The 144179-nt window shown below is 41.6% G+C and overlaps 1 protein-coding gene across 2 annotated transcripts; it reads right to left on the minus strand.

Annotated features, from left to right (window-relative positions):
• Positions 1–21644: 21644 nt before the first annotated feature.
• On the minus strand, positions 21645–108833 carry GPR156 (G protein-coupled receptor 156). Of its 2 annotated transcripts, none has more exons than XM_030941624.1 (9): positions 108543–108833; positions 108181–108317; positions 49772–49901; positions 49410–49520; positions 42792–42905; positions 41412–41507; positions 37268–37504; positions 29511–29669; positions 21645–24549 (listed from the first exon to the last, which is right to left on the minus strand). In XM_030941624.1, exons 1-9 carry the CDS (start codon positions 108636–108638, stop codon positions 23197–23199), a joined length of 2433 nt encoding a protein of 810 aa, XP_030797484.1. In that variant the 5' UTR covers positions 108639–108833; the 3' UTR covers positions 21645–23196. The 2 variants fall into 2 exon arrangements, with proteins under 2 accessions (XP_030797484.1, XP_030797479.1); XM_030941619.1 differs by having other exon boundaries at positions 42780–42905.
• Positions 108834–144179: the final 35346 nt, after the last annotated feature.

Genomic DNA, 144179 nt, shown 5'->3' on the forward strand with positions numbered 1-144179 from the left:
CTTCATGAGTCAATGACAGATTCTACATGAGGCCCCCTTCAGTTTCTGGTAGGAAAAGTCAATGTGTTTGGAGACAGAGGAAGAAAAGGTTCTATCAGGACCTGAACAGGGAGATGGGAGATGAGCAGTCACTACCTGTGCACCAAGGAAAGATAAAAGAGAAAACTGAATGATACAAGCTCTCTAGACATCAGAGTCAGCTTAGGGTAAAATCAGCTTGTAGACAGAATAGGTCTTTAGTCCAGTTCAATTCCATCCTCGTCTCCTTGGATCGCACTTTCTTCCATTTCTCCTTCAAATCCATATTAAAATCTAAGAAAGCACACCTCATTTTTTGCCTGACTTTGTGTTTCTTGGGGCTGTATTAGCACAAGAGCTCATCCTCTGACTCTTGAGTTCTTGAGCCCCAGTTCTGGCTTTAGTTTCAAGCACCAACTAGGGGATCCTGGACACCACATACTGCCCTTTTAGGCCTCAGAAGATTCCCTCACATTAAGCTGGCTCTGTGGTGGCCTAACTCCCAGCTGTCACCTGCTGTCTTGCCCTGTGGATGTTCATCTACCAGGGATGAACTTTGGTGCAGACCCAGGCAATCAGTACCGTTTCATGAATGACATGGGCTCCTTTCCCAGGTGGACTGTATTCCTATCATTCCTGAGAGCATGCTCTGCTCTGATCCATAACTTATCTGACCTCGGGAAGGCTTGAGAACATGTAAAGAAAGCAAATGAGCTGGGTATGGTGGCACATGCCTGTAATCCCAGCTACTTGGGAGGCTGAGATGGGGAGGATCACCTGAGGCCAGTATTTCAAGGCTGCAGTGAGCCGTGATTGTGCCACTGCACTCCAGCCTGGGTGAAAGACTGAGTCCTTGTCTCTAAAGAAAGTAGAGTGCGGCTGAGGTCAGGCCCAGGCCATTCTTTCTAGGCCTACTGCCCTGTCAAGGATTTCTGGAGTTTACCATGGTTTAACCTCAGGAGCCTCTTCAGACTTCATGAATAGCATTTAGGTAAGCCAAGGTTGTAGATGGCCCCCAGGTCACATGACTCCCCCACCCCCATCCCAAGTAGCTTACTGATTCTCAGATTTGTCTGATGCATTCATTAAAAAAATCCCGGCTGGGCACGGTGGCTCACGTCTGTAATCCCAGCACTTTGGGAGGCTGAGGTGGGTGGATCACGAGGTCAAGAGATCGAGACCATCCTGGCTAACACGATGAAACTCCATCTGTACTAAAAATACAAAAAATTAGCCGGGCATGGTGGCAGGCGCCTGTAGTCCCAGTTATTTGGGAGGCTGAGGCAGGAGAATGGCATGAACCCAGGAGGTGGAGCTTGCAGTGAGCCGAGATCGTGCCACTGCACTCCAACCTAGGTGACAGAGCGAGACTCCATCTCAAAAAAACAAAAACAAGAAAACCCCACGCAGAGTAAAGTGCTTCTGCAGAGCCTATGAGAAATCCTTACTTTTGTCTTTACTTGGTCTATACGCTATTCCAGGTGGCTCCAGGGATTCCTGGCTTGATTAATATAAAGGAAATTTCTGGTAGCCTGACAGACACCCTAGTCTAGGTTCCAGGTTTTCACCAATTGAGATTTAATGGTTAACTCCCAATATCTTGAAGAAGTATCAGGGCTGTTCAATGCCCCAACATTGCCAAATAATGAGCTTTCTGTTGAACCTAAAGCCTGCAGAGTTTCACTAATCCCATTGAGATCCTGACTTTTGGGACCAGACTGGACATCCCAGAGTTGCCAAAGACACCACAACCAGCATGAAATACTATGGCTTCAGGGCAGGCTCTAGATCAGTCTTCTCACACTTTAATGTGCTTGTGAGTCATCTGGGGATTTTGTAAAAAAAAATGTAGATTCTGATTCAGCGGATCTGGGTGGGGCCTGAGATTCTGCATTTCTAACAGGTTTCCAGGTGATGCTAATAACTGCTGGCCTGAGGATCACACTTCAAGTGGCAAGACTCTGACGGCAGCAGTGTGGATGGAAAACACTCCACAGTTCAGATTCCCTTCTATGAATGTAGTTTTCCTGCAGCTGGAAGGGAAGGTGCCTTTGAGACAAATGGAAATAGTCTTTATCCACTTGGCCTTTGACATCCCCTTGTAAGCAAGTAGAGATAAGGGAACTGATTAGTGTTCAAGAGGAACCCAGACACCTAGGTATTTCTGCTCAATTGCATATATAACGTCTCAAGTACTCACTTCATAACACCCCATCCCTCACCCACCCACCCACTCAGTGATGCTGACTGATTCAACATTTAGGCCCTAGGATAGGGTAGAAGAGAGGGTGTGAAATTGCTCAGTGACTGAACAAGGGTTAGTTCTGGAGAGCTGGGATTCTTAGAGAAGGTAACAGGGTTCTTTTCTCTTCAGTCTCTATTGGCTATCCAGGTAGTAGCTGGCAGCTCACTGCGCAGGGTATTATGATCGTCAGAAATAAATAAATAGGCCAGGCGAGGTGGCTCATGACTATACTTCCAGCACTTTGGGAGGCCGAGATGAGAGAATCACCTGGGGCCAGGAGTTTGAGACCAGCCTAGGCAACATAGTGAGACCCTCCCCGCCCACCATCTCTACAGATAATCAAAAAACTAACTGGGTATGGTGGTGAGAGCCTGTAGTCCCAGCTACTCAGGAGGCTGAGGTGAGAGGACAGCTTGAGCCCTGGAGGTGGAGGTTGCAGTGAGCCAAGACTGCACCATGCATTCCAGCCTGAGCGATAGAGTGAGACCCTGACTCAAAAAAAAGGGAAGAAAGAAAAAGTAAAAATAAAAATATAAAATAAACAGAAGCTTACTCCTGCTCTCCAGACTCTTTTTATCAAGTAAGGAAGACATATGTGGGCAAATAACGATGGAATGACGTGCTAACTCTCTAACAGGTTTGTGACAAATATCTGTATTGAACGTGCCTAGCAAGATGGTGGAGAATGAGGTTTGGGAAGGGTTCTAGAAACTCTTCTCAGAAGAGTGGGCTGGGAGTAGGACTTTTCCAGGTGGAGAAGGAGGCGTGGAAGGATTTTCTACTCAGCATTTTCCTCAGGGAAGGGCCAGGAAGAGACAGCAGCTCCAAAGAGGAGTCCCTGGAACAAGATTTCTCAGAACACATGACATACGGAAGATGACTGAAAAGAAGCAACAGCGCTTGCTGAATATTAGATACATGATTGGGCAGATGGAGCGTCTCCTGCAGCATGAAGGTTTTCTCTTTTTTCTTTTAATGTTTCCCTGAGTGATTTTTATAAGTATTTCTAATAAAGTTAAAAGTAGATAAAGAGGTGCCTGCTGTAATGAAAGGGGTGTTTATGAGCTTCTCAAAGATCTCTGCACCAGAGAGAGATCAAAGTCAGACCACAGTGCTGCAGGGGTGGGTCTGTTGCCTATGGCCAGCTGCAAAGGGGCATAATTGCCATCTAGTGGCACAAACCCACAAGTGTGAGCTCCATTCTGGGCGTCTGTAGTCTCTTCAGGTAAGAAATTGTTATGGCCTATACAAACGCCTCTGTCCTCTCCAGTTCCTAGCCCCTTAGTTTGGTTACTGGAGAAGACTGATCCAACTAGGAAACTGTCAAATGGACAGTATTTTGCAAGAGATTAATTCATACTAAAATGTAAAGAGTCACTCAAACGAATGTGAATGACTGACGTTGCCTTGATGTCTAATTTGAGAGAGGAGAGGTGTGGTGGAAGGACCAGGAGAACAGGAAGAGCAGGAATAGGGTGGGGATGGGCTGTCCCTAAGACAAGGAACAAATACAGGAAGAGGCCCTGCAGGAGCAGCTGCCTTTGATTTTACTTGTTTACCTTTTCCTGGGAAGAAGCAAATAGCAGTTGCTCGTGACATTATTTTCAGAGCTATTTTCAGATAGTGTGGCTAGAAAGGGCTGTGGGGCTATTTTGCTAGCAAGAGTGTTTAGCAAGGCTAATTTTATCACAGAGTGGCTTTGTTCCTAGATGCACCGGCATGTTGAATTAAACATTCTGAAGAAAGGAATCCCCTATCAGTGCTTCCTCGGTGATGTGTGGTAGCTCCTGTGGCACCATGAGAGCCAGAGAATGGTCTTCTGCTAGTGCCTGACAGGGGATCATTGGTTAGGGTCTGTTTCAGTTTTCATACTGGGCTCCTTCTCCAGGGCCTCTTATTATTTGCCAAATTCTTACATTACATAGAGAGAGCCCCAGGGCTCCTTACAGACTGTGAGAAGGTGTTTTCAGATAAGGAGGGTGACATGTACCAAAGCAGAGCCATTACAGAGCAGGTGAGAGCCAGAATCAGGAGGCCAAGATCAATAAAACACAGAGGCAAAATGGGATTTCTGCAATCAAGGATTTTACAGTCAGACCGACATAGTTCTGATTTTGGCTTCTTATGAGCTGTGTGACAATTTAATTTTAATTTTTAGTTTTACAGACAGGATCTGGCTTTGTCACTCAGGCTGGAGTGCATGGCTAAGAGAAGCCTCCAACTCCTGGGCTCAAGTGATCCTCCTGCCTCAGCTTCCCAAACACGGGGATTACAGGTGTGAGCCACAGTGCCTACCTCTGTGTGACAATTTAGGCAAGTTAGCTGATCTCTCTGGGGTCAGTTTCTTTGTCAGCAAAATGGAAATTAAAAGGTGCTGTGTTTTTTTTTTTTCCAATGCCTACCTCCAAATCTCCCTTCTGAGTACCCCACTTTCTTCACTGTGCCTCCCCGCTTCCCGTTGGCACAGTACCAGCCTCCAGTGTTGCTCAAAGATCCCCCTCTTCTAGAAGGAGGAGTTCTCATGGGGATGGAACAAAACCACAATGAAGATATATGAAAGCTGAAGCTTCTGAGCTGCCAAGAGATGTTCAGTGTTTGGGCTACTAGGTGGAGGACGCCTCCTTTCACAATCTTCTGGCTTCTCTTTGGAATCCCTTCCTCCCTTTCATGCTAGGGACTATATAGGGGCCCCTTACCAAAAGTCTAGGTATGGGTGGCTCAGGCTGACACTGCTCTGAGTCTAAATGAGGGATGGCTTTTCCCTAGGCACTAATTATTTGGTTCCCTTTTCCAAAGGGGCTATTTTCACCATCTGAGTGTTAAAACCTCAAAAGGTCCAGATTAAGCAGCTAGGCCCAAAGGAAAGAGTTTTAGAAAAACCGCCAGCTGCTCTTAGCCCTATTCTGGGATTTCTCATATTAGGACTATATACAATCCTCTCTTTAAAAAAACTGTGGTAAAATACACATGTCATAAAATTTAGCCTTTTAAGCTTTTTTTTTTTTTTTTTTTTTTTAGACAAGGTCTCACTCTGTCACCCAAGTTGGAGTGCAGTGATACAATCATAGCTCACTGCCGCCTCTACCTCCTGGGCTCAGGTGATCCTCCTCTCTCAGCCTCCTGAGTAGCTGGGACCACAATCAGCTAACTTTTTATTTTTGTAGAGACAGGGTTTCCCTATGTTGCCCAGGATGGTCTCAAATTCCTGGGCTCAAGGATCCTACCACCTCAGCTTCTCAAAGTGCTGGGCTTACAGGCACGAGCCACTGCACCTGACCCTTTTGAAGCATTTTTAAGTGTAAAGTTCAGTGGCAATAAGTAGATTTACATTGTTGTACAATCGTCACCACTATTCATTTCCAGAACTTTTTCCATCATCCCATATTGAGATTCCATACTCATTAAACACTAACTCTCCATTCCACTCTCCCCCCACTACCTGGTAACTGCTATTCTACTTTCTGTCTGTCTGAAATCTAGGTAACTTATATAAATGGAATCAAATTTGTCCTTGTGTGTCTTATACAGGCCTCTTTTAAAGGAAAAAAATTATATATTATAGACATGCTCTACTGAGTATTCTGATGTTACATACACATACGCATATGTGTAAAAGTAGATATAAGATGCTAAGCTTATGGCTCCATTTGCAACTTATGCAATTATAAAATAAAATTACCAAACTAAATCTAAAAATCCACAAAATCTTGTATTATTCAGTTTAGTGTGAGAGATAATGTTTTGCTAAAACAAAATTTCCAAAAGCATTTAATAATCGAAATAGTTTTGGGTCTGGTTTCTACATTTAATTTGTGTTTGCATTTTGGCTCCAATTATTTTAACGCAGAGAATAACTGCACACATATATTGTAGAAAATGTTACTAGTAACATCAAAGATTTGTTTGACACTGCAGGATAATCAGGCTACATACTTAGCCATAATATTGCCAGCAAGCAATTCTTGGAGGCCAATGTTAATGAGGCATTACTAGATAATAATGTAAAATTATCTTTTCTTGGAGATAAGAGTAACATTGTGGTATTGTTGAAATATGAATTAAAGGGGCATCTACTCTAATTCTTGTTAGAATTGGGAAGAGAGAAACCCCTTATTGTGATTACCTACTATACTTGCTGGGGCCTTTGTGATTGCCTCAACAGGTTGAAGGGGAAGAAATATAGATGTCATCTCTTGATGGGATAGTGACAAGATTCTAGAAGAGCTTATAGGACCAGGAATATTGCTGTGCTCATTTTTGGAAATGACAGTCTTTCACATTTACCACTTGCCATGTGATGATTCAATTCTCCCACCACTTTCTTACATTCAAAATCATTTCAAAATGATTTTGAACTGTTGCAAGTTGATATATACAAAGATAAGCTTTAAGCAATGGAATCTGAATACGAAATTGCCAGCAATGTTCAGGTTCTCTTGAGTTCAGTGTACTTATAAAACTATCTTGATTGCTATGAAACAAGCCACCCCAAAGCTGAATGGTTTAAAACAACATGTGTCTCGCAAGTCTGTGATTTGGGCAGAGCTTGCTGGGGATAGCTTGTCTCTACTCCACTAGACCTTACCTGGGGTGGCTCAAAGACTAGAAGCTGAAATCATCTCTTGCAGAGGTCAGTAAACATTTTCTGTAAAGGGCCATATAGTAAATGATTTTCAGCTTTGTGGGCCGTGTAGTCCCCGTTGTTAATACATTCTGCCATTGTAGTACAAGAGCAGCCATAGACAAGTAAATGGACATAGCTGTAGTCCAATAAAACTTTACTTATAAAAACAGGCAGCAGGCTAGATTTGGCCCTCAGTTCAAAATCTGCCAACCCCTGATCTAAAAGCTTGCTCACTCACATCCTTGGCAGTTGACACTGGCTGCTGTCTGGGACCTTACCTGGGTCTTCCAGTCAGAACACTTCTTTATCTGGTCTCTCCATGGGGCTCAATCTTCTGTACAACATAGAGCTGTATAAGGACAAGTGTTTAGAGAGAGCCAAGCAGAAGCCCTATCCTTTTTTTTGGGGGGGGAGAGTCTCGCTCTGTCACCAGGCTGGAGTGCAGTGGCGCATTCGTGGCTCACTGCAACCTCTGCCTCCCGGGTTCAAACAATTCTTCTGCCTCTGCCTCCCGAGTAACTGGGACTACAGGTGTGCACCACCATGCCCAGCTAATTTTTTTGTATTTTTAGTAGAGATGGGGTTTTACCATGTTGGCCAGATTGTCTCTATCTCTTGACCTTGTGATCCGCCCACCTCAGCCTCCCAAAGTGCAGGGATTACAGGCGTGAGCCACCGCGCCCAGCTGCCCTATCTTTTTAAAAACCAAGCCTGAAGAGTCATGAGGCATCACTTCTACCACATGATTTGTTGAGGCAATCACCAAGGCCCATCCAGGTTGAAGGGGAAGAAATATAGATGTCATCTCTTAATGGGATAGTGACAAGATTCTAGAAGAGCTTATAGGACCAGGAATATTGCTGTGCTCAATTTTGGAAATGACAGTCTTTCACATTTACCTCTTGCCATGTGATGATTCAATTCTCCCACCACTTTCTTACATTCAAAATCATTTCAAAATTGTCACTTACACAGCAGGCTTTGACGTCATTTGAGCTTCATTTGTTGGGAAAACATTCTCAAACACAACCTCAGACACCAAAATTTCATGGAGTGTTCTAAGGCAGTCATACAGATGATTCAGAACAAGCCAAGACATATTTTTATATTATCATTAAAATAAAATCCAAATTTCCCAAATTTCTCAGGAAAATCTTGTAGATCCCTGAAAATATTTTCCTCATTTGAGAAACATGAATCTAAGTCTTAGGACAAGGGGGCAAAAACCATCCTCCCAGTTCTCACATAGTCCAACCCAACTTCCTGGAGCAAAGGTCTCAAATCCTGTCATCATAAGCAGTGTGCATTTGCTGCAAGAGTCCTCTCCTGGCGCTCCCTCGGGAAGCTGTAGTTCAAGGATTTGGTCTTGGCCATCTCTCTGTTTTTCCCTTAGAGACACTATTAAAGGCCCTTAATTGCTCTTAACCATTTTCAGCTGCATTGTGGTTCTTCAGCAGCCTTTTTACAGCAGTGTGAGACAAAGGTCCTCTTCGTTTTTATTATTGTCTAGAATTCTGGTTGATGTGCCTCAATTTGTGTGTGATCTTTTAAAAATAATTGGTAGGGTTTTGGTTGGTGCCTAATCTGGAGGACTGGACAGGCTGCTTGGTGCTCAATCTGATGGACACCTGATGTTGGGTGCCAGCTGGCAGAAAAGAAAGCATGGGAACCTTTTCCTGCTTAACTATAAAACTTTTTTTTTTTTTTTTTTTTTTTTTTTTGAGACAGGGTCTTATTATGTTGTTCAGGATGGTCTCAAACTCCTGGCCTCAGGTGATCCTCATAACTCTGCCTTCCAAGTAGCTGGGATTGTAGACATGAGTCTGCATGCCTGGCTAACTTCTCATTGTTTGTTTGTTTGTTTTTGTTTTTGTTTTTTGAGAGTCACCCAGGTTGGAGTGCAGTGGTGCGATCTCTGCTCACTGCAACCTTCACCTCCTGGACTCAATTTATTCTCCCACCTCAGCCTCCTAAGTAGCTGGGACTACAGGCATGCACCACTATGCCCAGTTAATTTTTTGTAGATACAGGATTTTGCCATGTTGCCCAGGCTGGTCTGGAATTTCTGAGCTCAAGCAATCCGTCTGCCTCTCTCTTCCGAAGTGCTGGAATTATAGGTGTGAGCCACCATGTAGGCACTAGCCAAATTTCTCATTCCTAATTAACTAAATAGGTAGATCTCAAGAATACTGCCGACTCTGATAAAGCCTTTGCTGAGATCTTTGTTCAACATTTTTAGTGATGTAAGATGACATGGGAAGCATATCAGGTGTTTCTGAATACTTCCTTTAGAGAATTCAGGATAGGTAGGTTGAGACACTGTATCTGAAGTCTTTAGGAGGCAATAAGAGCACATCGTGGACCTCAGTGTTTCAAAGAATGTATGTCAGCATGGTGGTGACAGCCTATAGCTCTCACACCCAGGGTGGCTTCTCTCAAGGTGATTGGGCACTGAGCTGCTCACGGTTGGTTCAGGGACTGAGGGCGGGGGCACAACTAGTGTGGGACTGTGGGTACCTTTACTGAGCAGCTGGAAGGGAACTGGCAACATATTTTGAGGTGAGAAGACCTTCAGTCAAAAGATATTTTGTTGTTTCTGTTGCATTTGGTAACTGAGAGGTTGAGCTGTGAGGTCACCTTTTCTCCAGCACGTCTTAAGAGGCTTCCCTCTTTCGTGTTCCCTCCTGAGAGCCAAACCTTCTCTCTCTGACTCGTGTAGTTGCTGTAGAGATCATTCGGATGTCAGAAGCAATGGCCATTAATTTGAGAGGAGGAGGGCAATGACTATTCAGAAACAAGTCTCCTCTCATCATGCAAATACCCCTAATTAAGAAATCCAGAGTCAGATTCTGTGTCATGGAAACATAATTTCCTTTGACTCAGAGAGTTCCAGGAATTGCTGCAGGCTATGAACCTTTCTTAGCTTCTTGGGTTAAATGACTTCACCCACTGCCCTGAGTTTTCTTGGACAAAAGTGAATTCAATGTGACATTGATGAAGCATCTTTCACGTACCAGTCACTATTATTTAAAACATAGGAGTGAACAACAGCAGGGTTCCTGCCCTCAAGGAACTTACAACTGAGTAAAGGAATCTTTAAGTGTCAAACCCTGAATAATCTGTGGATCATGATAGAAAGGTGAAAACTTGGTTTGGATACTGTTATGGGTTGAATTATGCCCCTCCAAAAATTAGTATGTTGATGTCTTAATCCCCAGTACCTCAGAATGTGACTTCACTTGGAGACAGGTTCTTTACAGAGATAATCATGTTAAAGTGAGGGCATTAGTGTGGGTCTGTATTAGTCCATTCTCACACTGCTATAAGAAATACCCCAAACTGGGTAATTTATAAACAAAGGAGGTTTAATTGACTCACAGTTCTGCATGGCTGGGGAGCCCTCAGAAAACTTACAATCATGGCAGAAGGGGAAACAAGTATGTCTTACATGGCAGCAGAGAGACAGAGAGAGACAGAGAAAGAGACAGAGAGAGAAAATCTGAAGGAGAAACTGTCAAACACGTATAAAACCATCAGATCTCTTGAGAACTCACTCACTATCACAAGAATAGCATGGGGGAAACAGCCCCCATGATCCAATCACCTCCCACCAGGTCACTACCTCAACACATGGGTATTACGGGGATTGCAATTCAAGATGAGGTTTGGGTGGGGACACAGAGCCAAACCATATCATTCTGCCCCGGTCCCTTCCAAATCTCATATCCTTTTTATATTTCAAAACCAATCATGCCTTCCCAACAGTCCCCCAAAGTCTTAACTCATTCCAGCATTAACCCAAAAGTCCAAGTCCAAAGTCTCATCTGAGACAAGGCAAGTCCCTTCTGCCTATGAGCCTGTAAAATCAAAAGCAAATTAGTTACTGCCTAGATACAATGGGGGTACAGGCATTGAATAAATGCTCCCATTCCCAACAGGAGAAATGGGCTAAAACAAAGGGGCTACAGGCCCCATGCAAGTCCAAAACCCAGTGGGGCAGTCATTAAATCTTAAAGCTTCAAAATGATCCCCTTTAACTCCATGTCTCACATCTGGGATATGCTAATGCAAGGAGTGGGCTTCCATGGCCTTGGGCAGCTCCTTCATGGGCTAGCTTTGCAGAGTGCAGCCCCCCAGCCTGGCTGCTTTCATGGCTGGTATTGAGTGCCTGTAGCTTTTCCAGGCATATGGTGCAAGCTGTCAGTAGATCTACCATTCTGGGATCTGGAGGACAGTGTCCCTCTTCTCACAGCTCCACCAGACAGTGCCTCAGTGGGGACTCTGGGGGCTCCAACCCCACATTTCTCTTTTGCACTGCCCTAGCAGAGGTTCTCCATGGGGGCTCTGCCCCTGCAGCAAATTTTTGCCTGGACATCCAGGCATTTCCCTAAATCCTCTGAAATCTAAGCAGAGGTTCTCAAGCCTTAATTCTTGACTTCCATGCACCCACAGACCCAACACTATATGGAAGCCAAGGCTTGGGGCTTGCATCCTCTGAGGCCACAGCCTGAACTGTACCTTGGCCCTTTTTAGCCACAGCTGGAACTGGAGTGGCTGGGATGCAGGGCACCAAGTTCCAAGGCTCCACAAAGCAGCAGGGCCCTGGGCCAGGCCCATGAAAACATTTCGTCCTCCTAGGCCTCCAGGCCTGTGATGAGAGGGGCTGGTGCAGAGTTCTCTGACATGCCCTGGAGACATTTTCCCCATTGTCTTGGGAATTAATATTTCCTTCCTCATTATATATGCAACTTTCTGCAGCTGGCTTGAACTTCTCAGAAAATGGGTTTTCTTTTCTGTCACATTGTCAGGCTGCAAAATTTCCAAACTTTCATGCTCTGCTTCTCTTTTAAACATATGTTCCAATTTCAGATCATCTCTCTCAAGTTCAAAGTTCCACAGATCTCTAGCACAGGGGTGAATGCTGCCAGTCTCTTTGCTAAAGCATAGCAAGAGTGACCTTTGCTCCAGTTCCCAAGAAGTTTCTCATAACCATCTGAGACCACCTCAGTCTGGACTTCATTGTTCACATCATTATCAGCATTTTGGTCAAAGTCATTCAACAAATCTCTAGGAAGTTCCAAACTTTCCCACATTTTCCTGCCTTCTGAGTCCTCCAAACTGCTCCAACTTCTGCCTGTTACCCAGTTCCAAAGTTGCTTCTACATTTTCAGGTTATCTTTATAGCAGTGCCCCACTCCTGATACCAGTTTACTGTATTAGTCCAGTCTCACACTACTATAAAGAAATACCTGAGACTAGGCAATTTTAAACAAAGGAGGTTTAATTGACTCACAGTTCTACATGGTTGGGGAGGCCTCAGGAAACTTATAGTCATGGTGGAAGAGGAAGCAGGCATGTCTTACATGGCAGCAGGTGTGTGTGTGAGAAAAAGCAAATCTGAAGGAGGAACTGTCAAACAGTTATAAAACCATCAATCTCATGAGAACTCACTCACTATCATGAGAACAGCATGGGGGAAACTACCCCCATGATACAATCACCTCCCACCAGGTCCCTCCCTCAACACATGGCGATTATGGGGATTACAACCAGGGATGAAATTTGAGTGGGGACACAGAGCCAAGCCATATCAGAGCCCTAATCCAATATGACTGGTGTCCTTATAAAAAAAAGGGGAAATTTGAATACAGAGACACACATAGAAGGGAGACAATGTAATAAGACAGGGAAGAGATGGACGTCTACAAGCCAAGAAGAGAGATCTGGAACAAATACTTCCCTCAATCCTTAGAAGGAAGCAACACTGCTGACAGTTTGATATCAGAATTCTAGCCTCCTGAACTGTAAGACAGTAAATTTCTGTTGTTTAAGCCACCCAGTCTATGGTATTTTGTTATAACAGCTCTCACAAACTAATTTAAACATTTAGTGGCTCCCTCTAGCTCTATACATCTGGTGGGAAAAATCCTAGGTGGGCATAACTTAAATATTTGTGTTGTTTGCATTTACCAGAAATTTGATAAGTTCATACATTCATTCATCCATTGCCCATTTCCTTATGCTGATTTATTAATTTTTAAATACACATACCACTCTCTGGAAATTATTTTATCTTTTATTTATTTGTTCATTGTTTCACCACTAGCTTCATGAGAGATGTTGAATAAGAATGTATCCTTCCTTGTTTCCTTCCCTCTCTTCCTCCCATCAACATTTAAGTGCCTCTTATGTCTACTGTGTGCACAGCATTCCATGTTCGTCACTATTAAAGCATAAAGAGGTACAAAGAATGGTTCTTATCTCCGAGGAGTCTGTGATTTCTGGGAGGAGACAAAGTATGACCATGTGAGTGGCTGTATTCCACCACCAGGTAATGGGTGAGCGTGTGCTGGCCAGGTGCTGGATCATAACTGTTGCCAACAGTGAAGGTGCAGGGGACTGAGGGTGTGCAGGAAAAGGCTCCTGGAGAGGAGGGGCCTGCACTTCAGATAAAAGAGGGGAAGAGGAAGGAGTATAGAGGAGCAGAATGTTAGTAATCCATTGCCTTCCCTGATGCCTGGGGGCTATGTTCAGGGAGGAGTGGGGTTGCTTCGGGTCAGGGTTGATCAAGGCTCAGGGATGGGGTGATGGACAGAACTAAGAATCTTCATTCTGGCATTCCAGGAGGTCAGAAACAAAGCTCAGAGGCAAAAACTCTGGCCACACATTAAAATCATCTCGGGAACTTAAAAAAGGCTACTGTTAAAATCCTACCTTGACCCGGTACATCCTGGGATCTGCAGGCAGGACCTGAGAGAGAAGAAATCCTTTTAGGATGTGGATTGACAGCAGTGGCTCCTGACCACAAGACCCAGGCCTCCCTGGCCCAGTCATGGGATACCCGCAGTTCTGCAGTGATGAGGGTAACTGCTGGAAATAAGGCACCAGGCTGCATTCCATTGGGATGGCCTGCTTGTCCTGAGCATAAAAGTGCCTACTTGTGACATCAGAAGAATGTGTTGACAGATCTGTGTCCCGCTTTCAATTTTTACTATATCTTATGGTGGGAGCAGCAGCAACAGCAGCAGGATTAATTAAGCTGGTTTCCCTCTTTGTTTTTTTTTGTCCCCATCAGCTTTCTGCAGCTGTTCATGGATAGAAACCATCCAGAAAGGTGTTTTGTTGTTATTTTTGTTTTTTGAGGATATTGGAGACATTGGGTCCAGGGTTTTAGGGATTGTTATGGATTGAATGTGACCGCCCCAAAATTCAGGTGATAGTATTAAGAGATGGGGCCCTTTGGCCAGGTGCAGTGGCTCAGGCCTGTAATCCCAGCACTTTGGGAGGCCGAGGTGGGTGGATCACGAGGTCAGGAGATCGAGACTATCCTGGCTAACACAGTGAAACCCCATCTCTACCAAAAAAATACAAAAAAATTAGCTGGGTGTGGTGGCGGGCGTCTGTGGTCTCAGCTACTTGGGAGGCTGAGGCAGGAGAATGGTGTGAACCCAGGAGACGGAGCTTGCAGTGAGCCAAGATGGTGCCACTGCACTCCAGCCTGGGCGACAGAGCGACACTCCGCCTCAAAAAAAAAAAAAAAAGAGGTGGGGCCTTTAAGAGGTAATTAGGTCATGAGGGCTCCTCCCAGCTGAATGGGACTAAGACCCTTATAAAAGAGACTTCATATAGCATTTGTCTGATTGACCCTTCTGCCTTCCACCATGTGAGGACTGGATGTTCCTCCTCTCTGGAGGACGCAGCCCTCACCAGGCAACTGAACCAGCCAGCGCCTTGATCTTGGAGTTCCCAGCCTCTGGAACTGTAAGAAATACGTTTCTGTTCTTTATAAATTTCCCAGTCTGTGGTATTGTGTTACAGCAGCAGAAAATGGGCTGAGACAGGAACCTTCCTGGGTCTTATTGGCTCAATTTCTTCTAGCTGTGTATGTAAGAGCCTATCACAGTGCCTGGCACATAGTAGGCCCTCAGCAAATGTTTGTTTCCTTCATTTCCAATGAGAGAGCAGAGATTCTCAGAAATGTTAAATTTCAAATATGTTCTGACAGAAAATTGCCACCAAATTATTTTTCGTCTGTTCAGGACACTCTTGGTAAAAACAGAAAGATGGGAGCAAAGAGAGTTGGCCCATCTTCAAAATAAACCTAGAAATGTTGGTTGAGATCTACTAGGTGTCAGGCACTACAGAGGCTAGTGTGGAAATGCAGTGATAGATTATACAGGGCACTTGCCCTCTAGTATCTGATAATCTATTTGAACAGGCAAGATGTGAGCACGTGAAACCTTAACAATAAAGGATTTATAGAACAGCCCGAGACAACAGTAGAATTGCTGTCAGAGGGCATATCAGGAGTATACGATTTATTGCCTAATAAATCTGAGGACAGCTGGAACTGGTCAGAAAGAGGAAAAGCTACTTCAGGTTGGGGTAGTTAGAATGAAGGAGAAAGGGGCTGGTGTGAACAAAAGTGTTGAGCCTGATCTGGGCCTAGGTATGCCCCAGATACAGACAGCAAACCCAGCTGGCAGGAACAAGGAGAGTTTTAGCTAAGTTTAGTGGGAGGGTGAGCTGTGCCTCACGGGGGTCCCCCTTAAGACAGTTCTGGTGAGACTAGTCTTCCTCCCTTGATTAATTCTTCTTTTGCCAAGCATTTGCTGGGCATTGATCATGTGCCAGGCACAGTGATAGATGTGGGGGATTCCAAGATAATTATAACAAGTTCTAGGCTCAATGAGCTCACAGTCTAGAGGGGAAAATGAGATTTCAAACCCCAAACCAAGGTGAGATTTCATCCTGCAGGAAGTCGGGAGGAATGAAGATTTTCTAGCAAAGTGGATTTGAATTGAAAAGGGATTGTGGGCTGGGCTCAGTGGCTCACCTGTGTAATCCCAGTACTTTGGGAGGCCAAGGCGGGTGGATCACCTGAGTTAAGGAGTTCAAAACCAGTCTGGCCAACATGGCAAAACCCCATCTCTACTAAAAATAGAAAAATTAGCTGGGCGTGGTGGTGGGCACCTGTAATCCCAGCTACTCGGGAGGCTGAGGCAGGAGAATCACTTGAACCTGAGAGGTGGAGGTTGCAGTGAGCCAAGATTGCACCACTGCCCTCCAGCCTAGGTGGCAGAACAAGACTCCATCTCCAAAAAAAAAAAAAAAAAAAAAAAAAAGGAAAAGAGATTCTGTGGCTCATCCCTCAGCTCAGTAGAAGATCTGAGAGTGGCATTGTTTCCATTTGTCACAGGGTCTTCTGGGTCTCTTGCCCAGAATCATCTTTTTGTGCCACTTACAAAGCACAATCCTTGAGAAAAGTTTTTTAGTTTGCAGGACTGACTGTGGTCTTTTTAAACAGGGAGACTGCTTGCTGTCAGTATCACCTCTATTTGGCATTGGGCTTTCTGAAGCTGGGGAGGACCAGGTAGCTTTAGGGAGCTCCCTTCCAGCCTCCAGGACGCTGATGCAATGACTCAGCAATGGAGAGTTTTGCAATATGCTTACAGAACCAGACCAGCTTGCTTTTCCTAAGGAAACCTTGGTGTCCTAAGAAAACCTCAGGCTGGGTCCCTGCCCTGCCGGGTTGAAATTCCTTCTGTCTTCTGGTAGCATGCCTGTAGCACATGCTCTGTAACCAGCTTTAGGGAGTCCACAAAAGGCTTTGGAATGAAGTCAAACTTCAGTGCAAACTCAGTGTCTGCCTCTAACCAGTTGTTGTGTGATTTTTGGCAAGTGACCTAACCTCTCCCGGTTAAAGTTTCCTCATCTGTGAAACAGAGTCAATAACTACTTTCCTAGGTGGTTATAAATATTAAATGAGTATTAAGTAGTGCATAGCAGATATCTTACATATATTTTCTTCTATTACAAAGTGCATAATATATCTCTTTCTGTTTTTGTTTTTTTGAGACAGAGTGTTGCTCTGTCACCCAGGCTGGAGTGCAGTGGTGCGATCTCAGCTCTCTGCAAACTCCACCTCCTGGGTTCAAGTGATTCTCCCGCCTCAGCCTCCTGAGTAGCTAGGATTACAGGCACAAGCCACCGTGCCTGGATAATTTTTGTATTTTTAGTAGAGAAGGGGTTTCACCATATTGGCCAGACTGGTCTCAAACTCCTGACCTCAGGTGATCCACTCACCTCGGCCTCTCAAAGTGCTGGGATTACAGGCATGAGCCACTGCGCCCGGCCAAAGTGCATAATATTTCTACTAAAGAAATTAGTCTCTTGGCTCCATGTTAAAAAAAAAAATAGAATTTCCTGGCTTTCCAACTACACCTTTCCTTCTGGCCTCACCCTGATATTTGAGTTCTGCAGGTGGATGTGTTCCCTATAGTAAACGCACCTGGCTCAGATGGGTTCAGGCAGAAAATTCTATTGCCCCAAAGTGGGCTGAGCCAAAAGGCTATCCTTGCTTTTCCAGATCTCTTCCCTCAGAAACAAATTGAAGACCAAGATGAGGAATTTTGGTGTAATGCAAGAAAACATAAAGAGGATTTGTGCAAATAAATCTGTGTTTTCCTTTCTAAGACTTTTTATCTACTTATTTTTATTCAACAAACATATGAATCTTGCTACATGCCAGGCACAGTTCAAACCATTTTATAAATATTAATTCATTTAGCCCTCATAACAACCTCATGAAGTAGGTGTTGTTACCCCAAGTGGCAGTTGGGAGACTTTGAGCGGCAAAGAGGTTCTGAACTTGCTGAAAGCAACATGGTCGTGCAGGTGACTTAAAGCCCAGGTATTGCAGTGGGGATAGAAAATTATTGTGCAAAAAATAAATGAAGAGAGCCCATCTAAAATGCCTTCTTTCCACAAAGCGTTCAAGATGTTATCATGGGGGATTTAAATTTAGGTGAAGCAGCAACACTGCCATCCATCACATAAGCTGAAGATATATCTAAGCCTGGTTTCCACTTGAACTTTTGTGAGCTATGCCTCCCTGGGGTGCCCCTTAAGACAGTTCTGGTGCGGCCATTCTTCCTCCCTTGATTGACTTTTCTTCTGACAAACATTTGCTGGGCATTGACCATGTGCAAGGCACCGTGCTAGGTACTGGATTCCAAGATAATTATAACAAGTTCTTAAGCTCAAAGAGCTCACAGTCTAACGGGAAAAGTGGAGAAATGAACAAACAGTCACACATGCGCTAAAGAAAGGACTCTGCAAGGATACCTCTGCTATTCTTCGCAGAAGCAAGCCTCACCTCTCAACTTAGAACCGGAGTCAGTACATTTATTTACATGAGAGACAATTGCCACAAACTGTCCACATAGTATGCCTTTTGTTCTTTAAGTGGCTTCCTCCTCACCACCTCTCTTCTCTCTCTGTCTCTCGTTTGGACTTCTTTTTCTTTTCTTCTTCTCCTCTTTCCTCCTCCTCCTCCTCCTTCTTCTTCCTCCTCCTTCCTCCTTCTTTCTTCTTCTTCTTCTTTTTTTTGTTGTTGTTGAGTTGAAGTGTCACTGGGTCACCCAGGCTGGAGTGCAGTGAAGCAATCATAACTCAGTGCAGTCTCAACCTCCCAAGCTCAAGAGATCCTCCTGGCTCAGCCTCCCGAGTAGCTGGGACCACAGGCACGAGCCACCACACACAGCTAATTTTTATTTTTTGTAGAGACAGGTTCTCACTATGTTACCCAGGCTGGTCTTGGATTCCTGGAATCAAGCAATCCTCCCGCCTTGTCCTCCCAAGGCACTGGGATTACAGGCGTGAGCCATGGGACCCTGTCTGAACTTCTTGTCCATCTTCCCTTTTTTTTCTCCTAGCCTTTTGCTTTCTTCTTAGTCACCCACAGACCTTTCCAGGGCATCTCCCAGGCACTTATTCTCTGAGCCTTATGTGTCTTGGGAAACCTTGACACAGACCTTGTCAAGTTCACAACAGGTTTTGATTTGTGACATTGGCATTTCCTGTCTATTTGTGACTTAAGTGGTGAACAAAACATCTCAAGATGTTCTCTTATTCAAATGTGGTTTGACTGGGGAATGCTAAGATCAAGAATGTTTCAAGGAGCAAGACATCAGACGGGGTGCCAGGGATAGGGAGAGCAAACTCGGAGGGCAAAGTGATAAGCTCTCTCCTGCTTTCAGCCTCCTAAACACCACTGCCTGCATTAAACCCTCCCTCTTGGGAGGCCGAGGCAGGCAGATCAAGAGGTCAGGAGTTCAAGACCGGCGTGGCCAACATGGTGAAACCGCGTCTCTATTAAAAATACAAAAATTAGCCAGGCATGGTGGCAGGCACCTGTAATCCCAGCTACTCAGGAGGCTGAGGCAGGAGAATCGCTTGAACCTGGGAGGAGGAGGGTGCAGTGAGCCAAGACTGCACCACCGCACTCCAGCCAAGATAATAGAGTGAGACTCCATCTCAAAAAATAAAAATAAATAAATAAATAAATAAATAAATAAACAAACCCTTCCTTAACAGAGCCCAGATTGTGTTACTGGGAAAAGTGCAGCAGCCAGAGGGAATAGAGAAACTGTTTTGTTTGGAGTTCTGAGAAAGGGGACTCAGGAAGCTGTTGGTGACAGAGACAAACAGATCTTTCTCCCGCTAATACTGCTTGTTACCCATTAACAAGCCTGCAAAGAAAAGGTCTTTAAGATAAGAACTTTACCAAGAACTTTGCGCTTCTCTTCCATAAACTTCATTGCCCTGTTCCCCTACCACCCAACAAACTTAAAGTACTGTCATTTTCAGAATTCAGTTACTCCTGGGTCTGTATGTGATGTAGTTTCATGCTGTTAACTCACTGGAAGCCAGTGGAACCAGATGCCTGTTTCTCTTCCTGCTCCTCTGCTCTGGCCCCAAAACAGAAGCTTTGCCTTCCTTTGTTTCACCCATTTATCTACCCAGAAATCCACCCATCAAGCATTTGCTGAGTGTATACTTTGTGCAAAGATCTCTAATGGTTACTCTAGAGGAGAACAAAGATGGAGAAGACATGCTCAATGCTTTCAAGAGCTTGGAATCTGTGGAGGAGACACATGTAAAGACAATATGATAAACGTAGATACAGAAGAGATTTTATAGAACTTGCATTGACTTTTCTCTTTTTCTTTTTCAAAGTGATATTGTTCTTTAAAAACAGGCCTCCTGCCTCTGATGCTTTTTTTCTCCTCTATAAACTCTAGAAAGGCCAAGTTGATCCTTAAGGAGAGGGTCTGGGGCAGGCCAAGACAGGGAAAGACATTGGGATCAGGATGGAGACCTCCAATTCCAAGATTTTCAACAGCAGAGGACATATGCTGGGGTTAGAATCAGGTGTGGCTCCATGGTATGCCTTAGGACCAACAGAGACATGTATATCCCAGATGACAGTAGCAGAGGCAATGTTTACTTCTCCAGGATTCCTTTGCACAATTTACTGCCCTTTCTTCAAGAGCAGAACAACCAAGAGTATGCCAAAAGTCATGGCACAGTCAGCCCTTTAAGGACTTCATCACTGGATTAGCTGATCTTGGGTAAAAGATTTAGGAAAGGAGGTGGGGAAAGGCAGGGATGATGCAGAGTAAATGATACATTTGGTGGCAACATTTTGTTGAGCAAAGTTATAGTGTCTGCACATTGCTTTTGAACAAAATGATAAATTTCGATCAGGTCTTGCAAGGGTTACAAAGTCATTCTAGGTCAAATGGATAACAGAAGCCTCTATAGAGTTAAGTCCAAAATACAGACCCTGAGACAGCCTTCCTTCTTTCTCTCTCTCTTTCTTCTTTCTTTCTTCTCGAAACAGAATCTTGCTCCGTCATCCAGCCTTGAGTGCAGTGGCACGATCTCAGCTTACTACAATCTCTGTCTCCCGGTTCAAGCAATTCTCCTGCCTCAGACTCCTGAGTAGCTGGGATTACAGGTGCGTGCCACCATGCCCAGCTAATTTTTGTATTTTTAGTAGAGACAGGGTTTTACCATGTTGGCCAGGCTGGTCTTGAAATCCTGACCTTGTCATCCGGCCGCCTCGGCCTCCCAAAGTGCTGGGATTACAGACGTGAGCCACTGTGTCCAGCCCATCCTTCCTTATTTAACTAGGGGATCAATCAACTTCCTTTGGGGATGGCTGGGAAAGGCTGAAGAAAGAATATATGCTCCACCTGAGCCTTAAAGGATGAATAATTCACAAGGGCACAAAGTGGGGAAAAGAATTCTCAACAGAAGGATGGAGATGTAGAAGGGCTGGGATGGTGGAACTAAGGGTCTAGAAGCAGACAGAGTAAGAAGTCTAGAAGGATTGCCAGATTTAGAGTCCATATGAATGAATGGTGGGCTGTTAGTGGTGACATGCTGGGAAGAAGGGAACTGCAGGAGGGGGAGCCCAGCCACAGGACTCCCAGGGGCAGAAAGAGTCCAGGGTCTCCAGGGTTTCCTCTGTCCGTTGAGGGAGTGTTTCTGGGATAAGAGGCTTCTTAAGGAGAGTACAGAAGAATCTGTTCAAATGGAACTTTGGTAGAAGGTACCCTGGGACCCAGGGTAGCCCGGCAGCAGCTCTGATGGCTTCTCCGGTTCCCCTTCTTTGGGTGGTTCAGCATTCTCCAGGCCCCTCCTGGGCAGTCCCAGATTACAATTTCTGAAAAGACTCCTCTTGGGAGTCATTTCTCTTTTATTACGGTACCACTTGGACAGCACACACACAGCACAAGAAACTGCAAACCCACGCACAGAATAAATTAGTAAATTCCTATTTAAAAGTAGATGATAGAAGAAGCTGTGCTTCCAGGAGGGCCTCATGGTTCAGTGCCTGGAGAGTCCTGGGGTATCAGCAGCCACCAAGATTCTATGATAAATTGATGATATATTTAGAGCCAAATGTCCCCCTCTGAGCATATTTAATAAGGCCTGAACTCCTTCATGCAAACATGCACACACACAGATGTACACACAGGACTCGGGGCACGGGACAGCCTGGACATGACAGCCAGCTCAGCAACAAGCACAGTGGACCCAGCTGTGCTCTCCCTGTGGCTCTGGTGGTGGCTGAGTTCCTGACACTCATCCTTCACCAGCTCCCCAGCTCCCTTGAGAGGTGCCAGTGTGGCCTGTGGCAGTGGGGAAGTGGAGGCCCATTTTCCCGAGGTGAGGACCCAGGTCTATTATTCTGGACTGCAGGGGAGCACATCCCAGCTTTCTTACACGAGCCTTGCTTTGTTGTCTCATCTGCCAAGAGTCACCTGCCACTCCCAGAAGAACAAGTGAAGCCATGTGTCCCTGGGAAAACCCACCTACTTGAGTCCCAGGAGCTGTGTGTACATCTCTGTCCAGCAGTGTGATGTTGGGGGAAGTTACCTCATTTCTCTAAGCCTCATAATCCCTGTCTGTAAAAATGAGAGTGTCTACTTCACAGGGTTATCAAAAGGAATCACAAAAATATGATATTGCCAAGTACTATGCTGGACTCAAGTGAAATGTTCAAATCCTATTTTCTTTCCTGTCTTTGTGTCCCTCATGTCTTCCTTTTTATTTCTCCATTTGGTTTCTTGATTTATGCATCTGTTGGTAGTCATGTAACCCCAATGGAACCAAAAGCACCTCTTGACCAACAGGTTCTCCCATACCCCAACAGAAATTGCTGGTGTGTGCCTCCCCACAGTACAAAACTGTATCATTGGGTGAATCAAGAGGATGAGCCACAGGACAAGGGGACAGTGGGCACAGTCAGGACCTCAGGTACATCCGAGCCCAGGGGAGAGATCTGGGAAGCCTGTGGGTGCATGGAGATCTGTCTCAGAGAGGAGGGTAAGGTGCCATAATGGTGGAAAGACACAAACAAGAAATAGTGGTGTAGGGGTCGCTCTGAGCTGGGTCTGGCCAGAAGCTGGAATCTAGGGAGGTGCTGTTCACAACATTCAGCAGAAATAAAACCACTGCCTTCCAGAAGTGGGAGACCTAAGGATGTAGGAGGCTTCTTCCTGGTAGGTCTGTCCACCAAAAGGCCAGTTTGATGGATCACAGTCCACACCTCAGGTTCTGTAGAAATTTCCCATGCATCTCTCCATCTGCCTGTCCATTCAGCCATCCAACTGAATATATTAAGAGTTTTATAGAATATAGGCTGACCTGGACAGAAAATCCTGTGTGTTCATTCAGCACCTTTTATCCAAGGAGTCAGTATCTTTCATAGTCACTCAACTGGAGTCTTTTATAGTAAGGCTGCGAGGTAGTAATAGGACGGGCAATGCCCCTCTTTTTATAGATCAAGAAGTGCTCAAAGTAACGCAGTGAGCCCAGCTGAAACATGGTATGGGCTGGTCAAATGCAGGGCACTAATCTGTTCCCCAAAGACCAGAAATTGGCTCTCCTCCTGTGGGCCTTGGTACAGCTTCTCCTGGACTGACCTCTGTGTCTAGACCAGCTCTGTTGCTTTTCACACCAGTGTGGGTTTCAAGTCATCTTTGAAGTTCACAATAGGCTTGGAGCGGGCCCACAGCTTTTCCCAGGAAGCCAGCCCCCTCGTAGGCTCAGGGTCAGTGTCTGATGTGCCACTGTCACTAGAGTCAGAAGAGCTCTGGAAGCAGATTTCACAGTAGGGCCGGTGGCAGTGGCAGAAGAACTCATCTGAGCTGCTGGACTCAGTGTCAAAACAGCTGTGTCGAGAAGGCAGGGAGGGACAGCCTGAGGGCACTGGGGGCCACAGATGCCACTGTTCAGGCAAGTCAGGTGAGGCTTTGGAGAGGCATGGGGCAGCAGGACTTGAGGCCAGGCCAGAACCAGAAGGCTGGGGAAGAAAGGCTGCTTCGCTCCCTCTAGCCCCCTCGGGCTCTGTCTGGCTTTGTCTGCTGCCCTCCAGGGTACCTCGTCTGTCTTGAGGATCTGAAGGTAGTGAAGGCTTCCTGGAAGAAGGTCTTCCTGTTCTGCAATCAGCAGTTTGTGGGGCCAGGCTGGGGCTGTCCCCATTCTGCACATGTAGCCTGCTGTGTGCACCAGAAACAGTCCTGTTTGTCCGATGCCCCACAGATGAGGGTGCAGAGCCAGGAAAGTGTGAGCGAGCCTGCTGAGTTGCCCGCCTTCTCCTCACCATGTAAGGGCTAAAGCCCAGCTCCTTGGAGAGGGGCATCTTTTGGGGGCTGAAGGCAGCACTGGTCTTCCAGGTTTGCTGGTGACAAGATGGGGTGGTGGGGAGGGAAGCCTCAGGGCCCAGGCCCAGATCTTGTAAGATCTCCTGAAGTTTCTCCCTGATTACTGAACTGACCCGTGACCGCCGCTCTTGGGGCTCCTCTGAGTTCTCCAGATGCCTCTGTCTCTGGGGTTCTGAGCCTCCTCTACCTGGTAGGAGACTCTGGCTGGGGGCCATGGGGACTTGATCTCCTCTTTCTGGACCCAGGCTTTGCTCAGTCCATGGCTTCTGGCTACAACCTGAGTCTAAATGATCAGAAAAGTCTTTCGAGTCAGATATCTTCTTCTCCTTCCCTGGGGAGAAGCTGGTGTCCTTCCCAGGCCCCTCAAGGCTTTGTGCATGTGAGGAGGGCCCTGAAGTGCACTGGGAATCCTGGTTAGCCATGCTAGGGTCATTCCGAAAGTCAGAGAGGTGACCCGAAGGCCCCTGAGCAGCTACCAGGGTGTGGACCGAGGCTGCGGCCTGGACATCCTTGCTCAGGGAAGAGGCAGGTGGGGCAGCCTGCTCTGGGAGGTCATAGGTACACTCAGCTGACATCAGCCTCACAAGCTTCTCTTTGGCATTGTTTACTTGTTCCTGTAGGCTTTCAATCACAGCATTTTTCTGTAAAATAAAAGCAAAACCATCAACAAAAATGCCGCTGAGGGTTCCATAGTGCCCACCATGGTGGAGAAGGTGTGGCTTTCGAGGAACCTTGGCTGAAATCTCAGTTCTTCCAATGTATTGGCTGGTGACCTCAGGTTCTGAGGAGGTACCTCCCTCCAGTGAAATGAGTTGATGCATGTAAAGCGCTTAGCACAATAACTGACATAAACAGTGCTCAATAAAGGCCAACCATGATTTATTGTCATTATCTTGGTCTTCTCCTTACATCCCCACACTGTGTGGCATTGCTTATGAAGAGCAAGGAGGCATAGCCTGAGTGCCTGCTGGCCACTCCAGTGCCATTTCACCTTTCCCAGAACTGAGAGGGTCAGGCCACTTTGCAGGTATGAGCTGAATAATGTTTGGAATGGCCCCACGGAGTTTATCACACTTTTGCAAAAATTTAGATAAATGTGAAGCATATCTCCAGGGGATGAAGAAATAGGGGAACAAATATTTTGCCTCTTACTAAACAGCTTAGAAAATGGGAAGAATAAGGAGAAGGGTGGAGATTCCTGTGACAATCAAATAAGATTGGAGCTGAGAGGGGCCAAAGAGAATCTCAGGTTGGTGTTATCACCTCCCTAGGCTGGACCCCTGGGAGTGAGTGGCCAAAGCTGCCATGTGGCAATATCAGCTGTCGGTTTCTCCTAAAGTAGGAGCCCCAACTCCTGGGCCATGGACCGGTAGTGGTCCATGGGCTGTTAGGAACTAGGCCGCACAGCAGGAGGTGAGCGGTGGGCAAGGAAGCATTACCACCTGAGCTTCCGTCAGATCAGCTTGCGCCATTAGATTCTCACAGGAGCGCAAACCCTATTGTGAACTGCACATGCGAGGGGTCTAGGCTGCACACTCCCTGTGAGAAGCTAATGTCTGATGATCTGAGGTGGAACAGTTTCATCCCGAAACCATCCCCCTACCACTGTCTGTGGAAAACTGTCTTCCACGGAACTGGTCCCTGGTGCCAAAAATGTTGGGAACCACTGACCTAAAGGAGTGCAAGCATCAGAACTATTGAAGAATCACAAAGAAATGAAAGGACTGTTGGGCCTAAGCCCCTGCTAGCTTGATTCACCAGCCCTAGAATGGAGCCCAGGAGACGAACGAGGCTGGAGCAGTTCTGCTACTGACCTGCCTACTCGCTGCGTGGATGTTAGCTGGTAAACAAGTTCTGCCGGAGAGGAATGGCAGGTGAGAGCTGCAGAGGTGTGCCTGTCCTAACTGCGAGACTGTGGGGCATGAAGCCGGAGTAGGAGTATTGGCAGTGGGTTGCAGGGAGCGACTGCAGCCCAGACATCTTTCTGTGGTGCAGCAGCTGATTCTCTAGCTCAGACTATGTGTCCACCTCTAGAAACTTCTGATCCTCAAAGGCAGAGCAGGAAGGAGATAATCACAGGGAACGTCTGGACTTGGGGCAGATGACATGGGGTCGAGGGTTCTGGGAAGGCAATAATGTAAGCAAATGTTCTAGAAGGTGCTTGTCTGAACACCAAAATGCTGCCTGTTTGTTACTATCATCTTTAGGAGCTGGGCAGGAAGCATTTGGACCTTCATTTATTATGCGCTAGAAACAAAAGGATGTTCCCTGTGTTAGGATAACTAATACAAATTGCCTAGTTATACCTGTCCATAACTGCTAATTAGGACTACTAGTTATGGAGTGAACCTGTGGTTTCATCTCAGATTTACATGGGAGAGTTGTCTAGAAGTGATCCTTTAAGGGAGCAGTAGCTTAAGTAAAATAGTCCAGTGTTCTGACTAGCAACTCTCCAAGCAGATGTACTGCTCCCCTTGTAGAAGTGGGAAGGTGATTTTTCTGATAGTTGGTATTGCTAGTTTCACCCTGGTTGAGTCTACTTTTTACCATTGGAAGAGAGTCCAGGGCCAGTGAGGGACTGGTGAGTAAGGTGGAAGGGACTTTCAGCTGAGCACATGCGTGCCTGTCCTTCCTCCCTTCCCTCTATCAGCAGAGTGGTGAGGTCTGGGTGTTGCTGGGTGAGTGCAGATGACTCAAGGACTTGCCAGAGGCAGAATGGATGAGTAACAGGGGAACACTCAGGTGTTTGTGATCCTGGGCTGTGCCAGGTATCTCTCTGAGGATCTCATGGGGGGACCTCAACTCTCTTCCTCCTCCACCAGCCTCTCCTCCCGAAGCCCATCGTGCGCATTCTCATGTGGGCTTCTGGAGGCCTCTACAGCCTCACAGAGTTAGGAAGGACCCATTGGCTGATGGCAACTACTCCTGCGGGTGAAATCTGAGTGCCGCCTTTTTGTGCCTTATCCATAAACTCCTTTGAGTATCGAAAGATACTATAAATATGGAGTTGGGAAGAATACTCTTCTCCCAGCAAGCCAAACATCTGAAGCTGGCTGGTGACAGATTTAGAAACGTCAACCTAAACAGAAAATTTCCTTCTTCCAGAAAAAGAAGTGGGACTCTGTTTTTACCAAGGCTGCATACTAATTAGAGGTGTGGTGTGAGGCACTGCCATTATGAGACTGAAATCTGACCTACCATGGCAGCTGCACTTCAATGAGCTTATTAATTATTATTTTTGGCACATTGAGGGAAGCAAAACATCCACCTGCATATTTCACAGGGGGCAGGTCATAAGGAGACATGGAATCAGCCTTTTGTTTCTATGGTTTGGGGAAGAAAAGTAATCGGTTTGTTTACTTGGCTGCAGAGTGTATGAGGAAAGCACTTCAGCCTTGTGGAAGGTTCTATCTGCTGGCCTTCTCTTAGGGAAGTCAGTGATAGATGCGCCCAAAACAGCTTCTGGGGGGACCCCTGGCTATAGGGGCAAGAGGGGAAAGTGTGAGAAGATGGGTTGCCCAGATCACGGGAAAGTAAGAGAAAGGCCTGAGTGGGGGAGGAGGGCCTGCACAGAAGGGCACTGCACACTGTAAGCCAGAGTCAAGGTCTGTGCACATGTTGAGGCAGGAAAGATACTCATGTTTATCTAACGGGCACTGCTGGAGCTGGGGATGCAGATGCTGGAACCTCTTGACACCTGCCACCGGGCCCTAGGACTGGCTGCTGGTTCTCAGGCCCGTTCTGGGAAAGACATTCCAGGTGTAGCATGTGCTGGGGAGGCCATTTTCTTATCACTTGTGCACCTGTGCCCATTGAAGGGCTTCCTCTGCAGACTCAATGCATCTTTTTGGATATAGCAGATCAGATTGAGTCCCTGCATGGGAAACAGGGTAGCATGGCAGAAGTACAAACAGCACGTTGCAAATTACCATAAGGCTAAAGAGTCAGTCCACTTGGCTGTTCCAGCATCAGCTGACTGTGAATGAAAACTATCCTGGCTGTTCTAGCCAAGTTTCTGGCCTTCTGTGTAGCCAGGAAAAAAAAAAAAAATGCTTATTTGAATACTTCACAGAGTATCAAAGGCAATATTACTCCCTTGCCAGGTGGAAAGAAATCTGGCTTTGAAATACTAAATAGTAAAGAAATGGAGAGGTGTTACTCTGATGGACAAAAATGGTCCAGAACCATAGAGGGGCATGAACAGTGGGTGCCTGGGTGCACTGAGTCCCTTCATCTGTTGTGTTTTTTAGGTCCCCACCACACTGTCCTCTCATCAGTGACTATTAATACCTAGGTAGCAATCCTAAAAAAAAAAAGCCCAGTTTTCCAAATAACACCTACTGAGATAGGTTCTAAACTGAAAAAAATATGGAATGTAATTCAGTTAGTGTTAAAATACTGACTAATTTCCCTGGGCCCTGTGCCTTCTTCCTGAGTCAACGAAGCCCTCAAGCTTTTCCACGTGCTTTCTTCAAGCCCACACCACACTGCCTAAGTCTGGGAGAGGGGCCAACTCTGGCTCAAATATAGAAGAAAGAAGCCCGGGGGGCTGCCTGGTTCTCCCTTGCTGCTACAATCATATTCAGAAGCCCTTGTTTAGTCCCCTTCCCCATCTGTAGACATGCCTGGACTTTCTGGGATGATGGGCTGATTGAGATCCGCAGCCAGTACCTAGGAAAGACAGTAAGGACCCCATGAGATCTTGGACATGAAGACACTACTCTATGTAAAAAGAGAAAATGAGGCCGGGCACGGTGGCTCACGCCTGTAATCCCAACACTCTGGGAGGCCAGGGCAGGTGGATCACTTGAGGTCAGGAGTTTTGAGACTAAGCTGGGCAACATGGTGAAATCCCATCTCTACTAAAAATATAAAAATTAGCTGAGCATGGTGGTGCATGCCTATAGTCCCAGCTACTTGGGAGGCTGAGGCATGAGAGTTGCTTGAACTCAGGAGGTGGAGGTTTCAGTGAGCCAATATGGCACCAGTGCACTCCAGCCTGGGTGACAGAGTGAGACTTCATCTCAAAAAAAAAAAAAGAAAAAAAGAGAAGATGTATCACAGAGAAGCTAGTGTCCATCACATTTCAGCGTCTTTACAATGCTGTTCCCTCTGCTTGGAATACTTTTCCCTGTACTCTTTGCCTGGCTAATTTGTACTTAACCTTCAGCCTGACTCAGCTCAATGAGTCTTTTCTGACTGGTCTAAGGTATGTTTTCTTGCCCTTACCACACATTATTCTGTCTTACCTCTCTGATTTTTCTTTCATAATTCTTACGACAATTTATAATTACATGTTTGCTTCATGAATGAATCTCTATTTCCTCCACTAGACTGTGAGCTCTGGGAGGGTAGGAACCATGCTTTTGTTCATTGTTCATTGGCACAATGCCTGGCACAGAGGAGTGACTCATTAAACATCTGTCCATTGAATGAATGAAGTAGCTGCGTGTCACAGTGGAAATGGTGAGGTTTTGCTTTTGCTGTTAAGGGAAGTGGGAGAATGAAAGGAAAAGAAAACATTAGCAATAAGAGCCTCAGGGGCCATCGATACATGATTGGATCCTTTATAGGGAATCTTCCAGGCAGGGGCAGAGCTTACTTCTGTGAGGAGCCTCTCCATGGAGCTTTTCCCTCCCTTCAGGTGGCAGTTCTCTTCCTCACCATACTGGGTATGGAAGTTTTTGCTGGGAGTGCTGAAATATTTGGCCATGCGTCTGATTGTTTGGTTTTCCTCTTCAAATGCCTTCCATTGCTTCAGCTGTTAGGTAAAAGAACACATGTTATTTATTTAATTACACATCCAGAAACACATTCTCTCAGTCTTTCTCATAAACACCAAGGAATGACACTATCATAGGTACACACATGCACAGGCTACTCTCTCCTTAAAATGTACTGTGCTCTGGAGGGCTCATAGATAGTAATGATAAAAGGTATAGGGAATGTTAAGGTTATATAACTTTTAAAATGCCAAAGGGCCGGGTGCAATGGCTCACTCCTGTAATCCCAACTACTCGGGAGGCTGAAGTGGGAGGATCACTTGAGCTCAAGAGTTTGAGGCTACAGTGAGCTATTGTTGTGCTACTGTACTCCAGCCTGGGTCGCAGACTGAGACCCAATCTTAAAAACAAACAAGCAAGCAAACAAACAAACAAAAACCCAAAACACTCTCAAAACAAACACAAACAAAAACCTCCAAAGGAAGAATAGGACAGGTAGATAAAATAGAACAGCCTTAGCCCATCTGCCTATCCATTGCCAAACTGATCAAAGAAAACCAGAGCTGAAGTTTCTTCTACCGGCACATTCCAAAGCCAGAGTTAGGAGCTATCCTGGGGTTAAGCAATCTGAACACTACATGTTTCAAATGAAACTTTTTAAAAATAGCATGCAGCTATTTAATTATTTTTCATTTGTTCAGTAATGGTGTGCTTGCTGCTATTGAAAATTCAGTTCCTTTGAGTGAACTTCTAACCCCAGTCAATAATCAAGGCTCAGAGGGCCTTTGAGGGCGGCCCCCTCGTCACATCAGGATGCTCTAGCTCATCACCTAGTTTCTTTGACAAACTAGGAAAGGCTCAGGAGTGTGGCTGTCTAAGCTTACACAGCCACTTAGCAGCAGAACTACAGCTGTTAGCAGGACACCGTGCCATGCCCACGTCCTCACTCAGTTGATGAAGAGAGAGACTGTTAACGGTGGCAGTCCAGGGAAAGCTCTTCAGGTCTCAAGGAACACTGGTCTCGAGGAACACTCTGCAGAGGCATGGGCTGGTTTAGTTTAACAGGGAAGAAGCTGAACATAGAAGCAGCAGCCTCTGCCTGAGTCTGTGGGGCACTGCTGACCCACCGAATGCCAGTCATGTGAGTGACACAGGAAGCCACGGTGGGGAAGGCCTCTGTTCTCCCCTCAGGACTCCCCATAACTAAGTGTCTTAGTGATGGACACTAGGGACCCTGGGACCTTGGTTCTAGAAATGATGCTGCGGTGTCTATGGGAAGCCTCAAAGGGAACCTGGGATTTCTTTATTCATCCATCAAACATTTATTAAGCTCTGACCATGGAGTGTAAACCAAATTTTGTAAATCTCAGATAGGATTCTGAATTCTGCCATCAATTTCAATGCCATTGAAATTGATATTATCACCCAAGTCCTCTTGGGTCCTCTGCTGATTCATCATGAGTCCATCATGGCACCAGGAGTTTGTGTGACCTGTGTTGGGTCAGGCCTAGTACTTCCCCTCTCAGATGCCCTTCTTGAAGGCTCCCTCCCCACAAAAGGATGCTCTCAGCTCACCACCCTACTTGGGAGCTACTGGAGCCAATACCACAAGGTCATCTGTGGCCTTTGGTGGATGAATCAGACCTCCTAGGGTTATTCTCCTTGCACTGACCCTGGCAGTGCTGCGGTACAGCTTTTCCTTCATCTCCCCCAGCACTCCCAGCCTTAGGCCTCTCTGCAGGGCTGGCAGAGGAGCAGCTCAGCACTGGCCTAAGGGCCCTCCCAGGGCTTTTGGTCTTTCTTTCCCTAAACTGGCCAAGTGGAGCCAAGATACCCCTTGATTACTCTAGCCCTTCATTCCTCATTTGTGAAGATACTGGTCCTTGAGGCTCAACCCTTCAGGGTTTCTGGAATCCAGCTATGAATTTCACAATTCAGGGCCTCTCCTCTGCCTTCCTCCAGAAGTGGCGTCTCAAAGATGTTCACTCTCATCCTAATTCCTGGAGCCTGTGAATATGTGACCTTATGTGGCAAAAGGGACTTTGCAAATGTGATTAAGGATTTCAAGAGGCGTGATTATTCTGGATTATTCAGGTGGGCCCAATGTAATTGCAAGAATCCTTATAGGAAGGAGGGAGGAGAGCTAGAGTTGGAGAAGGAGATGTGACAATGGAAACAGGGGCGAGAGAGAGAGAGATCTGAATCTCTTCTGGCAGATTTGAACCCGGCTGGCTTATAAGGTGGAGGAGAGGACAATAAGCACAAGAATGCAGGCGGCCTCTAGAAGCTGAAAAAGACAAGGAAACAGATTCTCCCCTCATGTCTCTGGAAGGAATACAGACCTCCTGATACCTCAGGTTTAGCCAAATAAGACCTATTTCAGATTTCTGACCTCCAAAATTTTAAGATAATAAATTTGTATTATTTTAAGCCACTAAGCTTATGGTAATTTGCTATAGCAGCAATGGGAAACTAATATGGTGAGACTAAATGTCAACTCTTTAACAGGGTCCAGCAGGGCCTCAGAAGCTCCCCAGGTGTGCCTCTCCCTAGTCTTGTCATTCTTCCCTGGTTTCCATTTGTGCTTCAAAAATAACAAAGACTGTGGTGCTCCAAACATACCCTACTCTCTCTCTCACCTCCCTGCCTCTGGTCATGATGTTATTCCATCAGAAATGCCACCTACTTTCCCCCATCTCTTCAATGAACTCTTATATTTCTTTCAAGACTGAGCTCAAACACCTCATCTTCCTCTCTTCCTTCCTTCCTCCCTCCCACCTTCCCTTTTTTTTTTTTTTTTTGGAGACAGGGTCTCACTCTGTCTGGAGTGCAGTGGCACAATCACAGCTCACTGCAGCCTCAACCTCCTGGGCTCAGGCGATCCTCCCACTTCAGCCTCCTGGGTAGCTGGGATCAGAGGCAAACACCACCATGCCTGGCTAATTTTTGCCTTTTTTTTTTTTTTTTTTTTTTGAGAAAGAGTCTCACTCTGTCTCTGGTTGGAGTGCAATGGCACGATCTCAGCTCACTGCAACCTCTGTCTCCCAGTTCAAGCAATTCTCCTGCCTCAGCCTCCCAAGTAGCTGGGATTACAGGTGCCTGCCACCATGCCCAGCTAGTTTTTTGTATTTTTAGTAGAGACAGGGTTTTACCATGTTGGCCAGGCTGGTCTTGAACTCCTGACCTCAGGTGATCTGCCTGCCTTGGCCTCCCAAAGTGCTGGGAATACAGGCGTGAGCCACCATGTCCGGCCAATTTTTGCATTTTTTGTAGAGACCAGGTGTCACTGTGTTGACAAGGTTGGTCTCGAACTCGGGCTCAAGCGATCCACCCACTTCAGCTTTGAAAAGTGCTGGGATTATAGGCATGAGCTACCACGCTCAGCCTCATTTTCTGAGAAGGTGTCACCGAATTCCCAGATGGGCTGGGAAAGGCCTTTCTCAAGGCTCTTAACACATGTATGATAATTCCTTTCATGTTTGCTCCTCACTAGACCTAGAGGCGGGCCCTGTGTTTAAGTGCATGTTCCCAGCAGTTAATAAATGGATGGATGGATGAATGCATGAACAAATGAAGGAAGCTTTCTTTAAAATGCTCACTGGTCTAGCAGAGGTGCTGGGACATATACAGATAATTATAAGGCAGATTAGAAAGGCCTGCACATCTTCAGGGAGGAGCAGATGAAATGCTTTGGGGGTTAGAGGAGAGAGAAAACAATGTCCTACCTCAGGACCTGCCTGCCTCTCTGGGGAGCAGAGGGCTGGGGGATGGCTCATATTCAGGTCAGAACAGCAGCGGCTGGCTGACTTCTAGTGATGACCTCAGTGCTTGGCATAAACACTCAGGCATTTCCTGAGTGCCTGTGTAAAGAAGGCTTCTTGGGCCCCTTGTCTCCTAAGTAATGTCATCCATTTCACTTGCTCTCTGGCACTGCCTCGCTGCCCTGGGGGTATCTGTGCCTTTGCTTTCACAAACCCCTCCCATCACAGTCCCGTCTGAAAACTCACTGGCAAGAAGGAACCCAGTCTTGCTGCAACCCCCAACCCCTACCCAGATAGCTCCCCTCACACACTTCCCCAAATTTACTCAAATTACTCAAATTACTTTCCCAAATTCTCTTCTAGGAATACACAGTGCAAGTATCACAGGGAGAATCGTTCTACCAAAGACCTCTGAGCCAGAGGGGAACACACAGAAACCAAACAAACCTCAGTTACTTTTATATTTTGAAAAAGAACTACTTACCTTCTAAACCTAAAATACAACAGACTACAAAATACAGTTTTTAGTTTCACATCATGGTCAGTTAGTTCCAGAGGAGAAAAAAAAACACAAGGGAGAAAATGGAAGAGGAAAGAGAGAATAAGAGAAAGGAAGCTTAAGAAAGCTAGGAGGGAAAGACAGAGTAAGAGAGAAGGAAAGCAAGCCCAGCGCTGTCCATCCACCCCATTCCTGTACCTCATAATCATTCCATTTCCCTTCCCAATTCAACAAATCAAGTGCTTGTTGCTTAGTGAAAACCTGGGAGGCAGATTTCAAGCAGTACTTCATCCTGCATTTTTGTGTGTAGATTAGAGTACCCAGATGTCACAACTGTCCTAGCTGCTGAGGACTCAAACACCAGGCAAAGCAGAAGTGATGTGGCTGAGGCTTAGGATGTAAGCGGGGCAGTGGTGAGAGGTGAGGGTGGAGAGAGGAGCCGTAAGCAGGGCGTCATCATGGAGATTGCCAATTCATTCAGTTTTCTGACCAAGGCCTTTTTTGTTCAGAAATGCTTTCCTCTGATAGCTCCTTGATAATGACTTCTGCCCCAAATTATTTTGTTCTCTTTCAGAGACTCCTGTCAGCTCTCAATCGTATTCCTAGATGTTTTCCATGTTTTCTTTTTTCTTTTTCGTTTTTTTTTTTTTTTTTTTTTTTTAAGACAGATTTTCACTCTTGTTGCCCAGGCTGGAGTGCAACGGCATGATCTTGGTTCACTGCAACCTCTGCCTCCTGGGTTCAGGCGATTCTCCTGCCTCAGTCTCCCTAGTAGCTGGGATTACAGATGGATGCCATGACACCAGCTAATTTTTGTATTTTTAGTAGAGATGGGGTTTCACCATGTTGGTCAGGCTGGTTTCGAACTCCTGACCTTAGGTGATCCGCTTGCCTTGGCCTCCCAAAGTGCTGGGATCACAGGCATGAGCCACTGTGCCTGGACATTTTCCATATTTTCTTATCTAGTCTCTCATTTGTTTCCTTATTTTCTGTTTTCTTAAAGTAATTCACTAATTCAATATTTTGTAGTGTCTAATTGCCCAGTTAATGCTTCTATTGGGATTTTAAATTTAATACCATATTTTTAATTCTTATTCAATATTTTATTAAGATTAGGGTTTTTTCATGATAGTTTGCTTTAGTCAAAAAGAGACAATATCCTTTGAATTTTATTGACAAGTCCAGTATCTTCTAAACACTTCTACTTCAGAGGAAGGCAGCTTCTCTAAATCTTTAGACATTTGTAGTCCTCTTCTTGTGAACCGCAGATTCCCTTCATAGATCATTTCCTCCAGAATTTATGGTCTTACATGGAAAGAGCTGTATTTTCCTAGTATTATAACTATATTCTCTTCGTCTTTTTCTCATGGTCACAAGAGGGCTGCCATGGCTCTAGGAATCACATACATTCAAGGCAGGAAGAAGGTAAAAGGGGTGATATTAGCCATGCTTATCACCTTTTTCAGGAAAGCAAAAGCTTTCTTAGAAGCTTCTGAGAAAACCTCTAGTGTTCAAAATGGTGTCATATAGGCACTCCTATCTGTATGGGAAGGTGGCAAAGGAAGAGTTTAGCTGTTACAGTCTCTATAGTGCAGGCAAGCAAGGAAGAGAGGGGTTAGCAGCTCTGTCGCCCAGGCTGGAGTGCAGTGGCGCAATCTTGGCTCACTGCAACCTCTGCCTCCCAGCTTCAAGCGATTCTCCTGCCTCAGCCTCCCGAGTAGCTGGGATGATAGGCACGCACCACCATGCCCAGCTAATTTTTATATTTTTAGTAGAGATAGAGTTTCACCATGTTGGCCAGGCTGGTCTCCAACTCCTAACCTCAAGTGATCTGCCTACCTCAGCCTCATCAAGTTCAAGGATTACAGGTGTGAGCCATTGTGCCCGGTCAGAGTTTACCCTTAAAGGCGTACTTATTTCAACAGAAAAAATCCTCCTTTTCCTCTGCCAGTAATCAGTCAACCAGACCTCTCTGCCCTGATAGTCAACAGGTAGCCTGCTGTCAGGCAGGGCTTGCTTGTTTATGGAATCAGGACTGCCCTCTATCCCTCAGCACCAGTTCTCTGCATCGTTGATTGCTACCAGTCAACAATGTTGGCGGCAGGGCCTAAGGGGTGGGCTTTCCAAAAGGTCCCTGCCTACTCCCTTCCCCCGTCTCCCAGGGAGAAACAGTCCTTGCTTCTCAGAGCCCATTTCTGCCTCATCCCAGACAAACAAGCCTCAGCTCTAAATGGCTTCCTTCATTCCAGTTTTTACAGCATTAAGATTTGGCAAAAATTCCTCCAGTTTCTGGCACAGAGGCAATATCCATCCACCGTTTCTAGTGCTGCTGCAGCAGATTTTTCCCTATTTATGTATTCTGTTGAGTACTGTAATGAGGATCTGTGACAGAGAAGAATAGTAACAGGGCCATGCCTGTGTCACACCATCACGCCCCAAAGTGCACTCGTCCCTTTCACAAATACAATGTAACCTGCCATCAGCCAACACTTAAATGATCAGTTAGCTCCCTCATGAGGAATTAGTTTACAGTCAACTGGAAGCTGCAGTGGGAATCAGGACAGGGTCTTGAGGGAGGAGTGGGATGAGGGAGGACTCAGAAGGGAGGAAAGGAGAACTAGGAGGGAAACAAGAAGGTGCCTAGTGCCAAGTGCACTAACCTAGATGTATGTGGCTTGGTGGTCCCCAGGGTGCAGCACGAACAATTCCACACCCCTTTCCTTTCTGAGCCTAAGATTCCTTCTCTGTTCCCTCTGACTCCCTTTCTTCTTTGCTATCTGGCTATTTCTGCTTCTGTATTCCTCCCTCATTTGATTTTTTAAAATTCCCATAATATGAAACATATTTTTATTTAGTTTCTACCGCTCCTTATTGTAAAAAGCAGAGAAATCTTCTATATTTTCCTCCAATAAAAAGAAAGGAAAAGCATTTTAAATCATAAAGTTCTATCCAAATGGATTTTTTTCCTGTGAGTCTGCAATCCCCAAATGGAAAAATATAAAGGTTCCTTGCTCCCAGGCTAGTGAAAGAAATATTAATAACATGATGGGAATGAGAGGAGGATGGGGAATGAGCGCAGCAGGCCAGGCGGGAGGGTGGAAAAGCAGGACTGTGAGGCAACCCCCACAAGGGGCAGGCACCACAGGTGTGAAGAGTGCAAACAGGGGCTACCACCACTGCTTGGACCACTCTGGCCTGTCCCCCTTGCTGACCAGGACAGTGAGGAAGGACAAAGGCAACCAGCTCACTAGGATCCCCTGTCTGCTTTCTGACTCTCCAATAAGTGGCATGGAAAGGTATCAGTAGGAAAAAAAGAGCAATTTGTCAGTGAAAAACTCTGGACTGACTAAGAGGACCAGCCCTGCAAAATCCATACCTGGGGAATGAAGATGAAGCAGTTGATTGTAGTTGTACAAACAAAGATCCCTCCAGATGTGAGTCCAAAGACCAGGTTGGGCCAGGAGTGCAAGTATCTGGTGACTACAAAAAGCAGCCCAGCAGCCAGTACAAGGAGGTTGACCCCCACCATGATGGTTAAGGACTGATTCACAGGAGGAGAGCTGACATGGCCAGTCAGGCCAGCCAGGTAGGCACCACACAGCAGGAGCAGGCCCTGGGGGGTGAAGAGGTGACGGAGGCTCAGAGAAGTGAAACAAGAGGTCAATGAGCAGTAGGTTTGCAACCAATGTCCTCATCTGTAAAATTAGGATAATAATACCTACCTTAAGGACTGCTATTAGGATTTACTAAGATATCACATAGGAAAACCCTCAGGGCAGCCCCTTATATCTACTAGGTACTTAATCAATGTTATTGTTTCTCTGCTTCGCTGAGAATTAGTTTATCAGAAATCAGCAAGTCAGCCATTACATAGGACTCTTCTGAGACAAGGCACAGGACAGGATCATGTGGGTGGGTTAGTATCCCTACAGAAAGAGCTGTTGGGCACCAGGAGGACAGTGGGCCCACAGAACCTCTGGTAGTGAGTGCTTCCACAGCCATTGTCCAGTGTTGCACTGCTCAAAGCTGAGGGTGCACAGGGAAGCTGAAAGTGACCTGTGATCTGCTTGTCAAGTCACGTGCCACAGCCGGGGCAGTGCCCAGAGGAAGGGGCTCTTTTCTCTAATTTGCCCAAAGGCACCATCTGCTTGTCAAGCCTCGCACCTGCAAGACTGCATCTGATGAGAAGGGATGGGCCTTTTAAAAATTTACACAAAGGATCTCCACAGGCTAGCAGCGGGTCTGTGCCAGTGAGTGTTTATGGGAGATGAAGGGTAAAAAAAGGGGAGAACAAAGGCAGCCTGGGACCCAGGAAAGACTGTGGGGGCAGGCATAGGCAGCAAAAGCTCCATCTATAGTTCTCACCCTTTTTGTGACATTTCTTGCTCCCCTACAAGGAACCCAGGGCCCTATTCTTTTCTCTTTCCTATGAATATAAACCTGCTCTGAGTTGTCATTTGTATTAAGGAGAATATAACTCATAGCATCTTAAAGTGCTGCCCCCTCCATAGGAGCTGCATTCATACAGAAATCAAAGCAATAGTCAATAATACATAACATATAGATTCAATTAGGTTCACCTTTCTGACTATGTGCACAGTGCCATAGTAGGTGTAGGGCAGAAGACAGTGACACAAAGAAGTCATGGTCCTGGCTTTTAAGGCACTTGGTCTGCTAGATAGATTTAAGGTAAGCACAAAAATCTTCTGAAGTGTAATGGCATGATCTCTGCTCACTCCAACCTCTGTCTCCTGGGTTCAAGTGATTCTCTTGTCTCAGCCTCCCAGGAGCTGGGATTACAGGCATGTGCCACCACGCTGGGCTAATTCTGTATTTTTAGTAGAGATGGGGTTTCACCATGTTGGTCAGGCTGGTCTTGAACTCCTGACCTCAGGTGATCCACCCGCCTTAGCCTCCCAAAGTGCTGGGATTACAGGTGTGAGCCACTGTGCCCGGCCTAAAAATGTTCATGTGAACATCAGAATGTGAAGATGCCATGGGAGACAAGGTGGGGGTGGGACTGTGGGATTCAGAGGGAGAACTAATAATGAAAGTAAGGGCAGGTATCAGCAGGGCACCTGCTGGTGACCCTGAAATCATACGACATGGTCAACTCCACCTTCATGGGTGGCCCTAAAGAATATATTTTGGAGAACTGGCTATGCCAGGAGGGAAGGAGTCAGCATGGAAGAGATACCTTCCAGGTTCCCCTAATGCCCAGTGTCCCAAATGGGGCCTGAGGGCCAAATGTGGCCACCCTGAGATCTTCAATAACTAGAGGACACATAAGTCAGGAGACCAGGGAAGCCCGACTTTTGGGTAACTAACGCCATCAGGTGGTATTCAGCAGAGTTGGATCATTGCTAATTTAATCAAAGGGAAATGAAATTAATTCTGCGATTTTGAAATGTTCAGATATGATTCCACTAAAAGATTTTAATTCCATTAAAATTCTTGTTAAAGGGGAAATGGGTGTGAATCAAGTGTCTATACATTCTTGGCTGGTGTTTGAGTGAGTCATATCTGATCCTTGCATATCACTGGCCTTAACTGCTGAGGAGTGTAGGGTAAGGGGCAGTTGACAGACTCAGGTGGGGGGTCCTAGAACTTAATGTGGAGATTGAGGTCCTCCTGAGGAGCTTCTCACTGACCAAGGAGTCTATGGGGTCTGGCTCAGTAAGTTTCCTGATGCTCCTTCCTTTTCCTTCTTTTTCCTACGGAAAGATACTACAGTAAAATAAAATGGAAATGGGAGTATAAAAAAGGCAATGGAGAAAATAAATCAAGTTGAGTCACAAAGTAAGTAGCTATGGGGGAAGTGCTGGCTTTCTGGGCTGGGGAGGACACACTCTTCTACAGGGACTCAAGGAACCAACAGAGGCAATGTATTTTCCAGAAGTGTCTAGGGGGCAGTGGAAGAACAGTACTAACAATATCTAACATTTATTGAGCTCTTGCTATGGACCAGGAGTGGCTGAAAACTCTTAACATGCATTAACTCTTTAGAAACAGAACAGTTCTGAGGGGATATTATCATCATCCCCATTTTAAAATGAGGAAACTGAGGCTCAGAGAGGTTACATGAGGCTCAGGGTCAGCTAGGCAGGGGTGGAGTCAGAATTCAAACCCTGATCTGTCACAACTGAAGCTCAGTTTTTAACCATTAGCAAGATTCTGGAGATCAAGAGCTGTTCACTTCCTAGAGTCTTCTTTTAAAAAATATTTCTGTCAAAGTAATATTTGCACATAGTTAAAAAGGAATGTTTCCCTGCCCCACTTTGGCCCACCCCTAAACCTGTTCCTCTGAAGCAACAACTTCTAATACTTTCTTAGTGGTGGAGTGGGTAAAGTTTACTCTTTTTTTTTTTTATTGAGATGGAGTCTCGCTCTGTTGCCCAGGCTGGAGTGCAGTGATGCAATACCAGCTCACTGCAACCTCCGCCTCCCAGGTTCAAGCGATTCTCCTGCCTTAGCCTACTGGATTCTCCTCCTGAGTAGCTGGGATTATGGGTGCACACCACCACACCCAGCTAATTTCTGTATTTTCAGTAGAGACAGAGTTTCACCATGTTGGCCAGGCTGGTCTCAAACTCCTGACCTCAAGTGATCCACCCACCTCAGCCTCCCAAAGTGCAGGGATTACAGATGTGAGCCACTGTGCCCGGCCAGAGTTTACCCTTAAAGGACACTTATTTCTACAAAAACTCCTCCTTTTCCTCTGCCAGTAATCAGTCAACCAGACCTCTCTGCCCTGATAGTCAACAGGTAGTCTGCTGTCAGGCAGGGCTTGCTTGTTTGTGGAATCAGCACTGCCCTGTACCCCTCAGTACCAATTCTCTGTCTCTCTAAGCTGAAAACCAGCTGTTCTGTTTTAAGGATTGTCCTCAGTGCTCCATGCAGGTATCCTCTACCTTCTGGAAATAATATCCTACTTCTGCCCATCTAACAGAGACAAATGAGTCTAATGGTGAGAGATTTGGGGCAGTATGGGAGACACTGTGAGACGGCTGGAACTCCTCAAAGGGCCCCATGAATGCTGCCATCTGTCTCAGAGCCAGTCTTACTTCCAAGCACAGCGAGAAAGTCAGGTGGGTGAAAGGCAGCAGGACACCTTGGCCCAAATCTTGAAGAAACACACAAGAGGCATAATAAGGGCACTTAGGAGAACAAATAAAGCTGGGTAAAATGTCTCCTCATAATTCCCCTTGCAAGGAAGCTGAAGGGAAAACTGGTATTGTCAAATCAATTAAGAAACCAGACGAATAAATAGGAGAAACAGTGCGTGAATTCCAGATGATTTGGGGGAGGACTGAATGAGGGAGTCTAAAGAGTTGGGAGAGTCTCCCCCAAACAAATAAAAACAGAAAAGTAAAAACGGTCATGGCTTTGAGGTTTATGCATCAACAGAGGTCTCCTCTGAGTTCAAGATTCTTTGCAGACATCACTTTGTTAATTCCTGTAATTCTCTCTTCATACCCATTTTGTTGGTGACAGAGACCATATCAGATGTGGTTACCAACCTTGCATCCCCAAACAAGAGCAATCCAAACATCAGAATACTGGGAAGCACAGAAGTGGGTGCTGGTCAAAGTGCAGGACACGTCTCTCCCTGTCACCTAGAAGGGACACAGAGTCAGAACTGGAGGTGCCCACAATTACCAGGAACACACAGATCTTCGTGAACATCCTGGAGTGTTAATTTTTCTACAGCACATGATTTCCCCCTCAGTATGTAAAAACTAGCATTTAAGTGACTCCACTAGAACCTAAATGAGAGTGACTATATGTTAGGAGAACAGATGATAAAGTTGGGCTAACAGCTGTGTGCTTGGTGACAATAGGGCTTACCCCTCAGTTATGTGCTTTGCTACCCCTATCAAATTAGTGCCTCAACAAAATTATAAACTATTTCATTATGCACCTGCTTTTTGCAAATCATTGAATCCTTAAACATTAATCTTGCAATGTCACAATTCCATGATTCTACTGTATTCCTAAGCCCCTTGTGAGGCTGGAGATATACAATACTTTTTTTTTTTTTTTTTTTTTTTTTTTCTGTGGCAGAGTCTCACTCTGTCGCCCAAGCTGGAGTGTAGTGGCGCAATCTCAGCTCACTGCAACCTCTGCTTCCTGGGTTCAAGAGAGTCTCCTGCCTCAGCTTCCCAAGTAGCTGGGATTACAGGCATGTGCCACCATGCCTGGCTAATTTTTGTATTTTTGGTAGAGACATGGTTTCACCATGTTGGCCAGGCTGGTCTCAAACTCCTCACCTCCAGTGATCTGCCTGCCTCAGCCTCCCAAAGTGCTGGGATTACAGGCACCAGCCACCATGCCCGGCCATACTTCTTATTAATTGAATACTATGTACTGGACACGGTTAAGTCTTTTACCTACATTGTTTCATTTAATCTTTGCCACAACCCTATGCAATAGGTAGTAGTATTATCTCAATTTTACCTATTAGGAAACAGACTTAGAGAGGTTAAATAACTTTAGGTCACACAGCTAGTGAGCTTGGTAGGGCTGGGATTTGAACCAGGGTTGACTGACTCCAAAGGCCACCTTAAACTACGACCTCCACCTCTACAATTAGGGGAAGGTAACTGCCAATAGCTGAAAGTTTTAATTATTGATAATGTGGAAGTGGCGGTAACTGCCAGACAGATTCCAGCATGCTGATATCTCACTGTATGCCCACAAAGAGACACTAGGGCAGGAGGAGCATTGGGAGTGGCAGCAGACAAGAGCAAGGATTTCATGGAAGCCACAGCTCCTGACTCTCCCTCCTCTTGGAGTCCTTTATCTTCTTGTTGCAAGGATGACTCCTGTGTATCCACAGAGGTCAGTCCAGTTTGGGGATGAGATTCCCTAGGGATTTGGCCCCTCACCGTCATACTGACACTGAGAATCTGGAGGCACTGGATAGGATCAGTCAGCACCCATGTCACGAGCAGGATCACATCAGCTATCAACAGGGCTGCCACCAACCCCAGCAACTGCAGGTCTTTGATAATCTGTAAAAGAGTCAAGGTCAAAACTTCTCCTTGTTGACTGGCTATATGACACACGGGCTAGAGTATCCCAAGTGCTCTCAGCTATATGCTCCAAGGTCAGCCCTCCCAAGGAGCTTCAAATGTAGCTACCAAAAATGAAACAGACACCAAACATTTATAATGACTTCTATGCTGATATCATTATTAGCATTACACATTTCCATTTGTTTAACTTCTTCATATCCTACCTTTTCCCACAAAGGACTCAAGGTGTTCCATAAAATAAATAAACTATTATTTCTATATGTTTATATGAGCACAAAGACATGGATGTCACACTACACTGTTAATAACTATTAACTGAGAGGGTGAGATTCAGAGATGCAGAAGGAATCATTAGCATTTTCATTATATGCACATGAACTACAGATTGACTTACGATCTTGACTTACGATGGGGTTATGTCCTGATAAAACCATCAAAAATAAAACCATTTTCATCGTATGTTGAAAATATAATAAGTCAAAAATGCATTTAATATGCCTAGCCTACCAAACATTGCAGCTTAACCGAGCCTACCTTTAATGTGCTCAGAACACTTATATTAGCCTATACCTGGGCAAAATCGTCCAAAACAAAGCTTAATTTATAATGAAGTGTTGAATATCTCATGAAATGTATTGACTACTGTGCTGAAAGTGAAAAACAGAGTGGTTGTATGAGTATTTTAAGTATGGTTTCTACTGAATGTGGATTGCTTTCACACCATTGTAAAACAGAAAAACTGTAAGTTGAACTGTTGTATGTCAGGGACCATTCGTATTAGACTTAGGATGAAGAGAATGTGTTAGTTTGTGACTACAAAAATAAAATGGAGAAAAATATATACTGTGATAGGATTAAAACATTAAACATCAGGGAAGATAGAAAATAAAGGGAATTATGATGAAGGCTCAGATGAAGAGTGTACATATAATAGCATTTACTAATTGGAGCAGAAGAAATGTGGATCTGAGCTTTTGACAACCAATGAAAAGAAAGAAGCACAACCAGTTATATGATTGAAAGTGTTTGTAAAATTAAAAACAAACCAATTGCCTAATCAAACTGTTCAAAACCAGTGATAAAGCGAAACTACTCAAAACAAGCAGTGAAGAAAGACACATTTTGTGTAGACATAAAATAAACATGAGACTTCTCATCAGATTCAAGGCCAAGTGAGAAGACAGTGCAGGAATATCTTGAAAGTACTGGAAGAAGAAAAGAAAATTTCAGTCTAGAATTCTATACTCAGTAATATATCTTTCAGAAACAAAGGCAAAATGAAGACTTCTTCAGATAATCAAAAGCTGAAAGAATTCAGTAGTAGCACACCCACACAGGAATGTTAGATGTCCTTCAGGCAAAGGAAAATAATATGAGACCAAAATGTGGATCTATACAGGAAATTAAGAACACTGGAAAAGGTAACTAAACAGAAAAATACAAGATCAGTTTTCATTACTTAAATATCACTAAAGAAAATAACAAAATTCAGCATGTTGTCCTGGGTCTTAAAAATAAAAAAATAAAATATTTTAAAAGATAATTGATTTATTAAACAAAAGAATCATATGGGGCTTAAAACGTAACACCAAAGATAGGAATAGGGATAAAGTACCTTACTATTGTAACGTACTTATACATGAGTGCTAATTATGCAATTTTATAGAAATTCTTCTTGAAATTGAAAAGAAGGGAATAGTTCCCAACTCATTTTATAAAGCCAACATTACCCTGATACCAAAACTAGAAAAATATATTACAAGACAACTACAGAGCAATATGTATTAAAAACATGAATGTACAAATTCTAAACAAAGTTTTTATAAAAATGAGTCCAACAATTAGGAAGAGGATAATGTATCATGACCAAGTGGAGTTTATCCCAGGGATGGAGGTTGGTTTGACACCCTAAATCATTTAACATATGGGCAGATAAAGAGATAAAGAGCAGAAGCGTAGAGATTTTTAGAGCAGTAAAACTACTCTGTAGGATACTGTAACGGTAGATATATGTCATTGTACATTTGTCCAGACCCATAAAATGTACAACACCAAAAGTGAAACTTAATGTAAAGTACAGACTCTGGGTGATAATGATGTATTAATGTAGGTTCATCAATTGTAATAAATATACACTCTGATGGGGAATATTGATAATGGAAGAGGCTATGCATGTGTGGGGAAAGAGTGTATATGTAAAACCTCTGTACCTTCTGCTCAATTCTTATGTTAACTTAAAACCACTCTAAAAAATAAAGTCTATTGTATAAGGGTTCAAAAAAAAACCATTTAACATAATCCACCACGTGAATGAACTAAAAAAAGAAAAACCACATGATCATCTCAATAGACCCAGAAAAAGTTTTTGACAAAACCCAACATCAATTCTTGATTAAAACTCTCAGCAAAATAAGAATGGATAAATATCCCCAGCTGGATAAATGGCATCTACAATAAAACTACTGCTACATCATTCTTAGTTTTGAAAGACTGTTTTCCCCATAGGATCAAGAATAACAAAGGTATCTGCTCTCACCACTTCCATTCAGATTGTACTATTGTTTCTAGCCAGTGCAATCAAACAAGAGATTGGAAATCAATTATCTTTATTAACTGATGATATGATCATCTATGTAGAAAATCTGACAGACTATAAAAATCTGCTAGAGGCTGGGCGCGGTGGCTCACGCCTGTAATCTCAGCACTTTGGGAGGCCGAGGTGGGTGGATCACAAGGTCAGAGATCGAGACCATCCTATGAATGGTGAAACCCCGTCTCTACTAAAAATACAAAAAATTAGCCAGGCGCGGTGGCGGGTGCCTGTAGTTCCAGCTACTCGGGAGACAGAGGCAGGAGAATGGTGTGAACCCTGGAGGCGGAGCTTGCAGTGAGCTGAGATTGCACCACTGCACTCCAGCCTGGGCGACAGAGTGAGACTCTGTCTAAAAAAAAAGCTGCTAGAACTAACACGTACTTTAGAAAGGTTGCAGTATACAAGCTAAGCATATAAACATTAATTATATTTATGTGGCCAGGCACGGTGGCTAATGCCTGTAATCCCAGCACTTCAGGTGGCCGAGGAAGGTGGATCATCTGAGGTCGGGAGTTTGAGACCAACCTGGCCAACATGGTGAAATCTCGTCTCTACTAAAAATACAAAAATTAGCCGGGTGTGGTAGCAGGCACCTGTAATCCCAGCTACTTGGGAGGCCAAGGCAGGAAAATCGCTTGAACCCGGGAGGCAGAGGTTGCAGTAAGCCAAGATCGCACCACTGCACTCCAGCCTAGATGACACAGGGAGACTCCATCTCAAACAAACAAAAAAAAAAGTAATTATATTTCTATATATTAGCAACAAACAACTGGAAAGTGAAATTTAAAAAATAATAACATATAAAACGGTATAAAATATAAAATACCTAGAAATAAGTTTGATGAAAGATGTGAAAGAACAATATTGAAAAGTACAAAAAAAGATGGGAAAAATTAAAGAGCTAAATAAATGGGTTCATGGGAAAAAAGATACACATTAGTAAGAAGCCAATTCTCCACAATTTCATCTATTAGATTCAACATAATCTCAAAAGAATTTTTGTAGAAATCAGTAAACTGATTCAAAAATTCACATGGGCATTCAAAGGACCCAGATTAGCCAAAACAACACTGAAAGAGAAGAAGAAAGCCAAAGAACTAATACTCCCTGATTTCAAGATTTAGTATAAAGCTACAGTAATCAAGGTAATACGGTATTGCTGTTGAGACAGGCACATCAGTGAGACAGAATGGAGGGTCCAGAAATAGATCTACACACCTATGGACAACTGATTTTCAACAAAGGCACAAAGGTAATTCAGTGAAGAAAGGACAATCTTTTCAACAAATGGTGTTGGAACAATCAAATGTCTGTATGTAAAAAAATAAAATTCAATCAATACATTATACCATATACCACAATTAACTCAGAATGGATCATAGGCTTAAATGTAAAAGCTAAAACTCTAAAATTTCTAGAAGTAAACACATGAGAAAACCTTTTGGGGCCTTAAGTCAGGCAAAAATTTCTTAAATATAATACCAAAAACATGATCCATAAAAGAACACAATGGGGCCAGGTGTGGTGGGTCATGCCTGTAATCCTGGAACTTTGGGAGGCTGAGGCTGGTGAATCACTTGAGGCCAGGAGTTTGAGACCAGCCTGGCCAACATGGTAAAGTCTGTACTAAAAATACAAAAACAAACAAACAAACAAACAAAAACCTGAAAACAAAGAACACATTGGTAAATTCGACTTCATCAGAATTAGAAATATCTTTGAAAGACACTCTGAAGTAAATGAAAGTAAAAGAAACAAAAGAATAAACTGGAAGAAAATCTTTGCAAATCATACATCCGATAAAGGGTTTGTATCCAGAATATAAAAAGAACTCACAAAACTCAATAATAAGACAACAAAAAATCCAATTTAAAAATGGGTGACGCTGGGTGCGGTGGCTCATGCCTGTAATCCCAGCACTTTGGGAGGCCAAGGCAGGCAGATCACGAGGTCAGGAGTTTGAGATGAGCCTGGCCAACATGATGAAACCCTGTCTCTACTAAAAATACAAAAATCAGTCAGGCACGGTGGCAGGTGCCTGTAATCCCAGCTATTTCGGAGGCTGAGGCAGGAGAATCACTTGCAACTGGAAGGCGGAGGTTGCAGTGAGCCAAGATCACACCACTGCACTCCAGCCTGGGTGAAAGAGTGAAACTCTGTCTCAAAAAAAAAAAAAAAAAAAAAAAAAAAAAAAAAAAAAAAAAAAGGGTGAAAGATTTGAACAGTCTGCCAAAGAAGGTGTATGGATGGCAAATAAGCATGTAAAGAAATACTCAATATTGCATTAGAGAAATGCAAATTTGAAACCATAATGAGATACTCCCACACATACCTATTAGAATGCCTAAAATGAAAAAGACTGATCAAATCAAATGTTGCCAAGAATGTGGAGGAAATGGACTCTCATACATTGCTCGTGGAAATGCAGAATGGTACAACCACTTTGAAAAACAATCTGACAGTTTCTTAAAAAGTTAAATATACACTTACCATATGATCCAATCGTCCTACTCTTAAAGTATTTTTTTCTAAACAAAAATTAGGTTTTCACCCGAGAGAAATAAAAGCCTATGTCTAAACAAAGAGTTTGTACATGAATGTTCATAGTAGCTTTATTTTTAATCGCCATAACTGGCAATAACCCAAACATCCATCTACAGATAAGCAAATGTGTGTCTATGCATTGTAATATTACTCAGCAATAACAAAGAAAGAACTATTGATGCACACAACATAAATAACTATAATATTCATAAAAACAATTATGTGAGTAAAATAAGCCAGAGAAAAAAGGGTCCATACTGTATGATTCCATTTATAGAAAACTCTAGAAAATGCAAATTTATCTACAGTGACAGAAAGCACATCAATGATTTCCTGAGGATAGGAACAAGGGATATAAGGATTGGACAGGAGAGGGAGATAACAAAGGGTTGCAAGGAAGTTTTTGAAGATGAGGGATATGTTCATTATGCACCATGTTTCTTGGTTGTATATCCATGTCACAATTTATCAAATCATATGCTTTAAATATGTGCAGTTCACTGCATGTCAATTATACTTCAATAAAGCTATGTTTAAAAAAGAAATCAGTGTTCTTGAGGGATGAATGCAGTTTTTGTCCTTTCAGGCAATCTTCTTCACAGGTATGGTTGCTCACAGCTAAGCTTTTGGTAAGTATGCGCCATTCAATAACATTTGCTAAGAAAAAATTCCCATCATTCCAGAGAAGTAAACACCAACTGAATGATATATTGGGTCTGGGCAGGGCCTATACCCAATGAGGATACTGGTCAGGAATTGAGGTTTGAGCAGTCTCATCAGACAACCTGAGAATATGGGGAAATGTGGTTAAGTTGATGACTGATCTCAGGGACATGTCGGTGATCTGGCTGCTACATAACTTAGGGTTGATTCTTCCTGCTCTTCCTTGCTCACTTCTCTGGGCACATCCTTCTCTGCCTTCTATATAGAAAAGAACTGGGCTCCAGGGAAGGAAATAACTACTTACTTGCTATAGTTTCTCTGTAATCACTCTTCCTCCCTTCACTTCCAGCTCACACCTGTGCCAAACAACAGTCTCTGGGCATCTTGTTTGGCCTCACACTGGCGCCAGGTATTGGCCAGCTCACATGTCCCCACAGGGCCTGGGGTACATAGGAACCAGAGCCCATGTTTGAAGCCCTATCTTCAACAGCAGTGATCCACAGCCTTCCAGGCCTGAGGCCTTATGAGGCCGCAGGATTCCAGGGTTTGGAATGAGAAACAAGAACTTCGGATGTCCTGAAAAGGGCTAGGCTCAGTCATCTGCATGAGTTTCTCCAGCTGTTAACTAATGCTGAAGCTGCCATCTACAATCAAGCATTGTGTACTTGCTGTCTACTTACCACTCTCTTGTCCGGCACCCTTTGGGTAAACACCTTGTAGAGTCGCCAGCTCTTTCCCAGAATGGGGCCAAACACAAGGGAGGTCCCAATGCACAGCATGGACAGTCTTATCTACAGGTGGAAGGGGACAGAAGAGTCACAAGAGGAACCTATGTCAGTTCTCCACACACTCTGATTTGCAGGGTCTGGGTCCCACAGAGGGCATGGGGTACAGAATGAACCTCACCAAGTGTTCTGGGATTGCCTCGAAAAGTGCCCACACCAAGGATAAAGGTAACCACCACCCATGGGAGCAGCTGATTTAAAAAAATCATCACAACTTTAACATTTTAGTCAAAACCAAATTTTAAAACTTCACCTACCTGAATGAGAGTTTCCATTGAGCTCCCCACTAAAACACCTTGAATCCCAAAGAGGTAAGCACTACTGTAAGTCAGACAACTGCCCAGTAAGGTCACAATGTTCAGATTGGGACTGGACATCTTCACAATCCTAGAGGGGATCAGGAAGAAAGACGCTTACAGCCATGACCTTTTGCCTTGAGGCCAAAGACCTATGAGATCAAAGCTTCCTCACCAGCGTAATCTCCAGTGCAGCCTCGGAGTGAAGGACCACTGGGAAGAAAACACTTTACAGCCTTGTGAAAACTTATGATTTCTTTAAATTTATTTTCAAAAAGAACTAAACTCTGGCACTTATTGCTTGTATAACTCCAAGTCTTTTAAAAGAAGGCTGAATACCTACAAACAGGTGGTACTGGAGAAGAGTTGAGATTTTATCCATGAAGTTTATGGTTGCTAGGGGACTGCCATGTGCAGCTTAGTGAATTAATAACCAGCAGGTAGATACCCACAGAGTTTGGAGCCCTTAGAAATGAGCTGTAAGGTAAACTACTATTTGGAAACAGTTTTTTTTTTTTCCATATACTATTTGCTTTATTTGATATGTAAACCGTTTTCCTCTACTTGACCAAGAAAGAAAGAGGATAAAGGGATTAGAAGCAGGAAATTGGGGAAGGGCCTTTTCTCAAGTATTAACAGTTTTAGATGAGATTAGAGACAAATTTGAAAGTGAGAGGGAGATGTGAATAATCAGGGGTACAGACAAATACCCCGGGCACCAACAGAGGTTCAGGATGTGAACTGGTTAACCTAAGGGCAATGCCAGGCTCACACTGGACAGTGACTGATACTAATTAATTACAAGTAACAAGAAAGAAAGCCATTGTATTTAAGAATTGGAATCTAAATAGTGTATATAAATGCAATATTTCTACTAAAAGTCATTTGATAATTATACTTTGCTATACTTTTATTTTTAAATCATAACTAAGGAGGAAAGCATTCTTACCTATGTCTCTTGGTGACCTGGCAGGCTGCCTTAAAGGCTAGGGCCAAGGCAAAACTAGCCACTTAGTGAAGCTTGTTCTAACCACAGGCAAAGCACCTAGGAGGCACTAAACAGTTTGGCAGTGCTGGATTTGCAAACATCATAACTGCTATGAGCACAGCTTAGTTACTTTGTGTCTGGCATTGTGATACATCCATACACACAAGAACACCAAACCAATGTCCCAGGCCCCAGGTACTGTCACCATAGGCCAGTGAGTCCAACTGAGCTCAACCTTGTTTTGGAGCGAAGATTTTCTTATTTTTCTAAAAGTGAGAGCAACTTTCGTGCATACCCTTTCTAAAATGAGAATAATAATTATATGATCTACCTTCAAAGAGTTGTGAGGATTTCATGAGGCAATATGGCAAACTGCTTGGCACACTGGCCTGGCACATAATAGGCATGTTGCCAACATCAGCTGTTTATATTATAATCTCACTGTCCTCCTCTTCCAGGTTTTAGAAACCTAGGAATACCTTTCCTTCTGTTTCTTTATCAGAAATACCCAATCAATTGCCAGGTTTCATTCACTTCTTCTTTTTTAAAAAATTTTTTTGAGACAGAGTCTCACTCTGTTGCCCAGGCTGGAGTGCAGTGGCACGATCTTGGCTCACTGCAACCTCCCCCTCCCTGGTTCAAGTTATTCTCCTGCCTCAGCCTCCCAAGTAAATGGGATTACAGGCGCCTGTCCACCACGCCCAGCTAATTTTTGTATTTTTAGTAGAGACGGGTTTCACCATGTTGGTCAGGCTGGTCTTGTACTCCTGACCTCAAGTGATCTGCCCGCCTTGGTCTATCAAGGTGCTGGGATTACAGGTGTAAGCCACTGTGCCAGGCCTCTTTCACTTCTTATTTCAAAGTCTCTGAGCTTTCTCTCGCTCTCCATCCTTTTTTTTTTTTTTTTTTTTTTTTTTTTGAGACAGAGTCTTGCTCTGTTGCCCAGGTTGGAGCGTAATGGTGTGATCTTGGCTCACTGCAACCTCTGCCTCCTAGGTTCAAGCAATTCTTCTGCTTCAGCCCCCTGAGCAGCTGGGATTACAGGTGCCCACCACCACACCAGGCTAATTTTTGTATTTTTAGTAGAGAGAGGGTTTTGCCATGATGGACAGGCTGGTCTCAAACACCTGACCTCAAGTGATCTGCCTGCCTCAGCCTCCCAAAGTTCATTTTTCTTTTCTTTCTTTTTTTTTTTTTTGAGACAGAGTCTTGTTCTGTTGCACAGGATGGAGTGCAGTGGGGTAATCTTGGCTCACTGCAACCTCCATCTCCTAGGTTCAAGCGATTCTCATGCATCGGTCTCCCCAGTAGCTGGGTTTACAGGCATGCGCCACCACACCCATCTAATTTTTGCATTTTTAGTAGAGATGGGGTTTCACCATGTTGGCCAGGCTGGTCTTGAACTCCTGACCTCAGGTGATCCACCCACCTCAGCCTCCCAAAGTGTTGGGATTACAGGTGTGAGCCACCGTGCCCAGCCTCTCCATTCTTGATACCATGTTTATCCAGGATACAATCATGTTAGGAGCAATGGAACTGGAGTCGAGGGTAACAGGTGGGTATACCAGCTCTGCCACTCACAGCTGACTAAGCCTGTCTGACCAGGAAACAGGCTCCTATTTCCTTATCTGTAAAATGAAAATAATATCATCTTTTGTATCTACCCCACAGGTTATTGCAAAGATGAGATGATGTATGTGCCAAAACTCTTTGCAAACTTTAAGATGATGAAAAAATACTACTTTTTAGATATTTGATGTAACCTTCAGCTCTCAGTAAACACCAATTTTTCTCTGTTCTAGTACATTCTGTACATTACATTCAGACTCATTAATCTTAACATACCACCTTTATCATTTAGCAAAAGAGCTACAGGTATAAAGAACAATCTTCTATGGTTTACCTTAAGTCTCCTGTATCCAAATTTAAGATCTAGCCCTATTGTATGATCCAGTTATTCATTCAGGTCTGCCTCCTCAGCCTCCATGTCTTCAGATTGTGGACTTATGGAGAGTGATTTTCCTTAATTTCTTTATCTCTCCACAAAAGAAGGGGAATATGTGGTGAATATTAACTACAGAACTAAGAACAGTGCTAACCAGCAGCTTCACAAAGCATTTTTTAAAGAAAAGTACTCCATTAGAGAGACCAGTGCTGACACTGATTCAGAGCAGAGAGTACTGCTGACCTGGCATCAGCCACTTGGTGCAGTCAGAAGTTTGAGCAATGGCACAAGCAGTGGGTGGACTCCTGCAAGACCTATAACCCGGCTATTCCTCCCCATGGCCATTCTCATGTTCCTGCACATAAGCCATGACTATCTGACGGTGACCTCATCACCAAGCAACTGCCTGGATTTCACAGCCACATGTCTGTTTGGTCTAGATCACTGATCGGTAAGTTTCTCTCATAATTTTTCTTTGGACCCATTTTATTTGAGTACCACTATACAACCAGTTTTCCTTTGAGTGATACAGTACTCATGAAATCCTGATTGAGGATTCCTTCTCTTTCTGATTTAGCTAAGAGGAACTCAATTTAGTCATTTTCCACAAAATATACATTGAATAGTTTTCACCTCTCAGACAGTGATGCTAATTCATTATTCAAATAGACATACTATGGACTTACATATGCATATTGTGACATTTTTCCTGAGCAATCTTACTGAAAACTTGCCTCAGGGAACAAAAGATGAATACAAGATGATTTCCCTTTTTTGTTTGGCCAAGTTAACACCTGTGAAGTCACTGAAAGGTGAATCATCTCCAATTCAGCAGGTGAATTATGTATGTCTGGGGAATGTCTTTGCCACCACGTTGGTAGGAATTCAGCCACCAATGTCATTTATATTTTTCTATTGAGCTAAAAGATGAAACCTACATAGTTGAATATTTTAGTCAGTCACAAACACATAATTTCCACAAAGCAAATAGATTTCAATATTGTATACTTAATTACAGATAGCCAGTACTATCTAGAATACTTGTCTTCCATTTATGAAGAGTAAAATGCCTGAATTGGGTTACTGTCAGTCAGAAACAAGGTGAAGTTTTTGTTTTTTTTTTAAAGGATTATATAGCTATCTCATTATCTCTTCCTCTTCATTTATTGAGTGGAAATGTAAGACAGGAACTTTCTTGACTTTTCTATCCTCAAGTGAGGTTTCAATACATATAGGTAAATATCAAACTACATCTGCAAAACCTGTATAATTCTGCATTATCATTTCAATAGTCTCTAATGAATTCAGATGCTTAAGTGACATCCACCAGCTCAACGGTATGATGTTGCAAAACTTTATCAAATGTTACTTTCTGAACTTGGCAGTTCATTTTATTTGGAGTTACTGAGTTGGAAAACATGGCCAAAGAATGGAGCACAAGGTACTTGTTGGCATGCTGTGACTAACAGAAAACTTTCCTAAGATGTCACAAGACCATGCTCTCTAAAATGCTACAAAAATTGATGTAAATCATATCACTGAGCTTTAACCTATCCAAAACCAAATATGAATGTCTTTCCAAAATGCTTTCTAATAAAACAATTAAGATTTAAATTGTGAAAATGTATCCGATTTCTTTATCAACTTACTATTTTGGATCCATGCTACAATGGGATTATAAATCTATCTCAAATAAAACTCCAAACAGCTTTATCATAATGTTATCTGATGTGTTTCAGCAAATTTGATCTTTTAATATCTTGCTTATTTCTAATGTATACTCTAATCTGCACCCAATTAAAATTCTGCACACCTCAAGCTACTATTAGTGGGACCTCTACCCGTTTGTATTTAAAGTGTCTATCATAAGGCCTGACCCCATTCCTTATTCTCGTGCCTGGGCCACCATCCCAGTAGAACATCCTAGGAGATTTCATTAGCCTTTCAGCCTCCAGAGTTCTAAATTATTCAATCATAATGATTTCACTTTATTCCTCTTCAGACACCCATCCCCAGGTTACACTCTGGGTCTTAGGGTCATTCAGAATGGTTCTCCTTCAGGAATTTTAAATACCAATATCCCAACACCAATTTGAGTACAATCTGTTCAAAATTTAACTCCAAGCCTCCCTCTCAATCGCTCACATTCTTCCCCATTTCAGATAATGGCAACTCCACCTTTCAATTTGCCTGAACCAAAAACCTTGGAGTCATCCTGACTCTTGCTCACCACCCACATCCAATCTGTCATAAATCTTGTTGGCTCTATCCTCGAAATACATCCAGAATCTAACTCCTTCTCACCACCTCTGCTGCCACCACCTGATCAAAGTCTTACTTTGCATTTCTTATTTGGATTATTGCAACAGCCTCCTAACTGGTCTCCCTGCTTCTACCCTGGCACTTCCCTCAAGTCTATTTTCAACATAGCTGCTAGAGTAATCCATTAAAGAGAAATAAGATCATGTCACTTCTCTGCTCAAAACCCCACAATGACTCTCTATTTCCCAGCGGGAAAGCCAGTCTTTACCAGAGTTTACAAAGCCTACACATTTGATCCCTGTTGTTTCTCGACCTCATTTCTTACATCTTCTCCAGACCCACCCCACTCCAGCCACACGCCTCCTTGCTGTTCCTTGAAAACACCAGGCACTCACACACTGCGAGGCTTTGAAGTGGCTGTTCTCTCTGCCTGGAATATTTCAATACATGGATCTGCATAGCTCATCCTCTTTCTCTCCTGATTGTGTGTTCATATGTTACCTTCTCAACCAGGGCTATGATGACAACCCTATTTAAAATTATACCCTGTCTGTGGAATTCTGAATCCTCATCCTGCTCTATTCTCTTCCCCTGCCCCCATCCAACCATAGTACTTATTACCTTTTAACATATTACATAATTTACTTATTATTATGATTTTGTTTATTGCTTTCTCCTCCCAATAGAATTGTGCATGATGTACTCCCAGAACTAGAACACTACCTGGACACTGAAGGCACTCAATAAACATTTGAGGAATAAATGAATGAGGGTCCTACCCTCCAGCCCTGTCATGTGCTTACACCTACCACATTTGTACATTGACAGCCTACAGACCTCCAGTCACTTGGTTCTTTTGCTTCCTCATAGTCTATCAGTCTCTCTTCCTATCTCAACCCAATTTCAGATCCTTGGTTGGTCATCTGAACTGTTCTCTCAATAACACCCAATTCCCTTTTCAAACAAGCCCTTCTGTAGCATCTGCCCAGTAAAACTCAGATCAGAGCCACAATCCACTGTCTGCTTTTGCATCCAGGCAGCTGAGAGGTGCAGGAGAAAATTAGACAACCTTGCAGATTGTTGCCACCAAAACTGATGTTCTCCAACATCGATCTGCCAAGCTTACTATGCCATCCATCTTTTTATTTATTCTGAGTTATTTCTGTACATTTTCTTTGTGAGTGACTCACCTCACAGGACTCAAAGAAATAAGAGTATGTATCTGTACAGATGATGCCCTCAGTCTAGGTTTGGTGCCATCTTCTATGTCCCTACAACACTCCAGGGTCTATGTGCATCAGTACAATTGTCATGTTATATTACTGCCTTTTAATGTTAGTTCTACTGGACAGTTTCTACTCCTCAAAACCCAGGCTGTTTCTTGTTCTATAATTCACACCATAGCACGGTCTTTGGAAAATGCTAAGTGTTCCATAACCATCTGTTGAATGAATTCATTAATGGATATGGAAACCCCTTCTCTTCTTCCTTTCTTTGTCCTCTTCCCTAATCTTATTTTTCACTGGCAAAGCACTCCCCTGTTAGGCAGAAGGCTGAGGGCTAGGCATGTGTGCCATAAGGCTTTTAAAGTACCAGAGATCTGTGAGAGTTGGGGGGGAGTTAGGAACTTGTTCAATGCCTATGTGTTAGGAGGGGCACATTCTGGGTAATTGTAGTGGTTTCAGGGTGATCCCCATGGTCCCCTGGAATTGCTGATAATTCCTTGGAATTAGTGAACACAAGGGCCAGATATATTTGGGGGCTCTGAGTGCTGTGGATGCTGTGAACTTCCATAGACACTGGGTTTTCACCACGTTAGCAAATCTGCACACCCCAAACCCTCACTAAAAAGCTTCACATTCTGGGTAAGCCCTTCCTTTGCTTTCGCTCTCAGCATAGAGCTGAAAAGAGTCTAAAAATAAATGAGAGAAAGCATCCTAACAGGATGCCTGTAAAGCTTTTTCCTCTCTCATTCTCTTTGTTTCTAGGAAAGTGTAGCACCTTGGAGGAGTGTGTATATTCACATATGCCCATGTGTATATATGTTTACTTGTCTCCAATGAGATAGGGCCACTTGAAAGATTCTTTGCCAATGGCTGAATTCTTGCTGGAGCATTCTCTCAGGAAATGCCTTTGTCCAATATGTTTCTCACATTGTGTGTTGAGGGCCACGTAGGCCCAGAGATATGATGATAGCCCTTGTCAAGCAATTGATGGATGAGATCTCATCTTCACGACCACACAGATTACAGACTCTCAGTAGACATCTGCATCAGAGGTTAACAACATGCATCCCACCCCCAGGCTTCAGAAAATCTGCTGATCTTGGACTGAGTTGCTGCTTGCAGCTGGGCTAGGAAGCATACACTTTTACACCCTTGAAGCCAGTAAATTATATCTTTTCACATCCTTGAAGCCAGTAAATTTGTAAATTATGTTTTGTCATGAGCCAAACATTCAGCACCGCCTCTTGTCCTGGGTGGGCCTGGCCTTTCCAAATCAGCCTGCTTTCCTGTAGTCCTGCTTCATTTCACAATGGAGAGAGGGAGCTCCTTACCCCGCACTGTCAGTTCAGGCCCATAGCTGCTGAAATTGCATCTGGAAGAACAAAGACATTCTGCCCACAGAATAGCTGAATGGTTAGCAGTGCTTGGACATGATGAAATCAAAGGTCTCTTCTAGCTTCTCCCTTCTCAAGTTATGCCAGAGACAGTTTTTTTTTTCCTTTTTTTTTTTTTTAGACAAAGTCTCATTCTGTTGCCCAGGCTGGAGTGTAGTGAGGCACTCTCAGCTCACTTCAACCTCCGCCTCCTGGGTTCAAGTGATTCTTGTGTCTCAGCCACCCCAAGTAGCTCAGATTACAGGCATGTGCCACCATCCCTGCCTAATTTTTGTAATTTTAGTAGAGATGGGGTTTTGCCATGTTGGCCAGGCTGGTCTCAAACTCCTGGCCTCAAATGATCTGCCCGCCTCGGCCTCCCAAAGTGCTGCGATTACAGGCGTGGGCCACTGCTCCCAGCCCAGAGACAAATTTCTTTTCTCTATCCTTAGCTTTATCAATAAGCTGGTTACACTTTGCATTTCTGTCTCTCTTTCTTAACCAGGAAGAGCAGGCTGACTTGGTTTACCAGAGGTGCAATAGAATTTACATCCAAATCAATCAAATAGTCAAACAAACAAAATATTTAGCTATAAGTGTAAAAGAAGACTTGCTAAGTATCGTGCCCCCAAATTCCCCTTTAGCAAATGACCTTGTTTTTCCCATGCTTTATGAGTTCTTACTTTAATGATCTTCATGTGCCAAACCTTAATTCAACAATTCCTAAATACCAACTTGCCAACGTATTAAGAACCAGAGATAGGAAGGCAAAGGAGATATAATCTCTGCTATCAGCGTATTAGGACACCACCTCCTTGGTTTCTGACCTTTTCATTGCAAAGACGATTTTCTTATTTGTTCTTTTTCTTTAAAATAGAATAAAATTTTAACTGAATATTAGAAGTTGTTTTATCAGTATCCACTAGGCCATTTGACAAAAATCTATATTCCTGAATCTGTGTATTATAGATATTAATATGTGAATATACATATAAATTGACAGTGTACAAATTTCAGCATTCATAGCTCCCTTGGACTATAAACAGGCCTAAGGATCAACTTTTTTTTTCTTTTTTTATTTTACTTTAAGTTCTGGGATACGTGTCCAGAACGTGCAGGTATGTTACACAGGTATACATGTGCCCTGGTGGTTTGCTGCACCTATCAACCAGTCATCAAAGTTTTAAGCCCCACATGCATTAGGTATTTGTCCTAATGCCCTCCCTCCCCTTGCCCCCCACCTCCCAAGAGGCCCCAGTGTGAGATGTACCCCTCCCTGTGTCCATGTGTTCTCATTGTTCGACTCCCACTTATGAGTGAGAGCATGCAGTGTTGGGTTTTCTGTTCCAGTGTTAGTTTGCTGGGATCAACTTTCTAATTTAATTTAATTTTGAGACAGAGTTTTACTCTCTCATCCAGGTTGGAGTGCAGTGGCATGATCTTGGCTCACTGCAGCATCGATCTACTGGGTTTAAGTGATCCTCCCACCTCAGCTTCCCAAGTAGCTGGGACTACAGGTGCATGCCATCACACCCAGTTTTTATTTTTTTGTAGAGACAAGGTCTCTCTTTGTTACCCAGGCTGGTCTCGAACTCCTGGACTCAAGCAGTCCTCCCACCTTGGCCTCCCGAAGGGTTGGGATTACAGGCGTGAGCCACCTCTCCTGGCCAGGATCAACTTTAAAAGCATCCTTGCAACAATTTTAAAAGCTGAAATATGGAAATTTGGATATAAGACTAAATGCTTTGAAGTTTAGGAACAGTAGTGAAAAAGCATAGTGATAAATTCAAGATAAGTTGGTGATGAGGAGGTGGAAAAAGCCCCAAAGGATACCTTTACTGGAAAGGAAGTTTGTGTGGCTTTACTTAGGAATATTATGGGCACATTCTGCTTTGTTTGTTTGTCTTCAAAAAATTAGTTTCTGAATGTATTTTTGTCATATCTCACGCAATTATATTTTAGATGTGCTTTTAAATGCCACAGGGAAAACACTAGACACACACAAAAAATCCTCTTTTCGCCTAGAACCTCAGACTCTAGGGTTACGACCCTGGCATGTGTTGTAATTTATGAGGCAGTGATTTCAACTTCCTTTCTCTGTTTAGCTGCAGGAAAAGGCCTTGAGCAATTCCTGGCAGGTGACTTGTAGCTCTTCCCAAAGGGCAGAGCAGATGTCCTGATTTTAAGTAGGGCATGAAGAACAAGCACAATTGGCCCTAGGAAACATCCAATCACAAGGAGTCACTGCTAAAGCAGAATATTATGGGCTACCAGGTGACATGCAAATTGATCTCTTTGAGGCAGGAAAGATTGCCTGCCATACTGGCCATACTGGGGAAGAGTCCTCTTTCCTCTTTTTTTTTTGAGACGGCGTTTAACTCTTGTTGCCCAGGCTGGAATGCAGTGGTGTAATCTCGGCTCGCAGCAACCTCCACCTCCCAGGTTCAAGCAATTCTCCTGCCTCAGTCTCCCCAGTAGCTGGGATTACAGGTGTGCGCCACCACGCCCAACTTATTTTGTATTTTTAGTAGAGACGGGGTTTCTCCATGTTGGTCAAGTTGGTTTCAAACTCCTGACCCCAGGGTGATCCGCCTGCCTCGGCCTCCGGAAGTGCTGGGATTACAGGCGTGAGCCACTGCACTCGGCCTCTTTCCCTTCTTTCTTATCTTCGATTCTGTGGCAGAACTCCGGGCCTGGGTGTATCTTGGAATCTGAGAGGAATCCTGAACTATGACAGCTGCTGGAATGGTTCCCCACTAAGCCGGAATCTAGGAATTCAGGATGTTGGGACTGGGTTTTACTCAGCTTTGTCCCCATCAGCACCTTCTACAAGGCCCCGAGCCTAGTAGAAACTTACTAAATGCTTGTTACACTGCATAAATCATTAGAATTAGAAGGTTCAGTACTTGGAAGAGATGAAAGGACGCGTGCTGTACAGGAAGGACTTGCTTGCCCATCTATCTCTCCACGGCAGGACTGGAGTCCCTGGGCTCTGAGGAACACAGTTTGAAAATCAGTGATCTGACCTGATTCCTTCATTTTCAGATGAAGAAATCTGCATGCTGTTTAATCGCCAGATAGGGACCATGTTGGGACAGCAAATCCAGATGATGTCCTGACTCCTGGTTTCCTTCAGTGTTCTTTCACTTCCCACTAGTGGACCCAACTGCCTGGGTTTTCATCACACTGACTAAGGAAGACACAGGGTCTTCCTGCCCTGGTTTCTAACATCCTGTGGTAGTGCTGGTAGGTCAAGAATTTTTACCTGCCTTCTTGACTGGGGATCCACAAAGCCCCCATTTATAGCCGGCAGTGTCAACAAGAGGAGACAGAGAGGAAGTCATATATCACCTGGGGGGCACAGAGCCTGCAGAGCCTCCTGCTGGGTTTTGCCTGCCCCTTTAGATTCTGACTGCTGGCTTGGATCTTGGACCTTGGACCTTGGCACAATTTCCATGATGCCTCTTGGATTTATCTACTGACTGAACTCCAGACTGAATTCTTGCTACAATTACCTTTGGGTTCTTGGTTTCTGTCGTCTAGTGTCTCCACTGGCTCCGGCAATGGCCTGGAAGTGTCTGTGCCAGGCTGTGGCAGGAGTTGTAGAGTCTGCCCATGTAATGTGATGTAAAAAGAACAACTAACAGACAACGTGTATGTGTTTAAGCGTCTTTTATGGATTACTACTGAGGTAACAGTGTAGTGGAAAGAGCTTGGGCTTTGCCATCAGACTGCCTAGATTTACTGTGTTGTTTATGGATGTTGGAGACTTGCCTAACCACTCTGAAGCAGTTTCCTCATCTGAAAATGGGGAAAATAGTAATTATCCTGCCTGCTATAAAGGTTAGAGATAGTGTATTTAAAGTGCAAAGCGCATAGAAGACATGTAATAGAAAGTAACAACTATTAATTTTAATTTAAATTGTATTTACATATATAGGGACTGACTGAGGGCTGATATAATTTATGAGTTGGAAGCATTGAAGGATCCTGAAGAAACTTTCATCAAAAATTACATTATGGTCAGAATCATCTGAGTGTATTATTGTTATTTCTTAGAAAATTGGTAATGGCGTAGAATAGTATTAAAAAGAGTAGCCAACACTGATTATCTATGTGCTAGGTGGTTGCTAAGCGCTTTATATAGACAATCTAATATATTCAGCTGTCAGAGATAAGTAGTATCATTACTCCTGTTTTTAAATAGAGAAACAGGGTATATAGCAAAGTTCAATAGAACAATCAAGCCACTGGATTTGAGGCTGGGTTTGATTCCAGAGCCTGAGTTCTTATGCCATCTAACCTTTCACTGTTTGCACACATAACCTTTTGTGACCACTGTTAAGGAGGAACCCTTTTCCCCTTCTCTCCATTTTCCCTATTGAGAAAATGGAGGCCTATTGAGGAGAGATTCCAGCCCCCTTCCCCATGTGGGAAGCTGATGAGAAGGAAGCTTTCATTTCCCTTTCCACCTTAGTATTAGTTACTCCCCAAGCCAGGAGTGACCAGTTTGAGAGGCCTGGTCTGTGCTCTACCAAATGTTCTTCAAGGCAGGAATCTCCACTTCCCTTTACCCCTTTCCCACCTCCACCAGGCAATGAGCTCTCCACTTCCAGGGTCCTGTTTTAGCATGATGTCAAGCAGTGCTTTCTAATTTAGCTTTCATCAGAAATCCCTGTGCTTTATTTTTCTCAAAAACTTTTCATTTTGAAATTATTTAAGACTCACAAGAGGTTGTAAAAACAGCACAGAGAGTTCCTGTGTATTCTTAGCCCAGCTTTCCCCAATAACATCGTACATAACCAGAGTTCATTATCAAAATCAGGAAATTGACATTAGTGCAATACTATTATAAAAACTACAGACTCTATTGAAATTTCAACTGTTTTTATGTGCATTCTGTGTGTATGTGTATGTGTGTGTGTGTAGTCCTATGAAATTTATCACCTATATAGATTTTTATGAAATTCACATGAAACCACCGTCATAATCAGGATAGTGAACTGTTCTATCACACATACACACTTAAAAACACAACTCTCTCATGCTATCCTTTATAGTGACACACTTCCCCAACCTAACTCCTAGCAACCACTAATCCATTCTCCATCACTATAAATTTGTCTTTTGAGAACATTGTATAGAACTGGACTCTTACAGTGTGTAAGCCTGTGAGACTCACATTTGTCATGCAGCATATGCCCTTGAGCTCCATCCAAGTTGTTGTATGTATCAATACTTTGTCCCATGTTTATTGCTAGCTAGTATTTCATTGTATGATGTCCCACTGTTTATCCATTCACCTGTTGAAGAATATTTGGATTTCCAGTTTTTTTCTCCCAGCTTTATTAAGGTATAATTCACAAATATCGCATATTTATGGTATACAACATGGTATTTTGATATTTGTATACATTGTGAAATAATTGAAATTATTAAATTAATTTAATCAACATCCATCACTGCACATACTTATCTTTTTTTATGGTGAGAACATTTAAGACATACTCTCTTGGAATTCTTCAAGTATACAACACGTTATTACTAACTATAGACACTATGCTGTATAGCTCTCCACAACTTATTCATCCTACCTGGAACTTTGTGCCCTTTGATCTGACCAATATCTGTCTATTTCTGTCAACCACCTCCACCCCAATCTGTGGCAACCACCATTCTACTCTCTACTTCTATGAGTTCAACTTTTTTAGATTCCATATATAAGTGAGATCATGTAGTATTTGTTTTTCTATGTCTTGCTTATTTCACTTAGCATAATGTCTTCCAGGTTCATCCATGTTTTTACAAATGCCAGGATTTCCTTCTTTGAGACTGAATAGTACTCAACTGTGTGTGTATGTGTACATACATATATCTCACATTTTCTTTATCCATTCATTAGTAAATGAACACTTTGGTTGGTTCCATATCTTGGCTATTGGGACTAATGTTGCAGTGAATATGGGAGTGCAGGTATCTCTTTCATACACTGATTTCATTTCCGTTAGATATACACCCAGAAGTAGAATTGCTTGATTACATGATAGTTCTATTTTTAATTTTTTAAGGAACTTCCATACTGTTTTCCATAATAGTTGTACTAATTTACATTCTCATAAATAGTGTACAGGGTTTCCTTTTCTCCATATCCTCCCCAACACTTGTTATCTCTCATCTTTTTCATAATAGCCATTCTAACAGGTATGAGCTAATAACTCATGGTTTTAATTTGCATTTCTTGATGATCAGTGATGTGAGCATTTTTTCATATACCTGCTGGACACCTGTATGTTTTCTTTTGAGAAGTGTCTATTCAGGTCCTTTGTCCACTTTTTATTGGATTATTTGTTTTCTTGCTATCAATTTGAGTTCTTTATATTCTTTGAATATTTACCCCTTATCAGATGTATGGTTTGCAAATATTTTCTCCCATTCTGTAGGTTGTCTCTTCACTCTGTTTATTGTTCCCATTGCTGTGCAAAAACTTTTTAGTTTAATCCCATTTGTCTATTTTTTATTTTGTTGCATGCGCTTTTGGGGCCATAACCAAAAAATCATTGCCCAGACCAATGGCAGGAGTTTTTCTCCTATGTTTTCTTCTGATAGTTTTTACAGTATCAGGTCATACATTTAAGCTTTTAATCCATTTTTGAGTTGATTTTTTGTGTATGGTATACCCTTATACCATATACAATTGGTCCAATGTCCAATTTCTTTTTTTTTTTTTTTTTTTGAGACAGGGTCTCTCTCTGTTGCCCAGGCTGGAGTGCAGTGGCGTGATCTCAGCTCACTGCAACCTCTGCCTCCCAGGTTCAAGTGATTCTCCTGCTTCAGCCTCCTAAGTAGCTGGGATTACAGGCACATGTCACCACACCTGGCTAATTTTTGTATTTTTAATACAGACAGGGTTTCACCATGTTGGCCAGGCTGGTCTTGAACTCTTGACCTCAAATGATCAGCCCAACTTGGCCTTCCAAAGTGCTGGGGTTACAGGAGTAATTTCATTCTTTTGCATGTTGATATACAGTTGTCCCAACACCATTTATTGAAGAGGCTGTCCTTTCTCTTTTGTGTTGTCTTGGTACTTTTGTCAAAAATCAATTGACTGTAAGTGCATGGATTTATTTTTGGGCTCTCTATTCTATTCCATTGATTTGTCTGTTTTTATGCCAGCATCATGCTGTTTTGATTACTATAGCTTTGTAGTAGATTTTGAAATTAGATAGGCTAGGGTGATACCTCCAGCTTTGTTCTTATTGGTGAAGATTGTTTTGGCTATTGGGGTCTTTTGTGGTTCCATAAGAATTTTAGTTTTTTTCATATTTCTGTGAAAAACACCATTGGAATTTTGGTAGGATTGCATTGCATTTGTAGATTGCTTTGGTAGTATGGCTATTTTAACAATATACATTTTTTCAATCCATGAATATGGATATATTTCCATTGATTTGTGCCTTCCTCATTTATTTCATCAGTGTTTTACAGTTTTCAGAGTACAGGTCTTTCATCTTTTAGGTAACATTTTTTCCCAAGTTTTCATTTTTTGATACTATTATAAATGGAATTGTTTTCTTGATTTCTTTTTTGATTGTTAATGCTTCCAGTTTTTGACTATTACAAACAAAGCTGCTAAAAACATTTGCATACAGCTTTTTGTGTGAACATACATAGTTACTTCTCTAGGGTAAATACATAGGAGTGCAACTGCTGAATCACACAGTGAAGGAATAATTTTATAAGAAACTTCTAAAGTGTTTTCCAGAGTAGGTATATCAGCAAGTGTATGAGACATTCAGCTTCTCTGCATCCTTGCTGACATTTGCTTTATTTGTTTTTTGTTGTTTTTAAAAAAACTTTTATTTTAAGTTCAGGGGTACAAGTGTAGATTTGTTACATAGGTAAATTAGTATCATTGGAGTTTGCTGTACAGATTATTTTATCACCCAGGTATTAAGCCTAGTACCCATTGGTTATTATCTTGCTGACATTTGTTATTGTCAGTGTGTAAGCTTTTGGTTTGTGTGATGTATATCAACCTTTAAGAGTAGATGTCTTAGACACCATTTGATCTTAGCCCTCTCTGTTTACTCTAGCTAGACTGAATCCTGGAGGAAAGGGGGTATATTTTAGTATGCTGAATTCTTATCAAGCACTTGTTGTGTGCCAGACACTATGGCAGGTGTCAGAACACAAAACCATTGTATTTGACTTTGAGGACTCACAACTTAGCAGACCAGATAAATAAGTGAGTAAGTAAACATGGTTATTAAATAATGCAGTAAGTAATACAGGTATGTGTAAAGTGCTATATAGGGCCATTGATAAAAAAAATTGTTTCCTAGAACAGTGGTTCTTAAATTTTAGAATGCATCAGAATCACCTGGTGAGCTTGTTAAAATTCACATTGCTGGTCCTCATCACACATAGTTTGGGATTAAACAGAGTCTAAAGTGGGGCCCCAAGAAGTTGTATTCAAACAAGTTCCCAGGTGATACTGCTGCTGCTGGCCCAGGACGCACATTTTGAGATAGAAATTTGTCTTAAAGGATAGATAGGAGTTTGTCAGGTGAAAAATGAGAAGAGTTGTGAAACAAGGAAGAGCATGAACAAAGGCACAGTGAGGAATGTGCATGGTGTGCTCAAGGAATGGCCATTCTCATATATGACCAGAGCACAACTTAATCTCAAGGGGAAAAGTGGAAATTTTATGTTAGGGCCAGACTACGAAAGACCTTAAATACTTGCCTAAGGAGTTATGTAGGCAGTAGAAGTCTGTGTTTTAAAACTAGGTTGTGTTTGGGAAAAAAAAAATGCTGGCAAGAGATCAGTAGCTGAAAAAGTGGGCAAGATGAGTTAGGGGACTATTGCAATAGTCCAGATGAAAAACAAATGAAGACTATGGTTGGGCAATGGAGACGGACAATAGGAGACAGATTTGAAAGACATTTCAGAGGTTAAATATCTAAAACCTGGTAACTAGCTGGATGTGTAGGGAGACAAAGGAATCCAGAATGAGAATAGGTGGATGTAGTGCTATTAACCACGACAGGAGTTACACAGAGGAAGAGTAAGATTGCTGGTAAGATCGTAATCTGGTTTTGGTTACTGGATCAGAATCAACTATGGAACATCTATATGACTATATCAACCATGAAGTTAGAAAATGGGATGAGAAGCAGCACTAGGAGATGTCACAGGAGAGGTTAAAACAAGGTGAAGGATATAGTATAATAAGTGAATCGAGACTGGAACCCAGAATGTTATCAAAATTAAATAGGTAAGGCTTGTCTGAATGCAGTAGTGTTTACAATTAATTGATCACAACCAGTTACAGATTTCTTTGTTCCTTCTCCATTCCCACTGCTTCACTTGACTAGCCTTAACAAAAAAAATACCTAAGTAATTCTGGAGCCAGTGAAGGTAGCTGGTAAGAAGCAGAGAGATAAAACCAGGACATTCACGTATAATAAAAGTTAAGAAAAGAGGTTTCAGAAAGGAAAAACAGAAGAGACAGTTAATGGTGTTATGGATCTAAAGGCTAAAAAGAATTTAGTCTAAAAAGAGATCTGTTGATTTAATGACTTTGGCAATGAGTCAGATTTAATGACATTTCAATGGAGTTAGAAGAATGGGTTGAAGAATGAATTGGAAATGAGAAAGTGAGGTGACTAGGGTAGACTATACACTTAGGAGCCTTGGTGGTAATAGAAGCATAAGGACAAGGGTTTTAGGGAGAGGCAAGACGAGAAAAATTTCTTCTGGAGGCTTTCAGAAATCTCCAGATAAACACCAAGAGTTTCCAGTGATTAATCAGTTCCACCTACCTGACTTGAAATATGCAGAACACAGGAAACTATTTAATTAGCTATTACTGATCCATTCATAGTAGATAATTTGAACATGCTATCACTCTGGTATCTTTCTCAATACATTCAGAGGCATATAATTAGTTTGGTCTATTGTCTTTTGGTACCTCAGCACTCCCTGCACCCCCTTATTCTCAGCAAAAGATCCCACTGTTATTCTAGCTTCTTCCTTTTAATAGATTTTAAATAATCCCTTTATGTGTTTTGGACTCTCTTCAAAAGTGTTTCTCAAAGTCTTTTTTCCTATTTTGTACCTAACCTAATACACTCTGTGGGCTCCCTGCTCTCCTTTGGGGAGCTTTTTACATTCTTTGAGAGATGTCATTTTCCCTCTACAATAACCACTGTGACTGTCACATTTTTATGTGACTGGATTTTTAAAAATTCTCAGATACTCTTTTCCTATGCTTCCAATAAAGTCTCTTAAAATAGCCTCCAATCTTTTTATGCCTTTCAAAAGCCTGCCTTTCCATTTTCTACTAATAATACTCATATTTTTTTCACTTTCCTTAATGAACATTGAATAATTGACATAAATTATCTGGGCTTAAAGATTTAATTGTCATGATCACTCACATTTATTGGCTCTCCCATGGTTACCTCATAAAACCAACTCCTGCTCACTAGGCAAGAACCACAGCCAGGACATTTTCTCTAGCGATAAGTGGTTTGAAACTTCCTGTTATAGGAAAGTTCATCAATCTTTACTAAAAATCTCAACTCTATCTTTTGACCTGATTAGGCATTTTACAATTCACATTTGAGTCAAGTCTCCCATCTTTAATACTTGGCACAATTTATAAATTAATCAAATCTTTAACATTTTTATGTTGGTATCATCAGCTTAGTCATGTAGTCTGTAGCAGTGGCCCTCAAACATTAGAATCAACTGGAGATTTGTTTTAAAAACTGTTGCCTGGGTCCTACACCATTTAACCGGCCTAGGGTAAAGCCTGAGCATCAGGATTTTAGGAAACTTTAATGTGAACCAAGTTTGAGAACTATTGATTTAAGAGCATTTCTTCTCCTCCTCATCCTCCTCTTTTTCCTCCTCCTCCTCCTTCTTTCTCCTCCTCCTTCTCTCCTTCTCCTTCTTCTCTTCTTCTCCTTCTCCTCCTCCTCCTTCTTTTTCTTCCTCCTCCTCTTTCTTCTCCTCCCTCCTCCCCCTCTCCTCTTCTTCTTCTTCTTTCTCTTCCTCCCTTTTCTTTTTTTCAGAGATGGGGCTCACTCTGTTACCCAGGCTGGAGAGCAGTGACATAATCATAGCTCACTGAAACATCAAACTCCTGGGCTCAGGCAATCCTCCCACCTCAGCTTCCTGAGTAGCTGCAACTATAGGCCAATTGGTTTAAGTATATTTCCAAGACAATATTTATTTATTTATTATTTTTCTGAGACAGAGTCTCACCCTGTCGCCCAGGCTGGAGTGTAGTGGCACCATCTTGGCTCACTGAAACCTTCGCCTCCTGGGTTCAAGTGATTCTCCTGCTTCAGCCTCCAGAGTAGCTGGGATTACAGGCATGTGCCACCAATACCCAGCTAATGTTTATATTTTTAGTAGAGATGGGGTTTCACTATGTTGGCCAGGCTGGTCTCAAACTCCTGATCTAAGGTGATCTGCCTGCCTCGGCCTCCCAAAGTGTTGCGATTACAGGTGTGAGCCATGGCACCCGGCCCCAAGACAATGTACTTTTTTAAAATGTCAAATGATTTGAATAGACAGTTCTCCAGGGAAGATAAGCAAATGGATAATAAGCACATAAAAAGATACTCAGCATCATTGGTTATAAGGGAAATATGACTAGAAACCACAATGACATACCCACTAGGATGGCTAGAATTAAAAAGGCAGATAATAAAACAAGTGTTAGTGATGATGTAGGGAAACTGGAACTCTCATACATTGTTGGTGGGATTGCGAAATGGTATAGTCACTTTGAAAAACAGTTCTACACTTATGTTAAACACAAAGTCACCATATAACCCAGGAACTCCACTCCTAGATATATACCCAGATAAGTAAAAACATATATTCATGAAAAAACTTGTACACAAATGTTCACAGCAGTGTATTATTCATAAGAGCCTCAAAGTAGAAACAACAGATAGCACCAACTGATGAATGGATAAACAAAATGTGGAATATCTTTATAATGGGATGTTCAGCCATAAAAAGGAATGAAGTAATGCTTTATGCTACAACATGGGGAAACCTTATAAACATTATGCTAAGATTATGCTAAATGAGAAAAGTCAGACACAAAGGGCCCCATGTTCAATAATTCCATTTATATGAAATGTCCAGAATAGGCAAATCTATAGAGATAGAAAGTAGACTAGTGGTTTCCAGGTGTGGGGAACAGGAAGAGAGCAATGAGGAAAGACTGCTAACAGGTAAAGGTTATGTTTGCAGGTGATAAAAATGTTCTGGAATTAGACAGTGATGGTGGTTACCCAAGCTTGTGAATATACTAAAAACTATTAAATTGCAAACTTTAAAAAGGAGAACTTCATGGTATGTGAAGAATATCTCAAAAGGAAAGCAGAGTAAGTATATTCCTCTTGTTATCTTATGTGTCCAATGAATTCTTACTCATGGATATTGGAGAAAGACTCCTCTTGCCAATAACATTTCTATTTTACTGTTGTTCATTGTATATCTCATACAAAACTAAGAGATTTTCTCTTCTTCTGAGAGTTTAAAGCCCACGTCTCACAAAGTGCCAGAATGAAACATTCGGCTTTAGTGACCTTTGCTCAAGAAGGATATGGGAAAACAAATTCCAGCAAGAAAACTAGAACGGCAGGGTCTCTACTGAATGAAGACAGACCATTCTGTGGCTTGGAAAGAAAGCTAGTGAGGATGTGATAGAAACCTATCAAATCACAGAGATCCCAACCATGGCAAATGAAATCCTAGAACACTTGAAAGAGCAGTTACACTTTAAAGATTCAGAGATGCAAATTTAGGACACGAAAAGTAAAGCACCAACTTCACAAAACACATAGTAATTTAAGGATGATCATTATCCTCCAGGAAATAGTTACAGGCAATAAAATACAGTTTTAAGAAAATGGTCCCAAAATTGATTATTTGATCAAAATGAGTTACTACTAATTAGGAGTTTTCATTTCTCTTTCTTGGGAGATAGGCCTAACTACTAAGTTGACATTCAGAGGATTAATCTGCCTTCTTATACTAAGGTGCTTGGCATTTAGAGACAAAAGTGTTCACAGAATTGAGGCTCAAATGGTGGTGGCAGAGTTTAGACCAGAAGAGTTTAAATTCATGAGTCTGGGTGGACCCATGGGATTAAGACCCATATCCCAGATGTTGGGAACATGAAAGTAATAACAAGCAGTGGTGATTTAGGGACTGAACATGCAAGGATGTCTAAAAGCAGCAGCAGAAGAGAAATTCTGAAGAAGAGAAATACAGAAAGAGTCAATGAAAGAGTGAGCTGTGAGTTACTCTATCAAGCAGCGTTGGGGAGTGCAGAATTCTCAGAGCTCCTAGAGAGTGAAGGGTGGTACCAGAAAGGCCCAGGCTAGCCAAGATATCTAAGGCCAAAGTCTTGGATTTGCGGGAGGGGATGGGCCATCAGAAAGGAATTAGCCAACTCTGAATAGGCACTGGCAGCTCTTTAGTCTCTGCCCCAGGGCATGCTGACTGATTTGGGGGTGGGGTGGAATGAAAATACACAGCCCAGGCCCAGGAAATTTATACTGAATTGTTTAGCAGATTTCCAACATTGAAAGGGGTGTGACTACTTTGATTTCCATCCAGGCTGGTATCAATATCCCCATGGGTTGGATTTGATGAGGTTGCAGGGATATCTATGTAATGGGGTTGCTTGGAGCCTAGAAAGTGTTAGTTACAGTCTCAAGGTTGTAGTGATGCCTATTATAAAATAAATTTAGCCCTAAGTAACCCAGACAACTTATTTTCTTGTGCCTAGAACCAAAGTATGCCCAAATTCTGGCTGATACTTGGCAGTTAAGTGGGAGAGGGAGTGGGCAGTTGCAAAAAGAAATACAGAGGTTAGAAAACAATCGGTTCTTTGCAATCCTAAGCTGGATGGCCATGACAATGGTGCGAACATTCTCAGCTGGGAAATAATCATTCTGATGTTACAGAAACAATATTACCTGTTTGTTTTCCTTTTCTCTTTTTCCTCTCTTTCTCCTACTTCTTTTATTTAAAGAACTCAGAGATAGGTACAGATATGCAGAAAAAAACCAGGTTTCTAAAAAATTATACTCACAGATAAGCTTCTCTAATTTGCCAGTTCTTCTGTGCTGAGGCATGCTTTTCAGCAAACAAAACACACTAATAAATCTATCAGGGGCAGAAAGGCAGTGGGGGACAGCTGCAGCAGCATCATCCAGGAGTGACAATGATTAATTCCTACATCTGCTCAGCCAGATAGAAACAAAGGTCACTGTGCATAGATTAGCATCCCGATCACCACCCTAATACACACACACACACACACACACACACACAGAGAGAGAGAGAGAGAGAGAGAGAGAGAGAGAGAGAGAGAGAGAGAGAGAGAGAGAGAGAGAGAATCACCATTTACAATGGCAAAATACAAAATGCCTGAAAAATGTTTACTATCTGGCTAAAAGAAACAAAAAATGCAAGCTTTTTAGTGGGATAGTGATGGAAGAAGACACAGAATAGGATCAGGCACTGATTACTGTCAGATAACTGTCTAATTTTGTTAGCATCCAAATTGAGTGAAATTTGGATGCTTAGCTACATTTACAAAAGCAAAGGAAACAGGAAATTTAAGATCAAATCCTGATGCAGTAATTTGATCAAAGTAAGAAAGGCTATTATGGTGAAACAGTTGGATACATGTGAATGTCTGGTGTATCAGTGTGCTGGGGCTGCCATAACAAAACACCACAGGCTGGGTGGCTAAAACAACAGAAATTTATTTTCTCACAGTTCTGGAGGCAAAAAGTCCAAGATCCAGGTTTTATCAAGGGCTGATTTCTGGCGAGGCCTATTCCTGGTTTGTAGAAAGCTGTCCTTTTGCTGTGTCCTTACATAGCCTCTTTGTGCATGCAGGGAGAGCAAACTTCAATGTCTCTTCCTCTTATAGGAACACCAGCCCTACTGAATTAGGGCCCCACCATTATGACCTTTTTCTTTTCTTTTTTTTAATTTTTTTAACATTTTAGGCAAATTTAATATTCTTTTTCGACAAAATTATAGTAAAGGGGGAGACCACCCCTCATATTGTCTAATGCCCAATTTCTGCCTCCAAAGAAAGAAAAAGTAAAAACTAAAAGGCAGAAATGAAATCCACAAGCAGACAGCCCAGCGCCACACCCTGGGCCTGGTAGTTAAAGATCGATCCCTGACCTAATTGGCTATGTTATCTATAGATTACAGACATTGTATAGAAGAGAACTGTGAAAATCCCTATCCTGTTTTGTTCCGATCTAATTACCAGTGCATGCAGCCCCCAGTTACGTACCCCCTGCTTGCTCAATCGATCACGACCCTCTCATGTGCACCCCCTTAGAGTTGTGAGCCCTTAAAAGGGACAGGAATTGCTCACTCAGAGAGCTTGGCTCTTGAGACAGGAGTCTTGCCAATGTCCCCAGCCAAATAAACCCCTTCCTTCTTTAACTCAGTGTCTGAGGAGTTTTGTCTGTGGCTCGTCTTGCTACATTTCTTGGTTCCCTGACTGGGAATAGAGGTGACTGGTGGATGGTTGAGGCAGCTCCTTAGGTGGCTTAAGCCTGCCCTGTGAAACATCCCTGTGGGGGACTCCAACCAGCCTGAGCGAGGCGGATCCTGAGAGCACTCCCAGGTAGGCACTTGCCCCAGTGGGACACCTCGCCACAGCAGTGTGTGGCAGGCCCCAGTTGAGGATCAATGCAGTGGCTGAACACTGGGAAAGAACGGGCACTTGGAGTCTGGACATCTAAAACTCGGTAAGACTAGTCTTTGAAACTTGCCCACTCCGTTTGAGTGGAAGCGTGGCCGGATCACCCATGGCATGCCTTTGTCAGCACTTTGGTTTTGGTTTTGGTTTTGACTTGGTTTGAATTGCTTGACAGGACTGGTCTTGGGAACTTGCCCACTCCTTTTGAGTGGAAGCGTGGCCGGATCACCCATGGTGTGCCTGTACCAGCACTTTGGTTTTTGTTTTTGACTTGACTTGGATCACTTGATACTTTGGTTTTGGTTTTGACCTGGCTAGGATTTTTGGATACTCTGATTTTGGTTTTGATTTTGGTTTAGTGCAAACTGCAAAAGTGTATGTGTCCCCTTTTTTACCCATTCTTTGTTTTGTGGTTTGCCTGTGGTGTGAGCATGGTGTTTTGTCTCGAAGAAGCATAGTTCAGGCACAAATAAGCCCACCCTACTAGGAACTATGTTGAAAAATTTCAGAAAAGAATTTAACGGAGACTATGGAGTACTATGACACCAGGAAAACTTAAAACTTTGTGTAAGATAGACTGGCCAGCATTAGAGGTAGGTTGGCCATTAGAAGGAAGCCTGGGCAGGTCCCTTGTTTCAAAGGTATGGCACAAAGTAAACTGTAAGCCAGGAAACCCAGACCAGTTCCCGTACATAGACACTTGGTTACAGCTGGTTTTAGACCCCTTGCCCCCAACACACAGTGGTTGAGAGAACAGCAGCATAAGTGGCTGGCAAGGGCAAGGAAAGATGAGCAGAGAGAGAGAAAGGAAAGAGAGAAGAAAAGAGGCAAAGAGAGAGATGAAGAGACAGACAAGGAGAGAGAGAGAGAGAGAGAGAGAGGGAGAGAGAGAGAGGCAGAGAGAGAGAGGCAGAGACAGAGGCAAAAGGAAAGTCAAAGAGAGAGAGATAAAGTCAAAGAGAGAAAGAAAGAGAGAAAGAGAGAGATATACAAGTAGTTAAGAAAAAAAAGTATACCCTATTCCTTTAAAAGCCAAGGTAAATTTAAAACCTATAACTGATAATTGAAGGTATTCTCCATAATCCTATAACGCTCCAATACCACTTTGTTGTCAGTGTAAACAAGGGTGTATCCTGAAAGCACTGAGGCCTTCCTATCAAAAATCCCTAACCCAGTAACCCGCGGATGGCCCAAATGCATTCAATCTGTAGCAGCAACTGCTTTGTTAACCAAAAAAAAAAAAAAAAAAAGTAAAAAATAATAACTTCTATGGGAAACCTCATTGTGAGCACACCTTACCAGTTCAGAAGTATCCTAAGAAAAAAAAAAAAAGGAAAAAAAAGGGTGGGGGGCGGAATTTATATAAAAAGAGTATTATATGGTAAATTCTTGTCCTGAAATAAATTAACTGGTTGTTTAAAGAAATAAATATTTGTAATAAGTCAGAAGGTTGAGGCATGTTGAAGAATTGTCTGCGCAAGTCATGAAAGAGAAAAATGTTATAAAAAAGAATTTATGCAAAAAATGTAAAAGTAACCAGGCCTCCTGAAGGTAAAACTATTGAGAAGAGAAAAAAAAACTTTATGTGTAAGGTGTATAAGAAAAGTAAAATATACCTTTGGTAAAAGGATTATAAGGAGGCATAAGAATGTACATTTTTACCTACATTAGAAAGTTAAAAAAATTATTGTTTTGAAGGTTTAAGCAAGTTTTAAAACATTAATTGTAAATTCTGTGTGTAAACATATTAGCTAGTTAAAGAAGTATCATCCAGTTTTTCTGTGAACTGGACATTAAAGTAAAAAGCATGACAGGTTTTTCTTAAAGCACCAACCTGCTCTTTAGCAAAAATTATAAAAGGTTAAAAAGAATCTATAAAATCTTACCTTATGGTCAAACATAAAAAATTAAATAAATATTTCTACAAGGTTTTATTAAAATTAGGTTTAACATCAACACACTAATATAAAGATAAAATTTAGCTTATCTGGTATAAAAATCATACGAGAAGCACTGTTAAATGTAAAATGATATTTGACTTTCTTTGGTTTAAAAACTAATAAAAATAGGTGCTAAAGGAAATTTCTCAGTAAAAAGATACTAAGGACTATAAAGTCCACTGCCAAGGTCCTCACATTTAAAACAAAAGGTCAATTTCTTAAAAATTATATACTTGGTTTATCTTCTACTTTCCTTTCTTGCAAAAAAACCTAAAAGTCTTTTAGCACATGTACCACCCCTAGAATTTCCGGTAAACCAGCACCAGCCTGAAGATCACGTTCTCATCAAAGGGTGGAAAGAAGAAAAACTCGAGCCAGCCTGGGAAGGACCCTACCTTGTGCTGCTAACCACCAAGACTGCTGTTTGTACAGCAAAAAAAAAAAAAAAAAGGATGGAATCATCACACCTAAGTCAAGAAAGCGCCACCCCCTCCATAGTCGTGGGCTCTGTTCCAGGGGACAACGCTACAACACTGAAGCTAAGAAAAATTTAACTCTTTCATCTATTCTATTACTCTTTCTTCTTTCCTCGTTCTATTGATGACTATCTAGTTATTAACATAACCAAGTCAATTTCTCCTCAAACTGTTGCATTTAATGCTTGCCTTGTTATACCCTGTGGGGACTTGCCAAGTCAAAGATAGCTCTCTACTTCAGAAAAGTACTTCTGTCCCTCCTGACTCTCCTCAGACTGGGCATTAGTAAACTAGGACCATTTAATCCAGGGAGATTTCGATAAAGACCCCAGTGCCAACGAGGAGTCTTGCCCCCCGATGTAGAGCTTTCATGCCATAGTTGGTCCAACATTCTGTGGACCACTAAAGAGCAAGGATGGACTGCCCCAACCGGTTTTTGTAATTTCCTAAAACCATACATTCATTTTACTAGAGGATCATAGACGTTAAAGACTTAAAACAAACTTTAGCAATTAAGACAGGATACCAAGATGCAAATGCCTGGTTAAAATGGATCAAATATTTCATCTGCACGTTAAACAAAAGCAATTGTTATGCATGTGCACATGGCAGGCCAGAGGCCCAGACTGTCCCCTTTCCACTAAGATGGTCCTCCAGTCGACCAGGTGTGGGCTGCATGGTAGCTCTTTTCCAGGATTCTACAGCCTGGAGTAATAAGTCATGCCAAGCTCTCTGCTATATCCCAAAGTCCGGCACCCTGTGGGTCAGCCCCCAAGGGCCATCCAGCCTCCATCTCCCAACACTAAGTTCACTTTGTGTCTCTCACGACAGGGAGGAAACTTAGTGTTTCTTGGAGACCTGAAAGGATGCAGTGAGCTAAGAATTTTCAAGAGTTTATCAATAAGTCAGCCCTTGTTCTTCCCCATGCGGATGTGTGGTGGTATTGTGGTGGACCTTTACTGGGCACTCTGCCGAATAACTGGAGTGGCATTTGTACTTTAGTCCAGTTGGCTATCCCTTTCACCCTGGCATTTCATCAACCAGAAGGAAAAAAGTAAGACATCGTAAAGCAAGAGAAGCCCCTTATGAGTCTTTCGATGCTCATGTCTATTTAGACGCAATTGGAGTCCCATGAGGAATACCAGATCAATTTAAAGCTTGAAATCAAATAGCTGCAGGATTTGAGTCAATATTTTTGTGGGAGACAGTTAATAAAAATGTAGATTAGACAAACTACATCTATTACAACCAACAGCAATGATCCTTTCATGAGTTAAAAGAAAAACTCATGTCAGCCCCAGCACTGAGGCTACCTGACCTGACAAAACTCTTAGCAGTGTATGTATCAGAAAGAGAAAAAATGGCAGTTGGAGTTTTAACCCAGACTGTGGGGCCTTGGCCAAGGCCAGTGGCCTGTCTCTCAAAACAACTAGACAGGGTTTCCAAAGGCTGGCTCCCAGGTCTAAGCACCCTAGCAGCAACGGCCCTGTTAGCACAAGAAGCAGATGAACTAACCCCTTGGCAAACCCTGAATATAAAGGCTCCCCATGCTGTGGTAACTTTAATAAATACCAAAGGACATCATTGGTTAACAAATGCTAGATTAACCAAGTACCAAAGCTTGCTGTGTGAAAATCCCCACATAACCACTGAAGTCTGTAACACCCTAAACCCCACCACTTTGCTCCCGCTATCAGAGAGCCCAGTTGAACATAACTGTGTAGAGGTGTTGGACTCAGTTTATTCTAGCAGACCCAACCTCCGAGACCATCCTTAAACATCAGTAGACTGTGAGAGGTACATGGATGGGAGCAGCTTTGCCAACCCCTGCAAAGTGACTCTGAAGAAGACGACGAGCCCTGCTCCAGTCACACCCAGAAGCTGACTGGTCCACGCACGGCCGAAGCATGAGGAAACTCATCATGGGACTCATTTTCCTTAAAATTTGGACTTTTACAGTAAGGACTTCAACTGACCTTCCTCAGATTGAGGACTATTCCCAGTATATACATCAAGTCACTGAGGTTGCTATGGTTTTATTATTTTATGGTTATTATAAGTGTACTAGAACTCTAAAAAGAGCTTGTTTGTATAATGTTATTCTATACAAGGTATGTAGCCCAGGAAATGACCAACCTGATGTGTGTTATGACCCATCTGAGCCTCCCATGAACACAGTTTTTAAAATAAGATTAAGGACTGAGGGCTGGTGAGGGCTTGTAAACTATATGAGTAAAGTGTTAGCCAAAACAGAAGAAAAAGGGGTGCCCAAACAAATCACCTTAAAATTTGATGCCTGTGCTGTCATTAATAGTAATAAGTTGGGAATAAGGTGTGGTTCTCTTAATTAGAAAGAGGCTATATGGCAGAAAGTAAGTACATCTGTCATAAATTAGGACTGTGTGGAAATAAATGTAAATACTGGTCTTGTGTCATTTAGGCCACTTGGACTAAAAAAAAAAAAGAAAAGAAAAGGATCCAGTCCACCTTCAGAAAGGAAAAAATGGCCCTTCCTGTACTAAGGGGTAACGTAACTCCTTAGAGCTAGTAATAACCAATCCCCTCGATCCTCGCTGGAAAAAAGAGGAGCGTGTGACCTTAGGAATCGATGGGGCTGGACTGGATCCTTGAGTAAATATCTTGCTTCAAGGAGAAGTTTACAAATGCTCTCCTGAGTCAGTGTTTCAAACTTTCAATGACAAACTAAATGTGCCAGTACCAGAAATTCCAGGAAAAACAAGAAATTTGTTTTTGCAATTAGCCGAGCATGTAGCCCAGTCTCTCAATGTCACTTCATGTTATGTGTGTGGAGGAACTGTAATAGGAGATCAATGTCCATGGGAAGCCCGAGAATTAGTACCTACAGACCCAGTTCCTGATGAATTCCTGGCCCAAAAGAATCACCCTGATCACTTCTAGGTCCTAAAAGCCTCAATCATTAGATAATACTGTATAGCAAAAGTGGAGAACGACTTCACCCTTCCTGTAGGAAGACTACACGGTGGAGTTCAAACCACACAGAGAAAAATCCATTCCGTAAATTTCCAAAGTTGCAGATCATTTAGACCCACCCAGAATCCCACCGGGACTGGACGGCCCCCACTGGGCTATACTGGATATGTGGACATAGAGCCTATGCTAAGCTGCCTGACCAGCAGACAAGTAGTTGTGTTATTGGCACCATTAAACCATCTTTCTTCCTACTGCCCAGAAAAACAGGCAAACTCCTGGGGCTTCCCTGCCTATGCTTCCCACGAAGAGAGAAGCATAGCTATAGGAAATCGAAAAAATTATAAATGGCCCCCTGAGAAAATCATACAATATTATAGGCCTGCTACTTAGGCATAAGACGGCTCGTGGGGATACTGGACTCCCATTTACATGATCAACCGAATCATATGGTTACAAGCTGTCTTAAAAGTAATCACTAATAAAACTGGCAGAGCCTTGACTATTCTGGCCCGGCAAGAAACTCAGTTGAGAAATGTTATTTATCAAAATAGATTAGCTCTTGACTACTTGCTAGCAGCTGAAGGAGAGGTCTGTAGGAAATTTAACCTTACTAATTGCTGCCTACACATAGATAATCAGGGGCAAGTAGTTGAAGACATAAAGATATGACAAAACTGGCACATGTGCCTGTGCAAGTGTGGCATGGATTTGATCCTGGGGCCATGTTTAGAAAATGGTTCCCAGTGCTAAGATGATTTAAAACTCTTACAATAAGAGTTATAATAGTAATAAGAACCTGCTTACTGCTCCCTTGTTTGCTACCTGTACTTCTTCAAATGATAAAAAGCTTCATCGTTAACTTAATTCACCAAAATGCTTCAGCACAAGTGTACTATATGAATCACTATCGATCTGTCTTGCAAGAAGACATAGGTAGTAAAAATGAAAGTGAGAACTCTCACTATTGAGTGAGAGTCTCAAAGTTGGGGAATAAAGGAGGAGACCACCCCTCATATTGTCTTATGCCCAATTTCTGCCTCCAAAGAAAGAAAAAGTAAAAACTAAAAGGCAGAAATGAAATCCACAAGCAGACAGCCCGGTGCCACCCCCTGGGCCTGGTAGTTAAAGGTCGACCCCTGACCTAATCGGTTATGTTATCTATAGATTACAGATATCGTATAGAAAAGCACTGTGAAAATCCCTATCCTGTTTTGTTCCGATCTAATTACCAGTGCATGCAGCCCCCAGTTATGTATCTCCTGCTTGCTCAATTGGTCACGACCCTCTCACATGCACCCCCTTAGAGTTGTGAGCCCTTAAAAGGGAAAGGAATTGCTCACTCAGAGAGCTTGGCTCTTGAGACAGGAGTCTTGCCGATGCCCCCCACTGAATAAACCCCTTCCTTCTTTAACCCAGTGTCTGAGGAGTTTTGTCTATGGCTCATCCTGCTACAATATGTTTAGGATATAGAAAACAAGAATGCCTTCCTCCCTCCCTTCCTCCTTTCCTTTCTTTCTTCCTTCACCTTCCTCTTTATTGAGAGGCAAAAACATGCCAGGAAGTATTCAAAGAATAGTCCCTGCCCAAAGGATCATATAACCTAAGGACTAAAGCAAATAAGCAATTTCTTTAAAATAAGTTGTCTTAGATGTAAATTGAAGTTGTGTATGTGTCCAAAAGAGGGCCTTAATAGCTCCTTATAGAAAGAAGTCTCTTTATGTAACTTGAATAACAGTCATCAATATGCCAAAAAGAATTTCTAAGATCATGTAACTGTGCCAGTTGAGTAGCAGAAATGAAATACCACAGGCAGTAATCTTGATCCAGAGTGGTTTAAAAGTTTTCCCATGACATTCAGGATGGACCAAAAAAAAAAAAAAAGGCTCAGTAACACCATAGCCATCTATGTAGAAAGTTCTTTCAAGGTAGGGGCTGACTTCTGCCTTAAAAAACAAACAAACAAGCTTTTATTTGAAGTTCATGGGTACATGTGCAGGTTTGTTACACAGGTAAACTCATGTCAGGGGGGTTTGTTGTTCAGAATACTTTGTCACCCAGGTTCCAAGCCTAGGACTTAATACTTATTTTTTCTAATTATCTCCCTCCTCCCATCTTCCACCCTCAGGTAGTGCACAGTGTGTGTTGTTCCTCTCTCTGTGTCCATGTGTTCTCTTCATTTAGTTCCTACTTATAAGTGAGAACATGTAGCATTTGATTTTCTGTTCCTGTTAGTTTGCTAAGGGTAATGGCCTCTAGCTTCATCCATGTTTAAACAAAAGATATGATCTCATTCTTTTTTATGGCTGCATAGTATTCCATGGTGTATATGTACCACATTTTCTTTATCCAATCTGCCATTGATGGGTATTTAGGTTGATTCCATGCCTTTACTATTGTGAATAGTGCTGCAATGTACATTCATGTGCCTGTGTCTTTATGGTAGAATGATTTATACTCTTTTGGGTATACAACCACAAATGGAATTGCTGGGTTGAATGGTAGTTCTGTTTTTAGCTCTTCAAGGAGTTGCCACACTGCTTTCCACAATGGATGAACTAATTTACACTCCACCAACAGTGTATAAGTGTTCATTTTTCTCTGCAACCTTGCCAGCACGCTATTTTTTGACTTTTTAATAATAGCCATTCCGATTGGTGTGAGATGGTATCTCATTGTGGTTTTGATTTGTATTTCTCTAATGATCAGTGATATTGAGCTTTTTTTCATATGCCTGTTGGCTGCATGTATGTCTTCTTTTGAAAAATATCTGTTCATGTTCTTTGACTACTTTCAAACTTTTTAAATTTTTTTCCATTGCTGATGAACAAATTAACTTTGCCCACTTTCTCATGGGGTTGTTAGTTTTTTCTTGTAAATTTGTTTAAGTTTCTTATAGATGCTGGATATTAGAACTTTATCAGATGCACAGTTTGCAAATATTTTCTCCAATTCTGTATGTTGTATGACCTAATTTAATTACTTCCCCAAAGACCCTATCTCCAAATACAGACACATTGGGGGCTAGAGCTTTAACATATGAATTGGGGGGGGGGGGGGAACAAATTCATTCCATAATGTCTGGTTGTATGTAAATATGATATTTGCAGTTGACTCTTTGTTTTCATGTTCAAGAGTCCACTGAAGATATTGTCACTTCTTATTTATAACTCATACAATTGTAGACCCCTGACAGACTGCCTTTAAAAAAACTATAATCTTGGGCCAGAATATATACATATACACACACAAACACACATACACACACACACACACACACACACACACACACACACATATATATATACACACAGACATATATATATTTTTTTCTTTTTTTCTTTTCTGTTTTTGCCACGGAGTCTTGCTCTGTTGCCCAGGCTGGAGTGCAGTGGCATGATCTCGGCTCACTGCAAGCTTTGCCTCCTGGGTTCATGCCATTCTCCTGCCTCAGCCTCCCGAGTAGCTGGGACTACAGGCACCTGCCACCATGCCTGCCTAATTTTTTTTTTTTTTTTGTACTTTTAGTAGAGACGGGGTTTCACTGTGTTAGCCAGGATGGTCTCAATCTCCTGATCCGCCTGCCTCGGCCTCCCAAAGTGCTGGGATTACAGGCGTGAGCCACCGCGTCTGGCCAGAAAATACATTTTTAAGTGTACAAATTAAAAATGTATAGCTCAGTAAATTGTAACAAAGAAAATGTCATATAGAAAACTATAACCCAAGTCAAGAAAGAGAACATTACAATACCTCAAAATTCTACCTCATATTATACTTTTTACTTTTTCCCTTCTCCCTAAGGGAGAACTACTATATTGACTTTTAATACTATAGTTGAGTTATGCCTGTTTTTTAACTTTATAAGTGGGAATCATAGTGGATGCTACTTTGTGGTTGGCTTTTTTATTTGATGTTGTTTGTGAGATTTATACAGGTTGCTGGGTGTAACTGTAGCTGGTATATAATATCTCATTGCAGGAATATACCACAATTTATTTATTCCTTCTACTTCTGATGAACATTTGGGTGATTACAACAATGCTACTATGAATATTTTTATACATCTCTTGATACAAATATGCACAAATTTCTACAGAGTAGAATTTAGAAATGGATTTGCTGGCTCTCAAGGTATATGTGTTGTTAATCTTAAAAGATATGCCAATTTCTTTTCTAGTATGGTTGTACCAATTTATACTCTCCCAATGAGTAAATGAGAGTTTCATAGTTGAACATCTTTATCTTAAAAAATTTAAAGATAATTTAAAGATAAGCATACATACCATTGGTATGTATCTCCTAGTAGCTGTAACTTGCATTTCCCCAGCACATATAACTAGGAATCTCCTTTCTGTCCCTATAGATTTGTCTATTTTGGTCATTTCACATAAATGGAATCAAATGTGGTCTTTTGCAACTAGCTTCTTTCACCTAACATAATGTTTTCAAGTTTCAGCCATGTTCTAGCATGAGTCAGTATGTCACTTTAACTGCTGAATAATATTTCACTGTATGGATATCACACATTTCACTTATCCATTCAATAGTTTATACATGTTTGGGTTGTTTCCATTTTAGGGATATTATAAACAATGCTGCTATCAACATTCATGTACAAGTTTTTACATGGACATATGTTTTGATTTTCTTGAGTATATACCTAGGAGCTTAATTGCCGAGTCATATGGTAACCCTATATTTAACATTTTGGGAAACTGCCAAACTATTTCGCTAGCTGAGGCACTATTTTACATCCCTAGGAGGAGCGGATGAGGGTTCTAATCTCTCCCCAGCCTCACAAACACTTAATTTTTGTATTATAGCCATCTTAGGGGATGCAAAGTGGTATCTCATTGTGATTTTGATTTCCCTTAGGGGTAATGATGTGCCTATTGGCCATTCATATATCTTTTTTAAGATTTTTTTTTTTTTTTTTTTTTTTTGAGACGGAGTCTCGCTCTGTCGCCCAGGCTGGAGTGCAGTGGCGCGATCTCGGCTCACTGCAAGCTCCGCCTCCCGGGTTTAGGCCATTCTCCTGCCTCAGCCTCCCGAGTAGCTGGGACTACAGGCGCCCGCCATCTCGCCCGGCTAGTTTTTTGTATTTTTTTAGTAGAGACGGGGTTTCACCGTGTAGACCAGGATGGTCTCGATCTCCTGACCTCGTGATCCACCCGTCTCGGCCTCCCAAAGTGCTGGGATTACAGGCTTGAGCCACCGCGCCCGGCCTTAAGATATTTCTATTCAGATTCTTTGCCCACTTAAGAATTGTTTTGTCTTTTTATTATTGAGTTGTAAGTATTCTTTATGTATCTAGATGTAAGTCCCTTATCAGGTATATTATATAATTTGAAAACATTTTCTTCATTCTGTAGGTTCTTTTCACTTTCTTAATAATGTATCTGAAGCACAGACTTTTTTTTTTTTTTTTTTTTTTTCACTCTGTTGCCCAGGCCGGAGTGCAGTGGAGAGATCTCGCTCACTACAACCTTCGCCTCCTGAGTTCAAGCAATTCTCCTGCCTCAGCCTCCCAAGTAGCTGGGATTACAGGTGCGCACCACAATGCCCGGCTAATTTGTTGTATTTTTAGTAGAGATGGGGTTTCACCATATTGGTCAGGCTAGTCTCAAACTCCTGACTTCGTGATCTGCCTGCCTTGGCCTCCCAAAGTACTGGGATTATAGGCATGAGCCAACGTGCCTGGCCAGAAATTTTTAATTTTGATGATATTGAATACATTTTTCTTTTGTTACTTGTGCTTTTGGTGTCATTTACTCATGTCTTTTGGTAAACACAAGTTCTAATTTTAAAAAACTATTTCTAATGGTGCCATAAACAAGTCTTATAAAATTTACCTCTGTATTTACTGTAAAATTATTCATTATATCCTTCTATATCATTAATAAATATAAAGCTGTGGGGGAGAGTTTTTTTCAGAAAATAGTATTTAAAAATGTTGTCTTTGCTAAAAAGTTGACACGTATCCTTTAAATGTTTCCTTTCTGTCTTTTCAGGAAGCCCAAAGATCATTTTTTAAACTTTCGCTGAAGAAAAATAATATGCATAAACAAAAATGCATATATATAAATTTATAATTCACAGAATCTTCAAAAACTGACACACCTGGGCAACCAGCATGCAAGTCAAAACACATATATTATTAATGCTTCAGAAGTCTTCCTCTTGCTCTATTCTCCCTTTTCTCCACCCACCCAGCTTGACTTCTAACATCTTAAATTAGCTTTGCCTGTTTTTGTGCATCATGTAAAAAGAGTAACATAGGGTATTATCTCTTTATCTGGCTTCCTTTGCTCAACATTATTTCTTATTTTTGTGAGAGTCATCTATATTGTGGCATGTAGTTGTAGATAGTTTAATTTTTGTTGTGTAGTGTCCAATCACTGAGTATACTGTGATATATTAGACATTATAAATAGATATTATAACTTGATGGACATTCAAACAGTTCACAATTTGAACCTATTACAAATAGTGTTGCTAAGAATATTCTAGTGCATTATTCTGGTGAACATACGTATACAATTTTGCTGGAATTGCTAGGACACGGTATGAATATGTTCAAGTTTAGTAGATACTGCTAAACAGTTTTCAAAAGTGATTGTATCAATGCACACTCCCACACTATGCATGAGAATTCCAGTTGCTCTACATCCTTCTCAACGCGTGGTTTTGTTAGTCTTTTTTTAAAATTGCAAACATTCAAGTGAGTATGTAGTGTTATCACACTGTGGCTTTAATTTGCATTTCTCTGATGACTAATGAAGTTGGGCCCTTTTTCATTTGTTTATTAGCTATCTGGATATGTTCTTTTGTGATGTACCTGTTCATATATTTTGTACATTTTTTATTTTTTGAAATTATTTTTTTTTTTATTTTTAGGGATTTAGGGATACAAATGTAGTTCTGTTACATGGATATATTACACAGCAGTGAGATCTGGGCTTTGAGTGTACCCATCACCTGAATTGTATTTGAAAAGTGATATTTCATCCCTCACCCACTCCCATCCTCCCACCATTTGGAGTCTCCAGTGTCTATTATGCCCCCATATGTCCGTTTATACCCATTGTTTAGCTCCCACTTATCAACCAGAACATGTGGTTTTCAATTTTCTGTTTGAGTCATTTCACTAAGCATAATGGCTTCTAGTTCCATCCACATTGCTGCAAAAGACATAATTTCATTTATTTTTATAGGTATGTAGTATTCCATGGCAAAAATATACCACATTTTAATCCAATCACCTGTTGATGTACACTTAGATGGATTCTACGACTTTACTATTGTGAACAGTGCTGTGATAAACATGAGTGCAAATTTTTTAAAAAGTAGATTTTCTATGTTTTTTATATTGATTACCACTTTTTAATTCTGAATAAAGATTCTTTGATGATATATGCATTGTGAATACATTCTCCCAGTCTACGGCTTGCCTTTTTCCTTAGTGATGTCCTTAATCAACAGAAGTTCTCAATTTCTAATGTAGAGCTCTTTTTTTTTGTTTTCAATTTAGACAGGGTCTTTCTCTGTCACCCAGTCTGGACTGCAATTGCATGATCTCAGCTCACTGTGACCTCTGCCTCCCTGACTCCAGTGATCCTCCCACCTCAGTCTCTAGAGTAGCTGGGACCACAGGCATGCACCACCATGCCTGACTGTATTTTTGTATTTTTAACAGAGACAGGGTTTTGCCATGTTGCCCAGGCTTGTCCTGAACAAATGTAGAGCAATTTAACAATATTTTCCCTCATGAATAATACTTGTTGTGTTCTGTTTGACATGTTTTCATGTCCCTAGTTCATAAAGATATTCTCTTCTATTAGTTTCCTGAAGTTTTTTTGTTTTCCATTTTAGTAGTTCACCTGGAAGTAATTTTGTTGAGGCAGGATTCAGGTTGCACTTTTTTCTCCATGTGGATAGCTAACTGACCCTGCACCATTTACTGAAAAACATCTATATATCCTTGACTCTTTCTGGATTCTCTCTATTCTGTTCTATTGATCTATTTGTCTCTCCTTGCTCTAGTACCATATTTAGCAGGTTTTAATTACTAGCTTTATAGTAAATATTGATATCCAGAAGAAGAAATCCTCTCACATTGTCCCCCCTTTTTTTTAGAGCTTCACTCTTATCATTCAGGCTGGAGTGCAATGGCGCCATCTCGGCTCACTGCAACCTCTGCCTCCCAGGTTCAAGTGATTCTCCTGCCTCAGCCTCCTGAGTAGTTAGGATTACAGGCGCCCACCACCACACCCGGCTAATTTTTGTATTTTTAGTAGAGAGGGGGTTTCACCATGTTGGCCAGGCTGGTCCGGAACTCCTGACCTCATGTGATCTGCCCGCCTCGGCCTCCAAAAGTGCTGGGATTACAGGTGTGAGCCACCACGCCCAGCTTGTCCTTTTCTTTCCAGCTTATTTTTAGCCCTTTGAATTTCCATGTAAATTTGAGATTTAGCTTGTCAAGTTTCACACACACACACGCAAATTGTTGGAATTTCTATTGCATTGAATCTATACATCAATCTGGGGAGAAATGATATTTTACAATATTAAGTCTTCTGGTCAATGAATATAGAATTTAATTCCTCTCAAAAATGTTTTATGATTTTCTATATCAAGATAATGCATATCTTTTCCTACTGTATTAGCCAGGGTTCAAAAAGAGATATATGGATGTGTCACAGGCAGTTGAGTTGTGCAATTTTGGGAGCTGTTTAAGCAGTCTCTGTAAGGCTGTTGTCTCCACATCTGATGCTAGAGCTTGAAGTCTACAACGCAGGCAGTCAGGAGGGAAAATCAAGGGATTAGAGCATGCTCACACTCCTGCGAACAGACTGAAACCCATGTCAGTTATTGCTGCCTCTGATCTAGGTAATGAGAATATCCTGCAGAAGCTATGGCCCTTTGTCATGGAGCTAATCACACATCTGGCCCAGGGGTCTGACAAGTTAATGGAGGGTCCAGGGGAAGGTAAAACAATTGCATGTCCAGCTCTGCTTCACCCCATTAGGTGGATCAGCAGGTTCGCAACAATGTGTGTGCTACAAGATGGCTAGAACTTCCCTTAGCTTTCCAAATCTAGAAAGAATCTCTTTTGTAGTCAGAAAACATATAAGAAAGAGAATTCTAGGAAATGTAGTTTGGCTTAGTCAAGTCGACACACTAGAAAGCCGTCACAAATAGAATTTTATATTTTTTATGCTGTTTTAAATGATCTAAAAAATTTGTTTAAATGTTACATAAAATTGGTGTTTACATATAGATCTTTTATCCAACAACTTTGCTGAACTTAGTCATTATGATATACTCAAGTACACAGTATGTTCTTTCCAGACGTAGTTTCAGATTTTCAGTTTTCTTAAATTAGAGGGTTTTGTTTGTTTTATACTTGTTTTCTTTCCTTGCTTTTATTTTCTTTTTCAGGAACTCTTATTATTGATAGATTGATCTTCTTTGCCTATTTTCAACATTTGTTGCTTTCTTTCAAAACTTTAAAAAAATCTTTTTTTGTTCCATTTAAAAAATGTTTCTTGCTTTCTACCTTTTATTTATCTTAAAGAATTATGTTGTATTCATTTGTTGTTGAGTTCCTTCTAGTTCAGGCTTCATTTTTAGATGTTTATTTCTAATTTTTCCTTGAATTGTCCTGTCTCATTTCTGAGCTTCCTAATTTGATTTATGTTGCTTTTCTGTCTTATATGACTTCTTTAATGTCTTTGAATGTACTTAAAATAGTACATTAGGGTTTCAATCTATTTTCAATCATATCTTTTTTGGCATGCTTTCATTGTCTGCAGATATTCCCCTTATTCTCTTTCTTAGGTTAATGTTGTGTTGGATTTGGCCTCGATATTTTCCTGCTGCTAGATTTTTGTGGGTGTGAATTTGGTTTTTATGTGATTTTAAAAAGACATTTAGTTCCGATAGCTTTTCTAACTTCACATGGTTCCCTCACTATATTGTACTAATATGGTGTTAAAAAATACTCTGGCTTGCTTTCCAAGATTTCCTGACTCTGATATGCTTTCCTCTGGATCTTTCTCTTCCTTCTTCATCTATATTGTCTTCATCCCGCTCAATTTTGATTCTACTCCCCATAGTTTCTCCTCTTCATGAGATCCTATCTTGGAAGGGAGCCCCACCAGGTCAGTCTAGAAATTTCTCAGCAGCTAGACTGCTCCGTTCCTTTTAGACCTTCCAGAAGTGGATCCCTTGTACTCACCCCTTATTAAGTTTCAGTTGCTGATCTCAAATTGTCCTACCCATGCTTTCCAGTGAATACCTTTGGGCTATTTTGGGTTCTCTGTTCCCAGGTCTGTCAGATGTCCATTGCCTCTCTCTTATTTCTCCTACATAGATACAAGTAACACAGTTCTTGTGGCTGTGGGTGGTCTTTCCCCAACTGGTTATATTTTGAGGCTCATAAGAATACCTCATCATCGAATTTTCTTATAAATGGATTTCATTTTGTTGCCCATGAGTTTTGTGTCTTCTACCTAGTTGCTCTGTTTTTATGTGGAGATTCAGGAATATCTAAAACCTATGCTACTACTGCCACTGTCACCTTCCCAAAATTATTTGTCTCTTTTTAAGTCTAAATAATTTATCTGAACACTTTTGAATTCTCTACACATACAATCAAGTATACAACATACATGCACGTAAGTTGTGTTCTCTACTCATACAATCAAGAGTCGTATGTGTAAATAATGTGTTTTCCTCCTTTCCAATCTTTAATCAGTAATATCTGATAGTCCTTTTTTGCTCCAGTTTTTATTTTCTAGTCCACGCTCTCTTCAAGTGTGTACAAGGAGTGTCATCAGCAGTAATGACTTGTTACTTGCAGAACCAAATTTCTCTTGGCTTAGATAAAGAAGGGCACTGCCCGTTGAGGTAGCCTCTACTGCATATTGCCAACTTATGGCATCCCTGTGGCAAAGAATGCAGAACATAGGAAGAATCCATGTGCACGGTGCTCTACTAGGGAGCCCTAGCTTAGGAAGAGATGGCGTTGGTGCTCACTCACCAGGCATGAGCAGAGGAGAAACAAAGAGGACACTCCTACACATTTCCAGGGTATCTTAAACTCCACTTTTACCCATTTATGTACATGAATTGAGGCACTCCAAGGAGCATGACTTTATTTAAGGTAGTGCCATAGGTATCTCTTTTAAAATTTAAAGGTCTGTTCTCAATGCAGCAGCAGATGTCCTGTTAGATGTAAGTCAAGGTGTGCCATTCACAGCTCCCAGTCCTGCAGTGGCTCCCCATAACAGAGTAAAAGCTAAAGTCATTACACTGTCCTATGCGACCTTACATGATCTGGGCCCCATTACCTTGCTGACTTTATCTACTCTTACTCTCCACCTAATCTACTCTGCTCTAGTCACACTGGCCTCCTTGCTTTCCCTTGAACACTACAGATGTTCCCATCCCTGGCCCTTTGCATTATTTGTTCCTTCTGCCTGGAATGGTTTTTACCTAATGACTTGTTTCTTATGCCTTTCAAGTCTATTCTCAAATGTTATCTCCTCAGTGAGGCCTTCCTTGGTCAAACTATATTGAATAGCAACTACCACTCTGACGGTCTCCACTCACTGTCCCTGTTTTACTTTTCTTCTCTGATCAGTAACATCCCAAATATTTTACAATTTATTTTATGTCCTGCCTATTCTCCCTTCAAGAAAGCAAAGACCATGAGGGAAGAGATTTTGCCTACTTTGTTCTTTGATGTAACCCCAACACCTAGAACAGTATCTGAAACATTGCTGGCTGGTTCAATAAACCTTTATTGAAACAATAGGTACATTTGTAAGAATCTGACTATGAGAAGGCCTTCTAAAAGTACAGAACTATGTGGCTAATAGTGCATCAAAAGCAGACAGCTTTTCATGGCATACTAAGATTGAAAGTAAAGTTGAGAATGAAGGGCCACAACCAGGAAGGCTGGGAATCTGGAGCTCTGGACATCATGCTTTGGGCTCCCAGAGGGAGTAACCACCAAGAAACAGAGAGAAGAATAATGGAAAGCAACTGCTTATCTAGGGCACAATTTTTACATAGAATTGACACTATCTTAAACAGTTAAAGAATGAAAACAATGATCTTCTAAGAACTGACCTTTATCATCATAGTCTATATTCTAGGCCAGTTAATTTGTTCATTCGGGAAACAGTGTGCAGTCCAGGCACAGTGGAAACAAAAAAGATGAATAAACTCAAGGAGTTTATTGTCTGGTAAGGGAGACAGAGCCCCGTTTCTCTCAACCTAGTAAGTGCCATCAGCTGTGATGGGGTAATGACAGCCATGACTATTTGTAACAGTAGGTGCACAAAGGAGGGTGTGACCACTTCATCTAGGGCTGATGTTGATATAGGCCTGACTGCAGGATGGACAGACAGCATCAGAAGACTGTGCAGAAACTATTCCTATGCGTTAACCTTTAACCTACCTCATTAACTTTTGCTGACCCACTCATATTCCATCTGGCAGCCAGTACCCAAGAAAGACCTCACTCCTGTTCATAGTTCTAGATCTTTTCACCTCATTTCTGCTTTGCACTTTTTTTCCTGTACCATTCCTACATACCAATGTCTCTTTTTTTTTTTTTTTCTTTCTGAGACAGGGTCTCACTCTGTCACTCAGGTTGGAGTGCAGTGGCATGATCTCGGCTCACTGCAACCTCCACCTCCCAGGTTCAAGTGATTCTCCTGCCTCAGCCTCCCAAGTTACTGGGATTATATGCATGTGCCACCACCGCCAGCTAATTTTTATATATTTGGTAGAGACAGGGTTTTGCCATGTTGACCAGGCTGGTCTCGAACTCCTGGCCTCAAGTGATCTGCCCGCCTTGGCCTCCCAAAGTGCTAGGACTACAGGCGTGAGCCATTGCGCTTGGCCACCAATGGCTTTTGACCTCATGATACACCTCCTATTTTTGGCTCTATGCCCAGTCCTCTGGAATTGGTGATCAATACAATATTTTCCTTCTATGAACCTTAGCTTCCTTTTTGGATAAGGCCTTGCAGGATCTGCTCCTGGTCACTCTGCCTCATTCAGTCCTTGGCCCTGCAACACTAGACCCAGATTATGCTGAATGGCTGGTAATTATTCTAGGCCTGACTAGCTTCCCTTCTTCCTTCTTGGCCAATAACCATCAAACCAGGGATTATAAAGAAGATCCCAGAAATTCTAATAGTGCATGACAGTGTGCAAACTTTCTTTTAACAAAAAAAAATCAGTACTGCTTTCCTTTATTCCCAATCACCTTCCCTTCAGCTCCAATTACTCAAACCACAAAGAGAACAGAATCAATATGAAAGCAGCACAACTCCTATCCCTGCAGCAAGGCATTATTTTTCAAATGCTATTAAAAAAAACCCAGAATGTATTTTTGGTTTCCTCGTGTTTTTGCACCCAGGTGATGCATTTGAAGCTCCCAGGAACCCTTAAATCATATTTTATACAGTATGCTGAGCACAGTAGGTGTTTAGTTCACTAAATATTTACTGTTGATATTGATAAAGAAACCTCACTTGGATGCTAATGTAAGGCTTTCAGGAATGCAAGAATACAGAAAAGATGAGTGTAACTCTTCTCCAAAGCATGGAGATCTTGAGGCCTTTTACAACAATGGAAAACAATGTGAAACCTGGGGAGTCAGAGAGATTCTGAGAAGGGTATAATAATAATATACTGAGAACCATGACTCATGTAGTATGTTGGAATTTCTGAAGGCAAAGAAGATAAACTCAGCAGGATACATGAAAGTATATAACTCTGCCCAGTGCAGCCCAAAGGGTCTGCATGAGGACCCTTACTGGGAAGGAAGTTATGGTGGAGTGAGGAGACTACAGGGACATATTTCAGCCATTCACCAGAGTCTGTGTCTCTGACTGCCACGCTAGCCCAGGATGCAGGCAGAAGTGGCAGGTGCCTCCATGCACAGTCCCTAGTGTTGGAGGCAATCTACCAGGGGCTCTGAGCAGCTCTGTGCACTCTTGCTAGGTATACCAAGAAGCAAGGCTCTGACCTCTCTTTATCCAGGTCATTTCTCAGGGTTGTGTTTGCAGTAAGCAACCTTGAGGGATCAGGTAACATCTTCCCCTAGACAAAGAACAGGCTTGTTACAACTCACTATAAAAGCAGTGGATTTATCAGGCCCAGGATTCCTCTCCTTAAATGGTAGCCCACTGTGTGTGTACAAACATCCATAAACATCCATTATGGAACTTTCATTGCCCTCATGGTAAGTGGGGCATGGAAACCAGTAAAAGCCCAATATTAAGTTCTGATTACTGCTTTCACCATGGGTAATCAAGTGTTTTTTCTCTGACCCATGAGTCTCATGTCTTTAGCTAACATCCATCAAACATTACCAGGCTAACTTGTTGACTTGCATGTAATGTAAAAACTCATACCCCATACAATTCTTGTTACTCTTCCTTCTTGATTTCACAGGAGTAAAATCCCAGATACTGCTGTGGAAATGCCACCTTTAATCCTGAGAAGTGGCAATATGCAAATAACAGCTACCATCAACAATCATTATCACAAGTGATAGTGAAATAAGGTCTCAGAATAAAAGATAGTCCTTTAACTGAACAAGCTTAGCTTTATGCAGAACTTACAACACCACCCTTATTTTGTGCATTTCAGAGGAGGCATCAGATGTGCTTCCCTTTGGGCCTGAAATATCTCCTTTGTTCTAAGGGTTAAGTTATTATGGGCCTTATTAAGGCCCATAATGAGGAATCTAGGAAAAAGAAAACATTCTCCCATATCAATCATTACTATTGGCTGAGCATGGTGGCTCACGCCTGTAATCCCAGCACTTTGGGAGGCTGAGATGGGCAGATCACTTGAGGTCAGGAGTTTGAGACCAGCCTGCCCAACATGGTGAAAACCCGTCTCTAATAAAAATATTTTTAAAAATAATAATAAAATCATTAGTATCAGGCAAAGTCATCAGATAGGTTTTAGGACACCTAGCAAGGCCCTCTGAAAATGAACACTAGGTATGGTGTGTTTTGTTTTCCATGAGAACCTGCTCAGAAAAATAAGAATGTATAATAGTTTTACTAGCTTTACTGAGGTATAACTGGCATACAATTTAAAGTACATGACATACATATTTAAAGTACATGATTTGATAAGTTTTGATACATGTATGCACCTGTGAAATACTATAATCAAGGTATAAACATATCGATCACTCCAAAAAACTTCCACATGTCCCTTTGTAATCCTCCTTTCCTGACTCTTTGCTAACCCTACTCATCCATAGGCAACCACTGATCTGCTTCTGTCACTATGGATTAGTTAACAATAGATTAGTTTTTTTAGAACTTTGTGGAATTGGATTTACATAGCATGTAGTCATTTTGCCTGGCTTTTTCACTCAGTGCGATTATTCTGAGATTCATCTTTGCTCTTCCAAGTATCAGTAATTCATGTTTTAAATTGCTGAGTAGGATTCTATTGTATGGATATATTACAATTTGTTTAGCCATTCACTTGCTAATGGATACTTGTGCTATTTCTAGTTTTTGGCTATTACAAAGAAAGCTGCTATGAACACTGGTGTACAAGGCTTAGTATGGACATGCAGTTTCATTTCCCTTGGGTAAAAACCTAAGAGTGGCACAACTAGATCACATCATAGGTGTATGCTGAACTTTTAAAGAAACTGCCATGGCCGGGTGCAGTGGCTCATGCCTGCAATGCTAGCACTTTGAGAGGCCAAGGCGGGCAGATTGCTTGAGCCCAGGAGTTTGAGACCAACCTGAGCAACATAATGAAACTCTATTTCTATAAAAAAAACATTAGCCAGGAATGGAATAAAGAAAGAAAGAAACTCCCAGACTGTCTTCCAAAGTGAAGTGGACCAAATTATGTTCTCATCAGCAGTGTGTGCCAACATGTGATTTACTCAGTCTTTTTAATTTTAGCCATTCTCATAAGTGTGTGTGGTATTTTAATGCAGTTTTAATTTCCATTTCATTAATGACTAATGGCATTGGATATCCTCTCATATGCTTATTTGTCATCCATATATCTTTTTTGGTGAAGGATCTGTTGAAATCTTTTACCCATTTTAAAATATTGAATTGTTTGTTTTCTTATTACAGTAGTCCCCCTTATCTGAGGGGGATACGTTCCAAGACCCCCAGTGGATGCCTGAAACCATGGATAGTACTGAGCCCTATATATACTGTTTTGTCCTATACATATATATCTATAACAAAGTTTAATTTATAAATTAGGCACAGTAAGGGATTGGCAACCATAACCAATAATAAAACAATTACATATTAGTCTGTTCTCACACCGCAATAAAGGTACTACCTGAGACTGAATAATTTATAAAGAAGAACAGGTTTAATTGACTCACAGCTCTGCATGGCTGGGGAAGCCTCAGGAAACTTACAATCATGGCAGAAGGCAAAGGGGAAGCAAGACACATCTTCACAAGGTGGCAGGAGAGAGAGTGTGCAGGGGAAAGGGCCAGACACTTATCAAAGAACCAGATCTTGTGAGGACTCCCTCACTATCACGAGAACAGCATGAGGGAAACTGTCCCCATCATCCAATCACCTCCCACGAGGTCGCTCCCTTGACATGTGAGGATTACAATTCGAGATGAGATTTGGGTGGGGACACAGAACCAAACCATATCAAATTATAACAATATGTCAGCATCTTGAACTTTGAACTTTGGGGCCACAGCAAAATAAGGGTTATTTGGACACAAGGCACTTCAATACCATGACAGACAATCCAGTAACCAAGATGGCTGTTAAGAGACTAACAGGCAGGTAGTGTATATGGTGTGGATATGCTGGACAAAAGGAGGATTCGTGTCCTGGATGGGCCAGAGTGGAACAGTGTGAGATTTCACCATGCTCCTCAGAAAGGTGTGCAATTTAAAACCTATTAATTGGTTAATTCTGGAATATTCCATTTAATATTTTCAGGCCATGGATGACCACAGGTAGCTGAAACCATGGAAAGCAAAACCACAAATAAGGGAGCAGTACTGTACTGCATTTCTAGAGTTTTTTTTTTTTTTTTTGAGACAGAGTTTCACTGTTGTCGCCCAGGCTGGAGTGCAATGGTGAATTTTTGGCTCACTGCAACCTCCGCCTCCTAGGTTCACGTGATTCTCCTGCCTTGGCCTCCTGAGTAGGTAGTATTACAGGCACCTGCCACCACACGCAGCTCATTTTTTTTTTTTTTTTTTTAATTTTTAGTAGAGACGGGGTTTCACCATGTTGGCTAGGCTGGTCTCGAACTCCTCACCTCAGGTGATCCACCCACCTCAACCTCCCAAAGTGCTGGGATTACAGGCGTGAACCACCATGCCCAGCCAGAAATATGATTTCAAATATTTTATTCTAGTCTGTGGCTTTTTTCTCATTCTCAAGGTTCTCTTTGAAAGAGAAGATGTTCTTAATGATTATAAAGTCTAATTCATCAGTGCTTTCTTTTATGGACCATGCTTTTGGTATTATACCTAAGAAATATTTGCTTATTCCAAGGTCACAAAATTGTTCTTATATGTTTTCTTTTATAAATTTTACAGTTTTAGGTTTTATAATTAGGTCTGTGATCCATTTTGAGTTAATATGGTGTAACATGTAGATAGATCAAAGTTCATTTTTGCATATGGATATCCAGTTGTTCCAGCACTATTTGCTGAAAAGACTGTCCCTTCTCCACTGAATTGCCTTTGTACCTTTATTGAAAATCAGTTGACCATATACATGTGGATTTATTTCTGGAGTCTATTCTGTTTTGTTGATGAATATGTCTATCTTTGCCTAATACCAAACTGTCTGCATTACTGTTAGTTTTGTAATATGTCTTGAAATCAGTTGGTCCTAGTCTTCCAACTTCATTCTTTTAAAAGTTGTTTTGGCTATTCTAGGTCCTTCATATTTTCATATGAATTTTAGAATCAGTTTGTCAATTTATACAAAAAAAGAAAATGTGACTGTTATTGGATCGAATCTATAAATCAACTAGGGAAGAACTGACATTTAAACAATACTAGGTCTTCCAACCCAGCAACACAATGTATCTCCATTTATTTATATTTTATTTAATTCTCTTAGCAATGTTTTAAAGTTTTCAGTGTACAGGCGTTTCACATTGTTTGTTAGGTTATCCCTAAATATTTCATCTATTTCATGTAAATGGTATTGCTTTTAATTTCACTTTTTCAATTGTTTGTTGTTAGTATACGGAAATACAGTTGAGTATTGTACATTGATCTTGTATCCTGCAACCTTGCTAAACTCATGTATTAGTTCTAGTAGTTTTGTTTTGTTTAGAGATAGGGTCTGGCTCTGTCACCCAGTTTGGAGTGCAGTGGCGCAATCTCCGCTCAATGCAGCCTCAAACTCCTGGGCCCAAGCAATCCTCCCACCTCAGCCTTCTAAGTATCTGGGACTAAAGGTATGCACCACCATGCCCAGCTAATTTTTTAATTTTTTTGTAGAGACAAGGTCTCACTTTGTGCCCAGGCTGGTCTTGGACTCCTGATCTCAAGTGATCCTTCTATCTCAGCCTCCCAAAGTGGTAGGATTACACTTTGGGTGGATGAGCCACCATGCCTGCCCTGTTTCTTCTTTTTAAATGTTTCACTGGATTTTCTACGTAGATGATCAGGTCATCTGAGGGTAAAGATATTTTCATTCTTAAATTTTTTAAAAAGTAGGTGACTTTTATTTATTTCTCTTACCTTATTGCACTGGCTAAAACCTCCAATGTTGAATAGAAGTCATGAGAGTGGACATCTTGTCTTCTGTCTGATCCTAATAGGAAAGCATTTGGTCTTTTACCATTAAAAATGATGTTAGGTATAGTTTTTTATAGATGCACATTATCAGGTTGAGGAAGTTCTCTTCTTTTTGAACATGTTTTTAATCTTTTTTAACTTTTATTTTAAGTTCTGGGGTACCTGTGCAGGTTTGTTACGTAGGTAAACGTGTGCCATGGTGGTTTGCTGCACAGATCAACCCATCACCTAGGTATTAAGCCCAGCATCTATTAGCTATTCTTCCTTATGCTCTCCCTCCCCCAACCTTCCCCGACAGGCCCCAGTGTGTGTTGTTCCCCCCATATGTGTCTATGTGTTCTCATAGTTCAGCTCCCACTTAAAAGTGAGAACATGTAGTGTTTGGTTTTCTGTTCCTGCATTAGTTTGCTAAGGATAATGGCTTCCAGCTCCATCCAGGTCCCTGCAAAGGACATGATCTTATTCCTTTTTATGGTTGTATACTATTCCATGGTATATATGTACCACATTTTCTTTATCCAGTCTATCATTGATGGGCATTTGGGTTGATTCCATGTCTTTGTTGTTGTGAATAGTGCTGCAGTGAACTTATGCATGCATGTATCTTTATAATATAATGATTTATATTCCCTTGGGTATATACCCTATAATGAGATTGCTGGGTCAAATGGTATTTCTGATTTTAGATCTTTGAGGAATTGCCACACTGCCTTCCACAATGGTTGAACTAATTTACATTCCCATCAACAGTGTAAAAGCATTCCTTTTTCTCCACAACCTCGCCAGCATCTGCTGTTTCTTAACTTTTTAATAATCACCATTCTGACTGGCAAGAGATGGTATCTCATCATGGGTCTTTTTTTTTTTTATATTTTTTAGACATTGTCTCACTCTGTCACCCAGGCTGGAGTGTAGATCTCGGCTCACTGTAACCTCTGCCTCCTGGGTTCATGCGATATCTGGGTCCAAGCAATTATTGTGCCTCAGCCTCCTGAGTAGCTGGAATTACAGGTGGGCACCACCACACTTGGCTAATTTTTATATGTTTAGTAGAGACAAGGTTTGCCATGTTGGCCAGGCTAGTCTCGAACTCCTGACCTCAAGTGATCCACCCACCTCTCATTGGGGTTTTGATTTGCATTTCTCTTATGATCTGTGATGTTGAGCTTTTTTTCATGTTTGTTGGCTGGATGTATGTCTTCTTTTGAGAAGCGACTGTTCATGCATGTCCTTTGCCCACTTTTTAATGGGGTTGTTTTTTTCTTGTAAATTTGTTAAAGTTCCTTGTAGATTCTGGATATTATACCTTTGTCAGATGGATAGATTACAAAATTTTTTTCCCATTCTGCAGGTTGTCTGTTCGCTCTGATGACAGTTTCTTTTGCTGTGCAGAAGCTCTTTAATTAGATCCCATTTGTCAATTTTTGGTTTTGTCACAATTGCTTTTGGCATTTTTGTCATGAAATCTTTGCCCATGCCTATGTCCTGAATGGTACTGTCTAGATTTTCGCCTAGGGATTTTAGTTTTGGGTTTTACATTTAAGTCTTTAATCCATCTTGAGTCAATTTTTGTATATGGTATAAGGAAGGGGGTCCAGTTTCAATTTTCTGCATATGGCTAGCCAGTTTTTGCAGCACCATTTATTAAATAGGGAGTCCTTTCCCCATTGCTCGTTTTTGTCAGGTTTGATGAATATCAGATGTTTGTAGGTCTGTGGTCTTATTTCTGAGTTCTTTATTCTGTTCCATTGGTCTATGCATCTGTTTTTGTACCAGTATCATTATGTTTTGGTTACTGTAGCCTTGTACTATAGTTTGATGTCAGGTAGCATGATGCCTCCAGCTTTATTGTTTTTGCTTAGGATTGCCTTGGCTATTGGGGCTCTTTTTTGGTTCCATATGAATTTTAAAATAGTTTTTTTCTAATTCTGTGAAGAATGTCAATGGTAGTTTAATGTGAATAGCATTCAATCTATAAATTACTTTGGGCAATATGGCCATTTTCACAATATCCATAAGCATGAAATGTTTTTCTATTTGCTTGTGTCCTCTCTGATTTCCTTAAGCAGTGGTTTGTCGTTCTCCTTGAAGAGGCTCTGCACTTCCCTTGTTAGCTGTATTCCTAGGTATTTTATTCTTTTTGTAGCAACTGTGAATAGGAGTTCATTCATTATTTGGCTCTCTGCTTGCCTGTTGTTGGTTTATAGGAATGCTAGCAATTTTTGCATGCTGATTTTGTATCCTGAGGCTTTGCTGAAGTTGCTTATCAGCTTAAGAAGCTTTTGGGCTAAGGCAATGAGGTTTTCTAGACATAGGATCATGTCATCTGCTAACAAAGATGGTTTGACTTCTTTTCTTCCCATTTAAATATGCTTTATTTCTTTCTCTTGCCTGATTGCCCTGGCCAGCACTTCTAATACTAGGTTGAATAAGAGTGGTGAGAGAAGGCACCCTTGTCTTGTGCCAGTTTTCAGGGGGAATGCTTCCAGCTTTTGCCCATTTAGTATGATACTGGCTGTGGGTTTGCCATAGATGGTTCTTGTTATTTTGAGGTATATTCCTCAATACTTAGTTTATTGAGAGTTTATTGAAGAGATGTTGAACTTTATCAAAGGCCTTTTCTGTGTCTATTGAGAAAATCATGTGGTTTATGTGATGAGTTACATTTACTGATTTGCATATGTTAAACCAACCTTGAATCTCAGGGATGAAGCCAACTTGATTATGATGGATAAGTTTTTTGATGTGCTGCTGGATTTGGTTTGCCAGTTTTTGCTGAGGATTTTTGTATTGATGTTCATCAGGGATATTTGTCTGAAGTTTTCTTTTTTTTAATTGTGTCTCTGCCAGGTTTTGGTATCAGGACGATGCTGGTCTCATAGAATGAGTTAGGGAGGAGTCCCTCCTTTTCAATTGTTTGAAATAGTTTCAGAAGAAATGGTATCAGATCCTCTTTGTACCTCTGGTAGAATTCAGCTGTAAATTCATCTGTTCCTGGGCTTTCTTTTGGTTGCTAGGCTATTTGTTACTGCCTGAATTTCAGAACTCATTATTGGCCTATTCAGGGATTCAATTACTTCCTGGTTCAGTCTTGGGAAAGTGTTTGTGCCAAGGAATTTACCCATTCCTTCTAGATTTTCTAGTTCATGTGCATAGAGGTGTTTATAGCATTCTCTGATGGTTGTTTGTATTTCTGTGAGGTCAGTGGTGATATCATTTCTCATTGTGTCTATTTGATTTTTCTCTCTTTTCTTATTAGTTTAGGTAGCAGTCTATTTTGTTTTATTTTTCAAAAAAAACAGGTCCTGGATTTGTTAGTTTTTGAAATATTTTGTGTCTCTATCTCCTTCAGTTCCAGTCTGATCTTGGTTATTTCTTGTCTTCTGCTAGCTTTGGGATTTGTTTGCTCTCAGTTGTCTAGTTTGCTTAGTTGTGATGTTAGGTTGTTGACTTAAGATCTTTCTAGCTTTTTGATGTGGGCATTTAGTGCTACAAATTTCTCTCAACACAGCTTTAGCTGTGTCCCAGAGATTCTGGTACATTGTCTCTTTGTTGTCATTAGTTTCAAGGAACTTCTTGATTTCTGCCTTAATTTCATTATTTACCCAGGAGTCATTCACGAGCAGGTTGTTCATTTCCATGTAGTTGTGTAGTTTTCAGTGAATTTCTTAATCTTGAGTTCTAATTTGATTGTGTTGTGGTTGGAGAGACTGTTTGTTATGATTTCAGTTCTTTTGCATTTGCTGAGGAGTGTTTTACTTCTGATTATATGATCAATTTTAGAGTGCCATGTGGCTATGAGAAGAATGTATATTGTGTTGTTTTTGGGTAGAGAGTTCTGTAGATATCTATCAGGTCCATTTGATCCAGAGTTTAGTTCAGGTCCTGCATATCTTTGTTAATTTTCTGTCTCAATGATCTAATATTGTCAGTGGAGTGTTAAAGTCTTTCACTATTATTGAGTGGGAGTCTAAGTCTCTTTGTAGGTCTCTAAGAACTTGCTTTATGCGTCTGGTTGTTCCTACATTAGGTGCATATGTATTTAGGATAGTTAGCTCTTCTCATTGAATTGAGCCCTTTACCATTATGGAATGCCCTTGTCTTTTTTATCTTTGTTGGTTTAAAGTCTGTTTTGTCAGAAACTAGGACTGCAACCCTTGCTTTTTTCTGTTTTCCATTTGCTTGGTAAATTTTCCTCCATTCCTTTATTTTGAACCTATGTGTGTCTCTGCACCTGAGATGGGTCTCTGGAAGACAGCATCTGGGTGTTTGCTGATGCTGATGGGTCTTTGCTCTTTAGCCAGCTTGCCATTCTGTGTCTTTTAATTGGGGCATTTAGCCCATTTACATTGAAGTTTAGTATTGTTATGTGTGAATGTGATCCTGTCATCATGATGCTAGCTGGTTATTTTGCCAAGTTGTTTATGTGGTTCCTTCATAGTGTCACTGGTCTGTGTACTTCAGTGTGTTTTTGTAGTGGCTGGTAAGTTTTTCCTTTCCATTTTCAGTGCTTCCTTCAGGAGCACTTCCTTCAGGGCAGTCCTGGTTGTAACAAATTCCCTCAGCATTTGCTTGTCTGAAAAGGATCTTATTTCTCCTTCACTTATGAAGCTTAATTTGGCCTGATATGAAATTCTGGGTTGGAAATTCTTTTCTTTAAGAATGTTGAATATTGGCCTCCAGTCTCTTTGGCTTGTAGGATTTCTGCTGGAGAGGTCCACTGTTAGTCTGATGGGCTTCCCTTTGTACATGACCTGGCCTCTCTCTCTGGCTGCCCTTAACATTTTTTCTTTCATTTTGACCTTGGATAATCTGATGATTACATGTTTTGGGGTTGATCTTCTTGCGAGGTATCTTACTGGGGTTCTCCACATTTCCTGAATTTGAATGTTGGCCTGTCTTGCTAGGTTGGCGAGGTTCTCCTGGATGACATCATGAAGTATGTTTTCCAACTTGGTTCCATTCTGCCCGTCTCTTTCAGGTACCCCAATCAGTTGTAGGTTTGGTCTTTTTACACAATCCCGTATTTCCTGGAGGTTTTGTTTCTTTGTTTGTTTTTGTTCTTTTTCCTCTATTCTTGCCTGCCTGTCTTATTTCAGAAAGACAGTCTTCAAGCTCTTGAGATTCTTTCCGTTGTTTGGTCTACTCGGCTATAGACACTTGTGATTGGATTGTGAAGTTCTCACATTGTGTTTCTCAACTCCATTAGGTGTTTTATGTTCCCCTCTGAACTGGCTATTCTGGTTATCAGCTTCTGTAATGTTTAATCATGATTCTTAGCTTCTTTGCATTGGGTTAGAATATGCTCCTTTAGCTCAGCAAAGTTCGTTATTACCCTCATTCTGAAGGCTACTTCTGTCAATTCAGCCATCTCAGTCTCAGCCCAGTTCTGTGCCCTTGCTGGAGAGGTATTGCAATCATTTGGAGGAGAAGAGGCACTCTGGCTTTTTGAATTTTCAGCATTTTTGCATTGATTCTTTCTCATCTTTGTGGGCTTATCTACCTTCAATCTTTGAGGTTACTGACCTTTGAATGCAGTTTTTGTGGGGTCTTTTTTGTTTAGGTTGTTGTTGCTGCTTTCTATTTTTCTTTTAATAGTCAGGCCCCTCTTCTGCAGGGCTGTTGTGGTTTGCTGGGGGTCCACTCTAGAACCTAACCACCTGGGTCCCTCCTGCACCTGGAGGTATTAACAGTGAAGGGTGCAAAACAGCAAAGATGGCTGCCTGCTCCTTCCTCTGGGAGCTCTGTCCCAGGGGGACACCAACCTGATACTGACCTGAACACTCCTGTAAGAGGTGTCTGGGGATCCCTTTGGGAGGTCTCACCCAGTCAGGAGGAATGGGATCAGCGACCTGCTTAAAGAAGCAGTATGGCTGCCCTTTGGGGGACTGGGTGCACTGCACTGGGGGGGATCCCCTTTTGTCCAGACTGTCCAGACTCTCCAGAGCCAGCAGGCAGGAAAGGCTAAGTTGGCTGAATCACAGAGACTGGCCACTCCTCCTTCCAGGGACTCTGCTCCAGAGAGATCAGAGTTCTGTCCATAAAATCCTGGCTGGAGTTGCTGAAATTCTCACAGGGAGGTCCTGCCCAGTGAGGAGGGATGGATCGGGGTCCCACTTAAAGAAGCAGTCTGGCCACGATCTGCCACATCAGCTGTGCTGTGCAATGGGGAGGAAGTTCTCTTCTATGCTTAGTTTGTTGAGACTTTATCAGAAATTGATATTGAAGTTTGTCAAAAATTTTTCTCTGTATCTACTGAGATGATTATATAGTTTTCTTTTTTAGTTGGTAAATGTCATGAGTTATTGATCAATCTTTGGATGTTAAACAAACCTTGCATTCCAGGGACAAACCTCACATTGTCATGATGATGTATTCTCTTTTTAACATTTAGTCATACTTAATTTGTTAAAATTTTGTTTAAAATTTTGAATCTATGTCATAAGACATATTAGCCTATAGCTTTCCCCTTCCTCTTCCTCCTCCCCCTCCCCCCCTTCCTCCTCCTCCTCTTCTTCTTCTTCTTCCTCTTCCTCTTATTCTGTCTATTCAATTTTGATATCAGGGTAATGCTGTCTTCATAGAATGAGTTGGGAATTACTTCCTTATTTTCAGTTTTTTTTTTTAGAAGAGTTTGAGTTGAACTGGTAATATTTCTAAGGCACAGCTTAGTTGGGTGCCTGTGGTTCAGGTTTTCACATAAGAATACAGTCAAGGTGTCATCTGCTTCAAAGTTCACTGACATGGCTGTTAGTAAGCCCCAGGTACTTGCTGGCAACAGGCTGGAAACATCAGTTCCTTGCCAGTGTGGGCCTCTTTACAGGAAAGCTCATAACACAACTGCTGGCTTCCCACAGAGTGAGTTAGTGGGACAATGAGAGAGATCCAAGATGGAAGCCACAGTTTTTGTGACTTAATGCCAAAAGTGACATCTCATTAATAAGCAACTCAGTAAGTTCACCCCATACTCAAGGAGAGAGGATTTCATAGGAGTGTGACTACAAGGAGTTGGGAATCATTGAAGAACATCTTAGAGGCTGCCTACCATAGTTGTTTACATTACCTTATCCCTCATATCTGTAGAATCTATAGTGATGTCACCTCTCCCATTCCTTATTTGGGTAATTGTATCTTATTTCTTTTTATTCTGATCACTTTGGCTAGAGGTTGATCAGTTTTACTTATCTTCATAGCTTTTGGCTTTACTGACTTTTTCCTATTGTTCTTCTGTTTTGTATTTTATTTTCTAACCTGATCTTTATTATTTCCTTTCTTCTACTTACTTTGGGTCTCATTTGCTCTTTTTTTCTGTTTGTAGAGTGGAAGCTAAGGTCATGGATTTGAGACATTTCTTCTTCTCTAATATGGAGTTTAGTGCTCTAAATTTCCCCCAATACTGCTTTAGTGGCATCCAACGAATTTTAGGTTGTATTTTTCATTTTAATTCTGGTCAATATTTTCTAGCTTTCCTTTTGATTTCTTTTTTGACCATGGATTATTTTAAAGTGTTCTATGTAGTTTCTACATATTTCAGGATTTTCCAGAGATCTTTCTGCTGTTGATTTCCATTTTGATTGTCAGAAAACATACTTTTAATGACTTGAATCATTTTTTTTTTTTTTTTTTTTTGAGACAGAGTCTTGCTGTGTCACCCAGGCTGGAGTGCAGTGGCATGATCTTGGCTCACTGCAATCTCTGCCTCCCGGGTCCTCCTGCCTCAGCCTCCCAAGTAGCTGGGACTACAGGTGCACACCACCATACCCATCTAATTTTTGTATTTTTAGTAGAGATGGGTTTTCACATGTTGACTAGGCTGGTCTCAAACTCCTGACCTCTGGTGATCTATCCGCCTCAGCATCCCAAAGTGTTGGAATTACAGGCGTGAGCCACTGCACCCGGCTTGAATCCTTTTAAATTTAATGAGACTTTTTCTATGGCCCAGAATATGATATATCCTAGTAAATGTTCCATGTATACTTCAAAAGAATATGTATTCTGCTATTGTTGGGTGAAAGGTAATATAAATGTCAATTGGGTCAAGTTGGTTTATAGTGTTCAAGTTTTCTTTATCCTTACTGGTTTTTGAATTTTTTTTAATCAAAAATTCAATATCTGCAACTGGATTTAAACATTTTTGTATTATTTTTATTATGTTAAAATATTTTTCTTCCTCTTCTTTCTGGCATGTACACACACATGAATACTCACACACACAGTCACAAATTTAGAGACCACAGAATTGTAATGAAATAAAGCATCTGATTGTGATGTTGCATCTTTTAATAAATGTATTGTTCAATAAAACACTTTTTTGAAACTGGGTTATTTTATCTTTCCTTGTCTGACCTTGTAAGCCACTTAATTGTAAAATGTGTTTCTATTCAGAGTACCTCTTAATATTTTATTCTTTATGCCAAGTCATGCTCCCACTGCAAACAAAACAGGCAGCAAAGTCTTTAATAGAGTGAAAGAAATATAAGGGTTTCTAGTATAATGCTGTTTACAGGTGTTCCTGTTTTAACAGGATATATAAATGCTTGATAAACCCTGTATTCCGCAAAATTATATGTAAAAATAATAGTTTGTGGGGAAAATAGGATGGGGTCATAACACTCAAAAGAGTTAACTTTGTAACAAGAGTATTAATAAAATATTAAATCTTCCAACTAAAACACTACCACCCAGTAAATGTCCACTATCATTTGTACTCAGTATCAAAGTCAACTTCTACAGTCTTAAATCTCAAGACACAGGTCCTCAGGGGCATTCATCTCCAATAGATAACATTGTCAGAAAATTAAAAATCTGCTCTGGATCTGTGCTTTCTTTAACAATCAACTGAAGTTTTTAAACATAAGGCAAATGTCTTCTCTGCTTCTTCATCTACTCCTACAGCCTCATGTTGTAGGGAAAACACAAGTTCTTAAGCCATTAAGCCAGCCACTACTTGCCCTAAGGGAATGAACTGCCAAGCTTAAAGCTTCCTTTACTAGCTGTGAGAAAGCTTGCCCCTGAATGTTTAAACTATTGATTTGGTGGGGGAAAAGTAACATATGAATCAATGACATAATTTTCTTATTACCAACTGGGTAATACCAATTAAGTATTACTTTGCATTATAGAAACATGTTATAGCTGAAAAGACTACTCCATAGTTCTCTAACCTTGAAATGCATGATTTTCCCAGTCATTTTGTTGGCAGTAGCCACCGCTGGGATTTAAATCTCTTTCCTTCCAGGATCACTGGATGCATATTTACTGAGCACCTATTATGTCCCAGAGTCTGTTCTAAATGCTGGAGACACAGTGGTGAGCACAACAGGACAGGTAAAGTCCCTGTGTTCACAGACTTCCATTCTGGTAGGGGATACAGACAATCAACAGGTAAATCAATAAATATGGTAATAGCAGACTATGCTTGCTATAAGGAACATAAAACAGGCTGATAGGATATGGAATGAGATGAGCGGGTGATCATGGGTAGAGATGCTATTTTAGATAGGATGATCAGGGAAAGTGTCTCTGAAGAGGTGACATTGGAGCCAAGACCTACAAGATGAGAAGGAATTAGTAAAGGGAAGATCTGAGGAAGACTTCCAGGCAGAGGGAACAGTTCAGGAACAGTAAGTACAAAAGCCTTGAGATGGGAGTCAGTGTAGTGTGCTTGAGGAACAGAATGAAAAGTGGCTGAGGCAGTCTCTGGGGTATACTCTAGTTGGAGTGCCACATATCACCACCATGCTGAGGTTGACCCAACGACCAAGTCACTGCTGCTTAATAATTCCATGTTCTCCATGCCTAACATGGCAAAACAGCATTCCAAAATGCAACTGACCGACTCTCATCTGAGTGTCAAATCCACAGGCAATGGAGCACAACATGCTTGGTCACCACACAGGGTAAGGCTGGAGTGGGGCTGGACGAGTTTGGCTGGTTTGAGGAAGCTGTTAATGTCTGATTGTGGGCTCCATCTAGAAGTCAGCTGTGGGCTAAGGAGAGGGCTGGGGCAGGGCTTCTCATGAGGCACCCTGGGACAGCTGTGGTACGATGAGGGTACAGTGCTGGGGTGGGAGAGATGGGATGGGCCCTGAGGAAGGATGAAATTGCATCCAAGCCAAGGTGCTACAAGTCCCTTTAGAAAAACATCACCATTTTGCTTCTTTTGCGAATCCTGGGAGCCATACTTACCTCGATGAGCCTGTGACTTTCCAGTCAGCCAGAATTATCTAGCAAATAGCCAGGTAGTAGTGCTTCACTGCTTTTGCAGAAACCCTAACTCACCCAGACTGGTTCTGCTGTGCTGTCCTCAAGTTGAGTGTTGCTTTGGAATCCTCTACATGGTCTTCATTTTAAATATAAATACCTCATCTTCTCAGAAGGATTGTACCTCCATTATAGAGAGAGACTCTTCATTCTCTTCTTTGGATACCCTTGCAGTAGTTAGCACAATACTGACCTACATCTTTCTCTTTCTCAACAGGTAGACTATTTCAGAGGGAACTTCTCATGTGGCTTAATCCTGTGGTGGGAGACCAGCTAGCGGCTTGTGCTGCCAAAATAATACTAACATTCTGGGTTTCGTGATTCAGCTATGTGTGATGAGAAACTGGGCTGCTTACCTGTTCTTCCTGCAGCGAATTGTAAAGGCAAGAAAGAAAAGTATCAGCAGAAGTCCACAGCTGAGAAAAGTCCAAACAATACCCAAGAGGACAGGAGATAATGAAGAGATGGTCTTACTGCTGTGGTGGGAAGATGTCTGAGGACAGAATAAGGAGAAGCTGTTAGGAATGAAGGATTTTCTACAGGTCAAAAACAAACTGCCCCATCGTCACCAATGCTGGGAAATATGTATCCTGCATGAGCAGTTCCTCCTCCCCCTCCTCCCCTTCCTCATCCTCCTTTCCTTCTACCTCCTGCTCCCCAACACCACCACCACCACATACATCTGAGCAGCCCTGGTATCCCGTGGCTGCTCACTTACAATTGTTGTCTTGCAGAGATCATGAAGGGGTCTCCGATCCAGCTCCTGGCCAGGAAAGCTGTCACACAATTCAGAGCAGTTTATTTCAGGCTCCATGTCACCACATGCCCCTGTTGGTGTGTGCTTATTCACAGTCTTGGTTACCCACTGGTAGGGATGCAGATCTTTGACTAAAACACAAGAGCAACTCAAATCTTTTCTTCAGAGGTCCCATTTTGGAGCTGGCTGCAGGCTCAGAATCCAGAGTGAACAACACATTCAGGTAGAAGCAAAGGGTTATTTCACTAGGCTGCTTCATCAGATAGCCTTCAACTGGTCACCCTCCAAAATCAGACATCCTTCAACTGGTCGCGGGCTGCCAGTGCATGCCATGTGAGTCAAGAGTTAGTAACCATCAGGCTACACAAAGTGATGATTCTGGTTAACCACCAGATGGCAGTCACTGCTTGAGTACCCTCACTCTGGTTCCTGAAGAAAGGAAAGCAATTAAACCTGTTAAACAAAGGCACGCGCGCGCACACACACACAAACACATAAATGGTTTATTACAGAGGTTTTAAAATATCATCTATTTTAATTACATAGTTATATTTTATTATACACTTTATTATATATATTATAAAGGTATCAAATATACTTAAATAAACATTTTAAGCCATTATAATAAATAATATTTTTAAAACAAAGATAAAACATATCTAACATTTTCTGCAGTTTCTTTTCAGATCCTTTTTATGGCCCAGTACTGTAAAGACCTTAGCTTAGACTTGTGAGCCACATCTTTCTTTTTTCCATACTGGAAAACCCAGTGCCCTCCCAGGATCTTTCTATGCAGTTCATGGCTTAAGCTCTGTCTGATCCTGGATGGTGCTGGGCTCAGGTGCCCCATGCTGTCTCCTCACATGATCTGTCGGTCACTCTAGCTCTTGTTCTCTCAGTGAGGAACATTCTATGTCCAGTCAGTTGGGGTCACAGAAAGGTACCCAAGCTGCCTGCAAGAGTCTTTGTTTGTATTTAAACTGTGAGACTAACAGGAGTGAGACAGACTACTCAGACAATAGGGAAAGAAACTGGGGAGCTCTAGGAACTCCTGCAGAGTGAGTGGCTGGCCAGAGGATGGTGTTATTTCTCTCAGAAGATCCTTGCAATATGAATAATGTGATCTAAAGAGAAGCTCAGCCTTGTGGAACGAAGATAGAAAGGCAAAAAGGCTCAAATTAGCACCAGGAGAAAAGATAGCCATATCCCTAATTCTTTAAAGCAATCAATCCCTTAATAGAGAAAATAGATTTGAAATTTTACCAATGGTAATCTAAAAGAGGCTGCCACTTCTGCTTTGTGTTTTTTAAACAGCTTAGCACAGTTTTCTTTCATTGTGGAGGAAAATTGGAAAGGCAAAAATATCAGTTACTATTATTTCAATTGCCACTGAACACAGGGCCCATGTTTAAGCCAGAACAACAGTGACAGGTGGAGAGTGCCATCTTTTGAGTCTGTGTGCTTATGCACAAACAATATAGCACCAGGTGCTGGCCATTCATTGGCCTCTCATATGTTCCTGAATTATTTACCAGGTTTATTACAATGAAATCCCAAGAGAACTAAAAGCCACTGTCTCCCATCAAGGCATTTAAATTCTTGCATAGTCTGGTCAGATTATTTAATACAAAATTAAGAAGCAAATATAAAAACCTATTTGCATTCTAATTTAGTTGAGATTTTAATTGCTAGAAAGATATTTTTTCTTTTCTTTTTTTTTTTAAAGTTAGACATTTCCTATTGTGCCTTCTAGCATACAGCCATACTGCAAACCACAGGGAGGACTATTACAACATGATGGATTAGAAGAAAATGTATTTTTCCTATATTGCCCTTTTAATCATAGTGGCAACTAAGTACACTTATATTTGAACCATTATTCATTCAATGTTTATATATTATTATATCATTTGGAAGAAGTGTGTATGTGTATATATGGGTGTATGTATATATAAAACCTCATTTTGTCCTCACTATAGTGTTTTGTGATGTAAACACTATTCCTCATTTTCAAATAAGTAAACTGAAAAGCAGAGAAGAGGAAAACCCTGCTCCAAATCTGCAGAGGCAAGAATCCCAGGAGTTTACATTCCAAGGTCAATGTCATCCCAGTATACACTCCACATGGTACAGACACTCTGGACTAATCTCTTCCAAGAAGACACCAATGGGCCTCTTGGGTTTCTTCAGCTTCAGTTCCCAGAGCTGCACTTCTGTGGGCTCCCTAGAGCATGGCATGCCATAGTGCCTCTTTACTAGTAGTTCTCAATTATGCAATTTTGCACCTTTAGGGGACATCTGGCAATTCTGGAGACATTTGTGGTTGTCAAAATTAAGAGAAGGGTGCTATTCACATCTAGTAGGTAGATGCCACGGATGCTGCTAAATATACTATAATTCACAGGATGGTCCGAACAACAAAGAATTATCTGGCCCCAAATGTCAATAGTGCTAAGGTTGAGAAACCCTGGTCAATACTGTACACCCCAGGTGGGCTGACAATCTTAAACTTCAATTATCTTTGAGGGATTCTGTGAATATGATGGGGTTGTCCATCTGAACCTAAAGTCCTGGGGGATGCAACTCTGACTTGGGATAAATTTCTGAGCACATTCTAGAGGTACCCTTGGATAAGCTAAACTCACCCGACGTGGAACTCCGAATGCTAGGCCCCTCTTTAGTCCATGGACATCCAGTGTAGAAACTTTATATACTGTGATATTGGGCTCCTACATAGGACAGGCATTAAACTGCAAACTTGGCACACATTCACAGAGATTCACACAAGAGGAGCTGATGAAACAATGAAGGGCTCAGTCATTGAAAGGAAAGAGTTAAATGGTTTCAAAAAGTGTTCAGAGATTGGGAAAGTGGGTGGGGAGTTATCAGAGAGGGTAATGGTAAGACATCTGACCAAAACATATATACAGAATCGAAGGCACAAAGGGAAGGGTCTTCCAGGCCCCTCCAAAAGCTACCTTCCCCCTGTACCCTCACACCAAAGTCTCTAGGGAGAAACTGTTTATGTCACAGGCAGTAGTAGACCCAAGGCCATGCGTGGTAGTGTTTGCAATTTATTTTACAGAGATTACAGAATCCTTCCCAGTGATTAGGATCAGGAAAACAGACACTATTCCCAAGTGCAAGATGGTCATTTGCAAGTTCACCCCTCTGTATAGGCCCGTATCTTTCTCACAAAATCTCTATTCTTCTATACACTATTTATGACCATTTAAAACCGGTCATACAAATACTGTTTTTTAACAAGTTGTTTTGGTTGTTTTGCACTTGGTAGAACTTCTGCTTCTGTCTGTGAAGAATTAACTGCTGTGCAAATTGCTTTTTTCTGTGAAGTTGAACACCAGACAAAACACATAACTATTTTCAGACATTGTACAACAGATGCCACACAACCAGGGTTCCTAAGAGTTACTGCCTGAAGGTCGTTTCCAGGTCACAGCACGTGGAGGGAAAACCAATCAGAACCTAGAATTCTACCTGAGGTAAGGGGAATGGATTGGAATTTGAGGATGTTGAGGTGGTTAGAATTTGTGGGGCAGAGTAATGAAGAAGAGTGGGGAGAGCACTTTGGAAATCTGCAGAGGATCCCCCTGAGTCTTTTTCTGAGTACTGATTTGAATATGAGCAGGAAGAAACTACTTGAAGAAAAAACATTGATAGGCAATAGCTGAGTAATTCCTGGAGCTCACACAGGGCTGAGACTACGCTGTGTTTCCATCAGCCAGTGTGGAGAGACCCCATAACACGCAGGACATTGGAGAGAATCCTTAGAAAAGCCACATCTTAGTAGTAAAAATAAATTAACCCTAAACTAGATGTTACTCTGGATATACCCTAAAGGAAAGTCTCAAATGGATCAAAGTGATCTGTAAAAACTCAATTGCATTCCAGAACACAACTCAATGCTCTTAAAAGGAATATAACAAGATCCAGTGTTCAACAATGTAAAATTCAAAATAATCACCAGGCATTCAAAGAAATGAAAAAATATGACCTATAACCATAAAGTTTTAAAAAATAGATAAATAATATCATAGAAATAACAGAAATGATACAACTGTCACACAAGAACCTTAAAACAACTATTATAAATATGCTCTAGGATATAAAGCAAAATATGAACAAAATGAGGAAAAAATTGAAAGATAATCCAAATGGAACTTCTAGAGATAACAACAATATCTGAAATAAAAATATAACAGATCAGACACTGAAAAAAGAAACACTGGTTAACTTAAAAACATAGCAATAGAAATTATCCAAAAATCTGACCTCATTTAAAATTGCTTCACACTCCCTCTGGCTTTTGTAAATGTTCTTTCTCTGATCTGCCTTTTCCTCCATTGTCTTCAACAGCTTGTATTTTTATGTATTTATTTTTTTGAGACAGAGTCTCACTCTGTTGCCCAGGCTGGAGTGCAGTGGTGGGATCTCAGCTCACTAGCAACCTCTGCCTCCCAGCTTCAAGTGATTCCCCTGCCTCAGCCTCCCTAGTAGCTGGAATTACAGGCACCTGCCACCATACCCAGCTAATTTTTGTATTTTTAGTAGAGACCAGGTTTCACCATGTTGGCCAGGTTGGTCTCAAACTCCTGACCTCAAGTGATTCGCCTGTCGTGGCCTCCCAAAGTGCTGGGATTACAGGTATGAGTCACCATGCCCAGCCTGTCCTCAACACTTTTTAATGTGTTATTTATTTATGTATTGGTGTCCACTGTTTATTGTTTGACTTCCCCCATTAGAACACAAATTCTATGAAAGTAAGGATCTTAATTTTGTATACCAGTGTATTTCCAGGTGCATAAAGGGAAAAATGATTGATAAGAATGATATATGGCAGAGGAACAAGATGGCAAAATAGAAGTCTCCACTGATCATTCCTTCTGCAAGGACACCAAGTTAACAGCTATCTACACAGAAAAAAATACCTTCATAAGAACCAGAAATCAGAGCAGAAAGGAAAACTGGACCAAACTCAGCTGACATGTACAAATGGAAGGAGGATTTAAAACAGCCCTAGCCAGAGAGGAATCATCAATCCCAGTGGTCTAAACTTGAGTGCCTGCAAATCTCACCAGGGAGGGCCAGAGTGTTCTTTGTTTCCAAGTAAACTTTAAAAGCAGTCTAGGCCATAAGGACTGCAACTCTTAGGTGAGTCCTAGTGCTGAACAGCAGAGACCCAGCTGGGAGGCAGAGGTTGCAGTGAGCTGAGATCCCACCACTGCACTCCAGCCTGGGCAACAGAGTGAGACTCTGTCTCAAAACAGCAGAACCCAGAGACAGCAGATTGGGAGTGCATGCAACCTACTGAGACACCAGCTGGGGCAGTCAAGAGAGTACTGGCATCACCCCTCCCCTTACCCCAGGCTACACAGCTTACAGCTCCAAAAGAGACCCCTTCCTTCCACTTGAGAATAGGAGAGGGAGAAGTAGGGGAGAACTCTGTCTTGCATCTAGGATGCCAGCTAAGCCACAGCAGGATAGGGTACTGGTCAGAGTCATGAGGCCCCCATTCTAGGCCCTAGCAACCCGGTGACATATCTAGATACACCCTGGGCCAGAGGGAACCCACTGCATTGAAGGAAAGGACCCAGCCCTGTCAGCATTTATCACCTGCTAAGTGAAGAGCCCTTGGGCCCTGAATAACCAGCAGCAATAACCAGGGACTATGTTGAGGGTCTTGGGTGAGCTTCTGAGACTTGCTGGCTTCAGGTGGGACTCAGTACATTACCAGCTATGGTGGCTGCAGGACAAAACTCCTTCTGCTTGACAAAAGCAGAAGGAAATGTCAAAGGGACTTTGTCTTACACTTTAGGTACCAGCACAGATACAGGAGATTAGAATACCAAGAGGGCTCTTGGAGCCCCTGATTATAGGACTTGACCTCTGGGCAGCATTTCTGGACCTTCCCTCGGCCAGAGGGGAGCCCACTGTCATGAAGGGTGAGTCTCAGGCTAGGTAGCATTCGGGACAAGCTGATTTAAGGGACTTTGGGCCTTAAGGGAACATCAGCAGTAGTCTGGCAGTCCTCCTCATGGCCTGGGTTGGCAGTGGCTACAGGATGAGGTTCCTCTGCCTTTGGAAAGGGGAGGGAAGAGTGGGAAGGACTGTGTCTTGTGGTCTGAGGGCCAGCTCAGCCACAATATGACAGAACACCAGGTAGACTTCTAAGGTTTTGGACTCTAGTCCTTGACTCCTGGACCTACCTGGGGCATGGGGGAATGACAAAGCCTTTCCTCTAAAATCTGGAACACAACAAGGATATCCACTGCCATCACTGTTATTCAACATACTACTGGAAGTCCTAGCTAGAGCAATTGGATAAGATAAAGATATAAAAAGCATCCAAATTGGAAAGGAATAACTCAAATTATCATTGTTTGCAGACAATATGATCTTATATTTGGAAAAACCTAAAGACTCTATAAGAAAACAATTAGAACTGATAAATTCAATAAAACTGCATGGTACAAAATCAACATACATTTACCCAAATAAATATGAATCATTCTATTATAAAGACACATGCACATGTATGTTCATTGCAGCACTATTCACAATAACAAAGACATAGAATCAACCTAAATGCCCATGAACGGTAGACTGGATAAAGATAAAAAAATAAAGTTCTTGTGACACACAAGAACTTTACAATGCAATCACAAGTATCCATAGGATAGACCAAGCAGTGGAAAGAATCTCAGAGCTTGGACACTATTTTTCTGCATATAGACAGGCAGACAAGAATACAGAAAAAAAGAAAAAGAAAAGGAATGAACAAAACCTCAGAGAAATAAGAGATTATGTAAAGAGACCAAACCCTATTACCTGACTGGGGTACCTGAAAGAGAGGGCAGAATGGAACCAAGTTGGAAAACATACATCAGGATAGCATCCAGGAGAACTTCTCCAACCTAGCAAGATGGGCCAAAATTCAAATTCAGGAAATGCAGAGAACCCCAGTAAGATACTCCACAAGAAGATCCCTCCAAGACACATAATCATCAGATTCTCCAAGGTGAAAATGAAAAAAAAAAAAATGCTAAAGGTAGCCAATGAGAAAGTCCAGGTTACCTATAAAGAGAAGCCCAATAGAAAACAGTGGACCCCTCAGCAGAAACCCTACAAGCCAGAAGAGACTGGAAATCAATATTCAACATTCTTAAAGAAAAGTATTTCCAAACCAGAATTTCATATCTGGCCAAACTAAGCTTCATAAGTGAAGGAGAAATAAGATCCCTTTCAGACAAGCAAATGCTGAGGGAATGTGTCACAACCAGGCTGCCCTACAAGCACTCCTGAAGGAAGCACTAAATATGGAAAGGAAAACCTGTTACCAGTTAATAGAAGAACATACTAAAGTACACAGACCAGTGACACTATGAAGGAACCACAAAAACAAGTCAGCAAAATAACCAGCTAGCATCATGATGACAGGATCAAATTCATACATAACAATACTAACCTTAAATATAAATGGGCTAAATGCCCCCAATTAAAAGACACAGAATGGCAAGCTGGATAAACAGCCAAGGCCCATCAGTATGCTGTCTTCAAGAGACCCATCTCAAGTGCAAAGACACACACAGGCTCAAAATAAGGGAATGGAGAAAAGTTTACGAAGTAAAGGGAAAACAGAAGAAAGCAAGGGTTGCAGTCCTAGTTTCTGACAAAACAGACTTTAAACCAACAAAGATTAAAAAAAGAAAGACAAAGAAGGGCATTCCATAATGGTAAAGGGCTCAATTCAACAAGCAGAGCTAACTATCCTAAATATATATGCACCTAATACAGGAGCACCCAGATTCATAAAGCAAGTTCTTAGAGATCTACAAAGAGACTTAGACTCCCATACAATAATAGTGAAATACTTTGACACTCCACTGAAAATATTAGACAAATCATTCAGACAGAAAATTAACAAAGATATTCAGGATCTGAACTAAGCTCTGGATTAAGAGGACCTGATAGATATCTACAGAACTCTCCACCCCAAAACAACAGAATATACATTCTTCTCATCACCACATGGCACTTTCTCAGCAAAAGCAAAAGAATTGAAATCATAACAGTCTTTCGGACCACAGCACAATCAAATTAGAACTCAAGATTAAGAAATTCACTCAAAACCACACAACTACATGGAAACTGAACAATCTGTTCGCAAATGACTCCTGGGTAAATAACAAAATTAAGGCAGAAATCAAGAAGTTCCTTGAAACTAATGACAACAAAGAGACAACATACCAGAATCTCTGGGGTGCAGCTGAAGCAGTGTTAAGAGGAAAATTTACAGCACTAAATGCCCACATCAAAAAGCTAGAAAGATCTCAAGTTAACAACCTAATATCACAACTAAAAGAATGACAGAACCAACAGCAAACGAATTTCAAAGCTAGAAGAAGACAAGAAATAACCAAAATCAGATCAGAGCTGAAATGAAGATATAGACATAAAAAACCTTTCAAAAAAATCAATGAATCCAGGAGCTGTTTTTCTAAAAAAAAAAAAAAATTAATAGAATAGATAGGCAACTAATTAGACTAATAAAGAAGAAAAGAGAGAAGAATCAAACAGACACAATCAGAAATGTTAAGTAGGATATCATCACTGACCCCACAGAAATACAAACAACTATCAGAGAATACTATAAACACCTGTATGCTAGAGAATCTAGAAGAAATGAATGAATTCCTGGACACATACACCTTCTCAAGACTGAAGCAGGAAGAAATTGAATCCCTGAATATACCAATAAAAAGTTCTGAAATTGAGGCAGTAACAAATAGCCTACCAACCAAAAAAAGCCCAGGATCAGACAGATTCACACCAGTACAAAGAAAAGCTGGTACCATTTCTACTGAAACTTTCCCAAAAAATTGAAAAGGAAGGACTTCTCCCTAACTCATTCTTGAGGCCGCTATCATCCTCATAACAAACCTGGCAGAGATACAACAACAATAAAAGAAAACTTCAGGCCAATATCTTTGATGAACATTGAGGCAAAAATCCTCAATAAAATACTAGCAAACCAGGCCAGGCGTGGTGGCTCAAGCCTGTAATCCCAGCACTTTGGGAGGCCGAGGCGGGCAGATTACGAGGTCAGGAGATCGAGACCATCCTGGCTAACACAGTGAAACCCCCGTCTCTACTAAAAATACAAAAAAATTAGCAAGGCACGGTGGCAGGCGCCTGTAGTCCCAGCTGCTCGGAGGCTGAGCCGGGAGAATGGCCTGAACCCGGGAGGCGGAGCTTGCAATGAGCCGAGATGGTGCCACTGCACTCCATCCTGGGGGACACAGCGAGACTCCGTCTCAAAAAAAAAAAAAAAAAACTAGCAAACCAAATCCAGCAGCACATCAAAAAGACTATCCACTACTATCAAGCTGGCTTCTTCCCTGAGATCGGAGCTTGGTTCAACATATGCAAATCAATAAATGTGATTCATCACATAAACAGAATCAAAGACAAAAACCACATGATTATCTCAATAGGCCCAGAAAAAGGTCTTTGATAAAATTAAACATCGCTTCATGTTAAAAACTCTCAATAAACTAGGTACTGAAGGAACATACTTCAAAATAACAAAAGCCATCTATGACAAACCCACAGCCAGTATCATATTGAATGGGCAAAAGCTGGAAGCATTCCCCTTGAAAACTGGCACAAGACAAGGATGCCCTATCTCACTATTTCTATCCAACATAGTATTGGAAGTTCTGGCCAGGGCAATCAGGCAAGAGAAAAATAAATGGTATTCAAATAGGAAGAGAAGAAGTCAAATTATCTTTGTTTGCAGATGACACGATCCTATATCTAGAAAACTCCATTGTCTCAGCCCAAAAGCTTCTTAAGCTGATAAGCAACTTCAGCAAAGTCTCAGGATATAAAAATCAATGTGCAAAAATTGCTAACATTCCTATACACCAACAACAGGCAAGCAGAGAGCCAAATCATGAATGAACTCCCATTCATAATTGCTACAAAAAGAATAAAATACCTAGGAATTGAGCTAATAAGGGAAGTGAAGGACCTCTTCAAAGAGAACTACAAACCACTGCTCAAAGAAACCAGAGAAGACACAAACAAATGGAAAAACATTTCATCCTCATGGATAGGAAGAATCAATATTGTGAAAATGGCCATATTGCCCAAAGTAATTTATAGATTCAATGCTATTCCCATTAAACTACCATTAACATTCTTCACAGAATTAGAAGAAAATCACTTTAAAATTCATATGGAACCAAAAAAGAGCCCAAATAGCCAAGGCAATATTAAGCAAAAAGAACAAAGCTTGGGGCATCACACTACCCAACTTCAAACTATAGTACAAGGCTACAGTAACCCAAACAGCATGGTAGTTGTACAAAAGCAGACACATAAACCAATGAAACAAAATAGAGAGCTCAGAAATAAGACCGCATAACTACTGCCATCTGACTGTTGACAAGCTTGACAAAAACAAGCAATAGGGAAAGGATTCTCTATTTAATAAATGGCACTGGGGGAACTGGCTAGCCTATGCAGAAAATTGACACTGGACCCCTTCCTTACACCATATACAAAAATTAACTGAAGATGGATTAAAGACTTAAATGTAAAACCCAAAGCGATAAAAAAATAAAACTCCAGAAGAAAATCTAGGCAAAACCATTCAGGACATAAGCACAGGCAAAGATTTCATGACAAAAATGCCAAAAGTGATTGCAATGAAAGCAAAAATGACAAATGGAATCTAATTAAACTTAAGAGCTTCTGCGCAGCAAAAGAAACTATTATTAGAGCAAACAGACAACCTAAAGAGTGGGAGAAAAATTTCTGCAATCTATCTGTCTGACAAACGTTTAATAACCAGAGTCTACAAGAAACTTAAACCAATTTACAAGAAAAACAAACAACACCATTAAAAAGCGGGCAAAGGGCATGAACAGACACTTCTCAAAAGAAGATATACATTTGGCCAACAAACATATGAAATAAAGCTCAACGTCACTGATCATTAGAGAAATGCAAATCAAAACCACAATGAGATACCATCTCATGCCAGTCAGAATGGCTACTATTAAAAAGTCAAAAAACAACAGAAGCTGCCAATGTTGTGGAGAAAAAGGAACTATTGGTGTGAGTGTGAATTAGTTCAATCATTGTGGAAGATAGTGTGGCAATTCCTCAAAGATCTAGAAGCAGAAATACCATTTGACCCAGCAATCCCATTACTGGGTCTATATCCAAAGGAATATAAATCATTCTGTTATAAAGATACATGCACATATATGTTCACTGCAGCACTACTCACAATAGCAAAGACATGGAATCAACCTAAATGCCCATCAATGATATACTGGATAAATAAAATGTGGTACATATACACCATGGAATACTATGCAGCCATAAAAAGGAACAAGATCATGTCCTTTGCAGGGACATGAATGGAGCTGGAAGCCATTATCCTCAGCAAACTAATGCAGGAACAGAAACGCAAACACTTCATGTTCTCACTTATAAGTAGGAGCTGAATGATGAGAACATATGGACACATGTGGGGGGGAAAAAACATACACTGGAGCTTGTCAGAGGGGGTGTGGTGAGGGAGGGAGAGCATCAGGAAGAATAGCTAATTCATGCTGGCCTTAATGCCTAGGTGATTTGATGATCTGTGCAGTAAACTACCATGGCACACATTTACCTATGTAACAAACTTGCACATCTTGCAGATGTATTCTTGAACTTAAACTAAAAGTTGAAGAAAAAAAAAGAAAATATGGTACATATACATCATGGAATACTATGCAGCCACAAAAAGAATGAGATTATATCCTTTGCAGGAACATAGATGGAGATGGAGGTCATTATCCTCAGCAAAGTAACGCAGGAACAGAAAACCAAATACTGCATGTTCTCACTTACAAGTGGGAGCTAAAGGATTAGAACACATGGACACATAGAGATGAACAACAGACACTGGAGCCTACTGAGGGTGAAGAGTGGGAAGAGGGAGAGGATCAGAAAAAACAACTAATGGGTACTAGCTTAGTACCTGGGTGATGAAATAATCTGTACAACAAACCCCATGACATGAGTTTATCTATATAACAAACCTGTACTTATACACCTGAACTTAAAATAAAAGTTTATAAAAAATCAGCAGCATTTCTATATGCCAACAGTGAACTATGTGAAAAAGAAATAAAAATGTAATCACATTTACAATAGCCACATATAAAATTAAATATCTAGGAATTAACCTGACCAAAGAAGTGAAAGATCTGTATAATGAAAACTATAAAACACAGATTACAAAAATTGAAGAAGACACCAAAAATGGAAAAATATCCCATATTCATTGATTAGAAGAATCAATGTTGTTAAAATGTCCATACTACCCAAAGCAATCTACAGATTCAATGCAATCCCTATCAAAATACCAATGACATTCTTCACAGAAATAGAAAACACAACCTAAAATTTATGTGGAACCACAAAAGACCCAGGATAGTTAAAGCTATCCTGAGTGAAAAGAACAAAACTGGAGGAATCACATTACCTGACTTCAAATTATGCTACAGAACTATTATAACTGAAACAGGATGGTACTGGCATAAAAACAGACTCAGACCAATCGAACAGAGTAGAGAACCCAGAAACTACAGTGAACTCATTTTTGGCAAAGGTGCCAAGAACATTCACTGGGCTAAAGAGGGTCTCTTCAATAAATGGTGCTGGGAAAACTGGATATCCACATGCGTAAGAATGAAACTGGACACCCCTCTCTCACCATATACAAAAATCCAAACAAAATGGATTAAAGACATAAATCTAAGACCTCAAACTATCAAAATACTACATAAAACATCGAAGAAAGTCTCTAGGACATTGGTCTGGGCAAACATTTCTTGAGCAATACACCACAAGCACAGGCGACCAAAGCAAAAATGGAAAAATAGGATCACATCAAGTTACAAAGCCTCTGTACATCAAAAGATACAATCAACAAAGTCAAGAGACAACTCACAGAATGAGAAAAAATATTTGCCAACTACCCATCTGACAAAGGATTAATCACCAGAATATATAAAGAGCTCAAACAACTCTATAGGAAAAAATTTAATAATCCGATTTAAAAAATGGGCAAAAGAGCTAACAAATTTTTCCAACAAAGACAGACAAATGGCAAACAGGTATATGAATAGAAGCTCAACGTCATTTATCATTAGAGAAATGCAGATGAAAACTAAAATAAGATATCTTTTCGCCCCAGTTAAAATGGCTTATATCCAAACGACAGGCAATAACAAATGCTGGTAAGGATGTGGAGAAAAAGGGACCTTTGTACACTGTTGGTGGGAATATACATTAGTGCAACCATTATGGAGAACAGTTTGGAGGTTCCTCAAAAAACTAAAAATAGAGCTACCGTATGATCTGGCAATCCCATTGCTGGGTGTATACTCAAAAGAAAGAAAAGCAGTATATTAAAGAGATGTCTGCACTCCTGTGTTTGTTGCAGCATTATTTATTATAGCTAAGATTTGGAAGCAACCTAAATGTCCATCAACAGATGAATGAATAAAGAAAATGTGGTACATCTACACAATGATGTACTATTCATCCATATATAAGAATTAGGTCCAGTAATTAGCAACAACATGGATGGCACTGGAGATCATTATGTTAAGTGAAATAAGCCAGGCACAGAAAGATAAACATCACATCTTCTCATTTATTTGTGGGATCTAAAAATCAAAACAAGTGAACTCATGAACAGAATACAGAAGGATGGTTACCATAGGCTGGAAAGGGAGTGGGAGGTGGGGGGAGAAGTGGGTATGGTTAAAGTGTATAAAAAATTAGTTACAATGAATAAGACTTACTATTTGACAGTACAACAGGGTGACTATAGTCAATAACAACGTAATTGTACATTTTAAAATGAAGAGTATAAGTAGATTGTTTTTACACACGATCTTATCCCAAAAGGCTGAGAAGCGATAAGAGTGTAAGTGGATTGTTTTTAATTCAAAGAATAAATGCTTGAGGGAATAGATACCCCACTCTCCCTCATGTGCTTATTTTACATTGTATGCCTATATCAAAACATCTCATGTACCCCTAAATATATTCACCTATTTACTCACATAAATTAAAAATAAAAAAGAATGAACATGGTCTCAATGACCTACAGAATAGCAAGCTGTCTAACATACATGTAATTGCTGTTTGAGGGGGAAAAAGTGAGGAGAGAGGAGTAGAAAAAATATTTGAAAAATAATGAGCAGAATTTTTCGCATTTGATGAAAAGTATAAACCTACTTTTTATACTTTTGTATAAAAGTATAAACCTACTTTTGATCCAGGCTCAACCAATCCCAAGCAGAACAAACACTAAATAACAAAAACAAAACAAGGCACAGAAATTGCTAAAAACCAGCAATAAAGATAAAATTTTAGAAGCAGCAGTCAGATTATGTACAGAGGAACAAGAGTAAGACTTACAACTGATTTTTCATAAAAAATAATGAAAGCCAGAAGAGAATGGAATGGCATCTCTAGAGCACTGGAAAAAAAAATTCAGCCCAGAATACAATACCCACTGAAAATTTATTTCAGAAATGGAGTTAAAATAAAGTCATTTTCAGACAAAGAAAATCTGAGAGACATGCACTATAAAAAAAATGTTAGAGTTAGTTCTTCAGGCAGAAGTAAAATGATACCAGATACAAATTTGGATCTATACAAAGGAATAAAGAGTGCTGGAAATGATAAATGTGTGAGTAAATATAAAAAATTATTTTTGTTATTTTGTAAGGCTATGCTCATAAGCATGTACTTATTGGAAAAATACACATATACTGAATTCTTTAAACCCATATCACCTACATTCTTTCATTTTTCAAATACAGTTGCCCTAGTTCATATTCTCATTGCCAGTTGAGTTGGAGCCTGCATTACCAGAAAAAAAATAAATAATGAGAGTTCCAGGGCTACGGGGTGATGGGAGGAATGTATAAGAGGGTGATATATATACATTAATGGAAACCCCCACAGTTACACCTTTGCTTTCTCCCCAAAATGTTCTTGCTGCTGATATTCATTCATTTAACTTTTTTCTTTTTGAGCACCAACAATATGAAAGGAGCTGTTCTAGGCACCTAGAATACAATGGTAAACAAAATAAAGATCCCTACTTTTATAGAATCTGTGTTCTAATGGGGGAAGGCAAACAACACCAATACATACATAAATTAAATAATATACTAAAAAATTTTTGAGGACAGTGGTGGAAATGGTAGATCAGACAAAGAGCATTTGCAAAAGCCAGAGGAGATATGAAATGATTTTAAATGAAGGTGTCCTAAAAAATAAAAAAAAAACCCTAAAAAATTAAAGGCTGATTCTACAGTGAAAATGATTGCAGCTTTCCAGATTAATATCTCTTTTGTTAATGCAGAGAACAACAGTGGTGGCACTGATGATAAAAGACTGACTCTAATGGGAGTCAACTAATGATTATCAACTAAGTGGACTAAATTTGGAGAGGATTTGCTTCTTCTCTCTTCTTCAGTAATTTCTCACATTTCTGGTAACCTTCATGATGTATTTAGAGCTCTCTAGGCTTCAATCCATCTTCCACAGAACCTTCCCATACACATCTCATTTGTTCTAATCTCACTTGATTTTCATATTTCAGTGATTCCTGAGAGTTTTCCTTTGTTGTCTTCATATGCAGTTGTGTTTAAATTATTTTTAATTCATAGAAATTATTTTTAAAATTTTTTATTGTTTGTTTTTCTTTAGAGATATGGTCTCACTCTGTTGCCCAGGCTGAAGTGCAGTGATGATGACAGCTCACTGTAATCTTGAACTCTGGCCTGCTACCTTTTGTGTAAGAAAGGACATAGGATACATATATGTCATTGGCTTATTTTCAAAAAGTAATGGAGGCTGGGGACAGTGGCTCACGCCTGTAATCCCAGCACTTTGGGAAGCCAAGGCAGGTAGATCACTTGAGGTCAAGAGTTTGCGACAAGCCTGATCAACATAGTGAAACCCTTGTCTCTGCTAAAAATACAAATATTAGCCGGGTATGGTGGGTGAGTGTCTGTAGTCCCAGCTACTCAGGAGGCCGAGGCAGGAGAATTGCTTGAACTTGGGAGGTGGAGGTTACAGTGAGCCGAGATTACACCATTGCACTCCCGCCTGTGTGACAGAACGAGACTCCTGTCTCCAAAAAAAAAAAAAAGGAACGGAAAAATAAAAGCATTATCTATAAGGGGAGTAAAATAATAAGGGGGAGGGGACAGGGAGGCAAAATAGACCACTCAATGTTCATAGATTTGACTCTGAAACCATGAAAATATTTTACATAATTTAAAAACAAAATTAAATCAAAAGAAGAAACCATCTTTAAAAATTGAAGACAACTTGAAATAAAATAATTGTATATGAAGTTGATGGCATAACCACATAGAGAATAATTATTTTAAGTAACAGTAACTTGATTAAACACCCTAAGGACAAAAAATACTCATAAAGAAATCTTAAGCTCCATTAGGTGGGTATTTTTCCTGTTTTATAGATAGATAGATAGAAACATACATACCTACATATACAGACATACACACATATATGTACCTATTAGGATAAAGGAAGTAATTATGTTAATGTTATTGAAAACAAAGATTTCAAAGTAAGAGAAAAGGCATACACATATAAAAGAAGTTGTGTGAAAACCCTTTAATCTTTAAATTAAAAATAACAATATGAACTCAGGATTTATTTTTCTTTCTAGAACACTCTTATTTCCTAATCTGTTAACTGAGTCTTGTAAGTAATGACAACCCAGTAACAATAAACACTTCAAGTGCCCAGACTGTGTTCTATAAAACCACTTTTCACTGAAAAAAAAATCAAGTTTCATTAACAAAATGGTCAATTTGCGTTATGGAGCAAGAAATCAAGAAATATATGACATGAGCCTGGAACATCTCATCATACTAGGAAAAAAAAAGTATCAAAAACTTCAGAATCATGTCGAAAGGACACAAGTCAACGGGCTCCTACTGACCCACAATGGGATAATTTGAGCATCAAGAAGAATAATTACTGCAATACACTGAAACATATACAGCACAAAGTAAGGACTCAATGAATGCTTACTGAATAAATGAATTTATCATCATGGTTATTAACAGGATATTGTTGAGGGTGTGGTCTACAACACTGACTTAGTGGCTCCTTCATGAGGACCCACAGTATAAATTTCTCTTCTTCTCGAACACAGAGAAATACAAATACATTTTTATGTCATGGAATAAATACTATTATGTTTATCTTTTTGGGGCCACTGGAAAACTCGGAATCAAATTTGTGGCCCATTTATAGCAACTATGCAGTTTAAGGTATCTGTGGCTCATTTTAGTATACTACGACTATTTTTCTTTTTCCTGATTTCCTTATCTCTGCATCTTTCATTTCACTACATGTTTTAAGCAGGAGAACGGACAACTGGAATAATAGGGATGTTTCTACCCAATATGAACAAATAGATACATTACTTGAAGTATTTCAGCCTCAGGTTATCCACTAAGAGAAATAAAAGAGACCTACATGCAAATTCATGCAAAAATGCATATATTCAAACCAACAACAAGGATAGCATTGTATGAGATGTTCACTACGATTCCTTCTGACTCTCCTTTTACTACCTGAGTGTAGGTAGCAGATTTGTGAATAATTATAAATAGCAGGAAGTGTAAAATGCATTTTTAATTGTCTTTGAATGCATTGTGTTGTTCTGGTAGCAGATTTACAAACATTTTGAATACGGGTCACATATACTAACAGTAAAATTCACTTCTATTCTCTGAGCATACACTGCTCCTTGTGGAGGCACTGGGCAGACGTAGGCAGAGCCTGTGTCTACATCCTTCTGCCACAAACATCCTCAACACAGAAGATAGTTCACAGATGCAAATACTTTCTTTTTTTTATTTGAGATGGAGTTTCACTCTTGTCGCCCAGGCTGGAGTACAATGGCACAATCTCAGCTCACTGCAACCTCCACCTCCTGGGTTCAAGCTATTCTCCTTCCTCAGCCTCCTAAGTAGCTGGAATTACAGGCACCCACCACCATGCCCAACTAATTTTTGTATTTTTAGTAGAGAGAGAGTTTCTTCATTTTGGCCACAATGGTCTCGAACCCCTGACCTCAGATGATCCACCTGCCTCAGCCTCCCAAAATGCTGGGATTACAGGCGTAAGCCACTGTGCCCTGCCCCTCCCTCCCTCCCTCCCTCCCTCCCTCCCTCCCTCCCTCCCTCCCTCCCTTCCTTCCTTCCTTCCTTCCTTCCTTCCTTCCTTCCTTTCTTTCTTTCTTTCTTTCATTTTTTCAATTGAGACAGGGTCTCTCTCTGTCACCCAGGCTGGAATGCAGTGACATGATCTCAGCTCACTGCCACCTCCGCCTCCTGGGCTCAAGTGATCCTCCCATTTCAGCCTCCTGAGTAGCTGGGACCACAGGCACACACCACCACACCTGACTTTTTTTGTGTGTGTCTGTGTGTGTGTGTTTTTAGTAAAGACAGGGTTTCACCATGTTGGGCAGGCTGGTCCCAAACTCCTGAGCTCAAGCGATCTGCCCACTTTGGCCTCCCAAAGTACTGGGATTACAGGCAAGAGCCACTGCACCCTCAACAGTTGTAAAGACTTTCTAAGAGGGCATGAGCATGAGACTAAGGTGGGAACGTGTCGACAATATACAAATAGATTGTTGAGTTAGGGAAAGATGAAGAATCACAGAATGTTGGAGATGGAAAATGACCTTAAGATACCATGAAGTCCATCTCATTTTGTAAGTGCCCTACAAGGTTAAGTGAGGGGCTCAGGATCACATAATGAGTATAGAAAGAGAATCTAGGTCTTCCAAGTTCAGCGCTCTTTCCATACTGCTCTAAAGGACCTTTAAAGGAAGAGGTATGGTTGGCCTTTAACACATTTGGGACAGCTGTGGTAAAGGCCTGCACATGGGGGAAAGAAGAGAAAGACTGTGTGTGCAGGGAGGGTGCTGGGTGGACATAGGAACAGGGAGAAAGGCAGGTTTGATTTGAATCCACAGAGTGGGTCTGGGACCAGTGGAGGCAATCCGAGCAGGCAGGGTCATGGGGTAACAATTTAGGACTGTGGTTAGAAGTTTGTGCAGGCCCAAGAAAGAAAAGGAGCACAGCAGAAGGGAAAAGAATATTCTCTTAGGAGTGTGTAAATGTTGGAACTTGCACGCTTTTGCCCCAACACTGTAAAGTGGACTCAATTAATTTGCTTCTCAAACACTCAGACTGCCTTATGAAAGAGGGAAAGATGGTTTTTAAAATTCCCTTTTAAAGCCTTTAAGTGCCTCTGATTTTCTACATACTTTTCTGGTTTCTGAGTAATCATCCCAAGGACCCTGGAGCAGGGTTGTGCAGAGAATCCTGACATACCAGAGGGAAGAGCAGGGGAAGGAGTGGTAGCTGTTCCAGATACATCCTCCTTAGGGGATTTGACAAGCAGAATGGAACTGCTGGGTGGCCCTTGGCAGGCGTGGAAGGTAAGCAGGGTGGGGTGCAGGGGAGCAGACCTGACTCACTCCTTCAGTCTAGTATGGATCTGAGAGTGAACAAAGCTTTCACGTCCATGGGATCTGGGTGAGTTACTGGACTACATCACCACTCCCTCCTATTCTCTGTGTTTCAAACTGTCTCATCTCCTACCCTTCCCAGCCAACAGTTAGTGATCTTTCCACAATCTGGAGAACATTTATGCTCAACATTATAGAACACTATATTCAACCTTTTAGTTCCACATTACTTATAAAGCTTTTCTTCTACTAAACCTGATTTATCCCTTTGCTATACAGCATTTATACTTTTCTGGCTGCTTGGTGGAATTACAGGTGAGCCAGACTGGCTCTTGCTTTGGGTTCCCCACAGGATCTAGAAAATAGTGTCATAAACAGTAGGTCAATTGAATGCAGGGCACACACCAAAAACCCTGGACCAATTCATCCCTCCATCCTAGTGTTATAGGAGTTACTAAGAAATTCTTTTAGGCAGACAGAGAGGAAAAGGGGTCCTTGGGAGTTTTTATTTCTTTTAAAGCAGCTCCAGAAACGTTTCTTGTCTAGCAGGAAAGCCCCGGCTCTGAGCCAGGCCAGCAAGCTTTGATATGCAAATGCCAGCCATTAGAAACTGGGTCCATCCAAACATGGCTTTTCCCGCCATCTTCTTGCCCTTGCCCCTACATGTGCCTGGCAACATGGCCGCCCCTACATGTCCCCATGTGTGTAAAACATAATGGCGCCCTGCATTTGCATATTAAAAGGCTAGGGTGGGAGGGTCAGTTTTTTCATAGGCTGCATGAATGACACGACTGGTCAAACCAATCCCCTGAGCCCTGTGCAGATCAGACACCACCTCCTCCAGCATCTTCATATAAGCACCCACTTTTCTGCCGCACACGGGGTTTTCTCTTTGTTTGAATCCCCCCACTTCTCTCCTCATACTGGGAAGCTGTTTTCTTCTTCCTTCCTGCTTTCCTGCCTATTAAACTTTTCCCTCCCTAAAACCACTCCACGTGTGTCCATGTCATTTTATCCAAACTGGCATGAGACCAAGAACCCCGGTGTTCCTCCTGTCATCGGAGCCGCATCACTAGTACCATATCACTAGTACAATACTTAAGAGTTTGGCTTTGCTTCACATATCCTAGGATCATTTAATGTAATAAGCAGCAGTGCAACAGATAAAGCCTAGGCTGAATTTAAGTCCCAGTTCCACAATTTTCTATCTGTGATGCCTTAGGTTAGTCACTTCTCCAGTTCTTAGCTGCTTGCTCAATTAAACACAGATAATACTATCTACACCTCAGAGGTTTTGTTGATGCTTAAATCATAGGATGTATAGGATGTGTGCAAAAGTAACACATCCTAGATCTACATACTAGATCTTCAGTAAACATTGGCTTCTTTCCTTTTCACAAAATTTAAAAAGGTCATTTGATATACAGAAAACTTGGGGCACATAAAACCAAGATTATCTTGTTTCTCTAAATTTCCTAACATAATTCCAAGATCTGAATAATTAATATTTCTAAAATGAAGAGCAACAAATTTTATACTGTATTTAACATCAGATTTTGTAAGAATAATGAATCCTCAGATCCCTGAGGGCAGAGAACATGTTCATTAATTCAATAAATGTTAATGGATAACTGTGCCTCATTGTGTTAAGAGGTAGGGATGCAGCAGGCAGCAAGTCAACATGGCACCTAGCATAGTGCCTGGCACATAGTAGGTGATCAATCCATGTTTGATGATATCAACCAAGTGATGTTTAGAAAACATTTTATAGTGTAGGAGTCCTTGGAACAATCCTCAGCACTGTCTAGATACTCATGACTCAGGAGAAGCAGAAGGGTTGACACATGAAGGTAGAGGGAGGGCTGGAATATCCTCCCTGGCTACTGTGGGAGCGCTTCCTGCTTTTAGAGACCTGCCCTGATGCATTTTCTGACTCTCAGGTACAAGCTGGTACACCTACATGAACTGAGTCACTAATGCCTTATATTTGGATCCCAGAGACCTGTTAATATTCTATACTATTCTAGGGGCTGGGGTTTGGGAACTTTTTAAAAAAGCACCATACAAAAGCCTTCACCAACTTCCCAGAGTTGCACTGTTACCTAAAAGCACTTAGGTACTATTATGCAAATTACACATGCATGATTTCCATAAAAACCAGTCACAAATGTCAATTAGTGCTCATTAATATGCAATAAAATTCTCATTTGAAAACTATTAAGAGGCAAGAATGAATTCCACTTGGCTGCCCTCCTTTAATGAGAACCACTGAGAAGTACCCTGTGCTATTTCTCATCAGCAAAACAGTAAGGTGTAACAACAAATCAAGCTTCAGGCAACAGCAGGAGTAGACAGAATAAACACTTGAAGGTTTCAGAGACTGGTTTTGGACAGTTCAAGTTTTATGCTGCTACAGCTGAGATCCCTACCGCTGGGTACTGAGAATATAGGCTGAGTGAATTCATTAAGTTACTTTGCAAACAAAGCATGGTGATACTGAGCACTCTGTTAAAGGATGTTTGTGAGGGTGCCACAAGGCTGGAAGAGGGTAATGAAACCTCATTCCTGAGGGTCAGTCTGTTTAAGAGACTGTGTTATAGGTCTCAAAGGAGGCCAAAAGCCAAGTCCCTTGGAATTACTGGGCTCATCCCTAAAAAGCCTCCTGGTAAGAATTTTTGTGAGTGAACTCACATGCTGTGTCTCTAAATTCCAATTTCAGCTGGACACTGGATTACTCTAAACTGTTGTTTGGTGTTGCTGTGCAACCCAAGACACTTGTGTGAGGGTGACTTGGGCTTTTTGAGGCTTTACAATTTTTCCATAAAGATGGAAAACAGAAGCTGTCAACATTAAACTGGTCTTTCTGCAGATATTTGCTTAACAAACTGTTCTAAACCTGGCTTGGGAGCAGGGGCGGAGAATAGGATTTTCTAATTATTGTCTAACCCAGTGGTTATCAAACTTTAGTGCACACCAGAATCATCTGGAAAGCTCCTTAGAAAACACTGCTGGTCCCATCTCCAATTTGTAATTCAGTAGGTATGGCCTGGGGCCGGAGAATTTGTATTTCTAACAAGTTCCTAGGTGATGCTGATACTGCTGCTGATCTGGGAATCATACTATGAGAAACCCAGTTCAAGATAAGAAATACAAGGCTTTTATCCGAATTTGAACCAAACCCTTGGGATAACTTTTGATATGTTACTCTAGGCTACTTTGATGACTCATGCACACATATATAGATCAAGTCATTTGAATTATTCTCTAGAAATTAGTTTCAGGGAAGTATTATTGAGAAATTAGACACAGCATGGCAGTCGATTCTTTCATTCTTCAAGCCATGATTCTTAAATAGTTTTTGGTCATGATAGACTGATGAAAGCTACGGACTCTCTCCTGAAAAACCATATACAAACATGTAATATCTTACATACAATATTTGGGGAAATTATAGGCCACCCACCAACCCTCCTGCAAAGCCCAATCACCCCAAATAAAGAGCCGCATTTCAAACTAAACTCAGCTGAAGTCAAGGATAAAAGAATGTTTTAGGCCAGGCATGGTTGCTCATGCCTGTAATCCCAACACTTTGGGAGGCCAAGGTAGATGGATCACCTGAGGTCAGGAGTTCAAGACGAGCCTGGCCAACATGGTGAAACCCGTCTCTACTAAAAATACAAAAACTTAGCCGGGTGTACTGGTCCTCGCCTGTAATCTCAGCTACTAGGGAGGCTAAGGCAGGAGAATCACTCAAACCCAGGAGGCAGAGGTTGCAGTGAGTCAAGGTCTTGCTACTGCACTCTAGCCTGGGTGACAAAGCAAGACTTGTCTCAAAAAAAAAAAAAAAAAAAAAGAACGTTTTAATTAAATTATTCTTCCTGGTGTTCTTATAAATGTAACTGTTTCTCTGTGACTACCTACAAATAAAACATGATGCACTGAGATGATAAAAGGCTATGAAAAACTATGTCACCAATTAAAATATTTAATAATCATTTTGAATATGTTTATTATTTATCTAGTTTCACAATCTTTGTGTTTAAATTGGAGTAATCTATACTTGAAGTAATTACACAAATAAGTTAAAAATCTAGGCCGGGCACAGTGGCTCATGCCTGTGATCCCAACACTTTGGGAGGCTGAGGTGGGTGGATCACCTGAGGCCAGGAGTTCAAGACTAGCCTGGTCCAACATGGTGAAATCCTGTCTCTACTAAAAATACAAAAATTAGCCGAGCGTGGTGGTGGGCACCTGTAACCCCAGCTACTCAGGAGGATGAGGCAGGAGACTTGCTTGAACCGGGAGTTGGAGGTTGCAGTGAGCCGAGATCATGCCATAGCACTCCAGCCTGGGCAACAGAGCAAGACTCCATGTCAAAAAAAAAAAATAAAAAATAAAAAAAAAGCTGGGCGCGGTGGCTCACGCCTGTAATCCCAGCACTTTAGGAGGCTGAGGTGGGTGGATCACGAGATCAGGAGATCAAGACCAGCCTGACCAACATGGTGAAACCCCATCTCTACTAAAAATACAAAAATTAGCAGGGTGTGGTGGCATGTGCCTGTAATCCCAGCTACTCAGGAGGCTGAGGCAGGAGGATTGCTTGGACCTGGAAGGTAGAGGTTGCAGTGGGCTGAGATCACGCCACTGCACTCCAACCTAGGTGAAAGAGCAAGACTCTGTCTCAAAAAAAGAAAAAAAAATTCGATTATATTACTATTTGCTTTACCACTAAATATGAAGTTAGACTGCATGTTTTGCATAGATTCCCTTTATCAGGCTAGGGAAGTTCTCTTCTATTTCTAACTTTTGAGACTGTCTATAATAGATCTGGGCTTTTACATTCTCTACTACCTCTTGAGTGAACTTCGGTAGCTTGTGTCTTTCAAGGAATTTGTTCGTTTCGTCTATTAATAAGTTGATGGAATTATTGGAGAAAAGCTATACTGTTTCCTTATTATCCTTTAATATCTGTACAATTTGTAGTGATGTCACATCTCTCATTCCAATATTGGTAAATTGTATCTCCTCTCTTTTTCCTCCTCTTGTTTTCTGTCAACAGGTTAATCAATTTTATTAATATTCTCAGTGAAACACCATTTGCTTTCATTGATTTTCTCTACTTTTCAAAATCTAGTTTATTTCTGCTTTAATATTTCTTATTTCTTTCTTATGTTTATTTTGAATTTCATTTGCTCGTTTTCTGTTTTGGTTTCTTTTTTTTTTTTTTTTTATACTTTAAGTTCTAGGGTACATGTGCATAACGTGCAGGTTTGTTACATATGTATACTTATGCCATGTTGGTGTGCTGCACCCATCAACTCGTCAGCACCCATCAATTCATCATTTATATCATGTATAACTCCCCAATGCAATCCCTCCCTCCTCCCCCCTCCCCCCTCCCCATGATAGACCCCAGTGCGTGATGTTCCCCTTCCCGAGTCCAAGTGATCTCATTGTTCAGTTCCCACCTATGAGTGAGAACATGCGGTGTTTGGTTTTCTCTTCTTGTGATAGTTTGCTAAGAATGATGGTTTCCAGCTGCATCCATGTCCCTACAAAGGACGCAAACTCATCCTTTTTTATGGCTGCATAGTATTCCATGGTGTATATGTGCCACATTTTCTTAATCCAGTCTGTCACAGATGGACATTTGGGTTGATTCCAAGTCTTTGCTATTGTGAATAGTGCCGCAATAAACATACGTGTACATGTGTCTTTGTAGTAGACTAATTTATAATCCTTTGGGTATATACCCAGTAGTGGGATGGCTGGGTCATATGGTACATCTAGTTCTAGATCCTTGAGGAATTGCCATACTGTTTTCCATAATGGTTGAACTAGTTTACAATCCCACCAACAGTGTAAAAGTGTTCCTATTTCTCCACATCCTCTCCAACACCTGTTGTTTCCTGACTTCTTAATGATTGCCATTCTAACTGGTGTGAGATGGTATCTCATTGTGGTTTTGATTTGCATTTCTCTGATGGCCAGTGATGATGAGCATTTTTTCATGTGTCTGTTGGCTGTATGAATATCTTCTTTTGAGAAATGTCTGTTCATATCCTTTCCCCACTTTTTGATGGGGTTGTTTGTTTTTTTCTCGTATATTTGTTTGAGTTCTTTGTAGATTCTGGATATTAGCCCTTTGTCAGATGAGTAGGTTGCAAAAATTTTCTCCCATTCTGTAGGTTGCCTGTTCACTCTGATGGTAGTTTCTTTTGCTGTGCAAAAGCTCTTTAGTTTAATTAGATCCCATTTGTCAATTATGGCTTTTGCTGCCGTTGCTTTTGGTGTTTTAGACATGAAGTCCTTGCCCATGCCTATGTCCTGAATGGTACTACCTAGATTTTCTTCTAGGGTTTTTATGGTATTAGGTCTAACATTTAAGTCTCTAATCCATCTTGAATTAATCTTCGTATAAGGGGTAAGGAAAGGATCCAGTTTCAGCTTTCTACTTATGGCTAGCCAATTTTCCCAGCACCATTTATTAAATAGGGAATCCTTTCCCCATTTCTTGTTTCTCTCAGGTTTGTCAAAGATCAGATGGCTGTAGATGTGCGGTATTATTTCTGAGGACTCTGTTCTGTTCCATTGGTCTATATCTCTGTTTTGGTACCAGTACCATGCTGTTTTGGTTACTGTAGCCTTGTAGTATAGTTTGAAGTCAGGTAGCGTGACGCCTCCAGCTTTGTCCTTTTGACTTAGGATTGTCTTGGCAATGCGGGCTCTTTTTTGGTTCCATATGAACTTTAAAGCAGTTTTTTCCAATTCCGTGAAGAAAGTCATTGGTAGCTTGATGGGGATGGCATTGAATCTATAAATAACCTTGGGGAGTATGGCCATTTTCACGATATTGATTCTTCCTATCCATGAGCATGGTATGTTCTTCCATTTGTTTGTGTCCTCTTTGATTTCACTGAGCAGTGGTTTGTAGTTCTCCTTGAAGAGGTCCTTTACATCCCTTGTAAGCTGGATTCCTAGGTATTTTATTCTCTTTGAAGCAATTGTGAATGGAAGTTCATTCCTGATTTGGCTCTCTGCTTGTCTGTTGCTGGTGTATAAGAATGCTTGTGATTTTTGCACATTAATTTTGTATCCTGAGACTTTGCTGAAGTTGCTTATCAGCTTAAGGAGATTTTGGGCTGAGACGATGGGGTTTTCTAAATATACAATCATGTCATCTGCAAACAGGGACAATTTGACTTCTTCTTTTCCTATCTGGATACCCTTGATTTCTTTCTCTTGCCTGATTGCCCTAGCCAGAACTTCCAACACTATGTTGAATAGGAGTGGTGAGAGAGGGCATCCCTGTCTTGTGCCAGTTTTCAAAGGGAATTTTTCCAGTTTTTGCCCATTCAGTATGATATTAGCTGTGGGTTTGTCATAAATAGCTCTTATTATTTTGAGGTACGTTCCATCAATACCGAATTTATTGAGCGTTTTTAGCATGAAGGGCTGTTGAATTTTGTCAAAAGCCTTTTCTGCATCTATTGAGACAATCATGTGGTTCTTGTCTTTGGTTCTGTTTATATGCTGGATTACGTTTATTGATTTGCGAATGTTGAACCAGCCTTGCATCCCAGGGATGAAGCCCACTTGATCATGGTGGATAAGCTTTTTGATGTGCTGCTGAATCCGGTTTGCCAGTATTTTATTGAGTATTTTTGCATCAATGTTCATCAGGGATATTGGTCTAAAATTCTCTTTTTTTGTTGTGTCTCTGCCAGGCTTTGGTATCAGGATGATGTTGGCCTCATAAAATGAGTTAGGGAGGATTCCCTCTTTTTCTATTGATTGGAATAGTTTCAGAAGGAATGGTACCAGCTCCTCCTTGTACCTCTGGTAGAATTCAGCTGTGAATCCATCTGGTCCTGGACTTTTTTTGGTGGGTAGGCTATTAATTGTTGCCTCAATTTCAGAGCCTGCTATTGGTCTATTCAGGGATTCAACTTCTTCCTGGTTTAGCCTTGGGAGAGTGTAAGTGTCCAGGAAATTATCCATTTCTTCTAGATTTTCTAGTTGATTTGCGTAGAGGCGTTTATAGTATTCTCTGATGGTAGTTTGTATTTCTGTGGGGTCAGTGGTGATATCCCCTTTATCATTTTTTATTGCATCTATTTGATTCCTCTCTCTTTTTTTCTTTATTAGCCTTGCTAGCGGTCTGTCAATTTTGTTGATCTTTTCAAAAAACCAACTCCTGGATTCATTGATTTTTTGGAGGGTTTTTTGTGTCTCTATCTCCTTCAGTTCTGCTCTGATCTTAGTTATTTCTTGCCTTCTGCTAGCTTTTGAATGTGATTGCTCTTGCCTCTCTAGTTCTTTTAATTGTGATGTTAGAGTGTCAATTTTAGATCTTTCCTGCTTTCTCTTGTGGGCATTTAGTGCTATAAATTTCCCTCTACACACTGCTTTAAATGTGTCCCAGAGATTCTGGTATGTTGTATCTTTGTTCTCATTGGTTTCAAAGAACATCTTTATTTCCGCTTTCATTTCGTTATGTACCCAGTAGTCATTCAGGAGCAGGTTGTTCAGTTTCCATGTAGTTGAGCGGTTTTGATTGAGTTTCTTAGTCCTGAGTTCTAGTTTGATTGCACTGTGGTCTGAGAGACAGTTTGTTATAATTTCTGTTCTTTTACATTTGCTGAGGAGTACTTTACTTCCAATTATGTGGTCAATTTTGGAATAAGTGCGATGTGGTGCTGAGAAGAATGTATATTCTGTTGATTTGGGGTGGAGAGTTCTATAGATGTCTATTAGGTCCGCTTGGTGCAGAGATGAGTTCAATTCCTGGATATCCTTGTTAACTTTCTGTCTCGTTGATCTGTCTAATGTTGACAGCGGAGTGTTGAAGTCCCCCATTATTATTGTATGGGAGTCTAAGTCTCTTTGTAAGTCTCTAAGGACTTGCTTTATGAATCTGGGTGCTCCTGTATTGGGTGCATATATATTTAGGAGAGTTAGCTCTTCCTGTTGAATTGATCCCTTTACCATTATGTAATGGCCTTCTTTGTCTCTTTTGATCTTTGATGGTTTAAAGTCTGTTTTATCAGAGACTAGGATTGCAACCCCTGCTTTTTTTTGTTCTCCATTTGCTTGGTAGATCTTCCTCCATCCCTTTATTTTGAGCCTATGTATGTCTCTGCATGTGAGATGGGTCTCCTGAATACAGCAGACTGATGGGTCTTGACTCTTTATCCAGTTTGCCAGTCTGTGTCTTTTAATTGGAGCATTTAGTCCATTAACATTTAAGGTTAATATTGTTATGTGTGAACTTGATCCTGCCATTATGATATTAACTGGTTATTTTGCTCGTTAGTTGATGCAGTTTCTTCCTAGCCTCGATGGTCTTTACATTTTGCCAAGTTTTTGCGATGGCTGGTACCGGTTGTTCCTTTCCATGTTTAGGGCTTCCTTCAGGGTCTCTTGTAAGGCAGGCCTGGTGGTGACAAAATCTCTAAGCATTTGCTTATCTGTAAAGGATTTTATTTCTCCTTCACTTATGAAACTTAGTTTGGCTGGATATGAAATTCTGGGTTTAAAATTCTTTTCTTTAAGAACGTTGAATATTGGCCCCCACTCTCTTCTGGCTTGTAGAGTTTCTGCCGAGAGATCTGCTGTTAGTCTGATGGGCTTCCCTTTGTGGGTGACCCGACCTTTCTCTCTGGCTGCCCTTAAGATTTTTTCCTTCATTTCAACTTTGGTGAATCTGGCAATTATGTGTCTTGGAGTTGCTCTTCTGGAGGAGTATCTTTGTGGCGTTCTCTGTATTTCCTGAATTTGAATGTTGGCCTGCCCTACTAGGTTGGGGAAGTTCTCCTGGATGATATCCTGAAGAGTGTTTTCCAACTTGGTTCCATTTTCCCCCTCACTTTCAGGCACCCCAATCAGACGTAGATTTGGTCTTTTTACGTAATCCCATACTTCTTGCAGGCTTTGCTCATTTCTTTTTCTTCTTTTTTCTTTTGGTTTCTCTTCTCGCTTCATTTCATTCATTTGATCTTCAATCGCTGATACTCTTTCTTCCAGTTGATCGAGTCGGTTACTGAAGCTTGTGCATTTGTCACGTATTTCTCGTGTCATGGTTTTCATCTCTGTCATTTCGTTTATGATCTTCTCTGCATTAATGAGTCTAGCTGTCAATTCTTCCACTCTTTTTTCAAGATTTTTAGTTTCTTTGCGCTGGGTACGTAATTCCTCCTTTAGCTCTGATAAGTTTGATGGACTGAAGCCTTCTTCTCTCCTCTCGTCCAAGTCATTCTCTGACCAGCTTTGATCCGTTGCTGGTGATGGGCTGCGCTCCTTTGCAGGGGGAGATGCGCTCTTATTTTTTGAATTTCCAGCTTTTCTGCCCTGCTTCTTCCCCATCTTTGTGGTTTTATCTGTCTCTGGTCTTTGATGGTGGTGACGAACTGATGGGGTTTTGGTATAGGTGTCCTTCCTGTTTGATAGTTTTCCTTCTGACAGTCAGAAGGACTCTCTGTTGGTCTGTTGGAGATTGCTTGAGGTCCACTCCAGACCCTGTTTGCCTGGGTATCAGCAGCAGAGGTTGCCGAAGATAGAATATTGCTGAACAGCGAGTGTACCTGTCTGATTCTTCCTTTGGAAGTGTCCTCTCAGGGGTGTACTCCACCCTGTGAGGTGTGGGGTGTCAGACTGCCCCTAGTGGGGGATTTCTCCCAGCTAGGCTACTCAGGGGTCAGGGACACACCTGAGCAGGCAGTCTGTCCGTTCTCAGATCTCAACCTCCGCGTTGGGAGATCCGCGGCTCTCCCCAAAGCTGTCAGACAGAGTCGTTCGCGTCTGCACCGGCTCTCGCTACTTCCCCTGTTGGTCTTCAGCTGTGCGCTGTCCCCAGAGGTGGAGACTACAGAGACAGGCAGGCTTCCTTGAGCTGCTGTGAGCTCCACCCAGTTCGAGCTTCCCAGCGGCTTTGTTTACCTACTTAAGCCTCAGCAATGGCGGGCGCCCCTCCCCCAGCCTCGCTGCTGCCTTGCGGATAGATCGCGGCAGACTGCTGTGTTAGCAGTGAGGGAGGCTTCGTGGGCGTGGGACCCTCCCGGCCAGGTGTGGGATATATTCTCCTGGAATGCCTGTATGCTTACAGCGCAGTATTGGGGTGGGAGTTACCCGATTTTCCAGGTGTTGTGTGTCTCAGTTCCCCTGGCTAGGAAAACGGATCCCCTTCCCCCTTGCGCTTCCAGGTGAGGCGATGCCTCGCCCTGCTTCAGCTCTCGCTGGTCAGGCTGCAGCAGCTGACCAGCACCGATTGTCCGGCACTCCCTAGTGAGATGACCCCAGTACCTCAGTTGAAAATGCAGAAATCACCGGTCTTCTGTGTCGCTCGCGCTGGGAGTTGGAGACTGGAGTTGTTCCTATTCGGCCATCTTGCTCCCTCTGTTTTGGTTTCTTAAGATGAAAGCTGAGGACCTGATCTGAGGCCTTTCTTCTTATAAGCTTTTTTTTTTTTTTTGCGAGGGGGGTGGGGACAGGTTCTCACTTTGTCACCCAGGCTGGAGTGCAGTGATGTGATCTCGGCTCACTGCAGCCTCGAACTCCTGGGCTCAAGTGATCCTCCTGCCTCAGCTCCCATCAAGTAGCTGGGACTACAGGCACATGCCACCATGTCCAGCTAATTTTTTGTATTTTTTATAGAAACAGCGTTTTGCCATGTTGTCAAGGCTGGTCTCAAGCAATCTGCCTGTCTTGACTTCCTACAGTGTTGGCATTACTGGCGTGAACCACTGTGCCCCACCTTATAATATATAATACTATAAAATTCCACCTAAGTACTGCTTTTGATACATGAGTTTTTACTTTCAGCCCCAAATATTTTCTCATTTCCCTTTATTTTTTATTAAAAATAATTTTTTTAGAGACAGGGTCTCACTCTACTGCCCAGGCTGGAGTGCAGTGGCATGATCATAGCTCACAGCGACCTCAAACTCCTAGGCTAAAGCAATCCTCCCACTGAGTAGCACACCACCATGCCTAGCTAATTTTTTTTTTCTATTTTTTGTAAAGATAGGATCTTACTCTGTTGCCCAGGCTGATCTTGAACTCCTGGCCTCAAGCAATCCTCCTGCCTCAGCTTCCCAAAGTGTTAGGAATACAGATGTGAGTATGTGAGTCATGCCACTTGGCCCTAATTTTCCTTTTGATTTCTCCTTTGACTCGAGTTATTCTGAAGGATGTTATTTAGTTACCAAATATTTGAGAGTTTTTGTTACTGATTTCTTAATTAATTCCACTGTGATCAAGAACACACCTTATATAACTAAAATCCTTTTAAATGTATTGAGATTTGTTTTATGGTTCAGAATATGGTCTAACTGGATAAATGTTCCATGTACACTTGAGAGGAATACGTATTTGCTGTAGCTGGGTAGAGTGTCTTATAAAGATCAATGAGGTCAAGTTAGCTGATTGTATTTTTATCTTCTTTTATATGCTTAATTATTTTCTGTCATTTTGTCAATTACTGAGAGAAGGTTAATGAAATTTTGGACTACAATTATGGATTTGTCTATTTCTCCTTGGAACTCTAGCAATTTCTCATTTATGCATTTTGAAGTTCTGTTATTAGATGCATAAATGTTTAGTACTGTTACGTCTTTCTGATGAATCAACTCCTTTATCATTATGAAATGATTTTCTTTATCCCTGGCAATATTCCTTCCTCTGCAATATTACTAATATTGCTATTCCAAATACCTCTAAATAGTTTTGAGCTTTGTTCTGGGATGCAGTCAAATTAACTGGAACAATTTGTTCCTTTTGGGTCTTTTTAAAAGATTTGTTAGGATCAGTCCAGTGCTCAATCTAGGGCTATTTCCCACTACTAAGGCAAGGTCTTTCAGAGCATACTACCCAACCCTCCATGAATTATGAGCTATTCAAGTCTAGCTGGTGGGAATAGGCACAATTCCCAGACCTGTGTGAGCAATGAGTACTATTTCTTCTAATCCTTTGGGGTAGTTCTTTCTTTATCGCAGGCAGTTTCCTCACATGCATGTGCTGCTCAGTACTCAGCTTAATCCTTCAGGCGTACGCTGTGAGGAACTCTGGAGTTCTCTCTGCAGCTCTCTCCTCTCCAATACTCTGTTCTACAAACTCTAGTTGCCTTGGTCTCCCCATACATGGGGAGCTCTGTCTTCTCAATTCAGGAAATCTGGGTTCTCTCTGTTTGTACCATATTCTGGAAACTATATCTTGGTATGCCTGTTTTTGTTTTGTTTTGCTTTGCTTTGCTGAATACCAGAAACCACGTATGAAAAATAAACAGGTTCTGGATCATTTTTTCTTCTCCAAAGAATATGGAGAAGCCTTCTCTTAGGGTGTTAAAATAAGAACAGATTACTTTAATCTAATCAGTGACTAAGATGATTGGGAAATGGACTTCAATATTTTATTTGACCAGGTCTATTTCTGGTTTCCTTTAACTGGTCAGGCATAATCCGTCAGTGGTCCCAACTGAAAGCTGAGGGTGTTTTTCAGGCCATTCCACATTGGTGGGCTTTACATTCTATAATAATGTTTATCTTCCTAGTGTAATAAGAATGCAAGTAGCTCTGAGTAGCTTCTCAGCTTTTTAGCACCTTCTATGTGTTTGGATTTTTACAATCTCTTGGTCTGTGCTATTTATAAATCAGTGAATGACTTGGAAGGAAAACTGCTTAGACTATTCAGTTGATTTTTCTGGTCCTCTTTTCTGTCCATGATCATGGTTTCTCATGTCCTGAATCATTTGGTTTCCTTGAATTCAATTTTTTTTTTCCTCCCCAGCCCTATTAGACCACAGAATAACCTGCCTGGCTTCTCTGATTTTAGCAGCTGCTTATTGTTTAGGTTCTCCTCATGTGCTACTTAATAAATAGTAAGTGTCTACAGGGAAAAAGTAGCCTAGAATATGGAACACTCAATGAGTTTCTCTTCTTTCTGAGGTCTTAGCTCTCAAGTCCTACCTGCCTTATTAGGTCTTCTATGCCTTCAAATAGATGTTTAAACCCTAGCTTTTCTAGATGTCCTGTATAGGAGTAAAAACCTACTATCAGATAGTCCATTATAGCCAAAATCAGATACTTCATGTCTTATAATAGGTTTAGCCTTAAAATTTTTCTGACAAGAACAAATTGTTTAAACATAATCTTTACTCAGATGACAGTGCAAACTATATAAGATATAACTATCCTTACTATTAACTATGAGACCAACTAAGATACATTATAGAATCCCTAAGTTATAAAACATAAACCAGGGGAAGGGAATCCCTTTTCCTAGCCAGGGGAACTGAGACACATAACACCTGGAAAATCGGGTAACTCCCACCCCAATACTGCGCTTTACCAAGGGTCTTAGCAAATGGGCACACCAGGAGATTATATCCCACACCTGGCCGGGAGGGTCCCATGCCCACGGAGCCTCCCTCATTGCTAGCACAGCAGTCTGCCATCTAATGGCAAGGCAGCAGCGAGGCTGGGGGAGGGGCACCCGCCATTGCTGAGGCTTAAGTAGGTAAACAAAGCCGCTGGGAAGCTCGAACTGGGTGGAGCACACAGCAGCTCAAGGAGGCCCACCTGTCTCTATAGACTCCACCTCTGGGGAGAGGGCACAGCTAAACAACAACAACAACAACAACAACAAAAAGCAGCAGAAACCTCTGCAGACGCAAATGACTCTGTCTGACAGCTTTGAAGAGAGCAGTGGATCTCCCAACACAGAGGTTGCGATCTGAGAATGGACAGACTGCCTGATCAAGTGGGTCCCTGACCCCTGAGTAGCCTAACCGGGAGACATCCCCCACTAGGGGCAGACTGACACCCCACACCTCACACCGTAGAGTACATCCCTGAGAGGAAGCTTCCAAAGCAAGAATCAGACAGGTACACTCGCTGTTCAGCAATATTCTATCTTCTGCAGCCTCTGCTGCTGATACCCAGGCAAACAGGGTCTGGAGTGGACCTCAAGCAATCTCCAACAGACCTACAGCTGAGGGTCCTGACTGTTAGAAGGAAAACTAACAAACAGGAAGGACACCCACACCAAAACCCCATCAGTACGTCACCATCATCAAAGACCAGAGGCAGATAAAAACACAAAGATGGGGAAGAAGCAGGGCAGAAAAGCTGGAAATTCAAAAAATAAGAGCGCATCTCCCCCTCCAAAGGAACGCAGCTCATCACCAGCAACGGATCAAAGTTGGACGGAGAATGACTTTGACAAGATGAGAGAAGAAGGCATCAGTCCATCAAACTTCTCAGAGCTAAAGGAGGAATTACGTACCCAGTGCAAAGAAACTAAAAATCTTGAAAAAAGAGTGGAAGAATTGATAACCAGAATAATTAATGCAGAGAAGGCCATAAACGAACTGACAGAAATGAAAACCATGACACGAGAAATAAGTTACAAATGCACAAGCTTCAGTAACTGACTCAATCAACTGGAAGAAAGAGTATCAGTGATTGAGGATCAAATGAATGAAATGAAGCGAGGAGAGAAATCTAAAGAAAAAAGAAGAAAAAGAAATGAACAAAGCCTGCAAGAAGTATGGGATTATGTAAAAAGACCAAATCTACGTCTGACTGGGGTGCCTGAAAGTGAGGGGGAAAATGGAACCAAGTTGGAAAGCACTCTTCAGGATATCATCCAGGAGAATTTCCCCAATCTAGTAGGGCAGGCCAACATTCAAATTCAGGAAATACAGAGAGCGCCACAAAGATACTCCTCGAGAAGAGGAACTGCAAGACACATAATTGCCAGATTCACCAAAGCTGAAATGAAGGAAAAAATCTTAAGGGCAGCCAGAGAGAAAGCTCGGGTTACCCACAAATGGAAGCCCATCAGACTAACAGCAGATCTCTCAGCAGAAACTCTACAAGCCAGAAGAGAGTGGGGGCCAATATTCAACATTCTTAAAGAAAAGAATTTTAAACCCAGAATTTCATATCCAGCCAAACTAAGTTTCA

Source organism: Rhinopithecus roxellana, chromosome 1 (assembly GCF_007565055.1).
Source record: "Rhinopithecus roxellana isolate Shanxi Qingling chromosome 1, ASM756505v1, whole genome shotgun sequence".
Taxonomy (NCBI): Eukaryota; Metazoa; Chordata; class Mammalia; order Primates; family Cercopithecidae; genus Rhinopithecus; species Rhinopithecus roxellana.

What these genes read in the sequence shown, in the direction of transcription:
- GPR156 (XM_030941619.1), bottom strand. Translation starts at nt 108,638, where the DNA reads ATGGAGCCTGAAATAAACTGCTCTGAATTGTGTGACAGCTTTCCTGGC. An exon ending in CTCTTGTTTGGGGATGCAAG is followed by an intron (nt 37,505 to 41,411) that starts GTTGGTAACCAC and finishes TTCACCCCCCAG; the next exon opens with GGCCTGCTCCTGCTGTGTGG. An exon ending in TGGAGAGGCTCCTCACAGAA is followed by an intron (nt 24,550 to 29,510) that starts GTAAGCTCTGCC and finishes TTTATTTTACAG; the next exon opens with AAAAATGCTGTGATTGAAAG.